The 144,179-nt window shown below is 39.1% G+C and overlaps 4 protein-coding genes across 5 annotated transcripts in view; 2 read left to right on the forward strand and 2 right to left on the reverse strand.

Annotated features, from left to right (window-relative positions):
- Nucleotides 1-17,960: 17,960 nt before the first annotated feature.
- LOC128906005 (sodium channel protein type 5 subunit alpha-like) lies at nucleotides 17,961-61,526 on the reverse strand. The gene is made up of 27 exons (XM_054192785.1): nucleotides 61,504-61,526; nucleotides 56,417-56,717; nucleotides 54,868-54,986; nucleotides 53,352-53,441; nucleotides 52,139-52,267; nucleotides 50,750-50,841; nucleotides 49,246-49,452; nucleotides 48,572-48,638; nucleotides 47,804-47,948; nucleotides 46,313-46,507; nucleotides 44,583-44,774; nucleotides 42,276-42,378; nucleotides 40,844-41,082; nucleotides 40,569-40,721; nucleotides 39,126-39,479; nucleotides 37,910-38,353; nucleotides 35,766-35,885; nucleotides 33,272-33,383; nucleotides 32,001-32,155; nucleotides 29,710-29,883; nucleotides 28,248-28,385; nucleotides 24,770-25,024; nucleotides 23,808-23,861; nucleotides 22,735-22,876; nucleotides 21,569-21,669; nucleotides 20,502-20,766; nucleotides 17,961-19,108 (listed from the first exon to the last, which is right to left on the reverse strand). Exons 1-27 carry the CDS (start codon nucleotides 61,524-61,526, stop codon nucleotides 17,961-17,963), a joined length of 5,517 nt encoding a protein of 1,838 aa, XP_054048760.1.
- Nucleotides 61,527-71,915: 10,389 nt separating this feature from the next.
- WDR48 (WD repeat domain 48) lies at nucleotides 71,916-101,693 on the forward strand. 2 transcript variants are annotated; one of them, XM_054191761.1, is made up of 19 exons: nucleotides 71,916-72,001; nucleotides 80,882-81,022; nucleotides 82,733-82,811; nucleotides 83,098-83,180; nucleotides 83,299-83,428; nucleotides 86,741-86,829; nucleotides 87,699-87,800; nucleotides 88,166-88,390; nucleotides 89,601-89,675; nucleotides 90,022-90,124; nucleotides 90,434-90,531; nucleotides 92,358-92,465; nucleotides 92,839-92,935; nucleotides 93,451-93,546; nucleotides 95,752-95,857; nucleotides 97,331-97,418; nucleotides 97,996-98,072; nucleotides 98,830-99,022; nucleotides 99,624-101,693. In XM_054191761.1, exons 1-19 carry the CDS (start codon nucleotides 71,954-71,956, stop codon nucleotides 99,717-99,719), a joined length of 2,034 nt encoding a protein of 677 aa, XP_054047736.1. In that variant the 5' UTR covers nucleotides 71,916-71,953; the 3' UTR covers nucleotides 99,720-101,693. The 2 variants fall into 2 exon arrangements, with proteins under 2 accessions (XP_054047736.1, XP_054047737.1); XM_054191762.1 differs by lacking the exons at nucleotides 71,916-72,001; nucleotides 80,882-81,022 and adding an exon at nucleotides 82,090-82,196.
- Nucleotides 101,694-105,623: 3,930 nt separating this feature from the next.
- On the reverse strand, nucleotides 105,624-116,098 carry GORASP1 (golgi reassembly stacking protein 1). The gene is made up of 9 exons (XM_054192931.1): nucleotides 115,940-116,098; nucleotides 112,677-112,757; nucleotides 111,456-111,659; nucleotides 110,690-110,776; nucleotides 110,208-110,338; nucleotides 109,496-109,637; nucleotides 108,822-108,966; nucleotides 108,330-108,485; nucleotides 105,624-107,624 (listed from the first exon to the last, which is right to left on the reverse strand). Exons 1-9 carry the CDS (start codon nucleotides 116,000-116,002, stop codon nucleotides 107,341-107,343), a joined length of 1,293 nt encoding a protein of 430 aa, XP_054048906.1. The 5' UTR covers nucleotides 116,003-116,098; the 3' UTR covers nucleotides 105,624-107,340.
- Nucleotides 116,099-141,872: 25,774 nt separating this feature from the next.
- The window catches only part of LOC128905711 (elastase-1-like), a 6,839-nt gene continuing 4,532 nt past the window's right edge, over nucleotides 141,873-144,179 (forward strand). The window contains exons 1-4 of the mRNA XM_054192159.1: nucleotides 141,873-141,906; nucleotides 142,467-142,570; nucleotides 142,718-142,827; nucleotides 143,606-143,737. Coding sequence (XP_054048134.1) covers nucleotides 141,873-141,906; nucleotides 142,467-142,570; nucleotides 142,718-142,827; nucleotides 143,606-143,737 — 380 coding nt within the window. The remainder of the gene's footprint in view (nucleotides 141,907-142,466; nucleotides 142,571-142,717; nucleotides 142,828-143,605; nucleotides 143,738-144,179) is intronic.

Raw genomic sequence — 144,179 nt, forward strand, 5'->3', positions numbered from 1 at the left:
AAGTCATTAAAATACAGTGAGAAAATATTTAACATGTAAGTTTTCAAAAAAAACTTATCTCGATTATACAACCTAAATTTTAACTTTTATTCCCAGAAATTTGGTGATTCACAAGTTGTATGAAATTTTCAAATTACATGGTCTTTTGTCTGCCACAATTTTCTACACAGAAACATTTTTTCTAAATAAATTAAAACATATCTAATCAGAAGTCAGTTCTGAACAACCCATTTGCTTTAGGTATGTCATTTAATAATGACATACCTAATGTCATCAGTAGGTTCCTCACTTTTCATGATTAACGTCACCATTTGCCCTTTTCATCCAAAGAACTTTTCTCCATAGATAAGGAAAATAGCCCTTGGTCAAGTCAATTACAAAGAAAATCAAAATGTAGTATAATAAAAAAAATCAAAATCTATGAAACATGGTAAAGGAACAGTAAATGGCAAGAACCTCCTGAGCACCTGGTTCTGTTAGGTCTCTGTTCTGGTTACCTCCAGAGTTTATTATCCTTATCATCCTAATAAAACACCTTTGCATAATGTACAGCTCTATTCCGCTGAAAATCATTTCTCTAGAGGTTTACCTGTTGTCCCTGTGGTGAACTGAATGCACTTGTGCCACTCCTAGCAGATAAAAGCTATTGCAGCTGCTTCAACTGCAAACTTGAAATATTTAATTCTCCTGCTTCATCAAAACAGAGACCTGTTTCCGTGAGTGTTAAAAGACTGCCTTCTTTTCTATTGCCATTTCAACCCCAAAGAGACAAGTTTGCCTTCTCCTCTTGATTGCAAGATTTACTTTCCCACCAATATTCGCTTATTAGTGGACCTGCCCCACGGTTTATCTTGATAAAAGCATTCACCAAACACAGTTCAACATATTCCTCAAATAAAACTGATTTCATTAAGCCTTCGTTTACAAAAAAATCCATTTAAAATAAGAACCATTCTTCTTGTCTCAAAAACTAAATGTTAGTCTGTATCAGAACAATATTACTAAGCATAGACCTATATAAGAGAGCAATATTATAAAACTTAAGGTTATTGAAATTTTTCTGTCTTCAAAATAAAAATTATACACAAAGAATCTGAACTTTATGTATGAAATGTATATCACTGCCATTCTTACGCATGGAAGAAAAACTTTCTAATAGACCTCTTCAGACTTCTGTGAGTTATTTTTGACCCTAGTTAACTCATTTCAGCAAAATAACAAGTCAAAAACATAGGCAAAGCTCCTGTGCAAACATACTGCACTGGAGGGAATAAATATTCACTTCTCCTCCCCACTTTAATTTTCTTTTATATACCACTCACCTACAAAAAAAAAAGTTTCTGCTCAGGTTCTTTAATGTTTTTTTAGGCAAATAAGAGGTCACTGAATCCTATAGAAGACCCTACCACAAACCACCTTTTTTCTAAGAAGAGAAAGTGCAGTAAACCACTGGACTTACATTATTTTCCATCCCCTCTAAATGAAGGTTCGAGGCGTCACTTCTTTCTACGCAACAGAAAGGTATTTCAGCCCAGTTATCTCCCAAGAAATAGTTGGAAAAACCTCCTGACTGCCTTTATCATTTCTATTTCCACTTCCAGCAATCCCTCACCACTCTGGCAATACTCTTCCTTTAGGGACTGTGTTATTTGTACAGGGGGGGTGTTGAGGGAGGCGTCTATTTAGCCATCAAAGTAGCGGATGTGATTACACCAGGTCTCACGGGAAAGGCTGTAACCTCAGTAAGCAAAGCTGGGGAAGCTCCAAGCTGAGCATTTCTTTACGATACTCTTCCATTCCTGGATTTCTGAGTGTCTTTCACAGAAAATCAGGAGTGCAGCAGAACGAAGTGGATGGAAAACAGGGGGGGAAAGGTGTTTGTCAGCCTCACAGTGAGAGCTGTCTGTACTGTAACAGTTTTTTTATAAAAGGCACTGGCCTTTGTATTTTATTTGAATATTTCAGTTCTATGCTTTAGTAAAATCAGAAAATGTATGTTGCTGAATCTATAAATTATACTGAAAGACTATGACTGAAGCTGGGTAGAAGGCAGGAAAAGGACGACTGTTACATCTCTCTATCTGTGTGCGTATACACGTATATATGTGTGTGCGTGTGTATATGCACACATATATAAATGAAATGTCAGTGCATATATATGATTCAGATTAATTATATATAGATGATGATACATTGAAGGAATAGGTGAGGAGCCTGGAAGAGTTCATTCCCTGCTGAAACCTGCAACTCCTCCATGGCTGAAGCCACTGTTGGATAGGATGAGAGAGAGACTTCATCTTTGCAGCTATGACTGCGCTACTAGAAAAAAGGCACAGGGCTCATTCTCTGGCCCTGCAGTTAACCATAGAATCATAGATTAGTTTGGATTGGACGGGACATTTACAGTCATCTAGTCCAATCCCCCTGCCATGGGCAGGGACATCTTCAACTAGACCAGGCTGCTCAGAGCCCCGTCCAACCTGACCTTGAATGTTTCCAGGGATGGGGCATCCACCACCTCTCTGGGCAACCTGGGACAGTGTTTCACCAGCCTCAGTGTAAAAAATTTCATCCTTGTATGTAGTCTAATTCTACCCTTTTTTAGTAAGCCATTACCCCTTGTCCTATTGCAACAGGCCCCGCTAAAAAGTTTTTTGAGCCTTTCCTGTTAAGAACTGAAAGGCCACAATAAGGTCTCCCTGGAGCCTTCTCTTCTCCAGGCTGAACAACCCCAACTCTCTCATCCTGTCCTCATAGGAGAGGCGCTTCAGCCCTCTGAGCATCTTTGTGGTCTCCTCTGGACCCTCTCCAACAGATCCATGTCCTTGTCTTGAGGGCTCCAGAGCTGGACACAGTACTCTGTGTGGACTCTCACCAGAGTAGAGCAGAGGAGCAGAATCCCCTCTCTCGACCTGCTGGCCATGCTGCTGGTGATGTAGCCCAGGATGTGGTTGGTTTTCTGGGCTGCAAGCACACATTGTTGGCTCATGTCCAGCCTTTCATCCACCAACACCCCAAAGTCCTTCTTGGCAGGGCTTCTCTCAATCCCTTCATCCCCCAGCCTGTGTTGATACCGCGGTTTGCCCCGACACAGGTGGAGGACTCTGCCCTTGGCCTTATTGAACCTCATGAGGTTCATAAGGACCCACTTCTCGAGCCTGTCCAGGTCCCTCTGGATGGCATCCCATCCCTCAGGCATGTCAACCACACTGCTCAGCTTGGTGTCATCTGCAAAATTTCTGGGGGTGCATTCAATGGCAGTGTAAATTTCTGTCCATAAAACTAAATTTTCTTATGCACCAAAAACAGGGAGGCGAAACAGGAGTCCTTCTCTCCACGGAGGAACGCATGCAATTTTTGAGGATCCTGCCTCTCCTGCAGGAGAACCAAGATTTCTCTTACTGAGTGTAATCATTTCTCCGTGTGGTTTTGCTTAGGGACAGAGAGTGCGGTCTTGCTTATAGTTAGTCTGATCCAAAGGATCCTGAGTGTAGAATTTCTGAATTAGCCAGGCTGCTGAACTTTTTAAGGTAAAAGGAAGACGTCTTCTTTGCACTAAGCATTGACTGCACAAGAAAAAATTTTTATATCAGATGCTAAAGAGAGAAGTCAAGTCTGATACTTTCGTTTCAGATTGTACCTCATTTTCAGGATGTCTAAAATTTCATCTAGTTCAAATGGAATAAATCAAAGGAAGAAAGCCAACCGACCGCGGGTTGGAATAAGTGATGGTACCTCTGCAGAATGAGAATGCATTAAAAATGTGAGTACTGTTTTGACCCAGAAGATCTGGGTGCCAGATCCTTCCCGATACCAAATCCAATCAAGATCAATAAAACAATTATTTACCCTATCTGTATTTTGTCCTTGGCAGCTTTGTTTGAGGTAGAAGAGAAACTTTCAAGGAAATATACTGGGACAAATGCTGTTTTGTTTTCTGTTGAATTTGGGTTCATTGACAATCCCTTTCTCTTTTTAAAGTTACCTTCTTTCCAAGTATTTAGGACTGTGAGAAATGGGGGAAATAAGTTATGATGGTACACCAGGTCTCAAACTTTGATGTGTTGGTGGAACATTGCCGTCTTTTGGCTAAAGCTTTGGTTGTTTAGGCTCTAAACTTAATGAGAGTGTGTTGCTGTAGGAAGCTAAACTGTCTTGGATGCTTTGGACAGGGCACTCACTGCACAGATGGCTTAATTTCATGGGAAGAAGCACACCTGCAATGATCAGGAAGACTATCCACAAATGAAATTAGGAAATCTTATGGCAGGTTAAAACAGATAAAAGATTTATTAATCCATTTGACTTCACAATTGCCACCACTATCGCACTTTAGAGTAACATCACCTACAGAAAGTAGCCTGTTCAGATCAGTCACATGAATCTCAGATTCATGACGCCAATTCATATTATCTCTTGTTCCCTGCAAGCTATCTGTCTGTCAGAGGTCTTATATAGCCTTAAAACCATCTGACATTGATTTTATGAAGTTTGAGCTGTGTAAAGCTTTGCTTAGGTATCCATGAGGATGGATGAAGTTCATCTCCTTTGTATAAATATCTGCACCTTGCATTCATATGGAAGGAATAAAACAAGTTAGATTTTAAAAGATATTTATGCCCCCCAAAGAAACGTATTGTTGCCCAATAGAATTTCCAGTGTCTGAATGACACTGCAATCCATGTGACTTAAGCTTTTAACCACTTTTAAGAATGCCACTGTAAAGTGTCTCTAACATCAGGTACGTAGATAGCTTTCATATCCATCTCCAGTGCTAATTTACCAAAGTTATGGATTTCACCCAAAGTTATAGATGAAAAGCAGACTGGAAACTGCAGCCAGTCTTGGCTTCCTCCCTGTTAGCTGTTCTTCTCTGCTTTGGGGGAAACCTGCAGTTTCTAGGCAGAGGCAGAGGCAAGAAGGAGTTATTGTCATCTATGGCTGAAGAAAGCAGGAATGGCATCTCATGTTCATCTCAGGCTTCCCCAGGTCCTTTTGCTAACCTTGAGGTGGGCAAGTTAGCTCTGGCCCAGACTGAGTCGGAGATAAGCTTAGCTCTCGGTAATTAAAAACATCCCAGGGTGTTTCCAAAGGGCACTTTCTTTTACAGGCTGCATTCAAGGTATATTCCTTGTGTGTACTGAGTTCTCCAAGCCCATTGACTACCCATGGCAAAGAGAGAATTCAATCAGTTCTAGCAGTCCACCAGCTTTACCCCAGGGATTGCTTGAGAAACCAGGTGTCTCAAATCACCTGTGCTGCGATGTGGCTTTGGGTCGCAACTCCCTGCACGACCCGCAAAGGGCAGCAAATACATGAAAAATGCATAAATGTCGAACTGCAGTAGCCAAAAAAAATGCACATTAAGTTGAAGGAGAGAGAAGCAGGTGTTTAGGCTCCATTGATTGTGCTGATGCACTCTCCCCTGAGTATAAACAACGATTTAGACGTGTCCCACCTTCTTTTAAGCATGTAGGGAGAAAACAGAGATTCCCTGCTGCACAGGGAAGGGTGAGGCACCTTGGGCAGTGACTTTTCCTTCCCTGTCCCAAATTAAATCCTCATTTCGCCCACTGTACTCACAGCAAGGCTCTTTGAGTGCCCTCTCCTCCATCAGCTGGAAAAGTGAAGAACCTCCAGCCTCAGCAAATTCAAGTCAATGAGAGGGAAATAAACCTCACGCTAAAAGAAATTTGAGAAAGTAGAAATGTAAATGCTGCCGCGACAAAATCTCAACCTTGCTAAATAAAGAAGAGCCAAAAAGCATCCCCCATCTGTAAAGAAAACATATGGAAATAGTCTGCAACAAATCAAGGTGTTTAGAGGGAAAATGTATAGAGGTATTTAAAAAGCTGAGCAATATCTGCGTTTGCAAATGATACAGCAATGGCTTAATGGAAGCGGGCAAATATTTGATGTTAATGGATATTTGAACTCAAGAAAAATTAATACTTAAAGTCAAGTGAAACATATTCATGTGATGTATGTTTGCTATTAGAAAAGAAGAATATTCATTAAATGTAAAGTAGTCTAATCTACAATAAAGCTGAACAGTCAGCTTAAAGTGAGATTCAAATTGCCCTTCAGTTTTACCCTTCACAGCGCAGCAATAACTTCGGGAAAGGGAATGGTTACTTAAAAATAGTACAAAACAATTTAATTTCTTAGTTCTTTTAAAAATAGCCACCAACTTATTTCTGTATATTTTCTGATGATGGTGTAATGGGTATGTGTGTACATACCTATCTGTTATGGTAAATTACGTTGTTTTATAGCACATTAAGAAATAAAGAATGGAAGGTAGATTGTGAAAAACTATATATCGGGTGCAGCAATCAGTATCTATCCAGGTTTTTAAACAGATTTTATTGCTATAGTAACAGGGACGCAATAGCGAATGCAGTGGCAGCTTTAATTGGGAGAAAGCAGATGACTTGCACAAGTGCAAATGTTTTTGCATGTATTTCTGGAATCTCATCAGATTTATCATCAGATTTAGTAAAGATTAATTTTTGGTCCTTTCTGAGAAGTTGTGTATGATTTGGAAATCCTAACTGTAAATTCCTTTCGCATTTCACTATCATCATCTTTTAAGGATACAGTGTGGGTTTTCTTTTTGTAATCGACCCTCATTTTTCATTTCCTGAAGAAGCATCAATCAATCAGAACCATTTCAACTGCACAATGTGGGAGAAAGGAGCTGAAAACTAAATAACAAGTGTTAATATCTAATGTGTAAAATACCCCTGAATTCTTCAGCTGGGAAAGGAAAAATGTCAGTGTTGTGATACCTTTTCTTCCCTGTTGCTAACAACACTTTATGTTAAAATTCTTTAACGGATTTCAGATATTCAGTGCAGAATGATATGGCCATTGATCAAAAGAAACCTTACATACTCTGAGCAGCATACCTATAAGTAAAATAATAAATGATAGCTTTTCAATTGCCAATATTGGGATTTCTAATGCCAACCGACACAGACTGGAAAAAAACGATTTTGCAACTTCTATGGATGTACTGTTTGAGTATGATCATTTAAGTCATTTAAGTTATTTTAGAATTGCTTGACTGATATGGTTTTGAATAGTTAAATTAAGGACCAAATCACTCATCTTATGCTTTCTTTTTCCGGTAAAGAAATCACCGTGATGATTTCCGTTTTTGGGGGATGTGTTATTGGTTTTATTCTGTCAATGAAATTATGGCATATCATTGTATATAATGATATATATATATTTATATACATATATATATATTTATACATATATATTCTATACATATATATATAATGAAATTATGGTATGTAGGCTCCACAATGCATACCTGTTTGTCAGTTCAGGAGCTATGTTCCTCTGTACAACGTTCCTGTGACTTTACAAAACTAGAACCTTTTTAGTGTGGGTTTTGTTTTTTTTTTTAGAACACTTTTATAACACAATGGAGACTGACAGCTTCTGGTCAAGAGGGGAAACCCTCATAAATTGCTGTTTATGGGACGAGTGTTAACATATGTGGGATTTGTAGCCCAGCCTGAAACCAAGGAAATGATGCTGCAGAGAGCTTTTAGTGATTTACGGAGGCCTTTTACTGCACAGAGATTAGAATAGCTTTTATAATATATTACATTGCTCCTTTATTTTAAAAGAATAGCTGAAGCCATTTTCTGATCCACATAATAGTGAAGTCTAAATGGTATAAAGTAGTTAATTGGCATCTTTGTCAAAATAAAGACCTAGTATAAAGGAATCTCATTTCCTTTTATCAGAGAATTAAATTATAAAAAAAAAAAAAAATCATGGTGATGTAAAATTCAGACTCTTTTGAATGGATAATTGGTATTACAGAGTAACAGGAAATTGCTTTCTTTGTAAGTATGTATTAAAATCATTCTGTTACATACAGTAATCTTCAGCTTTCTAAATGGTCTGATGCACATTTCAATCAGGAAAATTTGCTTATCATCTACTCAAATGGAAAAATATGGATTGCTCTTTTTTCTCTCCTCAGTGGTCTATCAAAATAATACTAAGAAAATCAGGGTAGTGAAGTAAATCAAGTCAGAAAATTAATATTCCCAATACCGTTTCATCAAGCAGCATTAAGTATATCTGTAGATTTCCCTAGCTGTGTGAGACAGAAACGTTTTTTATCCATTGTATTTCTATTTTTGCTGAAGAAGCAAAACACAAAAACCTGATTATCTGTTGTAAATCAGGGGCAACTTCAGTGAGTTGAAGACATTATGCCCTGGAATGAAGGTCCAGGCTGGCAGGAATAAACTACAGCCTTCAGGAACAGCCAGTTTTAAGGACCTACACGCAGCGTACAAGTGGATAAGCCATTTAATAGATAATAAGATGATTGACTAAAGCGTCTGCTTGGCAGAGGATGGTGATTCAGAGACTGTATTATTCATCAGATTGGAAGAGCTAAAACAAATGAGTGTCAAATACTGCTTAGAAAATGAGGTCCTCTGCTGCGCGCAGAATAGTTGTGAAAGAAGATCTAAGCTGAACAATGCCCACCAGCCCGTTACGCAGCTCTGCACCTTGAACTGCGCCTTTTACTCTTTCCACCTCATCTGGAATAGAGGAGCTTGTTACTCCCTACTGCCTTTAACAGTTTTCTCCAGGAATTTTCACTTCTTCCTTTGGTAATGTAATTTTGCATCCACAACATGCTTTGGGGTCTTTCTTCAGCATCTCTGCCTCTTACTTTGTGGTTCCCTGTCTGGTGATGGCCTCACTGGTTCTTGTAGCCTGTGGTAGAAGAGAATTTAGCATAGAGTGTTTTTTATATTAGAGTAAGTTTTATATTGAATGGGATGTCAGAGAGCATAGAGTATTTTTCCCAAGTTTTGTACGTTTTCAGTTGATCTCTAAACTTCTGTAACAGAAGGAGTGTGAGAAGAGGCAAACTTCCCAGCCAAAGCACCAGTTCACCACTACAGTGCTTTCCCACCTCGTGTCTGAAGAGCCCTAATCGTGCTGATCTGAGCATCTCCATTCCAGGTGGGATGTCTAAGTCCTCTGATTGAGCACCCAAATACCCGCTCTTTTGCGTCTAGCCAGGTGGGGGTCGGTCTCTTCTCCCAAGTAACAGGCAATAGGACAAGAGGAAATGGCCTCAAGTTGCACCAGGAGAGGTTTAAATTGGATAATAGGAAAAATTTATTCACCAAAAGGGTTACCAAGCATTGGAACAGGCTGCCCAGGGAAGTGGTGGAGTCACCATCCCTGGGGGTATTTAAGAGATGGGTAGACGTGGTGCTGAGGGACAGTTTAGTGGTAACTTGCCAGTGTTACGTTAGTGGTTGGACTTGATGACCTTAGAGGTCTTTTCCAACCAAAACGATTCTATGATTATATCTGGGAACAGCAGCAGCAATGATTTGGGGACAGAAGAGAAGTTTTGTATACAAGGAGCCACATTAATCATAGGATAACTAGATGCGTACTTGCAAATTGAGAAATTGTTGTGTTCTTTGAGCCAAAAAAGGAATTTAATTTTATGATGTTAAAAAATAATTAATTACCTTTTAAAATATACGTGAATGCTTTATTTCATTAAATTATTTTTTTTCAGTTATGCTCATGTGGAAATTAAGATCTTTTAAATATCAGGTATCAAGTACTTTCTTTAAAGAACAACAGGAAATGACTAATACAAATATACAGCAAAACCATTTGGTCATTTGCACAAAGGAATCTTCCTCCAGCTCTTTAATGGACTAATGCAGGCTGAATTGTAATGGGGCTAATTTGCTCGACACCTACTTAAGGAGAAGACGCTGGGGTGCCTGATTTTTCCCCTCTCTTGGGTCTGAAGAAGCAATATATTGCCTACATGAAAGCATCTGTGACACTTTGATAGATACAGTGAGCTGCAGCCAATGCATAATTGGACAATGCTAAGAGAAGCGTCTGAAATTGCCTCTCAGAAGACGTGCTTTAAAAGTCTATCAAATTCAACAAACAGAATGGAGAAAAAAAATCTAGGATTTGTTTCATCGCTCATCTCACCCTTGTCTTTTAAATCTGAAACTAGAGCTTTCAATATGTGGAAATAGGAACATGCAGTTGGAAGGTCAAGGGGATCTTCTCCTGCTACTGAAACGTGTGATGTTCTAAGCGTCTGCACTTTGCCAGCCACAAGCATTTTTGTGTCAAGATAATATAAATGACAGAGGAAGTAATAACCTGAAATAACATCAGTGTCTCACCTGTGTTAGTCATCCTAACATTTCTTGCAACATGTGGGTTTCATTATCCTCCAAAAGAGAAAATTCAAGCAATCTGTCTACTGCAGTTGGCACTTGTTGCAACATATCATAAACACACAAGAGTATTTGCACATATAAATACATAAATTTTGATTTTTCCCCAAGTAAATCAAATGTTCTGTAGCTGGGGCCCCACTTTCTACGTTATTTTATAAGCACTTTCATTCTTATTTGTTTACAAGAATAGAAACGTTTCCTAGGCACCAGACATGACATACATGCAGCACAAGATTTTTAGAGGCTGGTTGAATTCTCCTGTCTTAAGCATAACTTTTTGATCATGCAGTTTCTTGCAACACATAAAATATAAGGAAATTAAAGGCAAAAAGGAAAAAAAGGTGGGAAGAGAAAAGGTGAGAGGAAAAAGAAAGGAAGGGCTTCTGTTCATCTACCAGTTTCAAACAGCATCTTATTCAGTTGCTGGAACGGGATTCAGTTTCTTGTTACAGTGAAGGGGCTTGACTTTGGACATAAAGGATCTTTTCCTTTGCAAACAGAACCAGGAGTTCATGATACCAGAGCTGGTGCACCAGGTAGAGATTACCTTTTAAGGTAGCAAAATCCAACATTTTTCACACCAAAAAAAGGTTTTATAGCAACCACTACTTCGGTATGTTCAAAGCTTTTATTTGTGAGGTGTTTGGCCCATAAACACTCTTCGGCTTCAAATTCAAGAAAAAGCTAAAGGGATATTGTTAATAGCTGGGTTTGATTACATCCAAAAATCTCAAAACTATTGGGCTTTATGGGAACGTGTAGGCCTGCTTCCACTCTTCACTTACTGGGCAACCAAAGGGCTGTCTTCGTTTATTAATCGGGGTACATAAACCACACACCATCCAATTGTTAAGTGTTCGGGAAGGGCAGACCTTCTTACAAGATTTCTGGGGATTTACTTCTCTTCCTGGAGCCTGAGGCCAGCCAGGGACTTTTCTCTCTACTATGGAAAAGGATTTGGGAACTCAGCTTTGCATTCGGACCGATACCAGCAAAAGGCCAGCAGCATTATAAACCCAGTAAATATCTTTATGCTCTTAATGCCATAGAAAGATGGAATAGGACAAATGCCTTATAGGAAGGATGGAATGCTATCTGGTTATGTAGGGAAGCAGGGTTACTGAATCATCTTCAGAAAGGCAGAAGTGTCTTGTGAGGAAATGTCTTCTTACTCCACAGACATTTACAATGATTGTCTTTGCTTAAATCTATGAAATTTAACAGGCTGCCCAGGGAAGTGGTGGCATCACCATCCCTGAAAGTATTTAAAAGATGAGTAGATGTGGTGCTGAGGGACATGGTTTAGTGGTGGTTTTGTCAGTGTTTGGTTGATGGTTGGACTCGATGATCTGAAAGGTCCCTTCCAACCTCGACAATTCTATGATCTTATGATTCTAAATAGAATCATAGAATTCTCTTTAAGCAGCGGCCACAAAGCCAGACTTGAACCTTTGCATTTTCCAGTGAGAAATGTCTGGTTGGACAGTGCGCAGTGCGATGACACGAGCAGGGCAATGATGTGGCACTTGGAAATGAAAACCTCTGCCAATCAAGCCCATTCTATTCTCCTTTACTACAGCTGGATGTAGCATTCAAATCCACTAATCAGCACCATCAAACCCGGAAATATGGAGATAGATTTCTCTTTACTTCTTATATATTATTCATGGCATGCTATGAAACATTATGAAGTTATTTAATTGCACTGCAATTAAAATACCTGTTTCTGTATACATAGATAAACATACAAAATTTATAATCTTAAATGAAGACGGCTGTTGTCACTGTCTCTGTAATCATTAAGATGAGCGAATACGTTCTAAAATCGTAATTTTTTCTTTTACTGTTGCCTCACCTTTAACAAGTAGAAAAGCCTTTCTCTAAATGTTTGCTCATTTATATTCTCGACCCTGGATAATTGCAGAAACAGCCATGCCTGGTTGGCAGAGTCCAATATTCTCTGATCAGATTCTTTTCAATTCCGTGTGTGGAGGCTGTGGTCAACTTTACTTATTTGAAGAGGTTTGATGTTACATGGGATTTTTGATTTAGCTGAGTCATACACAATATGCTGTAATCACAACACAAATGTAAGGTTACACTTAGCAAAATACAGAAATCACAATATAGAGTTCAATCACAATACCATTGCCCTCTCTATAATATGCTCGTCGTGATGCTGGGCGTCACCAGTCACTGGGAAGAGGGACGTGGATCAAAGCCGCTCAAGCCCATTGCTCTCTCTGAAATTCTCTTGTTAGTTGTTCACTTTTTACACTCTGTGTTGGGCTGAACCACATATACACTCCCCCTACGCTGTTCTCGCTAACTCAGGGAGACATTCCCTTTTAAGTGAACCCAGGGAGAAACATGCACACCACCAACTGATCCACTCAACTGCTGATATAGTCCATTGATCCACTCAACTGTTGACAGCTGTTTATCTAAGAAAGGCCACCCTCTGGTCCCCTTTGTGTTGAGGTAAGTTGGCTTTCTTTGCAACAGCTGGTGGTCAGTCACACATTATTCCCCGAGCTTCTTGGGAACATCGCCCTTGCCCATCTCCTCTGAGCCTTCCTCCATTGTAGGGCTTTATTGGGCAGACACACAGGAAGAAAAATGTCTCTTTCCCTGGACTAAAAATCCAGTAAATATAGAAAACTGAGTTGCATGATATCGGTTTAAGAAGCAAAAAGATTCTTTTTTGGCAGCCAGGTATACCCATGCATGTCACCATGCACATAATGAAACAGTACGACATCACAAAACAAAATAACACCAAGATAAGTTTTGATTTTAAAAAACAACTTCTAGTTTATTTGAGATGGTATTCAGCTGAAGGAGAATATCATTTTAAGCATTTATTAATTTAAGCACGTTTCAGGCTGAAACTCTCGGCTGTAAACTGATGAGAATATATAGTGCAAACATACTTTTAGGTATAGCATTCACAAAAAAAAAACCAACTAGTCACATGAGCAGCAGAATAAAAAAAAAAAACCCTAGTTTTTCTATCACTTTGTATTTTGTTGGTGGATTCCCAGGTCTATAAGAAAGTGCGGCTTGCACTGACTTTATCCATGCTTGTGGACATTAATACTCTCTATCCTATCTGGATTTTTTGTGTGTTTGCTATCTGGATTATTGGTTGTTTGCTAAGGGATGAGGCCCTTGCTCAGGGGAAAGTAGGAGACCTGAACTGTTACCCATTATATTTGATATTCTCATAGCCATCAGATAGTCTGCCTTTTGCACAGCTGGCAGACAAGACAATTTATAGGAGGAAGCTAAAGTTAAGTAGGGTGGATGTCATGGACATAAGCACAGGTTTTATATTGAATGGGATGTCAGAGAGGCTGAGAAATGAGTGATGGGCGCTACAGACGCGTAGGGAGGAACTGAGTGCCAGTGACTGAAGGTGCTGTGCTGAGGTCCTGTTGCTGCTATTTGGATTAGAATTTACTGTTGTTTCATTGAAAATGGGGAGAAAATTTCTACAGATGCTGCTCAGAAGGGGAGGCAAGCAGCAGCTGGAAGTATTTTGGTGAATTTCTGTGCACAGATATTGAAGGATCTGTTACACAAACATGGATTTCTGGCTGCAGCAGTTACACGCTTCACTAGTTGCAGCATCAAACAACGTATCAAGCGAAGAACAAAAGGATGACTTCCTATTTTCCTCATTATGTCTGTGTTATTACTCCAGCCACAGCCACACAAAAAAATAGATAATTGGAGTAGTGGTATGACATCTTTGCTGATAAATTCTGCAGAGAATACATTGCAGGACCACTACTAAAATACTATCTCCAGTTCTACTCTTTTCGTGTCAAGAAGGGTATGAATATGTAAAAGAAAACGTACAGAAGAGTTGATCCTTCTAGTGACTATTTTAATTTCTCTTTGGGGACAAATTGTACCCAATGTTTGGGCAGCAAGGTAGGGTGGCTGTTGTGTTAAGTCTAACTTATGAATCTCTAACTTTGAATGCTCCTGCGCAAGCCCATCTTCCCTGGAACGTGGAGGGAAGAGGAAACTGCATTGCCCTCAATCTGCCCAGAATTCCAGCAGCTCTGCATTATGGTAATGACCATTAGCATAATCGGCTTGACCTGTCTTGCCTTAGCTCCATGGAACCACGAAGTAGATCACTGCAATGGATTTGCCCAAACAGCTATATTTTCCTGTGGCGTTGCCAAAACATCTCTATTGCTCTTTCAAAGGTCTCTGTAGATCAATAAAACCACTTACTAAGTTGATGCCTTCACATATTTTCTCTGGAATTGGCAGAGCAAAGAGCCCAAACTTGTGCCACCACATTCAGCTCTGAAAACACTCAATATCTTCATCCAAATATTGATAATGGATGGCAGCACTGAAGACACTCTCAGAAAGAAATCTGACATGATGTTGTAGAAGATGCAGAGGACTCATCATTTTTTGCCCGGGGGTGGATAGATAAGAAATCACTTGTTAATTTGCACTAATTTGTCACCCTATTGTACAGAGAGACTAGAACTGCATACCCGAAACAACACTGATTGGTATGGACTCCAACTCCCAGATAATACAAATGGCTGTTGATTAATGTGGGTAAGTCCTGGTTGGCCATAAAATTTACATTTTAAAATCGTCTGGCTACTGTAATGGAACAATAGGGTAATTTAGATTGGAAGGGACCTCCAAAGTGCAAATAACCCAACTCAAGGCAGATCCACCTTCAAAGCTTTTGTACCAGCTGCTTCCAAACAATCAATCTGACCTTTTAGTTGTACCATTTCTTGTTCTCCTAATCTCTCATTTCGGGCTATCCTCCTCTTGCTACAAACCGATGACACTTAGGGACACCAAAGGGGAAGGATCGTTATGCTGTTATTAGGATCGTTATGCTGTTATTTGGTTTAGTCACCACAGCCTGGGGCGTTTTCTTACCTTTGTCTTGCATCTGTGATGAGATATTGTGATAAGTGAATTGGCTAATGGGATTACTGATACCCCATTCTTAATTTCCTGCTGTATTTCTGCATCATTCCTGGTGTTGATGAAATGCAAGCAGGGCAGTGACTTTTTTATAATGCTACTAAAAAATATTAATAACTACAAATTTGTGAATTCAGCAACTGTTAAGCTACTAAAACTGAAAAGAGCTATCCAAAACTAGTGGGTGGGATAGAGTTAATTTTCTTCATAGTAGCTAGTATGAGGCTATGTTTTGGATTTGTGCTGAAAACAGTGTTGCTAACACGGGGATGTTTTAGTCACTGCTGAGCAGGGCTTACAGAGTCAAGGCCTTTTCTGCTCCTCACCCCACCCCACCAGCAAGTGCGCTGGGGGTGGGCAAGAGATTGGGAGGGGACACAGCTGGGACAGCTGACCCCAACTGACCAAAGGGATATTCCATGCTATATGATGTCATGCTCACCAATAAAAGCTGAGGAAGAAGATGGAAGGAGGGATGGTTGGTGTGATGGTGTTTGTCTTCCCAAGTCACCGTTACGTGTGATGGAGCCCTGCTTTCCTGGAGATGGCTAAACACCTGTCTGCTGGTGGAAATTGGCGAATGAATTCCTTGTTTAGCTTTGCTTGTGCACAGCTTTTGCTTTACTAATTACTCTGCCTTTATCTCAACCCACAAGTTTTCTCATTTTTACTCTTCTGATTCTCTCCCCCATCCCAACCTGGGTGAGCGAGTGGCTGGCTGTGTGGTGCTTAGCTGTTGGCCAGGATTAAACTACGACACTAACAAACATTTCTTGCTCTACAGAGCTATAGTAGAGATATGCTTGAAACCACCCCCTGGAGGATCCAAGCACACAGGAGAATGGTGATTTTTTTCAGGAGGCAGTACTTCACAATCACTAAGGTCTGTCAATCTGTCATGTGTGAAAATCAGAACAGCCAGCGAACCCTTGCTGAGAACTGTGGCAAGCTTGAGAGCCCAGGGTAGGAACAAGAGAGTTACAACATTATTTTCTATAGTTATTTACAATGAATTTAACACCTCCATGTTGAAGTGTAGGAGTTCAACAACTGTTTCACTTCAGTAAAAAGTAGTAAATGCTGCCATCTAATGGTATCTGATCGATGAACAAAAGCCATCGGCTCATTCCAGAATAAATAGTTTCACCTCGAAAGCATCGCTATGCACCGCAGGCACAAAAGCAATCCGTGCTGGGCAGGAGTAGGTCTCAAGCAGAGCCACCAAGTCTCTCTGCATCCCGCTGCCCCATGCTGCTAACGCTGAGTGTCAGTTTTCTGAGTTATCCCAAGAGGTCTGCAGACCTTCTTTGTCAACCCTTTTCTGAACAGAAGTTGGTTCTGGAAGTAATAAAGCTAGTTCAAACCATGCTGACATATTTGTCCTACAAATAGCTTAGATTTGGCTGTATCTGTCATATTTTAATAGTATTTAACAAGGGAAATGACAGTAAAAATTGAGTAATTACCTTATCGTTCCTGCTATTCTTGACCTGAAAATGCTACATCCTTTCTAATTCCCTGTAAAAAGTAAAACATTTTCAGTTTGCTTGTGTTAATAGGTAGCTATTTTTGGAAAACTATATTACTGTGGTTCTACCCCCCTAATAACAGATTATGTCCTGTAATAATCTGAAATTGAAGATACCTCTCAAAAAACAGACAAAAATGCATTAAGCATCCGAACTCTTTATTGAAGAATCTAAAATAGCCCCATTTCATTAGTAGTTCTGCGGCCACCATGACACATCACCTGGCCAACATAAATTGCAAGAAACCAGTAAAAGTAACATTAATACACATTGCTCATACATGGGTTTTTTTCAGAGTCAATGAAATAAGTACTTCCTCTAATTTTAGTAAATGTTGTCTCATAAGATATACCACAAACTCCTTTTCAGATTACTAAGTAACGCTTTCTATGACATTTGGAGGAATTATAATGATGAAATTTTATGTACAATAATTCTTAAGATTTTCTGGAAACAATACCTCTTGCATAACATCCTTTGATTTTGGTAAACATCATTACCACAATTTTCCATACACTGAATGATAAAAAGAACAAATTATATACATCTTTCAAGTACAGACACCTGAGGATAATATGTTAAATCCATTTAGGTGTAAATCCACTTGTAAAGACACCTCAAAAATTCTTAAGCATCAACAAATCTGTCCAAAGGCACTTGGAGGAAGATGGATCCAAACAACATAGAAATTAGTGGCTAATTATATTCAAGTGTCTTAAGTGAGCTCTTTTACAGAAAATGCAGTAATTATTTAATTTTGCTACAATAACCAATTTTTCAAAACAGGCTTTATCTCTAAAGAGATCTACATTGTTCTACAGCCTTGTGTACTTATAGATCATATTACAGCTGCAACTGATCTTTTACAGATTTCTTCTGTAAACACAGAAATATGAAGTAATAAAAAAAATGACAGTTGTAAAAATTAACTAACCTACTCCAGCATCTGAGGAAAAAAAATACACAGTTTGATTTTCCTCTAATATTTATGATACAGTTGTTCAAAGCTGAAATGCTTAAGGAGCATTTGCAAAAAAATGAGCAATAACAATACTGAAAGACTGCCATCACTATTCTAAATTTAGAATATTATGCTCTGGGATCAAAATATTTTCTCCATCTGAAAATAACTGGTATCAGTTTAATCAAAAATGCTGCAGCCTGGGCAACCTTATGTGTCCACATTATCGCTATCTGTTTCAGCAATACCATCATAAAATAAAGGGAGAGATATGGAAGATGTAGTCCGTGATTTATCTAGCTTCCTACCACTATTTTCATTAAGCATTGATTCCATAAGACTTTCCTTCTCATGTGTTTCTTCAAAGACAGCACTGTTATAATGTTTATGACGGTATAAGAAAGATTTATTTTTAAAAGAACGCTGCATCAAATACCTCCTGAAGGCCCTTTGAATAGTAAGAGCTGATACCTCCTCTTGTTTTCTTTTAAGGGTAGTAGTAATTGGCTTGTAAGAAACTTTAGATGGATTGGTAGCTATAAATTTTTCTTCTATATGTAATTCAAGACCATCCAAGTTTCCATATTCTCCCAAGACCCTTTTAGTGAAAGCAAGCAAGATATCCAAGCAGTGGATCTTATCTCCACTAACTATAGGGAGGTCCATGGATATGAGCTGAATCTTATTCGGCTTCGGAATGCGTAAGGGTCCTGCCAGAGCATCTGCAAAGTCTGAAAGAGCAGAATATTCAATAAACTGTGTTGCCTGAGGATCGAATTTTCCCCAGGTCTCATAAAACATGTCAAAGTCATCCTCACAAAGAGGATCTGTGCTTTCTTCAGTGGCAACACTGAAGTTCTCTAAAATGACAGCTATGTACATATTTACGACAATGAGAAATGATATAATGACATAGCTTACAAAAAATAAAATACCAACCCCCTTATTTGTGCAATTTTTTTTCTGTTCACGTGTTAAATTTAAGTTGGGAGCACATGAACCAGGTCCTTTTAACAGAGGGACCAAAAGACTATCCCAACCAGCTGACGTTGTAATTTGGAAAAGACAGAGCATGCTACCATCAAAGGTTTGAAAGTTGAAAAGGTTATCAATCCCTCCTTCCCAGCCAAGACAGGCAAAGTTTGTCATGCCCACAATGGCATAGATGAACATAACCAGAAAAAGCAAAAGACCGATGTTGAACAGTGCTGGGAGAGACATCAGTAATGCAAAAAGAAGAGTTCGAATTCCTCTAGCTTTTCGAATTAATCTCAGGATTCGGCCAATTCGTGCCAAACGAAAAATTCTCAAAAGTGTAGGAGAAATAAACCTTTGAAAGCCTTCGGAAAGTCCAACACCTTTGAAATTAAAAAGAAAAAAAAATGTTGTCAAGACATATAAGTAAAATTACCTATTTATGTCCATCTTGTTATATTCTATGCTTCAGGTGTTGAAAGTAACATTGATCATATTACATCATTTTGAACAAAAACATTACCATCAATAATGCAATTGCTTACAAAAGAGCTGAGGAAAAGAAAGACAAATTGTAGTATTTCTAAATATTAAAGAGGTATCAATATTATGTATATTTTGGAAACTGCATTCTCTCAGATTTCTTTAATTCAGGGGATGAAATTACACATTGCTCAAGTACTTAAAAAATCTTTTTAAATCCATTCAGCCCCTGTGCCGGAAGCTATGGGGCTTGACTCCTAGCTGGTGTCTGATTGCTGCTTCTTCTCCAGGCATAAGCCACGTGCTAAATGTGAGACTTTCATTAACACTTGGCACTTGAACGACATTAGAGAAGAGCAAGAAGAAAATACAGGGAAACTGTCTTTCATTATTTGTCCTTCATCACGCCTCATTCTATGACCTGCTATCAGAGTAATGAGTACCTTCAGCAACACATTATTAATGTAAATGATTGCAAACAGAAGCCTTAAGAAGTCAGCATTTTTCTGGGTTGCATGGGATAGCAAAGGGGTACTGTGCTTAGGGATGACGCAGGGAACTCAGATCGGTTTTTCTTTCCTGTCCTTTATTCTACGACATAGCCTGAGCCCCGGTAAGAAGCACAGACCACATGAACTGTACAATAAACTAAAGCTATATATGACCTTTGTAGAGGAAACAAAAAGCATCTAAACTTACTTGAAAAGCAAAACAAAACCCAAGCCAGTTTTAACAAGGCTTTTCACAGTCACAAATAGTGGCCCAGATTGAAAATGCTGCTGAGCAATTAAATTTTCCTGAGCTTTCTAAATCAGCCCTCAGGATCTGCCTTCTTAAAAGAAAGTCCTAGGAAATGAAATAAATCTTTCCCATTTTTCATACAAATGTATTCTTAACCTGAATTTACTTTTACTGTGAAAACAACAGTTAATGTGATTACCTGTAAATCAAAAGCATAAAAACATTAAGACAACAGTTTAAGTACAATAACTTAGAAGAGATGTTACTGTATTGTTAATTAATCAATAAAACTCACACTTTAAAAAAAAATAAATTGAAAACTGTCCATTTACCTTTTAGTGCTCTGCAAAAATATAAGGGAAAACAAAAATATGTCCTTTTAGAAGGAATCACTTAGCATAAAGTTTGAAAAAGTACAATGGATGTGGAATTTTTTTATCAGATATATGTAAGTGGTTACTTCGTATTGTAATTTGGCTTTTGGTTACTTCATACTGAAATTTGAAGTATTGATAAGACACATTACCTGATCTCATAACGATTGATACTTACTAACTAGGGAAATGACCACAACAGCTAAATCAAATATGTTCCAGCCGCTGATGAAGAAGTAATGTCTTAGTGCTAGTATTTTTATGACACATTCCGCAGTAAATACCGCCACAAAAAAATAGTTGATTTTATTAAGAACATTCTTGATGTTCTCCTGGTTATTTTCTGCCATCATAATGACCATATTTAGACAGATGAAAGTCACAACAGTAATGTCAAATGCTTTGTGTGATACTATATCAAACAGTAATCCTTGGAACGCATTCTGTGGAGAAAATGAGAAGAACTGCTTAATGCTACTTCTAAGACCCAGGCTACATTCAAATATTAATCAGTAATTTGTGCTCAGGAAGAGAATTTAAGAGAATATAAATTTAACAATAAGTTTCTAGAAGCATATTTATGTGATTTCTTTAGACCGTCAAAGAAAACACTCAATTCATGGCTAAGTGTTTTCAGGCATCATGCAACCACATTTCCTTAGAAAAAATTATACAGCAGGAAAACGTACAGAGTACATTGTGATTGCTCTTTTAATAGAAATACTTATTGAAGCAGATTTTTTAGGATAAACAATTCTAATGAAAATACCATAAGCAAGAAAAACTCTGAATAGTTACTATGTGAAGCCAGGCCTGGAATTAAGTTTAAGAAACTATAAGAAATAAAGCATAAGATTATTTAAAAGTAAATAACAGCCATGGGACATGTACTACTCACTATTCATTCTTACCTGCAATAATCCAATCTAGTTGCAGAAGCAATATCATGCAACTTAAGTAACCAAGTTCACGTTATGAATAGCAAATACTTAATATGAACCTTTAATAAATAGGTTGCACATTTGAATTGGTGACAAATAGGCTGTAAATTTCCTTAACTAATACCCACAAAGAAAGACTGCATTAGATGGAATTAGGAAAAAGAGACCAAAATATAAATACTGTATTGAATGAGGAAGATGATGGGCTCTGACGTGAAGTTTATTTCCAGATGCTTGGCTACTGACTTTAAATATGCTTAACATCTTTATACCTTCTATCATATTCTACTTAAGATGGTCTCACCAATGGTCTTGGGATGGGTTTTTGAGGTTTCTTAGATCCAAGTTTTTTTAGAGCATTATAGTACTTTTTCTGCTCCTCAGTCAAAAATAGATCTTTTCCACCTAAGTAAAGGGAAAGAATACTGTTGTTCAGCTGAAGTTTAATCAGTCAACTAAATAAACACCAGCAAGTTTGTTAAAAAAAAGTAAGTTACAGTTGTCGTGAGTGGGATCTAAGAGAGCACAGAGACAAAATGTGTCTTCATCATTTCTCCTTTCCCCTTTGTTCTTTGAAAAGACGTCCTGCAAAAAGCTGATCAGGGTTCAATGATGAAAGTCTAGTCTAGGCAGTGCTCCCGACTCAGTTTCCTCAACTGTGAGAGATTTTCTGAAGTTTTACAAATGTATTTCATATTTTTAAAATGACATAAGACTCATCAACAAGCAATACACTTTGCATTTATATTTTTGGAAAAGGTTTGAACAGAAATATATTGCTGGGCTAGCAAGTAAGTGAAGGATTATGAATAAGCACTTTGGGACCAAATTCTAAGGGGGATTCCTGATAATGAATTTCTGGTACTCATTATCATCTACGCCACCTGTAATACTTAGCAATCACTTTGAAGAGAGTATACACAAGAAGCCATTCATTGTAAAAGCATTGAATTATAAGCATTTTGTAAAACAAACATGTAAAAATGTTCAGGAGGGTATCTGCGCTTGGAATCATTCTTGCAAGACCTCTGAAAATTAAGTTTAACTTCACTGTATGGAATCTCAATGAAAATCCCCAAGAAGCAGCGAAGAAATTAAAAAGAAAAAAATGCGCGCTTATGGCATGTACTGAGAAAAGAAAAAAGTGTTACATCAACATGAACTTCTAGTTCTTCTCTCCTGTAGCAAAGTCTATATAACTTTTTTGGGCTTCTCTTTTCTAAAACTCCCTGTTCTTTCCTCCTCATCCTCCTACTTAGAACAAATTAAGGACTTGGCATGAAAATAGAATTTACAGGTAAATTACTAAAAGCTTTGAGGAAAAGAGGACTCCTGTTTTCAAAACTTGGTATCTGAACTTTATTTTAAATTTCTCCAGTCAAACAGTTATCTGAAAATGTTAGACATCTAGATGTCTAACTAGCATTCCCTTAATCAAACTGGGAAGAGACCCTGAATTAGCTCATGTACTTATCTTTTTTCTTTGTTGGTTAAAATTGCTGATAACCACTCCAATGAAAAGGTTCAGCATGAAGAAAGATCCAAAAATAATGAAAATCACAAAATACGTATACATGGCTAAGAATGCTTCAAACTGTGGCTGTTCACCTATCTGTTAAAAAAAATCAAAACAGAAAAACATTATTGGTAAAAATCAGATAAACGCAGATTTACTGTTTCCAATTTATAATAAATCTTTTTATTGCCAGGAGAGATACACTATTTCTACACATTTAAACCTTTATTTAGATGTACAAGTAGAACAACTGTCTTGTTCTGTCTTGTTACTGTTTGTAGAGATAATTACAAACAAAAATATAAAGCCAAATCCAGCTATAGTGAGTTCTTAAGCAACAGATAATCAGTTCCAATCAGAATTGATACTGGGAATGCCTAGATTAGAAAAACAGCTCAGACGAAACACAATGGTGAATCGTCGCCCCCTTGAATGCTATCCCAGACAAGAAGCAGTTTTAAAATGCCAGCTCACTATGAACAGCCCTACAAGGAATAATCTTTTTAATTAGCAGTTATTTAACTACATTCAAGAGTACAGCGCTTGAATGAACAAGAAAAATGCAAATTAAATTATCCATAGAAAAGTTGAAACACACAGTACTAACGAGAGAGTGAGAAACAACACATGGAAATGGGGAAGAAATAGGAAGAATGTCAAATATAGGGAAGAAAACCTCCAGAAATAACCGCTAAAGATGCATGCCGTTTTAATGCTTTAGAGGCACAGTCCCTCCAAGACCTTATGAACTCTGCTTCCAAAACAGACTTGTCCAAAACTTGCAACATCTTGCCTTTGCATTCTTGACATCACAGCTTTTTGTGTGTTGTCACTCTATTTTGACCAGTTTTCTTTTGTCTAAGTTCCAGATATTTGGTACTCCAAGGATTATTGTTTCACTGCGTAGTTTGAAGCATTCATCCGCTTGTATTTCTGGCTTGATATTGCAAACAAAGCTGAAAAATTAATTGTATGGATAGAAAAGGAAAGACGGGAAAAGAACTAAAATTTCATTTTAGTGACGTACCTCTCGTGAATCCACTGCTGCATACATAATATCCATCCAACCTTTAAAAGTTGCCTGAAAAAAATGCATTATTAAGGTTATTGTAATTATTTTTAAAAATATTTATTAGGTACAATTAATATAAATGTGTTAAGAGTTGTGGAAAAGCGAGCAGTGTGCTATAAAAATGTGCATCATTTCCAAAGATCTTGGAAGTATGAGTCACTGGAGTGTAGTAAAGAGGAAAAAAAATATTTCCTGAAAAGAAAAAAAAAAATGCCATGAATCCTGTGAAATGTGTTTAACTCTTGTTAAACTGAAATTTTTGTAAACTCTCTGCTTTTTGAAAAAGCAGTAAAAGTTTCAGCTTAACCAGCAATTGTATCCTAAAAGGATCAAAACAATTTCTAAGAAAACAGCAGATGATTCCTTCCTGTGATTTTTAGCAGCTCTGCAGAATCACAGAACACTTGGGAAGATACAGGGCAAAGAACTTCATCTAGAAAAGATACAGGGATAACCACCACTTTTAGAAATGCTTTTCTCTCATTTGTTGTGGTATTAGAGAGATCAATAAATCAGCGTCCCAAAACTTCATGATTTATAGAATAAGAGCGAGTATAGAAGTATAAATAAACTGCATGATGCTTTTTCTTTCTCATCCATTCTGAACTTTTATTTGAAGAAAATGAGAATAACTTTAAACCCAGTAACATGCAGACTATTTCAGGCTTAGCATGTTAAAATTAAAACAAAATTGAAAAGCCATGAAACACAGTGCTTGATTTTAACACAAGGTTTCATATGCTAAAGTCTTCTTTAGGAGGAACTGAGCAGCTTATTGATAAGAAAAATATTTATGGAAGCTAAAAAAATCCCCAATTTCAGTGAGATAAACAGAAGCATAGTGGTGTCCCATGGCTGGTCTGCTCAACACATTTCCTTGAAGAAAACAAAACTGAGCATGTTTTTATAGAACTTACCACTTGGAGAAGAGCCAAGTATCCCATCGCCACATTATCAAAGTTTACATCACTATTTGTCCACACTCCATTATAGAAAGTACAATCAGTTTCGTTATTAATTAGACTGATATTTCCTTCCTTGAGTTTGCATTGCCAAAATTTTTTTCCAAGTAATTTTACTCCTACAATGTTAAATAGGAGCCAGAAGACAATACAGACGAGCAAAACGTTCAAGATTGAGGGGATAGCTCCCAAGAGTGCATTCACAACCACCTTAAAGAAATAAAATGAATGAAAATAATGAATCACTCACATTCAATAGAACACCTTCCCAAAAAGACACTCATTTTTCCTTCTGTGAGGAAAAAACTAAAGATAAAAGATAAAAACTAAAGATAACAACTCGTAGATGACAAATTTAAAGCTGGCCTTCAGTTCAACTTCATGCCTGTGTTAACATGTATTTCTGTGGTATCGATCTTGCATTTTTAAGGAAGGAACTATCCTTGGGAAAAAGAAACACATAAAATAAGATTATGAATCTTTAGTAGCTATGGGATCTAAGAATCAGGTATGGGGAACAGGTTGTATGATCTGCCTTTGTACAAGATCATAAATAATCCCCTCTTTTATCTTGGAGGGGGGTTTGTAAGAGAACAACAGCTTGCTCTCCATAACAAAACGAACCTCACCCAGCAACCACCCGCAACTGACTGCACAGAGTACATAAAGTAGAGAAGTTTGGTTTCCAGAAGACTGAGTTGTTTTGGTCAGCAGCCTTCCTTCATTTAAGCTTGCTTGAGGACAATGTGAATGTAAACCCATGGTGAGCTGTAAACCTCTTCCAGAAAGGCCACCAATGAAAATGGGATTCCAGCTTTTTGTGTCTGCGCTGGTGACGTCAAGGAACCTGAAACGACTAGTGATGAGAACTGGATTCATGAATCTAGCACATTGAGGCTGACAGGCAGGACCATGCTTGTTGCCAGTTGGAATTTGAGGACTATTATCTATTTCTTTTCACCATTTTTTGCCACTTTCTGGTGGGGCATAATAAAACCTCTCTGCAAATGTTTCATTGCTATCATTATGAGAAAATTCTGAGCCTTTTATCTTGGCCCTGGGTAACATCCGTACACTAGAAACACACTATAAAGTACATTGGAAGGGACCTCTGAAGATCAGCTGTTCCAACATAGACCATAGTTGCTTGGCATCTTGTCCAGTCAAGTTCTGAATTTTTCCAAGGTTGGAGATTCAACAACCTCTCTGGACAATCTATTGCAATGCTATCCACCCACCCACAGAATCACAGAATGGTAGGGGTTGGAAGGGACCGCTGGAGATCATCTAGTCCAACCACCTAGAGCAGGTTGCACAGGAATGAATCCAGGCGGGTTTTGAATGCCTCCAGAGATGGAGACTCCAACATCTCTCTGGGCAGCCTCTTCCAGTGCTCTGCCACCCTCAAACTAAAGAAGTTCCTTCTCATGTCTACATGGAACTTCCTACACTGTCATCTTTTTTCCCAGGTAGCTAATTGGAATATCCCTCACAGCCAACTCATTCTCTCTCATTTTCTCACGGTGGGCCTACCAAAAAACATTAGTTCCATTTTTTGCATAACCTCCCATTAAGTCAATAAAGACAACAATTAGAGCCCTTATCTAATTAGATCCCAATCAGATTCTCCCTTTAACTTTCTCTTCTCCAGACAGAATAAGCTCCATTTTTTCCACTGCTCCTCTCCAGTCCCCTGACCATCTTGGCGGCACTTTGCTGGACACTCTCCAGTAAGGTAATATCTCTCTTACACTGAGGAGCACCAAATTAGATGCAATACTCCAGCTTCAGTCTCACAGGCACCAAAAACAGAAGAGTGAATTGCCTCAATGTGTTGGGCAGACTCATGCCAATACAGCCCAACATGTGGTAGATCTTCTTTGTTGCTCAGCTGACTCATGGTTAACGTGCTGTCGACCCCAGGTCCTTTTCTGGAAAGCTGCTCATTTCTCCGTGGTTATTCTGGCTCAAGTGCAAGATTTTGCATTTGCTTTTGCTGAGCTTCCTGAAGTTTCTCCAGCCCTTATCTCCAGTCTGTTAAGCTCTCATTGCGGAGCAGACTTGCCACCAGTGTAATAACTGCTCATCCCCAGTTTTGTATCATCTGTGAACTTGCTGAGGACTTCTACCGCATCCTTCAGGGTGTTAATTACATCATTAAGCAGTGTTGGTCCCAGGACTGACCCCTGAGCCACTGGTAACCAACTGTCAGTTGAACTTCATCCTGCACATTGAACCTGGCACTTCAGCCAATTTTCTGCCTAGCTTATAGTTCATCTAACCAAACCAGATATAACCAATATCTGAGACTACAGATGGCTCTTCCCTCCCTCAGTTATCTCATCATAGAAGACAATCGAGTTTGAGAAGCAAGAATTGCCCTTCGTAAATTCACGCTGGCTGTTTCTAACTGATTCTTTCTTGTCCTTCATAGCTTCCAGGAGGATTTTCTCCATATCCAACCCGGGGCCTGAAGTTAGTGTCTCATCATATTCTGTGATCTAACACAGGTCAGATGATTTGCATTACACAATTGTGTACTTCTCCCCTTTAAAGATTACAGATAGTTCATTCAAAGTAGCTTTTAAAATTGAGTTAGAAGAATCCCCTCTGCTATTAAGAAAATCCCACCCTATTTAAGTTCAAAAGGATTGTTATCTTTCAGATCCATGGTGGAGAATCTGCAACGTGGCACGTGAGCCTGTATAGATAACTGTCAGATGAGCTGATATAAGCACAGCAGTCTAAAGAAGGGGAATTATGAAAAGGAGTTACAAAGAGTGAATAGTTTCCACTGAAGCAATGAATTAATGAATACATTTTTCAGGTCTCATTTTCTCGCCTCAGGCAAGGAGAAAAAATTAAGAAAGGATGGTGGTCACCACACTTCTTATGCCACGGAGATTAATAAACTACAACTTTCACAGTACAGATTTCTTCCTCACTTTACAGTCTGTTTCCTGTAATAACTATATATAGCGCTTCTTTTCTATTGACAAGTAACTAAAAATGGTTCCTATTTTTTTTCAAGCATATTCATTTTTTTCAGAAGAATTTGCCAAATACACTGGATGAAATTTTTCCATGTCTAAGCTCTAACAAAGAATGGTTTTCAGAAAAGCACAAGTAAAAAAAATTCTTGTTTAGTTTGTTCTACAAATTGCACTGAACATGGAAACATGTGCCAGTGTTCACATTACTATACATAATAATTCCTTGTGGTAGCACATTATAATTCAATTTCCTTATTTCATTAGTATTTATACATTTCTGTGAAAGTGCTATTTCAAAATAACAACCGTAAGATGTAAGTAGGCGATCTGACCCATCTTAATGCCATCAAGTCGCAAAACAGAGATTCAAGTTGTAATTTTCCCAAAAATTTCAAATGCAGCTATTACAAAATATGCACACATGCCCCCAGCATCCTTACCTTTATCCCTTCAAATCGTGACAAAGCTCGTAGAGGCCTCAGTGCTCTAAGAGTCCTGAGAGATTTCAGGGCACTCCCAGAGGAACAAAGCGATGAGTCTTCGGAAACAGGATTTAGACCCCAGGAAACAAATGACAGCTGTATGCATTGAATCGAAACGGAGATTAATAAGTGGTAGAGAAAATAATATTCTATTTGCGTCAGTAGACAATCATAGGCTGAATGTTACAGTATCTTTGACCAGTAAGCCAAATGCAGAAAATACACATTCAAAGCTATCGTCATACAATTTCACTTCACTCTTTCCTAATATTTTTCAATTGGTCCAATTTTGTTCAATATATTCATTAATGACCTAGATGAGGGGACAGAGTGTATCCTCAGCAAGTTTGCTGATGATACCAAGCTGGGAGGGGTGGCCGACACTCCAGAGGGCCGTGCTGCCATCCAGCGTGACCTGGACAGGCTGGAGAGCTGGGCAGAGAAGAATCTAATGAGGTTCAACAAAAGCAAGTGTAGGGTCCTGCACCTGGGAAGGAAGAATGCTAAGCACCAGTATAGGTTAGGGGCGGACATGCTGGGAAGCAGCTCTGAGGAGAAGGACCTGGGGGTCCTGGTAGACAGCAAATTATCCCTGAGCCAGCAGTGTGCCCTTGTCACCAAGAAGGCCAATGGCATCCTGGGCTGCATAGGGAAGACTGTGGCCAGTAGGTCGAGGGAGGTCATTCTTCCCCTCTACTTTGCACCGGTGAGGCCACAACTGGAGTACTGTGTCCAGTTTTGGGCTCCCCAGTTCAAGAGGGACAGGGAACTGCTGGAGCGAGTCCAGAATAGGGCAACCAAGATGATTATGGGACTGGAGCACCTCCCTTATGAGGAAAGGCTGAAAGAGCTGGGACTCTTTAGCCTGGAGAAGAGAAGGTTGAGGGGGGACCTGATTAATGTTTACAAGTATCTAAAGGGTGGGTTTAAGGAGGACGGAGCCAGGCTCTTTTCAATGGTTCCCAGTGACAGGACAAGGGGCAATGGGCACAAGCTAGAACATAGGAAGTTCCGTTCAAATACACGGAAAAACTTCTTTACGGTGAGGGTGACAGAGCACTGGAACAGGCTGCCCAGGGAGGCTATGGAGTCCCCTTCTCTGGAGATTTTCAAGACCCGCCTGGATGCAGCCCTGAGGGATGTGCTTTAGGCAATCCTGCTCTAGCAGGGGAGTTGGACTAGATGATCTCTAGAGGTCCCTTCCAACTCTGAAGATTCCGTGATTCCGTAATGGAATTCTTTCCTTCTAATTTGAAACACTTTTTTTTTAAAAAAAAAAAGTTCACATAGTATTTTAGAATGCTAGTATAACAACCAAATTGGTAACTATATGTTTATTCATAATCAGATTTTACATGTTATTCTCTACGTAGAAAATATTGAAATTCAAAATGTAAGACAAGCTGAATATAATACTTACACATACAATGATGAAGTCAAGCCAGCACCAGGCATTTGTGAAATAACTGTGCAAACCATAAGCTACCCATTTCAGAAGCATCTCCATAAAAAAGATGTAGGTAAATATTACATCGGCATACTCTAGGAGCTTTTTCACATTTTTTCTCTCATGCAGGTGAATATCTTCAAATGCCTGGAATTTTAGAATGCAGTTTTAAAACAGTTCAGTAGTTTTATGGAAAATTATTTTTAAATTGCACAAGATACACAGTTTGGCTTGTTATATTTCATATTAAATCATGAGCAACCACCACTTAAGTTTTATACTTAGAAGCAAAAACCTAAATTGTAAAATAAGTTGTCTCATTTTCAGGTTGATTGAAAAATCCCATACTTTCAGTTGTTAACGCTCAACACTTCTTCAAAAAATACCTGATGAGGATCAATTATGGATAGCAAAAATCTTGGCTTCCCAAGTTAGCGGGATAATTTAACGGATAATTTTGAAGGTGCTGGTGTAAAATTCTTCATAATAAAGATGGATTTAAACACATTAACCACTGTCTTCCAGAACTAGACCTTCCAAAGGAGTCATCTTTAGTCAGCCTGCAGAGTTGTAACACAGATATGAAAAAACATGACAAACACCTTATCTGGAACTGTTAATTCCTGGAGTTTCACATTTTTTCACCTAAACCCTGACATTACTTTAATGTCAGTAAGGGTTTAGGAAGATGTTATATTGATTGCTGTGGTTTACATCATTGTTCATTTGTGTCACTTTGCTGCCTTGCTAATTTATTTGAAGTTTTTGATAAATTTAATTACAATTCCTTTTAACATCTGTATCATTTCCTCACCAAGCCTCTGGCAATGTCTTTACTCTTCCTCTCATTCATTTCTCCCCTACCTTAGAGCTCCATCTCCATTTCTCTTTTGCTGCCAACATTTCTAATGATTTATCCATCCACTTTGAGCACCACTATTTCCCCCTTACAAATCCACGTCTGTCATTACTTTTACTTAAATTTTTTTACATATGTAGATACATCATAAGCCACCCTGTACACAGTCCTTCCAAAAACCTACAATTCCTAGATATAAATTACTCAATCTCCTCTTGTCTCCCTCTTTTTAACTCTGTCTCAAGAGCTCAGCGTGTCTCTAGAGCACATCAGATCATTTAACTAACAACTTCCCTTTCTCTCCTCCTCATTCAATTGTGTGTCCCCTTCTCTGACATTGTCTCTGCAGCTGCTAACTTTCTATCTTATTTCTTGCCATGAGATGACTAAAAAAGTTGAAATGCGAAGTTTCAGAGTGTGTCATCTCAAGAGGAATACACCATCTCACATCCTTGGGATGTCGTAACACAACATATTTATTTTATAGAAGAGCAAACGAAGTGTAAAGAGACCAATTCATTTGCCCAAAGTCACATGGCTGTAGTCTGTGACAAAGGTCAGGAACCATGCAGAGGGTGTCAAAGCTTTAACCCATATCCAGTTCCAATCTATATCAGCTCTGCACTTAACAGCTCCTTATCTGACTGTGAAATCTCCTATTCTGCTACTATTTTTTAATAAGTTCATTAACAGTCAACACTCCCTAAGGAAATAGCAGGCTCTGTTACATGGGAGACTGACCCAGATGGTCCACAGACCTTTAGTCCAGGAGACCATGGTAGCAAAGTCACGTCAACTGTTTTGCAAGGATTAGCTCGGCTACGTATCATATCATATCATATCATATCATATCATATCATATCATATCATATCATATCATAGAATGGTTTTCACACTAGTTGGTTATGTTCCTTCTGCACTATATAATGTTTTATTTAACAGATTACTTTCAGAAGACTTAGTGAATATGTAGAAATGGATATAATCAGACTAGCATCTACCGGTTTGCAGCCATCTTCACTTTTAGGTTCTGATCATCTTAATGTTTGGATGATTTTAAATCTAAATTTTTACTGAGCAGTAAGTCTGCTTTACAAATTTAGAAGTACTTTTATTTTTTTAAGCTCTCCTATGTAATTTCAGACTCTGGTTTAGCCTCCTAATTAAGCACACAAGTGTGCGAAGAACTTTGTTCCATGAAGAACTATGGAGAAGACTATGATTCCATATATTTAAATATCTTATCCAAGTAGAGAAGAGCCTTATAACTTCTAAGGGACACATTATACTCTTGTCTCTCCCTGGGGAAAGGAATGTGAGAGTAGAAGAATGAAATTAAATATAATAATATGATTCTTTACTGGCAACCATCAATTCAAAATCTGAGAAATTAAACTAAATTTACCAGTGCTGCGCTGCTCAATATTATCACAAAAATTATAAAATTTTCAAACCAGCTATGTTTAACAATTCTGTAGCAGGTTTTTCTAAATTTCCACCAAGTGCTGCCTGGAAACTTTGTGGTATCCACTGCACAACATGGGAAACATTCAACACAACCTGAAAAGAGAAAGAACAGCATATTGGTTCCATGGAAAATGTGGAGACATGGAATCTAAAAAGTGTAAGACATCTTCAAATGAGCTTCTACAGACTATACAAAGAATGTGCTGTTTTACCTGTGGGGTGATGCTGTAGCTCAAACGGTCTAAAGCTAAAGAAAAGGCAAAATTTGTAGATGAAAATAATTTCTTTTAATAGAGAAACTCATAGATGGAAAAAAGCAGAGAAGCTTTTGTGCCTACAAGCCCTTCTGTAGAATTTGTGTGCCCACGGAAGGACTTGTGGGCACAAAACCAGCCATTACTTCTATCTAAAAACTAGCTTATTTTATTTTCTGCATTCAAATGAGATACTACCTTACTAGAGGTTTAGTAAATTATTATTTTTACTGATTATTTCACTTGATTGCACTGCAGAGACATTATAACTCGATTCTGTGTTCCCTGTTTTGCACCAGAAACATATTTCTTCATTAATCTGTAAAGGCAGTAGGATTGGACCATGAGAGTCAATGGAGTCTAAGGCACCATTCAGGCAAGCAAAGGTAGGTGTCCACATTGGGATGAGCTGTACAGTCCTCTGAATTCCATTAGCTGTATTGACCGGATATTTATCTACTGTACCAGGAGCTCAGAAAAATTCAGTTGAAGTGCCATTTAAGATACCAGGTACCAACATACATATCCTAACTGACCTCCAGCTGCCCCTTCAGAAGTGCTTTGAATGCCTTTGCTCATATACAGATACCTACAATCTGACGCCTCAATATATAAAAGTAAATCGCACTCCAAAGGTGGCATCTGGAGCCAAAACACGGGGGTTTACAACCGGTTTAGGCTTCTTCAGATATCCTACAGCTTCTGTGACAGTTCTGCCAGCTTCACGCAATTGTCTTGTATACTTGCAGGCATCTCATATGGTACTAAGTGCCTGTGCTCAGGCATCCCAACCCTGCTCCAGTTCTGTGCTGGTTTCAGATATATTTATTTGAGGTTTTATGTTTACAAATAAGCGTCTCGAGAAAACCGTTTCCACCAGTTTGGAAAGGTTCCAAACAGATAGCTTTGAATACTGGTTGGTTTGGTGTCACCACAATACATAAAAGATTCTTACTTTCTGCACAACAGTCCTTAGGTAGGTGTGCCTTTTCAGGCTTGGGAAAAATCTCCAGAAGAACAACTGGATCCACAGTGCTGGCTTCAGAATAGCTACCGACATCACATTTCTGCACAGGAGAACAGCAAAGAGAAGAATTTATTTGCTTTTCATTAATAAGGTTACCACATTTAAAATAAATGAAACTTATCATCCTCTCTCCCCCCCAAAAAAAATATCTGTAGGGTATAAATTATTTTAATTTTGCTGAACTACTAAAACAAAATTACAAATAATAGGAAAGAAAAGGCTAATCTCTAATCTTTGTTCCTATGGCTTTAATTTAATAAGTTTTTTGTTTTCTTCTAGTTGTCTGCATTGGACTTGCAGGAAGGAAAATAGGAGAGATTACACTATGCTAGAACTTTAGAGAACAATCTGATTTCTTCGTGCCAATCCAATTCTCTTTTCATTTTCAGAGATATAAACCATGTCTCAAAAGGCTTAAAGACGGGAAGGCCTATCAGGACAGAAATGTACATATGGTCTACGCATCTCAAAGAACTGTAGTTATTGGCAGGTAACCTACACACCCTTAAAACTAAAGATGATAAGGAAAACAAGTATAAAGAAAAAGTAATAAAGCAATACATCAGCCATAAGGTGTAAGTGCCCTGTATGACATGGAAAGGGAAGGCATGTGGAATAGGGGTAAGAATGAGAAGCCAGAAGAAGGGAGAACTGCCTCTGTTGACAGCCACGCTGCTCTACACTAACTTAAGTTCCTAGGGGAATCGTCAACATAGACAAAAATGCAATTATTTAAGTTCATGGGCATTTTAATCTTTTAAATATTATTTTTTATATAAATATAATTAGATAATTTATAAAAATCAAAACTTCTGACAACTTTATCTAAAACCAGAAAATGGTAAAGTGGTTTGACTTTTGGAGGTAGTAATCCAAAAAGTTGCTGAACTTCCATTTAATTTTCAGGGTCATTGCAGGCAAGCCATGATTCTTCACCTTTTTTGATGTGGAACTCTACTGTATTAGAATAAACTAAGTTTCTAGTCCAGAAAAAGTATGGTTGTTTTGGGAACCGTTTCTAGAGAAAAAATCTTTGCATCCAATGATGACAGCAAACAGAATTATCTATTAAAATCAGTAGTAGGTATCACATGTGTTTAAAGTACCTTGGTTAATTTCTGTTTATTTATTTTGTACAAAATAATATATTAAGTTGCACTGTTAGCCCTGTCTGTTCATGAGCAACAAACTGAAGGTAGCAGCTTAAAGAAGAGGAGTGAATGGAGTCAAGTCGACTCTCAGGGTGGCAGGCGAACTCCCTCCTTCCCATGTGCCTCTGCACAACAGGTACAAGGCTCTGGATGTGAAAGACCAGTCAATGGATGACGGTCCGTCTTCACCAGAGGTGCTGCCAAGGTCAGAAAGGCCTACTCCCTGCATCACGACCACCTCCACGAGGAACAAAAGGTGGGCTATAGTTGTAGGTGACTCCCTTCTGAGGGGAACAGAGGGTCCAATATGTTGGGCAGACTTCCCTCGTTGGGAAGTCTGCTGCCTCCCTGGGGCCTGGGTTAAGGACACCACTAGGAAACTTCCCAGCCTGGTACAGCCCTTGGACTATTACCCATTGCTGCTCCTCCATGTGGGTGGTGACGAAGCCACAACGTGTAGTCCAAGAGGGACCAAAAGAGACTACAGGGCATTGGGATGGCTGGTAAGGGAATCCAGAGCACGGGTTATTTTTACCTCTCTCCTTCCAGTTGCAGGCAGCAACATTGGAAGAAACAGATGAGCCCGGTCTACTAATACATGGCTCCGTGGCTGCTGTCACCAACATAATTTTGTCTTGTTCGATAACGGGAGGGCCTACACGGTGCTAGGCTTGCTGGCATCAGATGGGATTCACCTTTCTGAAAGGGGGAAGAGGGTCTTTGCTCACAAGCTGGCAGGGCTCATTGACAGAGCTTTAAACCAGGCTTGAGGAGGGCAATATCAGGCTTGGCCGTGACAAGCTGCGGGACAACAGGCAATAGTTAGAGGGATGTTGTGCTAGCGAGGGCCTGCAGCCTGTTGCTGTGAGAAATGCTGGTTACACTGCAGCACACCTGAAGTCTTACAGAGACGAGCCAGGAGCTCCTGAGGTAATGGGAGCCACCAGGGAAACACCAATTAAATACCCCAAAGGAATCATTCAAGGTCAGGTTGGACGGTGCTCTGAGCAACCTGATCTAGTTGAAGATGTCCCTGAAGGGGGAGGTTGGACTACATGACCTTTAAAGAACCCTTCCAACCCAAACTATTCAATGATTCTATTCTATGAAACTTCCATGCTTTAAAAGAATTATTACCTCTAGAGAGATGTATCGTCTTCACTGGGATTATACTTGCTACTCTTTGGAAAACCCCAGCTTGTCCTGTCATTGTTGAATGTGACAATTTTCAACTCTAACATATTCCACAAGATGATAAAAGTTATAATTACCTCTTTTTGCTCTTTCTTTTGGTGTGTTTCTGAAAAACCACTTATAGTTTCAGACGTCCCAGAAATCTGACTAAAGCTGCTTGAACTCCGGCACTGTTCTCTATGTCTTAAACTGCTTCCCTACATGAAATAATGCAAAACAGTTAATTTTCTACATTTTTCTTCCTGACAGTCATTCTTAAAAACCAAAATTCTTTAGCAGAATCTAAAGCATCCACAAAATTTAGGATGTTTGGCTTTTTACAGATAATGAAATGGTATCTCTAAAAGGCAGGTAAACGGTTTCTTCCTTGATTTCAAATACTGTGGTCTTGTGGTTACACTTTGGAAATGTATCATTCCTCAAGATTTACTTTTAGCCCACTGATGGATTCCTACATCCAATTCACTAAATTCTGATGAACTGGCTCAGTAGCAACCTTTGCAGCTGGACCCTAACAGCCTCGTGTTTGTAGTCGCAGGCAGAAGACCTAAGTGATCCAAATCAGCTCTCAGTCCTTTTGCAACTACAAATTCCAAGCAATACCAGATTCCATGGGAGTGGGGAAAGAATTTCTGGCATAAAATGCTTATGGACAACATATTTCAAATAGCCACAGACTATTCTAAGGTAATCAGCAATTTCTGCTTCTTTGAGAACTTGTCCAAAGGTATTCCACTGACGATGCCTCCTCTTGTGACCAAAAACATAAAAATGGACTGTATCAGTCCACCTAGACACTGACCATATGATAATCCACCCAAAAATAGCCCCTGCTTTTGACATTTCTGTCATGGAGTAACAATAGGTAACTGCACTTTTTGCCCAAATACCTGTTCTGATAGATTTAAAATATGGTGATATCACAATTACAACTGACGCTCATAAAATACAATCTTTAACAAGTTAATCTAGGTAAAGTATAGTCATCAAAGCCTGGTGTTCAACCTCAGCTTGCTGCACACACATTTGGAATGTGTTTTAAATGAACTAAACCCTACATTGCCACACGCTTACACCACCACTTTTACCTATGAAGAAAAAAAGCACAGTTACAACACCTTAGAAAAGCTCATTCCTACTTGAATGTGGCAGCTGGAGAAATAAGCAGAAATTAATAAAAAGACTTAAATGAAAATCATTCATACACTACTTTCTGTAAGAGGCTTTCTAACTTGCTTTATGTGAAAAACCTGCAAAACAGCTCATCCTTCTGTTGTATAAGCCGGCATCTATTGCTACGTCCTTTAGTACAGGTCTGAGAAGGGTTCATATTTATTTTGTTTACCTTCTGACAAAAGATTGCAGGCAAGGTATATTGGAGTCTCTTTCTCATTATTACTACTGCCTGTGAATAAGGCAGGCTTCTAAAAAAAAATAACTTGAGGTCCCTGTGTGCTGAGCTGAGCTGAAACTACTACTGGATGTTTCATACGGAGCTGCAGTACTGTCAATGGGCTAAAAGGTACCAGTTCCATGTGGATATGACAAACACCTGACATATCCCAAATATCTCTAAATGCCTATATATAGGCAAATTAATTGCACCATTATTAACTATCATGGCAGTATAAATGCCTCACTCACATGCAGAAATCTGTATTTAGGTATCTGTATTTAAGTGCCTAAAACTTGACCTTAATCCTGCCCAACACAATAAAATAAAAAGATATAAAGGGGAGTCCAAAGTATCCAAGACATGAATAGAGGGTTAAAAAAAAACATTAAGAATTATTTTTTTAAGGTGAAGCTTTTATTTGCATTCCCTTTGGATTCCATGCAATTGAGAAGCAACATATAAGCAACACAAGAGGCCTGCCAGGCCAGGTGCCACCATTCCAGGTGTCATCGGTAAGGCAAAGAAGACAAAAAGAAAGAATGTCTCTCTTGATCAAACTTCATGCAATTGACAGCAATAAATGGAAACAAAACAGACAGAAGCAGAATTATGGCTATCAATGAGGAGAATGATGAAACAGTGGATATTCAACATCTCTTATTGAATAACTAAGACTATTTGGTAGCTCTTGTATTTTGGAGCTACTAGAAGAACAAAAAAAGTAAAATGGCAGAAATGACAGAAGGGATAACATCTCCTGTTGAGTCTTCCAGATTATATTTACAGATGCAAATTACAATAATTTTTCAAACATTAATCTTTTACCTGTTTTCTGTATTCTGTTTCTGTGCATACACTGTGCTCATCATCCCCTTCGTTGGTGTTAATGTCTGCTACTGCAATGGGAACATGACTGGTTAAAAATTCTTCACATTTCCTTGTTATTGAGGAGCTCTCTTCAGTGTTCTGATACCCACTGTCAAAGCAATTGTTGTCTATATCCTTTCTGACATCTGTCATGGCATAGTTATTTTCCTCAATGTCCTTGGTAGAAATTTTCACCAGAGACTTCCTTTTGGCTGTTTTTTTGTGGTTTCGTTTCATTATTTTGCCACAATGATCCCAAACTCTGTTTTTCACGGACTGCAGGCCCTTGTGAATCCGTGCAATGGCAATCTGACATTTCGTCATTTCTTCAGTGTCCTCTTGTCCCATTGAGGAGTCAGTACTGAACGAACTCAGCAGCAAGGCAATGAATAGGTTGAGCACCTTAAAATAGTTAAAAGTAAGTTGGAGTCACTATTACTAACAGAAAAGACATTTCAGAAAACCCTATTTAGATAAAAAAAAAATCTCAATCTCACTTTCATCAGCCACTGTAATGAAATTATTTACTGTTATACTGGAATATTAACACAGTATGATATGGCTCCTTCTGGAAGGAAAGGCAGCACAAAAAGGAAGGAAGTGAGGGTTCAGGTATATCAAATTTAGTTTCACGTGCTCTGATGTCCATAATGTATGAGGACATGTTGAAAACATGTTGAAAAACAGCAGGCAAAGTTAACTTTTAATAACAGCACCATCAAAAAGGATCTGGTATAGGCCAACAAACCACGCAGATGAAAAAGATTTCATCTTCCAGTATATACACATCGGATCTAGTATATGTCACACAAACCAGGAAATCTGTGAAGTATAAACTTCTGATAATATAAGGATAAGTTGGTAAGCATTAAAAGCACTGAGCAGTTCGGTTATTTGATACAAACAACACAAATGATGAAGAAATCGAACACCAAATTATCAAAAGCACTGCACTTCTATACTCTGGGTAGAAAGAATAATTTTGTGTATTATTTTGCTTAGCAGCTATCTCTTGGGAGAGAAAGATGGGGAAAAGGAAAAAAAAGACAGAAGAAAAATATATATTAAGTAACATCCAGAAAAGAGAATAGTGTGAATACTCTTGCCTTGGAAAAAAAGATGCCAGTGTAACTGCATGCATTCAATAAGGACTGAAAAATAGCTTGAAACTCACCACCAGGTTTCCTATCACCAGCACTAGCAAGAAAATGGGAAGACATAGTCCTTTTCCAGCCACTTCCATACATTCCCACATAGTTTCAATCCATTCTCCACATAATATTCGGAATATAATCAGGAATGAATGACAAAAGTCCTTCATATGCCAGCGTAAATTCTTATCTGTGTTTATTTTACAGAAATTATCCTCATAATAATTGCCCAAAACCTGCTTTCCTACTACAGCAAAAATAAATACAGTGATAATCAAAACCAGAGTGAGGTTACCCAGAGCACCAACTGAGTTTAGAATTATTTTCATAAGAGTATTTAAGGCTGGCCAGGACTTTGCCAATTTGAAGATCCTGAGCTGTAAGTAGAACACAAGAGAACAACGTGAGTGGGGAACACTGAACAGATAGCACAGCACACGTAAAAAACAGACCCTGCATTTATCATGCTGTCTTTACTTCAGTAACACCATCATCATTTCAAATTGTCCGTGCTAAGTTAAATACAAGCATGTGTAAGTCTATTATTATTAATAGCAATAAAAATAATAGTAATAATAATCAAGTGGCTAAGAGGTATTTGGACGAGGCTTATGAAACAACTGCATTTTGGACTAAATCAAATACAATCAGATAAAAATTGAAAAAAGAATTTTTTCTACCTCTCACCTAACAGACCTAAAATAGGATCTGAAAAGTCAGATGGGATCTATTCTATGCACCCTCATGAGTAAAAAGGACATTTTTAGTCAAATTAGCATTCCGGACTGTTAAAATCTCTCAGTCGTGATACACAAAACAGAATTCAACTGAATTTCTAGGTGCAATGACCTTAAAAAGGTACAAAGAATGCTAGAAATAATTAGTAAATTTAGCATACTAAATACACAGTAAGGACATAAGCAAAAAAGTTAACGTTATACATAGACATCTCAGAGCTACTCCTCCTTTTCCCTAAGATGGAGGAAAGCCTTGAGGTCTCCTTAGATCTCTCCTTACATTTTTCCTTGAGTCTAAGCCTTGAGGAAAGCTACATTACTTTACAAATCTCAACTCAAAAGGAAAAGCTGTGAAGGAACCTTTGCTATCCGTAAGCTCATGAAAACAGTCAGATAATATCTCTTCCTAATCGAAGATCTGAAATGTAGTTGAGCAGCGCTACTGTATAGACCTAACAGGGAATCGGAGAACTCTCTGCTAGGTCAAATCTCCAAGGGGGTCACTGTGCCAGAGGATTTGTAGTATCCAGTACACACAGTATAATAAACATATTGAACATATTCTTTAATATTCATTTAATATTCACTCTAATTAAACATTCATATTGTCTTACTATTTACTAAGAGAACTGATTTAACAGATTTATCAGTAAAATAATTTGAGGATATTTCACTGTAATCTTTTACAAACCTATACAACAGGTGTACTTTTAAAAGAGAGACAATTACCAGCCTGAAAGACGACAGATTTTCTTTAAAGCTTATTAGGCCAATCATAACAACTATGCTATCAAAAATATTCCATTTCTGCTGAAAATAGTAGTAAGGATCTAGAGCGATGATTTTCAAGATCATTTCTGCTGTAAAAATCAGGGTGAAGACCTGGAAAGAGGAAAAAGAAATGCAGCAAAAAGTCACTGAAAAAGTATGTCTCCTTAAGGGCTTGTCCCAGTGTAAATATGGGGTTATAACTCCAAATTCAATCTCACATAGACCTTACTTACCTTGTCACTTATAAAAATCATTTTACAGTAATTGTCTGGCATTTTAGGGTACTCCAGAGCCATGAATAAGGTATTCACGACAATGCAAACCATGACTAAGAGATCAACAAATGGATCCAAAATTACTAATTTCACCTTCTCTTTGACTACTCTCCAGAATGGACAACAATTCCAAATTAGATACTTGTGAGCAAAACGTTTCCAAAATGAAGGACATTTCAGTTTTGACTCTTGCAGTTCTAAATGACAAAAAAGGAAAATGACATACAAATAATCTTATGTGGAATTTCATAGTATTAAGAAAAAGGCAATCAGACATGCAAAAGACTGAAAAGAAAAATCAATCTCATGTGAGCAGAATGGCATCATTGAAAAAAAGTGTTTCACTCATTCTACACAAACTAATCACAGGCTGTTTAAAGGCCACCATCAACAAAACCCATAATTACAGAAACAGGTGATATTATCCACCTCTTCATATGTTTATTATAAACATGTGGTTCCCTTTACTGAAGTCAAATGTATTTCTTGTACTGGGGAAGTTGGGCCTGCAAACTGGGCGTAGTATGTGATCTAGCAAGTGCTTAATAAAGGGTGATAATCACTTTTCTCCTGGCTACGCTCCTTTTAAGTCCAAGATGCTGTTAGCCATTGCTGCTGCAAGGGCATGTTGCTGGCTCAGGCTCAGCCCACTGCCCAAAAGGACCCACGGGGTCTTTCCTGCAGAGCTGCTTCCCAGCCAGCCAGCTCCCAGCCTGTATTGTCGCGAGAGGTTCTTGCAGATATGCAGAAGTTTACAGTTGTTCTGGTTGAATTTTCATAAAGTTCCTCTTGGCCTATTCCTCCAGACTAAGTCCCTCCAGATGGCAGCTCCTACCTCCAGTGGTTTCAAGTGGTTCCCCCCCACCAATTTGGTGTCATCTGCAAAATTTAAGAACAAGCCCTCTGTTACCTCCTCCAGGTCACTTAGGACAAAAGGTGTCCTAGGATACATCCTGTGGTACTCGACTTGTTACCTGCCTCCAGGTGGAACACAACCTGCTCACCAGACAATTGAAGCCCAAACATCCAACCATTTTTTTGTCCAGCTGGTTGGCCGCCCATGCAGACCCTAACGGTGTGTGAAAAAACACTGTGGAAGACAGTGTTGAAAGCCTTGCTATAGTCAAGGTAAATTAAAACATTGCTCTCCCCTCATCCAAAAACCTCAGTCATTTTATCGTACAGGTCAGGCATGATTTACCCTTGGTAATTGCAAGTTACAGTTGCAGTTACATGAGATACAAAAATATTTATTTTATTGAAATTTACATTTGATTGCAGCATAATTTCCCCTAGTGACTTTTAAAATAATGCTGACTGTTTGTGACATTTTGATCTCTTAGGTCAAGTTACACTATCACCATAGGAAAAACATTAAAGAATGACTTACGCAAATTATCTGTAATAACAGTGGCTGCACTCATTAACCTCTGTCTTCGAAAAGGATCATTAATAGAGTCCACTGACAATTCATAGGACAGCAGTATCTGCCTCTTTGGTTAGAAGGACAACAGAAGACAATATAACAAGAGAATATGAATAAATGGCAATATAAAAATTATGTCCAGCCTAAGATCACAGAATCATAGAATGTGTTGGGTTGGAAGGGACCTTTAAAGGTCATCTAGTCCAACCCCCCTGCAGTGAGCAGGGACATCTTTAACTAGATCAGGTTGCTCAGAGCCTCATCAAGCCTGGCCTTGAATGTCTCCAGGGATGGGGCCTCCACCACCTCTCTGGGCAACCTGTTCCAGTGTCTCACCACCCTTATTGTAAAGAACTTCTTCCTAATGTCTAATCTAAACCTACCCTGCTCTAGTTTAAAACCATCGCCCCTCATCCTATCGCTACATGCCCTTGCAAATAGCCCCTCCCCAGCTTTCCTGTAGCCCCCTTCGGGTACTGGAAGGCCGCTATAAGGTCTCCCCGGAGCCTTCTCTTCTCCAGGCTGAATAACCCCAACTCTCTCAGTCCTCCCACTCCATCACTCAAAGCAGGGCAAACTTCAACTGTAGGGCCTTTTCCAGACACATTCTGAATGCAAATACAAAGATCCAAAAATGTCTGTGGATGACGTGTTCTAATGTTTATCCTCTGTGACAGTGATTATTTTTTCCCCTCTTAATAACTAATTGGAATTTCCCTTGTTGCAACTGCTTCCCCTTGACTTTCCATTGTGCATCTGTAAGAAGATCTTGGCTTTTTCCTCTTTATACGCTCCCATTAGATATTAGTAGACAGCAGGAATAAGATTCTTCCCTTTTCCTTTTCTCCTTCAGGCTGAACAAATTCAACCTCTCCACCCCTCCTCCCACATCACGTGCTACAGCCCCTTAATCATCTTGGAGGCCTCCAGTGGCTTGGCGTGATATCTCGATTTAATCCTTCTACTGGAGAGTTCAGAACTCGGCACGACACCCCAGAGCAGTCACACGTGTACTGGCCATGCTAAGTGAAGATACACACATGGACTAAGGTATTGAAAAGGTAACAAATGTATACTCTACATGGATGCTGGACCATAGGTAACATGATGGTAAGGACTATCCATGAGTTATATGGTATTTTGCCAGTGTCAAAGGTACTGGGAAAAAAACCCCAAGATTAAGCAAAGTAAGAATTAGAAGCCTTAACAGCAGTTTCTTAATGGATTTAGAAAGGACCGATGAGCAGAGGGATCTTTTCCAAAGCCAGAAGTCACTGCTGTAATCAAGATGTGAAATAGCATATATGGGATTCAGCCTAATATTCAGACATCTGCATTTAATTCGTCCATGTGCACAATGTATCTAAAATCCCATTATAATCAATGCTTTTTTATAAAATAAGTTTGATTCACTTAAAGATAAGTATCTGAAGCCATTTGAGATGGTCTACTGAGAAATTTGGTACCTGAGACATCCACAGTCTCAGACTAAGGAGACAAGACACATCATGTTTGTACCTTTCTGTAGAGTAGGTGGAGGCCAGGTAAGACACTCTAGAAATCCTCTAAAGTCACTGGTATCAGTTTGTGACCCCAAAAATTAAATCTCCTTTCGACTCTGGGAGTTTAGAACCTAAATCACATGTAAACACCTGCAAAGAAAAACCTGGAGCACAATACAGTTGCCTAAATCTAGGAATTTAGCAACATTTGAGATGCCTTAATATGCTTAAGGTATCCACGCAGTGCTGGAAGATGTGCCACAGATGTCAAAGATATCCAGGACAGCCAACCTGTCCAAGAACATCTAAAATGGCACTAAATGCTTCTAGTGAATCACGCCCTCTAACATTAGAAGTCTCCATACTGAACTGAATCCAACCCTAAATATTTAAGCCAGAGAATTTGTGTACAAAAAAGGAAAGGGAAATTCTAAAATTTACAGGATTTTGTACGTTTGTTTACATAGTACAACAGAGATGCTGACAGATCTTACCACATTTATAAGTGCAAAGGGCTATAATGTGTCATAAGTATGCTACTGATTGCCACTTTGAACTTTCCTTTCAAGTCCATATAATGCTGTCTCTGTCTGGTCCCAAAATCTAACTTTCACATTGCTTTAAAAAACAGATTAATCCAACTCATGCAAAAAGAAGATTTAAAAAAAAAGAAAGGGGGGGTGGGTGGAAATTGCAAATAAAGAAAGCTTTTCTGCTCATCAAATTGTCGTATCACATGCAAGTCATATCTCCTATTTCAAACACTTACAAGCTTCTTGTGGCAGTGACCAGGCTGTGAATGAAATATATGTTCCTCTTTGCCATGATCACCTAAAATTAAACTTTCTGTTGAAATAGGGTTTTCTTTCTTCATCTCTCTTTCTTTTGAATTTTCCAAGTCAGTAACTAACGTTTCAGATCTGACACCTAAGGCCTTACTGCCCTCTCCAGCAGCCAACATCTGTATAAGAAACAGCAAAAAGTCGGTCTATTAATACAAGGCAAATGAACTAGGATCATATACAGTTAAATTACTATGCTATCTGAATGCTTTCCAGTAATAATTCATCCCTTTCAAATATTAAACTACTATAAAAAGATAGGAGTACAAAATGCTATTCCCAATACTGAAAGATAGAGTAGGGTTACTTATCAGCTACTGTAATTAAAGTTTGTCCTTGCCCCTTTAGATATTGCATTTTGTATCCGAATTACACAATATTATGGCGTATCCTTTTACTCTCCTTTTCTTGCTTTGGAAAGGACCCTGAGCCCAAAGACAACAGAAGACTTAAGGGCTCAAACTGAATCCTAAAATGTTAAGGCTTTCGTAACTACTAATACTGTTGAAAGAAAAACAGATGGAAGAAAAGCCTAAGTAAAGCTTTGCAAGCTGGAATTTCAGACAGAGAAACATTACAGACCTGTCAACAGCTATAGAGGAGGAATTTGGTAAACCAGTGATGCCTTTCATTTAACAATGAAAATGAATAGTTGCTAGAGAGTATTTTTATGTCCTTTTACAAATCTGTCTTTTCTGATTGTTAGCAGTAAATCAGAGGTATTTTTTATAAGAAGTTAGAAGCTAAAATATGTCTTACAATAATTTTCCGTCTACCTTTTTGCCTCAGCTCAGAGCTTCACTCCTCAGGAATAAAATAAAAAGAAGGTGATCCCTGGTCCCCTGCAAGCCAAGGAATGAATGAATCTAGGCACTATTGTGCCAAGAGGAAACACTGTAGAAATCTGGTGTGTGTCTATTAGCTCTCCAAACCAACAGAAATGAACACAGTCTCTGGATGTCCTTCTACAGTAATATGTAACTAATGGCATTAGCCTGGCCAAAGACTAGTCCTGCCCTTGTCAACTGGTAGTCCTTCTGCAAGCAATCACTCAAAAAGGGGCACGACACCCCTTAAAATAGCTGAGCACAGTGGCTCTCAGGAAGCTTGCATTTTTAATCAGTCCTGAAATCTATCAGCAGCAGAACTTCCGATCTCAGGGAACTGTGGAAATGACAACTTTTCTTATGGATGCAAATTTATCCACTCATACTTCCTTCATCAGACTATGCCGTAATAGCGAGAAGGAACACCCAGAGAAAGGAATTTTTGTACACAGCAATGGTGGTATTGTACAAGAATGGGGCAAACCACAGAGTACAGGCACTTATGCAAAGCCATAAAAGCTATATATATACTTGCAGCAGCCATTCTTATACAAGGTCAGGTCTGCAAATCCTAAAACTTCATATGATTTAACTTGGACTCATGCTGTGTGTTTGTATCGCAGAAATATTTTTATATATTTAAATATACATATTATACATACAGGTGTATTTAAGATATATTTATAAAGAGACAGAGAAATAGAGAAATGAAGTGTGAGAAAATATTGTAAAAAGCACGTGTTTAATTAAAAATCTTATTTTTCTAATTCACAAACAGAAGAAAACAAAAGGAACCACGTATTACGTATTATATATAGCAATTTACAAACCTTTTCTTTCTCTAGAATTTGTTGGGCATCCTGAAGTAATTTTTCCTTTGCCTCTGTTTCAGCAAGAGTAGCTCTATTTTGCTCTTCATATGCCATAGTTACTACAGCCAAGATCAGATTGAAGAGATAAAATGAGCATAAAAAGATGACGCCCAGAAAAAATAAAATGTAGTTCTTTCCAGATGTACGGATAGTCTGTGAAGAAAAGGTAAAGGTTATCTAACTTTAAACAATTTGTTTTCCTATAAAATACAAAAGGTCAACATACCGCCCTGTTTTCTTTAAACAACAGTAGGATCTACCTCTGGTCTAAGTTATACAGAACGTCTAGAAATACTTCTAGTCAGGAGTTCCCCTGGTCTTCAAGTAAATAAATTTCAGCTCTTAAAAACTCCTCTGTGATCATACAATGTTTTCTCTTTATGTAACAGACCATCAAACATTCATAATGATGACCTGTACTGCAGAGAAGAATTAACAAAATCCATTTAAAATTAAATGAAATACCTCCCAGCAAATCGGTCAAATAATCATCAGTTTAGGTTATAAGAAGACAACTTCAGCTGTAAAGAGATATACAGGTGACTACAGAATAAATTAATAAAACTCAGTAATATGGATGAAAGCTACAATTATCTAAATGATCATGAAAGATTCTATAATTAGTGAATCAGAGGCAATATTTAAACTGATTGCCTATTCTTACTCCTTTAAATGGCAGCAGAGGAGGCAGCTCAAAATTAAGCTCTGAGACATTAAAAACTAAAAACCACGTGACTCCAAATGGCAAAAAGATGATGTATCCAATTTAAAAAAAATTTCAGTTAATAAAGGTTGCTGGAAAAAAGTTAAAGTGGACCATATGAAAGCTATAGAACAAGCCAGAGGATAATTCCCTTCTAGCAAAGGCACTGCATAAATATATGGGATCCAGAGAGTTCCCTACATGCAATTTTTGTATCATTTTTGTCAAAAACCATAATTTAAAAGTTACATTCAACTCTCGATCAAAACATAAAGGCTCCACTTTTTTTTTTAATACCAGTTTGTCAAAAAAATATCTGAAATATATGTGTATATGTTGAGCCAAACAGTTTGGAGTCAGGACTTAAAAGGAAGAGAAAGAGAGTATGTAACAAGTCCTCATACACCCTGGAGCAGCAGTGAGCTCACTAGCCAGACCTACTATATACCCCAATGCTTTGTTTTATATATATATATATATGTTATATATTAACATTTAACTATTAATCACTGGCCCAAGTGTCTTCTCCAACAAAACCATGGGCATTCACAGCAGGATTCTCCCATCCCACGTCACTTGCAGAAGGTGTTACAACTTAGTCACATGAAGCTACTTCCTTAATATTTACATTAATTTTAAAAGAAATTTGGTATTAGTAATGCTAAAACAGGTACAGATTTTTCTAATGGACGTAAAGCTCCAAACTGCATGTCTAAGTCATTCTAGCAGGTAATAAAAGTACCTACTTGTCTGTAGAGACGCTCCCAGTAATCCTGTGTCATCAGACGGAATAAAGAAAGGAAGGCCCAGCCAAAATGATCAAAACTTGTATAACCAAAGTCAGGATTCTTCCCAACCTTCCTGCAGGTATAGTTTTCTGGGCACTCTTTGCTAACCACAAAAAAAATGTTAAACAATACTTACTTGCAGTATCAGATTGTACCTGAACGCATCCAGTACACAACATCAAATATAGATTTGTTCAGTTTATCTGAAAGTCGGTTTCATTATTCCCCAATATAATTCTGCCAGAAGGGCTGATTTATTTCAGACAATCCAAGAAAGCCATTTGTCTAGTTGAAACTAGACAGAAACTCTTGTTCTGTCTAGTTTCTGACTTGACAGAAACTCTCCACTGATGTAGGATACATGCAAATACATAGAGAGGGGAAAAAATGGAAATATGTTTATTTTTAAATAATTCCCCAAGATGGGGAGAGGAGAGTTTATTAATATCTCACAACTCTTTACTGATTTGTTCCTCTTCTCCTTCATATCATTCTACATTACCATTATATTACCAGTGGTTAGCAACAAAGCACAAATATAACTGTCTACATCGTAGTATTTCAATTCATTCTTTTTCTGATGTGAAAGATATGGGTTTTAGTTTAATAACACACACACACTCTACCCTCCTGAAAAATATTCACCATTCCTTTAGGGCAAAAATAAAACCACAGTACATCTGGAGGAAAAAATAAGAAAATAATAAAACTGTTTTGTTCACTTACTCAGGATTTGAACTGAACCCACAGAGCAATATTTCAGAAGAATTATTCACCCTGTAGCAGATATTTTCTAAAAAAAATATCAAGGAATCATAAAATCAGAAGTTGTCAGTTCCTGCAGTACTCTGACAATAAACTATACATTACTGCACTTTAAAAAACACCCTGATGGACCAAATCTCTGTGAAAGACTCCTTTCCCAACAAAGGGCATATAAAGCTGTTTCTCAGGGGATCTGTCCCTATGGCATTTTTTTTTTTTTAAATTTGTTAACTGCACAACTCAAAGTGTAAAATTTTATTTGATCTCTGGTAAAAGTAAGAATCTCTGCAAGAAGTAGGTAAAATTCCTGAACAATATAGCTTAAGCGATGGAAGAAATCATTCCCCGTGCAGTACCCCTAAAATTAGGACCCCCATGCAATGTGCAAAGAAGCAAATGCTTATAGAAAACTCAGTTGCTTCGATCGCACAGACTGCTAATCTTACTCCAAGTCCCAGATTCACTAATTTCGCATTCAGTTGTCCAAAAGACTTCGTGTTACTACTTCTGCAAATGGAACAACGTAACTTCTTGTGAGAAATACACATAACCGTATTTTAACATCTCGGTGAAACAACAAGACATACACAGGAAGATACACAGGTTATGCAAAGGGAGAAAAGAATAAAATTTACCTCTATCATTTGGTACATATATCTTGGCATCCTTACATAATGTGTCATTGTAGTCAGTATTATTGAGGACACATTTGGATGTCAAATTGCCCATAAAAAGCTGGAGGCCTATTAGAGCAAATACACTCAAGCAAAAAACAGTCAAGATCAACACATCAGTGAGTTTCTTAACAGATTCAATAAGTGAATTTACGATGACTTTCAGACCTAGAAAAATAAGATTCAATAATACGTAAAATGAGAAGAGGAATGCAGTAGTGTTCCCATATGACAATATACAACTGTTGCAAATACGCTAAAAACAATAACTGTAAATGGCTTTGTAATTTCAGAGTATTAAATGAGGTAAAATAAAGCACAGGAATGAGTAAAGTATTTTTACTTAAATTTCCTAATCATAACTTATTTGGCTTTTACTTCCATCTAACACTAATTTTGCTAAATTGAAAATTCTAAATTAAGATGGCATCTAAGCAAACTCTTACCAACTTTAATGACTTTGGACAGATTTCTGTGCTTGATTAACATTAAACAAGTACTTCACATTGTGCCAAATACACATTACAATAAATGATAGCTTCTGCTGACCTCAAGGAATTCTGTCTTAGAAGATAATGCCTTACAGATGTCACCAGTTTAAAGGCAAAAGAACACTGATGACACTGGGAAAGGAAGAAATATATGTTGAGGACCACCCAGCTTGAAAGCAGCTTGGCAGAAAAGGACCTGGGGGTTCTGGTGGACACCAAGATAGAATCATAGAATCGTCTAGGTTGGAAGGGACTTTCAAGATCATCGAGTCCAACCATCGAGATGAACACAAGCCAGCAATGTTGCCTTGCGACAAAGAAGGCAAATGGTATCCTTGGCTGCATTAGGAAAAGCATGGCCAGCAAGTCAAGGGAGGTGATCCTTCCCCTCTCCTCAGCACTGGTGGGGCCACACCTGGAACAACTTACAAAAATATCGAATATCTGGACAGCATATGCAAAATACTGTTGAAAGTATTCTGCTCAATCCAGATAGTGGCTGTGGTCAATAAATAAACAAATGAAACTCTGAAATATTGTGAAGTCAGCATTCTGGGAAATAAACCACAGAAGACAAAGCTAATCAAGTAGAACATAAAACCAGAAACATGGTGGTATACCCATATTATGTTAAGACAACATATTGAATAGGGTGTGCTGCTCAGGAAAGACAAAAGGCAAAAGACAAAGGCACTGGGCTAAGTCAAATTGAACGTTAGTGATGGGATAGAAAAAGCAGGAAGCAGGAAATACAAAAATTTGCCTGCGTCAAAATAATTTTGAGGAAAGATGATAAAAATTTTTTTGTTAGGATGTTGCTGAGAGTTACTATAGACTGCAAAACAGTCATACCTTGGGATCCCATTAACCATCACAAAAAGTGACCAGAAAAATGATGACAAGAACAGGAGAGGAAGTAGAAATAGCACACTGCTGAAGCAGAGAGAAAATTAGTAAGACATGCTGTTCCTTACCTGGTATTACTGAAATAGCTTTCAAAGTCCTCAGGACTCTGAAAGTTCGAAGAGCTGAAACCTTGCCCATACCCCTGCACAAAGAAGCATACCTAAAAAATTAAAGCACCATATAACTGAATGACAAAGATACAGATTTCAGAGCCTATGCACGTTGGGCACACAGTAATGAATAAGTTACAGAAAATAAATAGGTCAAATATGTCCTAAGGTAGATGTCTAAAGTTAGGAACCTAAGTCCATTTCTAGGTATTGATATGAAATAATGAGACTCTTGAATAGTGCCTCTGAAAAGAAACACAGTGAGTTTTACTAAGTGGGGACTGGGAAGAGTAACTTTTGAAGTGGTTATCCATCAAAATGTCAAATAAATATAGAACTTGCAATGTCATAACCACACCCTCTCATAGTGAGGCTAGTCTGATTTAGACCACATGAAAGTATATGTTGCTGCTATCTCAAAACTACACAACATACAGTTTAGGAGAAGAAGTAAAACTAGGTTTACAATACATTAATCCTGTACCACATGGCTGTCTTTCTAACTTTTATTTAACAGTCAGCTAAAAACTTGAATATTGAAACTAGCTTCAATTTGATCATTTCAACAATTTGAAAATTTCTGAAAATGAGGATTTTAAGAGTTGCATGTTCTATACAGCATTTTAACAGGTTACCCCATATTTTATAAGATTTCTTTCATGTCAGAATGGACATGAATTGTGACTCCTCTAATGACAAGGTCATAACTAGTAACATCATTCCTCAAAATAAAAAGCCTCAATGACAGAATCTGAGAAACATTGGTTGGAAAAGGACCTCTGGAGGTGATCTAGGTGACTTCCCACTCAAAGCATGACTTTTGAGTTAATTTCCAAATACTTTTATTTGTTGCATGATTGGACCCCCAAAAAAAAACAGAAGGAGGTAGCATATTGCAAAGTGCTTATATCTACTTGAACACAAATGAATTAGAAGCATGGGTAGGGAAGTAGGACCATAAAATGAAATTGTTCATACCGCTGCTGGAGTACTTGATAGTTGCTGATGATAAACAATGTGCAAATTCCTTAGTGGTTTATAGATTACCCATAAGAATACTTTGCTTATACACATATATATGTTTGTGATGACCTCTGAGTTGTTATTTACAAATAAGGGAAAACCAGTCAGGGATATGACAATCAAACAATTCTAAGATGAGCTTTGCATTTAGGTCTTGCTTTAAGGTCTATGACTATTTTTCTCTTTGCAGATAGGGTGATTCAACCACAGTATTTCTTAAGCAGGTAGGATGCCAACCACTCCAAAGAACTTCAGCAATATCAAATTGCATTTTATCTGTGTGTTTGTCCCTTGAGTGTAAAAGAAGAACTGAGTTTTACTTACGTTATGACAATAACGACAAGATCCAAGCAGTTCCATGGATCTCGAAGAAAGGTAAATTCATCCCAAAAAAATCCTCTTGCGACTACTTTTATCAATATTTCACCAGTATATATGCTAGCAAAAAGATATCTGAGAAGGAAATTGTATATTAAAGTTATAGAAATAAAAATATTAATGAGATTGAGACACAATCAGACACATTTCCACCTTTTCTACGATTTAGTCACTCCACGGAGATGAAGGTAGAAAATGTGAAGTGAAATAGGACAGATTACATTAAATTCGGGAACATCAGGAAGATGTCTTCCTGAATTTTAGGAAGATTTCCATGTAAATCTATAATCACAAATGTTCACATGAGCATATGAAACTATTTCTGGATGAAGGATAGCTCACATTTCCTTATGAAAAAATTTTACGACTGTTCTAAAGCAGGCTGGAAATTTTCAAAGCCTCGACATTTTGGCAGAACAACAATAGCAAAGACTTATTTTAGCCTGTAAAGTTTGCATATTTTATACACTTATTCTGACAAATAGTCTATAACTGAAAGAAATCCCACATAAAATTAAACTATTATTATCAACAGGCTTACCCCAAAATAAGAGGAATTAAAATTGTAGAACCTCTGAGGCCCCAGGCACATTTTCAAGATTTAATTCCAGAACACTAACTCAAGTTACACTGGGCACTGTGCACAATTACAAAAGGTAACAAGACATTATAAATAGACGGCTTCCTCATGTGAACTACTGAACCAGGGGTGTCTCCAGGAAACAGCAAGAACTAATGGAATGAATTATCCTTTATACTTTTTGCATGAGTCGGCCATAATGGACATTCAGGTTATTGCCTTAGAATGAGAGATATTAAGATAGAATTCTGCTGCACTATCTCTCTAAAAGGCTTAATCCTTAAAAGGAAAAATGGGACAACCTTCTGTGTTACACCAGATGGCAAAATTAGCCAACATAGAGAAAAGGGCATATGGTGTAAGCCTCTAAGAAAATGCACTGAAGCTCCACAGAAGACTATGTGATATAATAATAATAATCCATAACTCTATCCCAGCCAAAACCAGCAACTCTTCCTCAGAGGTCTGTCTGAGAATTTTCAAGCCCCAGAATTAGATCACCACATTACTCAAATTTTTCAGTCCAGCACGTTAGTATCCTTAGAAAAAGAGCGAACAAATAGCAACTGAGATACTTACTCAGTCCAGTCAAGTGTGCTTGGAAGCCTATTTACAGCCATGGAAGCACAATTAAGTACCACAGTACATGTAATAAAGCCAACAAATAATGTGAATAAGTTAAGGAAAAAGTGCTATATTATAAAACAATGAAGTTGCTGATTTACACATACGCAAAGAAATACAGATACTCAAATAATTACTTTGGTTTTGAATATGCTCAGGACTTTTCATGTTTTCCAAAGAAACTGATGTCACATCAAACTTCTGCTCAGCTTGCTAAACTTCATGATTTAAAAATAACAATTGATTATCTGCATATGGATATAGTTTTGGAAGTTAGGACATTAGTGGGACATAATATGCTTGACAGAAGAGATGAGGAACATAAATAAAAGAAAAAAACCCGATTCCTCTGCTGTCTACTCTTAATTGAAACTTTAGAAACCTCCATTTCTTCCCAGCAGGAGCATGGAATAAAGAGAAATGGGACACAACCTCATAATAACTAGGGATTTTAAGCCTAGGAAAACTAGATGAAAAAGCTTAATTATCAATAACCAGTGTTCTTTGAAACTGGGAGTCCACATATATATTCTTACACTTATGCTCTGCCATGACTTCAGAAAACTTTTACATTTTATGTGGCAGGTGACGAAAAGATAATAAGAAAAAACATCTGTTCAGGAAAGTTCACTTGTCACCTAATAGCAGTGGGGCTTTATTTAAAACATTGGCCTTAAATTTAGGGTTTATTTGAAAACAGACAGCAAATTTAGTAATTTCTAATAGCATGAATACACATTCAAAGTCAGACTTAAGTTTCCATAAAAGGGACCTTTCTACAAATTAATAACTCCAAATGAAAACAGATGTTTGGTAGGAAGAGCAGAAACTACTCAGCCTATTGCTTTGCACCTGCGATCCTTCACATTTTTACATTCTTCAAACTCCATTTATATTTGTGCAAAATATAAAAAATGTGCACTCTTCAGAACTTTCTAAGCACGAGTGTGAAATACATTTCTTAGGTTAATATCTGACCCTTTCAGCAAAGCACTGCTGTAAATCATATCCTTCATGTTCTAATAATTAGGGAGTCACTGGTTTGGGTTTGGTTTTTTGTTTGGTTTTTTTTTTTAATATAAGCTTGTCACCACAGTAGAGACTTTGAAAAGTTCTGGAAAATAGCTAAAATATCATACAGTAGCCTCTAAATGTTTTTTCATAACAATATCTGCAAGTCTGACTTTAAATATGAGCTTTTTGACATTTTTTACTTGCACCAACACCCTGTAAATATCTTAGCTGTTGAAAAACAAGAATCAATATGAATTTTTTAAAATCTGTCACAGCCACATGATCTTACAATTACATTAATATGAACAGAGAAATAGGATGACAGTAAATAGAATAATAGAATTGTTTAAGTTGCAAAAGATTTTTAAGATCATCAAGTCGAACAGTTTAATGGTTAAATGGTTAAAAGGTGCAGTATATTTTAAAACTGAAATAAGGGAAACCAATAAGAGGATATGAATGGGTCAGAATTTTAATTGCTGTTCTTCTTACTGGATTAAAAGGACCAATTATACATAAGGCAGGCGTGGCAGTAAACCGGAAAATAGTCCTCCTTTTATTTATCACCATGAAAGTCTATTAAAAAAAAAAAAAATTCATAATATATGAAACATTTTAATGAAACAAAATTTTCCCCCAAAATTAAATGTTTAGGTTTTCAAATCTGTATGTAGAACTATATCTAACTGCAGTTATGAATAAAGCTTTCCTGTATTCTGACTTGGAACTGTGACCTGATGATACTACATTTTGAAAGGAAGACACCAGCTGTATGAAAGTTCATTATCACCTGTGAGGAAGAAATAGTAATGGGAATGAATTTGAAGAGCAGGTGATCATATTCATTTGGTCAAAGTAATTGGAGGATACTATTCTGGGACTGCAACAGTGGTGTTAATCATACTCAAAAGTACCTTTCTCTTGGATAGTTCTATAAGCTACAAAAGATTATTTACAAAATACATATTGTGTAGGACTGCCAGAATCCAGCCCAGACAAAGCAAAACATTTTAATTTTGAAATATCTCTAAATTACCAAGTACCACTGTAAATTCCCTCTGAGGGAATTTACCATAGAAGGAATTTACCTTAAGGTCTATGAAGCTCAGTAATTTTGCCACACAAATTAAAAATGAAATCTCTTAAATCAAAAACACTGTTTACCTAAATTTCTTCAACCGAATCATCCTTAGTTTCTCTTCATCAAGAATATCACTTTGATTGCTTTGAGAAAAAATACCTCTGGAAGAACAGTTTTCTACGTGTTCTCTGATTAAATTATTATATTCCAGCTGGTATACATAAAAGACAGCAAAATAGGACTGGATGGAACCTTCTGCTCTTCAGGTCAAGTCTCCCTCAATAGTAAGCAATTATACAACAGACATTTCATTTAGAAGGGATTCCTAGAGCATCTACTTTACACGCTCCTATAGGCAACAACACAAAACGCTTTGCAATAGCATAGAGCATATGCAATATAAATATGATACAATAAACAAAGCTGATGAGACATAAAATAACAGAAAACTAATTTACTCTAATGAAAATATATATTTTTGCCACACCGAGTACTGGAAATATCTTAGTTATGTCTATCCTAATTTGTATAATATTTGTAATTCAGCAAAAACATCTGCAGTAAGTCAGCAATTCCACTGTTTGACGAGCACTGTTTATATAACACTGAGTTCAGTCCCACACACATCATAGAAACTGCTCTGGAAAACAAAGCATCAATTATCCTAGAATATATTTCCTATCAAAGTGTATCTATGAAGCGTATCATGTTTTCAAAATCAATTCTGATTGCTGACTGGAACTTAAAATACCTTTCCATTACAAATGTGGAACATACCTTAGCGCTCCTGCCCCAAAAACCACTAGTAATATTCGAAGATCTGTCTACAAACAATCAGCATCTCCTGAACAGAGCTTTTACTCTCTCTTACAAGTTCAGCAGACAAAATTAAATTAAAAAAAAAAATGCTTTTTAAAGTTTTAACCTTATGATCACTGTAGTATGGATCAAAATCTTCCAGGGGTTCCCCAATGAGCTCCACAGGAACATCCCCATACAGAGATGGCAATTTTTTGCAGGCTTTCAGATCAAGCTGCGGAGTAAGTTTATCTTCTTCAGCTCCTTGGTCCTTACTCTCCTGGTTCACTTTGGCTTGCTGCTTTTTTTTCTCAGCAATTCTTTCCTCAATTGCTGCCAAGGACTCAGGGGTGAAACGTCGAAAGCTGTTAGTTTCTAATGGCCAAAAGAAGGGATCCATTTTTCCTTCTATATGTTTGTTTCCAGTGCTAGAAGTAACTTAAAACAGAAAACTATTAATAATTAGGAAAAAAAAACAGAACTAATCATAACTTCAAACTAATACCCATTAGATAAATTATTTCTTCTTTCTGTGAAACTCCATATGAAAATCACATGCATCCTGGGTTGCACCAAAAGAAGAGTGGCCAGCACGTCGAGGGAGGGGATTCTGACCCTCTACTCTGCTCTGGTGAGACCCCACCTGGAGTACTGCGTCCAGCTCTGGTGTCCTCAGCACAAGAAGGACATGGACCTGCTGGAACGGGTCCAGAGGAAGCCACAAAGAAGATCAGAGGGCTGGAGCACCTCTGCTATGAATACAAGCTGAGAGGGCTGAGGTTGTTCAGCGTGAAAAGGAGAAGGCTCCAGGGAGACCTTATAGCGGCCTTCCTAAAGGGACTACAGGAGAGATGGGGAGGGACTCTTTATGAGGGAGTGGAGCGATAGGACAAGGGGTAATGGTTTTAAACTGAAAGAGGGGAGATTTAGATTAGATATTAGGAAGAAATTTTTCACTATGAGAGTGGTGAGACACTGGAACACGTTGCCCAAAGAAACTGAGGCTGCCTGGAGGTGTTCAAGGCCAGGCTGGATGGGGCTTTGAGCAAGCTGGTCTACTGGGAAGCATCCCTGCCCATGGCAGGGGGATTGGAACTAGATGATCTTTAAGGTCCCTTCCAACCCAAACCATTCTACGATCCTATGAAAATGGAATGGAATGGACTAGACTATTTCAGTTGGAAGGGACTTACAGTGATCCTCTAGTCCAACTGCCTGACCAATTCAGGGCTGACCAACAGTTAAAGTATGTTAGCACGACAGAGAAACAATACTCTCTTGTAATTACAGCTCTCTTCTTTAAATGCATAGATATATTTCTTTAAAAAGAATATGCAACTGCCTGGAGCTAAAATGATCGTGCAGTGATTTTGCTTTGGTTTAAGGGATTTGGGGGATGTTCTTCCTCCAGGACTTTACAAGCAAGTTCAGATGTGATCAGGGACCACAACTCAGAGATCAAAATTTACCATGGTAAGAAACTGAAAGCATATAGTCAAAGAACTGTTACTTTGCAAAACCACACAGACCCATTTCCTATGGAAAGCTCAAAAGATATAGTGAAAATCAACATGCCCTTTTTTTTTCCAATTTTTAATAATTCTGAGAAGATTAATTTTATCTTCAAAGCAGTTTCAAGGACAACAGAGAGACTGAGCTTTTAGGTAGCTACATTGACTGCAATAAATGAAGCAGAGAAAACGGTTTTAGTAAATATAAACATTGTTTTAGTATTAAGGATTTGGGAGCTGAATTTTTATAAAAAAGGAGGATGAATCTGTCAAAAGCAGTGATCAAGAGCCAAAAAACCCTACACATTCCCTTCAGCAGATGTGACTAGAAATCATAACTGAACAAACATTCACAGACAACGTGAGATGATTTCTTCGGAAGACCTGTATCAGCAACATATTTGGGCTCACGTGGAACAGTAGAGTTTTTGGCCTTTCATCAATTGCCCAGCATTTATAGTCTGTGACTTAGGTTAGGAAAAAGGAAGCTAAGAAGATGTGACTGAAAAATCCTTGTGATACAGATGACTAAAAAATTTTGAAAAGACAGAGTGACTACTCGGAATTCCTGAAGCTCAGCTAAACTCTGCCACCTCATCATATGCTGCTGAACCAGCTGAATTTTTAAGTCAAGATGCTGAGGTAAAGTGTTACCCTTAGAAATAATTTCAGTCTTTGCATTGGGTAGAAAAGCCTCCCTAGTAAACAATTCTGGAAGGGAAGCTACACAACGAATGTTCTCAGAAGTAAGCTAAATTACTGCTGAACGGGATTTCTTCTAGAACCTAGGAGAACAAACTTGGGTTTGTAAATACAAGTCAGTCTGGGGAAATCCTAACAATACACTACCTAAAGCATGCTGCTGAAGGCAAATACAAAGCTAGAGTCCCGATCTGTTAATTTCCAATACAGGATATCTAAGAGCTTTCCATTTAAATTAAATTAAGAATTGCAAATCCTACGACAGAATTTTATATTCCTGGTCCCATAGTAGAGAGTAGTCCACCATTAACAGATAAAAATGCATTAGTGGGACCTTTGTTTACTAAAGGACCACCCTCTATAGGATCTTCAAATTGACATTTTTTTTAATTAAAATGGAAATTACTTATTTTTCTCACCTTGAGATTAACTGAATTCAGTGCACACAGAATCTTTTTATGTCAAAACCCAAGGAATTATAGATATACTGATGAAATTTACTGAACAAATGATCTGCAAAGCATCAGAAAGAGATGAACAACAAGTCACGAAATGAAATAGGCACATGGGCACTACTACAGTAGAATTATCTATAAAAATTTCTTAAGAGAAAAACTATCATTTAGGATAATTTTTTCCAGAATAGCAAAGTACTAACAAAACCCCGAGTCTATTAATACAGTGTTTCACAGACACAAATTACAAAACACTCATTGGGGTAATGACTAATCACTAGACATGATAACTAACAGATTTAGACTTTTAGAATGAGAAGCAAAATACAACTTTAAGCCCTATACGCAACTCCTTAATTTGGTTCCATTTCTGTGAATTTCAGAACTCCTTTCAGCTCCCTAAATGCATGCAGAGTTCCTTTCATATGCAGCAAGGTAATAGCAACCAAACTACTGACCATCAGATATTCAACAGTCCATAAGAAATTAATTTAAACTAATAGAACTGCTCAGCAAAACACTATCAAAGACAGGAAGAGGCGTTTTTTGAGGAGATTCCCAAGTATAAGATAGGAAAACTAGTAGGAACATAAATAGGAAAATCTCCTTACTTGTGTTTTAATCTAGTTCTAGTACATATAATAACCAATTCTGAGTCTCAAATTATTTCTATCCACCCCCTTGTCAATAGCCACCCACTGAATATTCCCTATGTGCGCCTGGATCTGAAAAAAATTAAGGGTAAACTATCTATTTAGTTTGGGTTCAATATGCATTTAGTAGATTCTTTCACATGGGAATAAAGAATAAAAATGTGTCTCTGCAGAAGGATTTTGTCTGAAAGAACAAAATAAAATAACTACATGTTTAACATAGGTCAAGAAGTATCTTAAAACGAATAAATAAATAAAAGAATAAACTGTAGCAATACTTACCATGCAATTCACCACTATAGGACTGGAATTATTAAAATCTATGCTCTAGTCAGAGCCCTGTTTCTTTTTCAGTATTTATCCGCACTATTTTGAAAAATCTTGTTTTGACCATTCTGCGTATTTGTCAAAACTCATTTTAGGTGGGCACATGCAAAATCAAATTTTAATAAATCTTATTCATAGTTCAGACAATTATAATAACAAAACATCCAGAACCAGGTATTTCCAAGTAGTTCATGATGAAGTACTTAACCACACTTAAGTGCATACATTACAGAAAATTTTGGTTCACGGAACAAGATGCTTTTTCGGCTATATCAACAACATCAGTAGCGGGTTTAGTACCTTAAAAATATACCAAATTATATTAACACATAGGCCAGATATACAGAACCACAAAGATGTTATGGTTGGATACAGTCTGTAGATAAAGACAGCTTCATTGAGGTCCTGCATGTGAACAAGACATCCTAACTCCCATTACACTCAGTGGATACCTAGTGGTATGTACAGTCAATCAAGGTTGCAGAGATATTCAAATGATCGATCAAAGGGAGTCAGCTACTTGAAAATCACCTAAAACTCCAGTAACAACATTAACTAAATCTCCACTGACTGTTAATGGGAGATAAAACACCTAGACCACAGACAGACAGCTGCCTTTGGACACCTAACCATAGGTATCAATCTTACATTGAATCACTCCATAGCTGCCAAAACTTTCCTCGCTGTTAAGCAGAGACGTCTAACACTCTGGAGTCACCTTCCTATATGACCCACAAGTGCAGAACTGGATGTCAGCAAAAGCAATGATCTGCATTAGCTATTTCAGATTTCAAACTTTACATTCAATCAGTTCACTGCATACAACAGGGAACACTGATCTGAAAACTCTGAATATTATAAGCATCTCCAAGTTCATCATCACTATGGATGCCCTAGACGTATACTGTAATGAATGCCCATTATTAAAAACAGTAACTTATATTCCACAAAAAAGGGTGACTAAAAAGGAATCAAAACACTCTTTTATATGTAGGTCAAATATTTTTATATCAGATGAACCACTGTTCATCTCTTCATCTGCACTGAGAAAAAACGACAAAGCAGCTCACAGCAACACCTTATGAAATAAACTAGGAATTCTCTCTTTTCTGTGTTGTACAATACCTTGGAGAAAGCTACTCCAATCACCTACTAAGTTTCAATAGAGAGAAATTACTTCTGTCCTCTGATCCCTATTTGCTTCTATTTAACTACCAATAATTATCAACAGATTTAACAGATTGTACTTTGTACAATCAAACTTGGACAATTTATTGGACTACTGTTGTTTCTAAAATATATTTCTTCCACCTAGCACTTTTTCCCCCACTCTCTGTTTCCCACTTCCTTCCCCCCCTGCCCCAACAAAAACTTTGTGTTTGGATATCTACCAGTGTGTGTAGGAGTTGTTAGGTTCTTCTTTTTTTTTTTAACAGGTAATACAAAAAATTATTCACAATAGCAATATAATATAATAAAATCTATTCACTCATTATCTCCAAATCAGAAATGTACGCAACAGGCTAGACTGTGCATTATTTAAACATCCTGAAAATAATCACTCACTAGCATTTTTGTGAGAAAAACATTCCAGATTTGTGTAGCTAAAGAAACTCCACTGTCTCGAGGTAAGTATAACTCAGATTAGACAGTACTAAAGCCAATTTGAGGAGTACTGTGCATAAGCCGATATAACAAAACAAGACAAAAAAGCCATCAGCAATTAATATGAGAAACATATTAACGTTTAGTAAAATGTTATACTGCCACACGTAAACTAAAGGAAGAGCTGCGTGTTTACAGCAATATAGTAGTTGTACATTAAAGGCACATTTTCTTATGTACATGCTACCTGTACCTAAAATAAAACCACATCTAAGACTTAAAAGCATGCATGTTCATATTTTTTACGTAAATATATACACATATATACATATATCCCTGAATAATTTGATCACACACACATAGATTTAAGTTAAGAAAATTAGCAATTGAAATTTCTCATAGTATTTAGCAAAACCAAAATACTTACAACGTCCTTTTCAAGATAAAAAACCCAATTTCACACTGATTTCTTTAGGTAATTTCAGCTAGCTTGTATCTTCAAAGAGACAGAAAGTCTTCATTTTCTCACCTTCACCATTCCATTCAAAAGAACATCCTATCTCCCTAGCTAGCTCCCATGCGGAAAGTTTTCTTTTGTATTGGGATGCCTGGGGGAGGGATGGAGGGAGGAGCTTGGTTTCTCTTCTGACAGCAATAAATGAAATTTTGTGATCTCACTGGAAACACTGTAAAAAAGGAAAAAGTGCGTGGGTGATACTTTTGAAGAATAGTGACCTAAATATTAATCATTTATTTTCTTTCTGTTGAAATCATAGTGACATTTATTAAAAGCAAAGAGTTCTTTTGTTCAGTTGGAAATATATATGTAAAAACCTATGAAAGCAAAAGCTGTTGTGCGTCATATATCATTCTCAGGTTTTAACAGCATGAACTTTCCAGCACACATTAAAGATTGGCACAAATTTTGCCCTTTATTAAAAGCTTTTGGTTAGAAAATCGGGTTACATATTACTGTTTTTCATTCCTTAATTTCTATTTTTTTATTATTCCCAAGCTATGATGCATGTTCATTGTACCTTATAAAAACATCTCAAACATACTTTCTCATATATAGAAGATCAGAGCCCAATATACATTCAATATCACATTATGCCATAACTTCTGTTAAAACAGCCAAACCTTGTTTCAGCAAAATAAGACCCACAACATTTGCCCTCATATCTGAAATTGCTTATATTTATTTAAATTAAAGTTGTGTATAAAGCCTCCTAGCAACAGGTATTGGATAGTAGCAGGTATAAATTAACGGTAAGCCCTACTGCTATAGTTATTTCTCTTACAGCTACAATTTTTTTCTCTTTACTAGGTAGATTCTAAATCTTTCCTATCATCTTTCCTGATGATAAGAGCGTTACTATGAGTTTTGCTGGAAGAATTGTACTGAAGGAACTACGCTGTCCTTAAAAGCCCGGCAGCCCTAATGCATGTAAACAGAAAAACAACGGTGATCAAACACTTTGCTTGATAGGTATCATCAGCAAAGGAAACAACTAAAGAAGGTTTTAAAGAAATAAAGACGCTAAGTGTTCTGTGCTGCAAATAACAATAAGCCATTTTAAGTTCCAGTGTAAGTTATTTTTCCAGAAAGTAATAGTCTGTTCTTGAGACAAGTTCAATTAAGAGAGCAGAATTTTAAAGATCAGTAAAGCATCATTCTATAATGGCATTATATCTGCTACAGTCAAAAGAAGCCACATTTATCATGCTGCACCAGCTGATATCACTAAATACAAAAAAAGATCCTCACCCTGGACGTATTTTTTCTGCTGTATCTTCTTCATCAATCTGTCCCTGTCAAAAATGGGGCAGAGGGAATAAAGGCAGAACTCAAAGGAGCGAAGAGTTGCACTCCTCCTGCCCTTATTGCATGCTGTAATATCTATAATCAGAAAAGAGGAAGGCACGGAAAACAACAAGATTTTTATCTGTAGCTGTTAAAAGAAAGCCTTCAGACTTGCAGCTAAGAGCAAAACATTTAAACAAGTAACTTTTCTCGTGTTACTACGTAAAATTTACTTTCCCCTATTAGGAAAGCAGTTTCTTACAGGGGGGAGAGAGGGCAGGAAACGAGCTTCATAGTAAGAACATTGTTTTCTTCCCAGTTTCATTCATTATTCCTCAATATAATAAAGAAAAAAAAGGCTGAAGTTTAGCAACAAAAAGATAATGTTCATTATTGAAATGACTAACTCTGTAAGTCACCATGTTCTTGACATGGATCTGTCTCTTCCATTAACTGCAAAGGATAACACTCTTTTTTTTTCCTTTTTATTGCCAGAGCCCAAGAAAAATATTTTTTTCTTGGTAGCATTAGTGCACCACCATTAGTCTAATGACTAAGAGTGTGCAGAAGTCACGACCTGAAAAAAGATTTTTGCATAATTAAATGTATCTTGTGACTGTGCCATAACTCTAAACATTAGATGCTGCTTTAAATTACAGATTAGATAAATACAGTCATTAAACATATCAAGGCTTTTGACAGTTCATGCACATTCCCTGACCCTCTTATCCTCAAATTCCATCTAGCCGCCACATCTGCTCGCTTCTATCTACTGAAAAATACTCTGTGGTATAATCCTAGAAATCTGTGTCTCCTGTATTCAGTGGGATAATAGACACGCAATGCATTTTGCGCTTCTCTCTTAGAAGGAGAAGGCTTCATACAAGGTTTTTCTTCCTATTTTTCCCACTTATAGGAATGAGACTGCAAATTCAGCACAATTTCCCTCCTTTTCCTATCTGATGGGACCTTCCCTCAATAGCTTATGGCCAGGGACCCCCTACTATACATAAGAAGTCTGAAATTCAGATCACTGAAAACCTAATCCTTCTCACTACACTCCCCTTTGAGATCCATCTCTACCTTTAAGATACTATGTCTATAATTGGTTAAAATGACAAGATGGACACAAGATACAAGATGGATACAAGAGGGAATGGAATTTAAAATTCAAAAAAATAAGTCACTATCGTCAACTGATGTATCTGTACACCTAATTCTGAAAGTTGTATACTGGTGTATTCGACAGCTTCTCTATTGATTATCCACACAACACCAATGCACAGAAAGTTTGAGTTAAAAAAGTGTTTTACAGAGAGAAAACAAACACATTTATCAAAAATTCAATGCAAAAATCCACATCACTTTAGTTACACACTAAAAACACCACGTAACTTCAACCATAACAGTTGGAAGGCAAATTACTCGAGCCCGAGAAAGACATTCCATATTTCCCAGAAATGGATCCTGCAAAATAATGTCATCCAATACATAACTAGATCGTAGCATCCACTGATGAAGAACTCTATTGAATTTGATATAAAGTATCTTTTGACTGTTTTAATTTAGTTTAAGGTTTTCCCAGAGACAAATCACAACTGCTAATTATGGTGCTTATTGCACCTTCTGGTTATGGTTCCCTGCTCATTAGTTGACACGAGTGAGTCTGAGACAAATATGATGATGCCGATGATCCTCCATTAGAATCAGCAAACACAAACCACTGTTTCACACAGAAAACCCCACAAAACACAGAAAATTCAGCTGTGCACACAACAGCAAATAGGTATGAACACAGACATCAAAATACTCTTCTGAAGGCAAAATCTCAGTCTCTGGAGAGCAGGAAATGGAAACCATGTCAGATGGAGCACAGGTATACTGTATTTTTTGTTTCTTTAAAGACAGCAACACCACAGGAATAGAGCATGCCTCTTTTGCGCATAATAAGAATAAACACAAATCATAATCATAGCAAAAAGCTGATAATAACAGAAAACAGCTGTTATTTTTGCCTCCCTACTACATGCAATGAAAAAAAAAGTTTTCCAAGTAAATTTAGAGTTAAAAATAAAGAGTTCCTCCTCATTAATGCAACTTTCTGAAATTTGGTAAACCTGCGTAAGTGATATCAAAGCAGACAGAATTTCTCAACAGAAAATCCTAGTTTTTCTATGTTAAGAGTCTGATTTTTTCTTAAGCCCTCAAATCTGCACGCTGCCCTGGATCAACAGTGCTATATACAGTCTTTTCAGAGTGCGAACCACACGGTTTCCTTGCCTCTGCTCGAAACAAAATTATCACTGACCAGCGCTGGGGAAAGCTGTTCTGCTTTTGGTGTAACAGCTCCCCAGCTGACTTTTTGTGGGGCAGCCACATGACAACATGGAACACACAGAGGTAATTGCACAAATACTGTCCCCCTGGTGACTGCATTTGACAAGACACTGATGCCAAATAGAACAAAAAATAAGTACACTTTCTGTTTTGTCTATAGATCTTCAGCATCTTTATGGGAAACAGGCTTGTGTGTTTAAAAGGAAGACAAGCTGATCAAAACCATCTTGGTTATGTCTTTCAGGTAAATATCTTTGAAATATGTGGTCCAGGATAAAACAGTCAGCAAATTCAGCGATGGTTTCCATCGTACTCAATCATTCAAATAAGAAGCGGAGACCTGACTCGATCACATCACAAGGACTTAGAGGTGAATAAAAGCTTTAATAGTTGATGGCTCTTATCCAAAAAAAGCAAGCTGAAGTTTAAAGTAGTAAAACGTGGAGCAAAAAAAGGGCACATGTGTTTAACATGATGGACAACTAAGTACCAAAACAACTTGTTAACACTTGTGGCCTTCTCAAATACTCAAAATCATTACTGTTTGATTGCATTAGACCTTCATTTTCTAATCCCCACCTAGCTCTATATACAGCTTGAGAACTGACAGCAGATTTTCATAGGACGATATTTCTTTATAACACGTACTTGGAGTGGTATAACAGTTATCAACCCTGATGCTTACAGCTCGTAAATGATATTGCTCACAAATTTACTTAATGGAGGCAGTTCGTTGCTCAGCAATAACATTTCATACTCCTTGGTAATTCAAGCATTTGCATCGGATACGCTTGCAATGAAAAGTATCTGCAGAGATTTCTGTTTATTACAGCTGCAACTTCGAAGAATTTGTTATTCTCCCTCCTGTCTGGAACACAAACTGGCATACAGAGACAGGCGTGCCCACAATTTGGGAAATTCTATAACCTCTGATGTATCACATTAAGAGCTACCTCTAAATAATTCACAGACATTTATTACTACGCAAACACAAATGCATCCTTCATGGGCTGAATTAATTCAGCTGTTGGCCAGAAGCTTCAGGATTCTCCTTAATTTCAACACCTAGATGAGATTCCAGGAATGTCTCTTACAAAATATCACATCCCCAAAGCAAAAGCAATATAGGATAGCAGGAGAAAAGAAAAGTAATGGGGAAATACACCTTCTTTGCTATACTTGACATGCAGAATAACTAAATATTACATACACAATAAAACGAAAATGAACACGCACACAGAGAAACTATTACGTTATACAAAATATCTAAAGGCATGAGTCTGTCACAGAAAAAAGGAGGGGCTCTGGCTAATAGGTACCTCTGAGATAAACTAAAGATGTAGCCCAATCCCTCTTAGAAAAGAATCTAATGGTGTAGAGTACATGACATATTTATCAAGATAATAATTTATATGATTGGCATTTCTCTTCTGTTATGCCGCACATTGAAATAAGAAATCACACAGACGTGAAATATGGTATTTGGTAAATAGCTAATTGGCTTTACAGAACAACAGGAAATAGCTTTTATGGTAAGTACACATTAAACGCATTGTTGCACAAAGTAGCTTTCTGCCTAATGACCTAATGTACACTGAATAAGTCTGAAAATTAGCTCAGTGCTTGAAGTTCAACATATTCCATCTGTTTCTTCTTAGCATTCTGACTGTTAGTATTTTTGAAGCATCTTGTATTTCACAAAAGTAAGCTGCTAAGGGCATGCAGAATATTGCTACTACAATCTCCGAAAGATTTCCGGCATTTCTGATGCAATTTGCTAACACTATTGCTAACACAAGATGCTATTCTTGAAACCTCACCTTTTATTGCATGGCTCCAAACACAACCATAAAATGACAAACGCAAGACCTCTAGCAAAGACTGAGACATTTGGTTTCAAACCCATTTCGTACTGTAGCTCCCTCTAAGATTAAAGTCTAAACTTCAACAAGTCAAGAATGCAACTCGTAAAAATTACGTAATACCAAACAGCTTTGTAAATTGAAAACAAACAAACCATATATGCTAGTGAACTAGAAGGCAATAGTCAGTAGTTGGATTAATGCGAGAAAGCAAATTTAAAACAAAGTTAAGGCTGAAATAATAATTTATGTCCTTATGTCCTTTCTCCAAAGCCTCCAAAGGATTTCAGCTCTGTCCATCCCTCCTCCCTAGCTAGCTGGGGCTGGAAAACTTAGTTTCTTCCGTTGCTTCCAGTTGCCATCACACTGGTTCCATATGTCCTACTTATATTAAAAATGGTAGTCATTAAAATATACGCGTAGTCAGTGTTTTGCTACTGTACCTGCAGCACCCTTTGCTCATACATGGCCCAGTTGCGATACATGCCCAGATATGCCAACTGCCTTAGTGACTCAAGGAAGTCTCTCTCTCTCCTCTGTGCCAGTGAAGAAACTAACGCCTCATCCAGCAGTCAAAAACAGAGCGTCTGTAAACTCATTTGCAGTATTTTTCGTTAGATTCCTACAAATATTCCCTCATTGTAAACAGTGCAAGAAAAATAACGCAGGAAGTCTGGGAATCTGCCTGACTGTCATCTAAAATAACTTCATTCTGGATGATATTCTGCAACTTTTCAGGGGTTAATCCAGCAACAAGAGGCAGTTACAGACACACCACTTCCAGAGAACCACAGCAAAGACTGAGCTCATCGTACATTGTTCCGTGAATGTATTTTTGTGGCATTTACAGCAGATTTTGGACACAAAGGAGTCTAAAACAGTGGGTTGTACTACTTGAATGTCATGCTTATGCAGACACGTAGAATATGACATCCCACGAAAATTTAGTCACGGAATAAAATTAAATAGGATTTAAGATCACCAAGTTTCACATCCCATAAATACAGAGTAAACACAGTAATTTCAAGCAGTTGCATCTGACTCAGGCCCATAAATTATATATAGGCTACAATACTTTTGGATTCAAGATATGTAGAATCTACCATGTCCTTTGGGGATTTTTTTTCAGTGATTAGCTGGTCTTCAAATGCACGTCTTGCTATCTTGACTTTATGTAGCTCTTATCCCAACTGTAGAACATATCACAGCTTTTCCTGGAGGATTAAAGAGGCCTTTGTTTATGAAAAACATTTCCTACTTGTAGTTGTATAATTATATTTTTAAAAATGGTGTTGGAAGTGATATCCTGAAGCCAACTAGTTCACATTTTAGCCCAAAACAGCATCAACTCTGCTGATGTAATTCCTGGAGATATTTCTTTAGTCTCTTGTTAAAACAGATGGTGATTCCAAAACCTTCATATGCAATGTATTTTAGTGCTTCACTGTTCTCACTGACAAAAATGGGTTTTTTGTACTTCATCTGAATTTCATGAACTGCAATCTCAGCCTGTTACTTCTTGTTTCACTCATCACGGACACAAAGATGAGTTTGTGTCACTTTTCTTCTTAATTATTTGAAAACTACTACCATGTTTCCTTTCATCTTCTCTTCCATAGACAAAATCCATCTGAACTTTACATCGTAATTCACAATTTAGCCAAAGATGATTAGTTTTTCATGGAAATTGAAAAACAATCCTTAGACTCATATTTACACCACGTTCCTTCTCTTCCAAAAGCAAACAACTAACATTATAAACTAGATCACCTTACCACTTTGCTAAAATGACACAATCACGATGAAAGGCTGAGAGATTACCTGCATAACAAAGAAAATCTTGCCACCAATATTTTTTGCATAATATCGTATTCAGTTCAGGCTTCATAAGCATACACACAGAAAACAGAAAATGATCACTATTATAATATTCATATTGTTAGCACCCCGCACCTGAGTAAATATGATCTTTGTTGGATTAGGCAATCTCCAGAGATCCTTTCCAACCACAATGATTCTTTGACACAAAGGGATCACTGTACTTTTTTTTGTCCTTCACATAATGAATTGTTGATCTGAAAATTTGAAGAAACACCGTATTATAAATATTAATAGCAGTGACTATTCACAAAAAGCTCTTTGAAGCACAAAAAAAGAGGAAAAGCAATTTTTAAATTGCATAATAATGTAAAAAACATAGGTTCTCTGTCCATAAACAAAATCAATTTTAAATCAAATGTACAAAAGATTATGACTGCCCTTGAAGACACAACATTAACTTTACTAAATGAATAATCCATTGGTGATTATGGATAACAAAATGATGATTAGTGTTTATGAATGAAATTATTATTTCATTTTATGAAAGAATAACACAAAAATTATAAAAGGACTTCAATATCTTTAAGAGAAAGCAAGAAATTATTTCAAAGTATGCATGAAAATTACCGTGTTATGAAAAGAAGTCATCAGCCTCTTAATGGACTAATGCATACTGAAATGTAATAATGCACTTTGCTCAGTATTTACTTGCAGAGAAAACTTCACGCTGCCTCGTTCTTCTCCAGCCCGGAATCCAATAAAATTACATACTTTATGCATGACAGCATCTGAAACACTTCGACAATTACCATTACCCTGAGGCCAGTACACAACTAAACTCTGAACAAAAAAAGCCTTAATTTTATCCTTGAAAGAAAAATTTATTAAACAATAAACACATTTTACATTTGTCTTATGAGATGCCTTAAATCATATGCTTCCCACTGCTGTAATAAGATAAAACAATAGAAATACTGCAGTTAAGGAAGGTCTTTGGTCAAGGCAGATTTCATTTAAGAATCATACCCTCCACTTGCAATTGTGATGAGGACACCGTGCATTCAGCAATGCTAGAAAATGTGTTCTGTATCAAAATAAGCATTTAAATTAGCAGAAGTAATTGGCCATTATGTCTTCTACTTATGGTTGCAACTAGCATTAAGCAAGAATGTGAATACCGGAATGTATCTTTTTTTCCTTTTAAACATTTTTTTCCTCTCACAGTAACTTTTTTTCCCCGATAATTAACTATTAGCACCTTTACTGTTCTACCGTAATTAAGTAACCAGTGTAACAAAAGGGTGTGCCAAGAAGACAGTCCTGTACACAACTTCATACAGATCCTCACCCAGAACACAGTCACTGCAGCAGCTGAACATTGTTTGGATTAATGGTTACAATACCAGAGATATTTGGGAGCTGGAGCAGGGGGAAACCTTCTCTGGAAAACAGTATTGTAATAAGTAACTAAAGGTGATTTGCTGATCAAACAAGTTAAGCAAGAGGAACAAACCCATTGTGGCAGTCTTGAGAACTCCCTGTTTAACCAGAAGAGACATGTCCACAATGTTATCTTGCTACACCAACATGGGAACTCCTGTTTGACAAAAAGCTTAACCACAATGTTATCGGAATGTATTATTTTGAGCTGATTCTGTGACCGACATTTTATCTAAACTACCTCAAGCAAGAAGCTACAGAGGGGCGTACCGACGATGTCGAAACCGACCTCCGTGAAGATAAAAAGAGTTGCTCAGCTTGCTTGAATTTGCGAGCCTTTGGTGGAGCTGCGACTCCCCAGCCGCCCAGCGCTGCTTTTGCCTTCCTACCTCAATGAGTATTTATTGAATCTATTTTGGACTCGATTTATTTTAAATTCAACTATAGCAGTATTAAAGTTCATGCCATCATACACTACTTTTCAGGAACCCTTTTTCATTAATACTATTTTCCCCAATTACCTGGGGAAGGGAGTTGAGTATTTACTAATCTGCCCCGTGTGGCAGCCTCAAAGGGCAAGGCAGCATGTCACTTTTGCAGACCTGCACACCTCCACAGATGCTTTAAAAAGAAGAGGGTGAAACTAGGCACTACAAGGGCGTGTATAAACCCACCAGCACCTCAGAAGCACGTCACCATGCCTCAGCCTTTGAGCTGGCGCACCTCAGGGCTGGCTCCCAGCACCACCCTTGCCTCAGCCCTGAGGGGAGCTCTGCAGAAGGGACAAGTGACCTTGTCCTTCAAACCCCCCGGGGAAAAAGCATAGTCCCTAGGGCACCGCAAGGAGAGAAGACACCCCGCGAGCAGCAGCACGGGCAAAGAAATACGCCTTATCCTTTGAGCAGAACGGTTATGCGGACACCACTCTGCAGAAAAGACGCTCTGTGGAGAAAATGGCGGAGGCCGGGGGCAGGGCGGGAACTCTGGCCCCGCCCCCCGCCCGTTCCCATAGCAACGCCTCGTGCTGCGGCCGCCCCCGCCCCGCCTCCCTGCGCGGGCCGGCGGACGAGAACAGCGCGAGGGGGTGGGACTTCCGGGGCCCCGGCTCGCCCTCCTCGGAAATGACATCGGAGTGTCAACATGCAAGATGGCGGCGCATCATCGGCAGAACACGGCGGGGCGGCGGAAAGTGCAGGTGAGGGCGAGGCAGGGCCCAGCGTGGGGAGGCGGCGGGGCTGTGGTGCGGCCTGGCCCGACAGGAGGAGGTGGAGGAGGAGGAGGAGGTGGTGGTGGAGGTGGAGGAGGAGGAGGAGGAGGAGGAGGACGGGGACGGGTCGCGGTGGCGAGGCGGAGCGCGGCCCGGCAGAGGGGCGGTGGCGGGGGTGGGGTCAGCAGGCGTCGGGCAGGTGGTGGGGAGCGGCGGGAGGGCGCTGGGGCAGGGAGGGCGGCGGCGGCGGCGGCGGCGCTCAGCTGGGGGAGGGACAGGGATTGGGGGTCTCTATGGCAACGCGGTCGCCTCCTTCCCTCTCCAAACGACACTGGGGTGAAGGGGTTGGGCTCTGCTCCAGCTGACAGATGATGGGACAAGAGGAAATGGCCTCAAATTGCACCAGGGGTGGTTTAGATTAGACTCTAGGAAAAATTTCTTCACAGAAGGGGTTGTCAAACATTGGAAAAAGCTGCTAAGGGAAGTGGTTAAATCGCCACTGCTGGAAGCATGGGTAGAAACATGGGTAGACATGGTGCTGAGGGACATGGTTTAGTGGTGGTTTTGGCAGTGTTGGGTTAATGGTTGGACTAGATGATCTGAAATGTAGCTTCCAACCTAGAGGATTCTATGATTTCATGATTCTATGAAGAGGATACACCCCCTCACCCCCCCAGTGGTGCTCCCCCATCTTCACTAATGTCTGGGGAGGGCGTGAGTGGCTGCTGTAAGCACCATGGCCTGGCTGGATGAGGGAAAAGAGGTGCTGCTCGCTGCCAAATGGCGTCAGGTTCCCCAGCCTGGAGGAGGCAGGGCTGAACCTCTCCACCTGTCGGCCCTTTCCAACTCTGGTCAGTGTTCCTTAAAGGAAGACTGTGGCCTGGACAGTCTGGTGGGCGTAAACTTCCTCAGCTCCCCTGAGAGATGATCAGACCTGGTGGTGTGGGCTTGTATGTAGCTGTAAGTACACTGTTGTAGCCTTGGTGGAGACTGGAATTACCAAAGTGTGTGTAAAAAGTCAAGACCCTTTAACAGTAAAAGTCATGAAAATGGTTTTGTTATGGTTCTCAACTTTTTTTGTTCTTGTTTGTGATGATACTACCAGCAAACATTTTTACAGCTTTCACTATGGAAAAGATTTAATGCTTTATCAACGTGTAAAAGTGCCTGACTCTAGTGGCAAGTGAAGGTTTCAGCTGTATCCATCCACTGTGACCAAAAGAAACGATCAAAGGGCTGGAGAACCTCTCCTGTGAGGACAGGCTGAGAGAGTTGGGGTTGTTCAGCCTGGAGAAGAGAAGGCTCTGGGGAGACCTTATAGCCCCTTCCAGTACCTGAAGGGGGCCTACAGAAAAGCTGGGGAGGGACTCTTTATCAGGGAGTATAGTGACAGGATGAGGGGTAATGGTTTTAAACTAAAAGAGGAAAGATTTAGACTAGATAGAAGGAAGAAATTTTTTTACGATGAGGGTGGTGAGACACTGGCCCAGGTTGCCCAGAGAGGTGGTAGATGCCCCATCTCTGGCAACATTCAAGGTCAGGTTGGACGGGGCTCTGAGCAACCTGGTCTAGTTGAAGATGTCCCTGCTTATGGCAGGGGGGTTGGACTAGAGGACTTAAAAGGTCCCTTCCAACCCAAACTGTTCTATGAAATATTTATTAAGCCTGAAATAGCATTAGGATCCCTCCAAACAGAAGTGTGTTTGGTTTTTGAACACATCTTTTGCATTTTATCACACAGAGGAAATGTGCGCTTCTTTACAGTCTTTAGTGTTTTTCATGGTTAAGGTAAGCACTCAGTCAATACTGTATAAAGAATTCCCTTTCCCTACCAAAAAACCCTCAGGCATTCTTCAAAATACAAAGAATCTGAAATATAATATTCCTTTATTGACTTCAGTGCCTGTGCCATAAACAAGTTGTTGCAGGTTGCTCCCCTAAGGAGAGGGATTTTATGGTAACTAGATATTTCTTTGATGTAGTCCTATTTCTTTCTGAAGTATTATTTCCCTGACAGCAACATACATCAAACAGTACATTGTTTCCTTTTTTACTACTACATTCCTTTTCCAAACATTACTTATCTCAAAAGCTTGTATTTACAGGTGGGTTTGTGCTGGTTTATGATGTCGTCTTTTCCGCTTTCGCTGTGTTACATTATTATTTTTTTTTTCCCCGCTTCATGTACTGCTACACCAATCTGTGTCTCAGCCAGTACATTGTAAGTCAAGTTCTGCAGAGAATAACTTTGGTTATATTATAAGCATATATAAAGCCTTGATTAGAAGCTATTTTCTTGCACCTTTATTATTTCACCTGCTTGGTTAAAGACAGTATTTTGTTCACGTAATGGAATTCTAGGTGGCTATTGTACCTATCAGCCACTGATGGAAAGTTAAAACCACTAATAACTTGTTTTACTTTCCAGTGGCTGAGCATTTGGGGTGCTACTACATCAAGCTTTTGAGAGAGAGGGGGAGAAATTTATCCCAAACCTATGAGGCTAGAGGAAGAAGCTTTTTAAAAAAATACCTCTTGGGCATGGAGGAACTTGATTCCTTACATGGGAGGAGAGCTGGTTGAAATCTATGGAAATCGGAACTATTATTATCTTGGATGCACCTGTTTTACTGGTAACCAGAACCATCCAAAATAGTCAGTTTAGGGAGCTTCTGCATATAATTGTATGTTTCTAAGGGTTGAATCAGAATAGATTTTTTTTTTTTAGGCCTCAAAATAAATTCCATGCATAAAAAAAGTTAAGAAGTTTAATTATTTAAATGTAAGTCAGGCATTTGAAATGTCCAGGGGCACACTATTGATTTGTTTTAAGCTTAACTGTGCGTGTGTGAAGGCTGCAGTAGTGAGGTTGTCTGATTTGAGAAGGGAATGGGGACGCAGAGGTGTGTCAGACCCTGCCGTGTGATGAGGAAACAGTTGGCCATATGCTGTAGCTTTCAGATATGTTATTCCTGTGAATTAAGCCAAGATGAAGTCACTTTTCAGCAGGTGGCTTAAAGCAGCTGCCCTTGAGGGGCCACATTGGAACTGCTGTCACAGGCTTGCTGCCTGGCCAGAATAAATTCACCCTCACACTCAAAACTTATTGAGAGAACGTGGGAATTTTGCCATAAGTGATTTGAATCAGCATCTTTCTTATAAAATTATTGAATTAATTTTAAGTTCTTTTTGTCTTTAAGCCTTGTGCAGAATCAGAAGATCTTTTTGCACTGACGTCGTATTTATGCACTCATATTGCATTATGAAAGCAAGTAGAAAGTGAAACATACCTTTACATGTAGAAAATATTTCAGCTACTGATTTTTTTAATAGTACCATTTATTAAAAGAGCACTAGATTTTGTATGCTATAATCTATCAAATTTCATATCTGTTGTTTTTATATTTTATAGATAATAAATATTTAAAATATTTTTTATATTTATTATATTGTTATAATACTTAAGCAAATGAACAGCTAGTAAGTTGACTGCATTGTAAAAGGATAAAATTAACTTCTTAATGCCTTCCATTACTTTTATTCTAGGGCCTGGAGCGCCTGATAAAAACACATTGATATTTGAATTTTTAATTTAAAAAATTATTTTAAGGGATACATGTGCCCTACTAAGATATTGAGGGAATAGTTTTTTATTTTTTTTCTTAGAAGTTGACTGCTGCTGCTTTCATTTTTTGATGCAGTTTGTGTCCGATGTCATGGAATCCTTCCAGTGAGTTTGAAAAATACCAGGTTTTGAATTGTTCACAACAGCGTTTGTGTCTTAGAAATTTTTCTCTACTTACAAACAAGGAATGAGTGCTGACAGAGCTCAGCTGTTCACTGTTGCCTCCACCATCATGGTGTGAGGGTATTTTTAAAAGCAGGCTCTACCCATCTATTAAGACAAAATCTGTCATAAGACATGTAATGTAACGAGTGTAACAAGATTTCAGATCAGCTGATGCACTCGTCCACGAAGGAGAAACATCATGGGTTCTGTAAGAAATTCACTTGGCTTTGTGTGCTGAAACATATCCGTTGACAGTAACTTTTTCTCTGGAGCTCTTAGATAGTCATTAAAATGATTAGTCCTGATCCATTTAGGATACTGAATCCCATAAATTCTTTATAATGAAGGTCCATTGCCTTGTAATGTTTGTGCACTGCTGCAGTGAAAGATTCTTATTCGTTGTGGGAGTTTATAAAAGCGACAGCAGTATAAATGTAAAAGGCCTTGGATGTTATTAAAATATTTCATATCCCACAAATCTTGCCACTCCCAGGCCATCATGGCAATAAACCGACTATGATCTATATCATAGTCATTATTATCTTTGTGGTTTGCAACTGACTTTGTGAATCAACGCAATGAACAAAGTAGTAATGTGCTTTCAGTCTGCCCTGTTTGAAGTGAATGCCAGTTGGTGCTCAGAGTTGTAACTTCCTGGTGGCCTCCACAGTCCTCGTCAGGCAGAACACTGTACCTTATCTGGAGCCGTAAAGATACGTATGCTGCGAGTCAGAGTTGAATTTTATCACAGCAGTTTCTTCTCTGCCAAAAGCCTGTTGCTTTTACGCTGTTTAGATATGTGTGTGTGTATACACACATACTTAAATATATACTTTATATTTTTGTATTTGTTTGTATAGTTACTATATTTATTAATAGTTCTTATGTTTCTATACTCAGTGACACTCAAATTTAAAACAAACAAACAAAAAACTTTCTGACCTTTTTTCCCGAAAATAAGAATATAATGGAGAACCACATGTGGATTATCAGCAGTCTTCCTCTGTTCATGTTCGAGAACTTCTGAGTTTAATGAACTTGCCTGCTGCCCACCATGCTTACACAAGTGTAGGCCTTTTAAATCAAGTTGCTGTTGCTTTTATTGATCCATTTTAAGTTCTCTGTGTTGAGAGGCATTTCAACACCCTTTCAACTGATTTTGTGGAACCCTTAATTTGTCCCTCTGTGCTAATATATAATTAATGTATTTTAATGCAAGCCTGGATGCTTCTGATGTTATTCCTCTCTTTCTAAGAGGCTCCATGTGCTATACAGCAAATGTCTTATGAGGTTATTTTTAGTTCAGCCACATATTCTGTTAGTTTTCTTCTAGCTTTTTTAATATATAAAATGTTTATTTCAGTCTCAATGACTGGTTTTCAAGAGTGGACCATTTAACATTTTTTGTTTTGGATGAGAAAATACATTTATTAAGTATTTCCAGTGTAAGCAACTGACAGTTACTAGGATGTCATTAGGCCTCCAGTGGGAGTTGAAGAGTCCATTTTTGTGCCTTTGTCATCATTTCCCATTCATATTCTGTTCATGAAAAGTGGTTTGTCTTGTCTTTGTGTAACTGCTCAAATAGCAGTAATCCTGTGAAATGTTGTTGTGGTATCCAATAAACTTGCTGACCACAAAATCATTTTCTTTAATTTTCTCACCCTTGTGCTTTTAGAATTAGGAAAAAAGAAAAAAAAAGAATTTTATGGAGCACATGCTTAATTTGGATTAGAATCACTTTTATCATTGAAAAATGGTTGTCACAGTTTTTTCCCATCACATGCAGAAAACCACAATTATCTATTCTTTATACGATAGGGATTTCTTTTCCTTCTTACTCTTATGTTTTTAAGGCACTTTATCAGGAAAGGTATACTATTGCTTTTGTGGATGGAAAATAAAACTTTGTAGAATTGTGAGTCTGAGAGAGACAAGAGTAACTGCTTGAATTCCATGAACAGTAGCAATCACTGCTGGGTAATTTTCGAAGTGTCAAGCTTTTATTGTTGTTTTGCCATGTTGTTTTTTTTTTTTTCATTAAAGCTGTCATGTATTTACACAAAAAAAAAAAGGAACAATAAGAAGTAAGATTTTAATCTTTTTTTAATTCAGTTGTTTCAGCAGAGTTACTTTGTTAAGTTTCTCACAGGAAGAAAGAAGGATGATGTTTTATTTAACGCTGAACTGGTACCAAGGTCTAGCATTTGCTCTTAGATCTACCACAGACCTATTAACCCTGAAACAATAGAATTCCTCTCTTTGTCTCAGTTCTCTTAAAATATATAAACAGTACTTGCCAGGAGATGTTTGACTAACTTCATGTGTGGGAGTTATTAAAGGGATTAAAGGGCAAATTAAATTTGGCTTTCATTTAAAAATTGCAGTACTGGTGGTAGTGGGAAGTGGTTGTCATCCTTCCCCGGTCATGTCTTTGAATGATGGAAAAATAGCGCCCAGGTGAGCTGACAGCCACAGTTTCAAGGTCTTCTAGGTGGAAATTTAATAGTTATGCAAATTCCATTATAGAAAGAAGTTAAAATTATTTTACTACATTTAATCTCTGTGAGCTTTTTTTCCTGCTAGATTCTGTGTTAAGAACAATATTTAGTTCTTTATTTTAGCACAAAAATACTTTATCCGTTGCATTTTAAGAAATTATGAAATGACGCTAATTCTGTCATGATTAACATAGAAATACAACTCTCAATTTCCACAGTCCTGTGAAAGTATCGATTGTGTATGAAAAGTACCTTATTTACGAGACTAAGCCACTTTTTGCTTTTTTTTGCATTTTTAAGACAATTATTTATGGCTGTTCTTTACTTGAACTTATGTAAATTTAAAAAGTAACATTAGTATGAGCAAAAAGCTCCTTAAAATGCTTGGGTGACTAATGTAGTTTGACTGTCTTATTTACAAATGGAATAAAGATAAAGAACTCTATATTATACCTGAAAATATAACGAATATGGGAGGTGACCGGCAGAAGAGGAACAAATCCAAAAATTGAGGTTTTGTCAAAAAACATCCTGCTATCACTTTGGAGAAGCAAGGGCTGAAGGGCCCCTGCTGTTCCTGTGTCTGACACTATATTTCAGGAAGAGATTGTTCTCCATAGTAACTAACATCAAATTTGATCTACTGACCTTTAGGTTTTGAGTTCCTTTAGTTTGTGTCTTACATGCTCACAGTATTTTTAACTGAACATTTTCATTGGTTTTATTCAGAGAGTTTGAAAGCAGTGTGAGCTTAACGGCCATCCCTTTGCCTTGTGTTTTGTACGACTTTAGACCTTGACTTTGTGTCATTCTTTTACTCAAGACGTCTGTGTGGGTCTTCTAGCGATACAGATGTGAAATGATCAAGACAAGGGGAGGTGTTGCACAAACATCTTGCTCTCTGTACAAAAAAAAAAAATAAATACTTGAAGTATTTGAAGTGTTTTAACATAACACTGTTATGCGTGGTTGACCATGTCTTCTCTCGGTAACGTCTCTGAAGCTGTGCGTAGGCGGAGACTTGAGCATGTGTAGCAAGAATGTTATGGATGAGTCTGGAACGGTTGAGGGAAGCAGAGAGTGTTGGAAATTAGGACACAATCTGAAATTGGAGGAAGAGCTGTGACTCTACAAGGACTGTGAGTTGCTATCAAAGATGGTGAGCAAGAAGTGCTTTAAGGGCATTGGGACTTGACGTAATAAATGTAGTAAATGGACTTGTGGAAAGGTGGAATGGTAATGGAGAGTATTAGGGCAGAAGGATTCAGGAGGCTCTTAATTTTGATCCTCCGGTGTTCGTCGATAGAGCTGTTGCAACCATTTCTAAAACAGAGAATAGACTGGATACGTGCTTTCTAGAAGCATCTGTTTTCTTACTGTGCAGCGCTGGGATCAGATAATTCAGTTGAGGTGTTGCCCACATTCACTAAATGGACCTGTCAGTTCTTGTGGTATAGAATGTGAGATGCTGTAAAATGTTTCTTCATTTGTAACTGAGATCTGATCTGGAAAACATTTTCTTTATACTGCTATAATGCAGTTATTGGAGAGAAACATTACTTTCAGATCTCTAGCCCAAGACTATTCCTTGAAAGCATTTTCAAAACATTGGTATTTATGTATCCAAATGATTCCTGCTGTGGGCAGATTGGATTATACCAAGCCAAAATTTTACTTTGTTGTTCTGATTATGTTTTACAGAATCTGGGAAGGAACATAGCTGTCATCTTCCCCTCCTTTATGTGTGAGGGCTTTCCTCATAGTAATGCATAAACCCCATGTAAGCCCTTTGATCGGGAGAGGCGCAGCACAGTGCGGATGGGGTAGCTCTGAAGAAGCTGCAGTGCCTTAATCACGTTTATTGAACAATAATAGTGGAGAGTGCTGTAGCCTTTGAAGTATGTCTCCTTAAGTCTCCTTTTAGTGTTTCTGAACGAAACAATGAAATAACCTATCCACACAGTACTGTCAAATACAGAAGGAAAGAAACAAAAGGAATAATTTATCTGAAAGTGCAGTAAATATTTGTACTTCTTATTATATTAGAAAGTAGGCAGTTTTTAAAAAAATTGGTTTCAAAATAATAGCTGCACCTGAAAAAGGTAGATAAAATTTGTATCTGCAGTCTTTCAATGGTTTGTAATCCTTAGCGACCGTATCTTCTGCTTTGTGAGTCTGGGAAATGCTGTCATCCCAGATAGAAACTATGAAACCTACTTAGAACTGAGACACAAACTCAGTGTGTTTGCTGGGATCACCCAGAATATCTGTGCAGAGCAGGGAGTTGAACTAAGGATTCTCTGGGTCTAAGCTGGAGTTGTAATGATTAAATAATCATTTGGGCTCCAGTTCTAGCGCTGCTGACATCTTGTCTATGATTCTTCCCCTTTTCGAGGTGGGGGGGAGTTACAGAGGTGCTGTTGATAACTTGCAAAATAATACAAGCACTATTTAATGCTTGTAAAGCTTTTAATATTTTCTACCTGAGAATCTCACTAAAATGAAATTATATGGTAGCATTTTATGGCCAAGTCAGTATCTTAATACCATAATTGGATTTGTGTAAATGTATTTTAGGTCTCCTATGTGATTAGAGATGAAGTGGAGAAGTATAACCGAAATGGGGTAAATGCACTTCAGCTGGATCCAGCATTAAATAGACTCTTCACAGCAGGCCGAGACTCTATTATAAGGATATGGAGTGTCAATCAGCACAAGGTAAGTCAAGAGAGGATTCCTATGTCTAAACTTACTTTTTTGCAAGTTATCATGCTGGTAAGCTGCCTACAAGCATACATCTGATACTCTTTTTTTAACGGCTGCCAATTACTATGATAGGAAAACCTTTTTGATACTGCTTATTCTCTGAAGAACTAGTCACAGCTGAGAGAAAAAAAGTTAAATATAGAATTATGCCATTTCCAGTGATAAAGGAGACGTAACTACAGTCACTAGAATTGTGTATCTTCTGTTAGTTACGAACGTACATTTTGATGGATTGTTTACTTTGGTCAAGGAGTATTTTCTATATGATGAAATTTGGGAAGAATCTTAAGTCATCTTTTCCCTTTTATTGTTATCTTTGAAGAAAAAAAGGAAGCATTGGTCAGACTCTTTTGGTCCACTTATTTTCACCATTGTGTTTAATCTAATAACTAAAAGAGAAGAGAAGGAGGGGAGAGAACTAAATTAGTAATCACAGAATCACAGGATGGTTGAGGGTGGAGGGGACCTCTGGAGGTCATCTGGTCCAAACCCCTTGTTCAATCAGGGCCACCTAGAGCTGGTTGCCCAGGAATATGTCCAGATGGCTTTTGAATATCTCTAAGGATGGAGACTTTGCAGCCGCTCTGGGCAACCTGTGATGGTGCTTTGTCACCCTCACAGTAGAAAAGTGTTTCCTGATGTTCAGAGGGAACCTCCTATGTTTCGGTTTGTGCCCATGGCCTCTGATCCTGCCACTGGGCACCACTGGAAAGAGAGCCTGGCTCTCCCTTTTTCACACTCTCCCTTCAGGTATGTATATACATTGATGAGCAGCCCCCACAAACCTCCTCTCCAACAGTCCCAGCCCTCTCAACCTTTCCTTATTAGGGGAGGTGCTCCAGTCCCTTAGTCATTTTCATGGCCCTTCGCTGGACTCTCTCCAGTATGTCCATGTGTCCCTTGTACTGGGGAGCCCAGAACTGGACCAGTGTTCCAGGTGTGGCGTCACCAGTGCTGAGGAGAGGAGAATGATCTGCGTGACCTCCCTCAAGCCGCTGGCCTTGCTTTGTCTGATGCAGCCCAGGATACCATTTGCCACCTTTGTCGCAAGGCAACGTTGCTGGCTCATGTTCACCTTGGTGCCCACCAGGACCCCCAGGTCCTTTTCTGCCAAGCTGCTTTCCAGGTGGGTGGCCCTCAGTGTATGCTGGTGTATGGGTCCCACTGAAAAAAAGGCCAGTGTTAAGAACTTGAGCAGATTACTGGAAACCAGGGCTTCCATGTGAAAGGTGCAGAGCATAAAAGTTCATGACTTAGGGAGCCTGAGAAATTCTCGTATTGTGTTTTGATTGTTCTGTTCCTCTTCACAGCAGAACAAGTCCAATTCTATAAAAGCAGAAATAACACTAGCTTGGCAGTCCCTCTTGGTTTGGTGACAAGTTTTTCTGGGATACAAAACCAAACGCTTTAATGTGAAATTACATATGAAATGAAACTGTGAGTTTAAAATGTACAGGAATTCCACTGAAAACTAATTTTTGGTGTCTTGTGTAGCTGTATAGTTCTTTCACCAAAAATATCTGGAATAGTAACTTCAAGCAACTCTACGTTAAGCAACTTTTGGTCTATTTAAAAGTTGAAGAAAATGTCCCAACAACATCTGATAGTCACAATCTTTTCCATTTGTGAAGAGATCTTATAAACTTTTCTCTTAATTTGCAGCAAGACCCTTATATAGCATCTATGGAACATCACACAGATTGGGTAAATGATATTGTGCTCTGCTGTAATGGCAAAACATGTAAGTACTGAAATGTTTGAAAGCTACAATGTTCAGAAATTGTGTATAAAAGTATCTAATCTACGCTTTAAGTATTTTCTGTCTTTTCTTAGCAAGTAAAATTAATTTCTCTTATTTGTATTGTAAATTTGGTAAATAATATAAGTAGGTGTTTTACTGAAAAAATTAAATGTGTTTAGATATGATTCTTTTAATCTTTTTGAAAAGAAAATTAATGAGTAGTATGGTGATACTCTAGAGTAACATATAAGCTATTAAAATTTACTCTTTATTCTTTCCACTTTAGTGATATCTGCTTCTTCGGATACTACTGTTAAAGTGTGGAATGCACATAAGGGATTTTGCATGTCAACACTAAGGACACATAAGGTGAAAAACATTATCTGTAAATACTGTATGTTATCACTGACTATCTTTTAAATATTAAGATGTAGACTGCAAGTGGATAATGCTGTTGATTCATGTTCTTATATTTACTTCATTGTAGGATTATGTGAAAGCCTTAGCATATGCAAAAGATAAAGAACTGGTAGCATCTGCCGGGCTGGACAGACAGATATTCCTCTGGGATGTAAATACTCTAACAGCACTGACTGCCTCAAATAACACCGTAACAAGTAGGTACCTAGGGAGGGAAGGCAAATGCAATGTGTTTTATTAAATAGCATAATCTGAGATCCATTTAAGACTATAGGTACCGTTTTCTGTGTACATAAAAAATGCGCAAGAAATTTTAAAGTGGTTTTAGTATGTACTTGGTCCATTTGTTGCATTTTATAATAGCTGAAAATCTAGACCAGCCAACAGTTACGGCATTCAGAATAGAGGACAGGTCTCTTTGAACGTTTTCTCCTGAAATGTAATGTGCTGGTATTCTCTGAAACTTGATAGAGCTTTAGCTTCAGAAGCTTTTTGCTCCTCAGCTAACCTGTTACAGAAATTTTCCCTTAGGTTATTTATTAGTGCATTTTCAATGTATTATAATTTGGTTATTTTTTGAGGGTTGTTTTGTTTACGCAGATGCTGCAAAACATGCAGTACAGCTCCTAAAGCAAAACTTGGTACATTTATCAAATCTATCAGAAGAATAAAGTTATTAGATAAATTTAGATTTAAAAAGTGTGAAGTAATACCGAGCACCGGTTACATGTAAGGATAGCATACTGGTGAGATCTAACTTACTAGTTAGATACTAGAACACAAGGGGAAACCGTCTGTAGATTCTACTTATCAGAGTTAATCATTAATGTCATTATCCTTTAAGTAGTTTTCTGTCCCGCTTCTCTATCACAATAAAGATATTACAGTAAATTACGAGATCTTTCCCTATAGAGCAATTCCAACACAGCTTTCTTAGAATAGTCAGGAGAGAACTAGTTAAGTTTCTCTTCTGGGAAGTACAACACCGGCCTTCAAGTTCAGTTAGATTTAATTGCTGGAGTGAATGAGGTGAATCTGGATCATCAGCATCCTGGTTTGTATTGGCTATTTTTTCAGAAAGAGATCTAGTTTGACTGTGTGTGTTTGGCTGCCTGTAGGTAGGTTGGAAAAATAGCGTTCAAAGTGTCTGATCTCTTTCATTTTATACTTTCTGTTTGATACGTGTTTAAACAGTAGCAGAGTCTCAGATTTATGCATTGGGAAAGAATATACCATCTTGCTAAACTGCCACACTTGAATTTTCTAAATAAGACTACTTATTTCCGCATTCATAGGTTAGGAATGACTCAGGGAAAATCTGCAAAACTAAATTTGGAATTAGCACAACAGGCTTTTAAGAAACTTCAGGAATATGTGATTCTGTAAATAAGATGCTGGCATATAGTTGGTTTCATGTGTTTTCTTGGCTTACTGTTTTGGCTGATTCTGAAAGGTTTGTTATTTTTATGGGTTTGGGATCTTCTGAAACTAAAGTTGCATCTGGTGGGCAGAACTGTCAGTTTTGTATTTGTTCTGTCTACAGGGCTTTTTAATTCAAGTATAGCCTTATGCTGGCAGGTCTGTGTAGCCTTCGGAAGAGAGGTGGCCTCTAGTGAGCTGTGTTGGACTGCAGAATAGGATTGGGATGGCACATGAATACACGTAACTAAATAGGTTTACCTTATATTTCCCGGAGGTTTTCTTTCACTGAAAGTAGACTTATTTTATCACTACACTTTGCTGATATCTGTAAGTTATGCTATCTTCTTGTTGAACAGAGAATTTTTGAAGGAAGAATTCCTGGCTCGCAGGAAAACTCAGTTGGGGGCAGGGGGGAGATAATATTTCTTGAACACCGCGACAGTGATACAGAACCTGAGTGATTCAAGTGAATCATAATTGGGAGATGGGGAGTACTGAGGAGCTGATGCGTGTTTTAAGCCCAAGATCAAACGGAAGCGGAGGCATTACCTCTAAGATGACAGAAATAAATTTGCATTTCCAGAGTTAGAACAGTAATGCTTCATAAGGGGGAGGAAAGGGAAGCAGGGGAGTTGTTTTTCTTTCTAGTGCTCCCAGCTAACAGTATTTCTGTTGGGAAGAACACAGTATATGTCCTTAAAGAAGCTGGTTTTCCTCAGTCCTTTAAAACAATATTGGCTTTTGTTCAGAGTGCAAATGAAGGTTGTTCTTGTGCATTAATCTCCTACCTGATTACAGGGAAGCAATATGCACAAGCCAGCATTAAAAGGGAGCCTGTTTTTAAAAAGTCTCTCAGTCAGCATAGCCATAATTTAAATTAAGTGGAGAGACTTTGCTTTTGAGAGGTGGTCCCTTCCAGAAGAGGGTGGAGTCGAGCTTTGCTTCTGTTCTGGCATAAATTTTGCGTCTGTACACTTGAGATTCTCTCTTCCTTTCCTGATGTCCAGCTTGTGGTAACTCTGTACATTATCCTTTCATAAATTATGATGATTGCTGAGGAGTACGCTAACCTTCAAGAGTTTTTCGTTCTGCTTTTGCCTTCAACTATTCTCTGGGGACAGTGGAAGACTATCACTTTATTTTGGCTACAAATAATAGATTTCATTTGAAAGTTTACATTTGGATAATCATAGCTAGTGATTAAGAGCGCCCTGAAGTAAAGCTGCGTAATCGTTCCACTGTGACAAAATGTTCATGATTTTGGCTCACAAATAGCATATTGGAAATTTATTTCCATAACATACATAAATCATTATATAAAGTGTCACATTTTTACTGGCAATACAGTTTGTTGCGATTCTCAGCCTTTGTGGCATACTGATCGTATGGTTTTGGGGCTTGATGAAGTGCCTAATGGTGTTCTCTGAATAGATGATTTTCATTTGCTATGCCTGTGCTTTTCCCAGTTGAGGGATTGGTACTTTTGTCTGTCCAAAAGTAGGTTAAGCTAGATGGTACGGAATTCTTAACTCCGATGGTAGGTGTGATGCTAAGGCGTTGCCATATGGTTTTCCCAAACACGGAAGTAGCATCCGTGCTTAAGTAACACGTTTCAACACTGCAGTGTAACTTCAGTAATGCATCTCTGCTGAACTAAGAGAAGAGCCTTTAAAATATAATGTAGAATTTCACTGCTACTTGGCTTGGAATAAGATTAAATCCAAATGCTACGTATTGCAAGATCACACAGAAGTATTGTTCTCTAATGAAGAGCAAGAGTCCCTTGACAATCCTGGCACTGAACTGTGGTGCCGAAAGAGCAGCAGGATTGTAATGACCATAAGGCTGGGGGGTACTTTGTTTTTATGCAGCAGGAGATTATAGAGATGGGATGGGGTTTTCCTAGCAATATTCTGTCTATAGTCTGTCTTTTTTTTTTTTTTTAAAGTGATTCTATATATGGGGGAGAGTGGCACTATTTTCATGGATCACAGCGAATTAAAATACCCTAAAATACCATTTTTGAGTGAATATGTTTTTCAAATGACAGCATTAAAATTGAAAATGTAAACTTTGTTTTGAAATAGCTTCTTCCCTGAGTGGGAACAAAGACTCTATCTACAGCCTGGCAATGAATCAGATGGGAACAGTTATTGTATCAGGGTCCACTGAAAAGGTGAGCAAAAATCTGGTAAGGCTCATTCCACTTCAGTTCAAAGTTTAGTATAAAGAGACAGTTTTATTCATTTTCAATGTCATGTCTGTAGCAGCTTTTGAGTTTTTAATAGTGAGGGTAGATACCTTTTATTGAAGCGGGGAGTGTAAGCGTAGGATACAAATACCTGCCTCATTCTGAGCATGTGTATGTATCCATATAGCTTCAATACACAGAAAAGACAATCAGATCATCTTGTGTAACCCACTCTCTATCAGTTATCGTTATGTTTCACCACAAGAGCTCTGATTTTGGGGGCACATTACCCAGATGATTATAGAAACTGAAGCAGTTGCCACAGGGAAGAAGGAAGTGGTGCCAGCAATTTGTAAGACCCCTGCAGGAGCTGGGAAATGAAGTGAGCTAATGAAGTCAAGCCCGTGCTCTTTGTTGTAAAGGAAGGTGAAACATTCTAAAGTCCCCTACGAGTTGTTTTTTTACCTAATCTAACCTTGAGACAATTTTATTTTCAAGTCAGTATAAAAATGAAAATACGATACACCAACGAAGTATCTGAGAGGATTCGCAGAATCTCTTTTTTTACCCACATCACCCTATCCTGTTTCTAGTCACTTCCATTCTTTAATTTCTTAAGAAGACAGAAAAAGCCAGAACGAATGAAATTAAAATCTAGTGAAATCACATCTGATTATTAGAGGTGCATAAGATCTAGTTACGTCTGTCTTGTTCTAATGAATGTTTTTGGTGATGGATGTCTGTGTGTTGGGAATAAGGGTCAGTTTATTTGGAAAGGCTTAATTTTCTGGAGAGAAAATGCATTGTTGGGAAGAAAGATGTTAATGCCAGTTATCCAATGTCTATTTATGTAGGTTCTAAGGGTGTGGGATCCAAGAACTTGTGCAAAACTAATGAAACTCAAAGGGCACACGGACAACGTAAAAGCTTTGTTGTTGAACAGAGATGGTACCCAGGTATGTGCTTTAACATGAGACAAAGCCATTTTACAGAAAGCAGAAGTATCATTAGTCTTTTTAAATATTTTATGTCACAGATTACAGAAGGCAGCTTAACATGTATTTTACAGATATTTAGTGATTAAAGGAGAGAGGCTGGTGGGTGAAAGCTCTGTTTTATTACAGGTCCATCTAGGTATGGAGGGGGCGGTTTACATAAAAGGTCTGGAAACTGCGACTAGAGTTGTTAACTGCCAGTCTTTGTTTAGCGCAGTCTTAATGGAAAAATGTAACCATAAGAATTATGAAAGCTCTTTATGGATAAAGTGATTTTAAAAGACTTAAATAACCTGCTTGATTTAAGTATGATGGTTGTTGCTCAGTGTCTTTCAGGCAGCTCTGATGGGACTATCCGCCTGTGGTCCCTTGGGCAGCAGAGATGTATAGCCACATATCGAGTCCATGATGAAGGTGTTTGGGCTCTGCAGGTCAATGAAGCCTTCACTCATGTTTATTCAGGAGGAAGAGACAGGAAGATTTATTGTACAGATTTACGAAATCCCGATATCCGTGTTCTTATCTGTGAAGAAAAGGCACCTGTTCTTAAGGTAATTGAGTTGAATTCAGAGAATCACAGAATGGTTGAGGTTGGAAGTGGCCTCTGGAGGTCATCTGGTCCAACCCCCCTGCTCAAGCGGGCCACCTAGAGCTGGTTCCTCAGGACCAAGTCCAGACGGCTTTTGAATGTCTCCGAGGATGGAGACTTGGCAACCTGTGCCGGTGCTTTGTCACCCTCACAATAGAAAAGTGTAATTTTATGGCATGTTGTCTAATGAAATAGTGGCTTGAGGTATAAGTTGATAGAAGAATGCGTATTGGGTAACAGGTGTTTACTACACCATGTCTTCAGTATTTTGGGTTTATCTCCTAAATTAGATCTGAAACTTAATTGTCTGAAGAAGATAAATGCCTGGCAGCTACTTAAAATCTGCAAATTCAAATATTTCTGAAATTGAAAATGCTTCGGACATGAAAAGTTGTTTTTGCCAGACTCTAGTACAGTTTTAAGAAACTAAGCCAGCATTGCCAAGGCTTTAGACAAAAATGGATGTTTCTTAGCAGGAATATCTATGGCCTTGGAACATGTAGGTGTGTCAGGAGTGTGCAATTGAAACGGATAGCAGTATACAAGCAATCTGGCTTTCATTGTGAGTGAACTCTTTTGGCTTAGTATGTTCAGATAAATCCATGGAGGTATTAATGTAGTTTTGAAAAAGTCAGAATCTGAGAAATTTCAGTTCAAAATGGAAAATGAAAGCTATGGTCAGCTGTACGAAGATCAGAAGGGGTCTCTAATATCTTAGCTACAGTGATTTCTTATTGTCCAGGGAATGTAACAGCAGAGCCAAACGTATAAAGTTCTGCTTTTTAGTTAGTACAGAACTTCTTACATTCTCTTTTTAGCCATGTGGAGCATTTGAATGCAAAGTAATTCAGAAAAATATCAAACTGTCCATTAGACAAGATCGCATCATACTAGAGGCAACTTAAATACTGGATCTTTAGACACGTCACATCTACTGTTGTCCGTGTCCAGAATTTATTTGCTGAATATTTGAAACGAATTCTCTGGAGTTTCAAAAATTGCAGCTTAGTTATTTTTCGTTTAAACTTCGTATTTCTTTAGTAAACGAAAAGTAGTGCTGTTTCTGAGATAACATCCAAGTATGGGAGCAGGTCTGCACAGAGCAAATATTAATTGACCAATAGAAAATTAAGTTAAGCGTGCCTGAAAATATCTGTGGTTTCATTATTTAGATGGAACTTGATAGATCAGCTGATCCTCCTCCAGCACTTTGGGTTGCAACAACTAAATCCTCGGTGAATAAATGGGTAAGTGATGTATTTTACACTCTGTGAATTCAATTAAGTAGTCACAGATTTGCAGTCTTGGTTTGGGAACTGTTGGGCTGTTGCTTGCAATTTGACTGTAACTTGTTATGATCTGTAAGCTTTCTTTCAAAAAAATTATGAAATGCTAATACTGAAATTGATCAAAAGACATTAAGCTTTGAATTACTTCCTTTGCTAGCTATTTACGCCGCTTTTAGAAATAAATTATCTTACTCGGAACTGGATGGTTAACATCTAAATAGCAGCATGAACTGGCAGTTGTTACTCACAGATAAAAGCAAAGTTTATAAATTGTTATGAATGTGTCATTATTTTGTTTCTTTAGACTTTGAAGGGAATTCATAATTTTAGAGCATCTGGAGATTATGATAATGATTGTACCAATCCTATACCACCCCTGTGTACACAGCCTGACCAAGTTATAAAAGGTAAACATCTGTTTTCCAGAGTACCTTTATAAAATCTGTTATCCTTAGCAGAAATGGTACATCTTTAGGACTGGCTCAAGTTTTTAGGTAACTGATACTATGATCTCATCTGAAACAAAGACAATGTGGTTATCATCGATCTAGTGTTAGTTACAGTTAAAATAGTGCCTTGGTGATATCCAAGTCTTACATCAAATAGCGAAACCAAAGAACAATCACACGTGTTGTGTTATACAGTTTAATTTAATGTAATATTACAAAAAAAAAATAAATCACTGTAGTGACTTTTAATTCTTGTTTATTTGCTAGGGGGTGCTAGTATTATTCAGTGCCACATTCTTAATGACAAGAGACACATATTAACCAAAGACACAAATAATAACGTGGCATACTGGGACGTCTTGAAGGTGAGTATATCATTTTGGATTAAACATCTACTGTTGGATGATTAATTATTTTGTACCTTTTTTTATATATTTTTTTAGTCCTGTGGTGGAAAGTAAGTCATCTTTCTGTCCCGAGACACAATGCAAAGATTGTTTTTGAAACGGCAGGGGACATTTCTGAGCTTTTCTGCATCTTTGCCTGACGCGAGGCTGGGTAGTGACACCTTCATTCACCTGAACTTGAGACCCTTGAATTATCTCCTGAAAATAGTAGTGTTGGTTTTGATTGGGTTTTGTTTTGAAGAGGACTCGTAGAGGCCTGTCTGTCCAGTGTGGTGTGGAATAGCATAAGACAGCTTAGGCTGCAAAAGGAAAACCTGTGCTTCAGGTCCTCCTGCAAACCCACGGATCCCACTCGAGTGTGCTGACTGGGAGTCTGTGGAGCAGTCTGAGGGCAGGAACTCACCACTGCCCTTGGTAGCTGGCAAGAAAGCCAGGACTGGAAGGAGACTTAGCAGGAGGAGGCATGGCTCCCACCTAGTGTTACTTGCTCCTGGGAGAAGAGAGAGAGACTTGGCGTGGCATTTATCTTGCTTTACCCAACAATTGGTCAGAGGAGAGGGAAAAGAGTGCAGAGAGAAAGGACTGGAATCCCAGATCAGTGAGATGGTCAGCAATTTCTTCTCTTGCAAAGTCCATTTTGAAATTCTAAATCTTTTCTAAATCTTTCATCTTGAACTATGCAGTGCTCCAGCCACAATTCAGTAATGAAGTAAAGCACGCCCAGCTGACTTACTGAGTTGCTAAATGAAGTGAGAAAGCAGGGAGTTAAGTTGGAGAATGTAAATTTGTACTAAAAATTATCTTCTATGGAAAAGTGAATAGCTTTTCTTTTTTTCATTTACAGTTGGTATTTATTTAAGTACAGTGTTAGATTTCAGGACCAAAGTCAAATGCCAATGGTAATTTGTACCTTCATTCAATTCCTTTTCTGTTGGTAAGGGTTTCAGAACCATCTCTTAGATATGTTTGAATACGTATTCACTGTAGAGATGGGGTTACTCGCCAGGTCAAAGTGTCATCTTTTGTGTAGGGTCACTGTGCTCTAAAGCCGAGATGCTTTATTGAGGATGCTGGAAGAAGAGAGGGAGGTTTTCTTACCTGTAGCTACACCCGTCAGTCTTTGCTTCCTGTAACTTTTCCTGGATTTTGAGGAAATAAGTCTTGTAATAAATTACAATCCTTAGCATTTGCTCAAAGCACGTGTTTCAGGATGACTCTGCAAGTAGATTACAAGAGTTGGGATGTTAACAGAATTACTTGAGAAACTTTAAAAATAAAAGTATGAAATAAATCAGATAGATAAAACAGGAAAAAAAGAATCTGCGTACAAATTTACTCACTGCTGTTCCCATTGCAGCAGCTGAGCTGAAGTTTTGCTAGATTTGCAACAAATATTGGTATTTGTTGGAGAATTGTACTGAAATATTGATACTGATGGGGAGAATGACAGAGGAGGCTAGAAGACAGCTTTCTGCTCAGTGACAGGGAAAATGTGTTTTATTAATGTGAAGTAATACTTTCATAGCTCTCCATGGGCTTGCTGCCACTACCTCAGAAATAAATAAGAAATAAAAAATAAAGTTTACTTACCCCATAAACTGTTGTTCAATTTTTTGAGAAAAATTTGAACCTTTAACTTGTGCGTTTCTGGGCTACAGTATTCATGGAGAAATCAGAAGTCGTAATCGTTCCAGGTGTATGTGAAAGTCAAGTAAAAGGTTTGAGGTGTTGATATGACTCAGTGCTCAGAATTTTAAAACTTGTGCATTTCTTTTGGTGTACAGGCATGCAAAGTTGAAGACCTTGGGAAAGTAGACTTTGAAGAGGAAATTAAGAAGAGATTTAAAATGGTGTATGTGCCAAACTGGTTCTCAGTAGACTTGAAAACTGGGGTGAGATACAACTCCTAAATCTATTGTTCTAATGTCATATTTCATATAATTTCATATACTGTTTGTTCGCAAAGGTTTTATTGTGTTAAAAGTTTTGAAGAACGATCATCATCTATCTGATGGATTATTTTGAAGCAAAACAGCAAATTTTACCTCACTTCTCAATAATCTGAATAACAGATTTTTATTTTCTTATGGTATGGTCAGTTTAAATCCACTAATACCAATAAATAATACCAATAAAGTGTGCTATCATGCACTTAGAAATTCTTTGTTTTGTATTCCCAGCTAAGTATGAACAAAATGAATTTATAGACGTGTTTGATACAAAACTACTATTGCATTCCTCTTCCTGGTGGTCTTTTCCCAACAGATGTTGACAATTACTTTGGATGAAAGCGACTGCTTCGCAGCCTGGGTTTCAGCAAAAGATGCTGGATTTAGCAGTCCAGATGGTTCTGATCCAAAATGTAAGTTTTAACTAATACTAGTGTTTTATTGAGACAAAAAAGCAGAATAAATTCCAGTATTTATGTTTCAAAGTATTCCAGTGACACATATGTCAGTAGCTGGATATTAGGGCTTATTTTCTTGAGACTAAATTCTGCAGAGAATTCTCCGATGAGAATGTTTGCTTTTTTCTGAAACATTTCACTCATGTTCAGGTTTTCTATTTAACTTGGTTTAAAACCTTGAAGAAGCAAAAGAGAAAAAGTAATATTCCTAAACTTGGAACTATTACCTAATCTAGAGAATGTTACAGCGTACGAGTGATCCAACAGTAGTGATTATAAAATCATCTTTTTCTGAAAGGCAGTAATATATAGCTCTGTGATGAGCAGATTTCTGTGCCCATAAATAGTTTAGTTTGGGAACAGAACTACTCAAACTTTTGGGAAAATTTTCAGCTGTGGATCAAATGTAGAATATTATGATTCCCACGTTTTTTACGTAACTGAAGTTCTACCTCGTTACATCTTGACAGTAAACCTTGGAGGGCTTCTGCTACAGGCACTTCTGGAGTATTGGCCTAGAACACACATCAATCCAATGGATGAAGAAGAAAATGAAATAAATCATGGTTAGTATTTTAATATTTTCCTTTTTTAGGATTTGTTCATACATTCTGTTTGTTTATATTTCTGTTTCTTTAACAGATATAACTTGACTTGCTGTCTTATACCTGCCTCTCTCTGCATTATAGACTAATGTTTTTTAATGCTTTTATATCTGCTTTACACCAAAATTTGCTGAGTAGCTTTCTTCTTCTGAAAGTATCAGCAAAAATCTTAAGAATTCTAGTTAATAAAAAAAAAAAAAAAAAAGGTGAAAAGATGATTCTGAAGTTAAAGAAACATGATGCCTTGATGGAAAAACAATTACTGGCAAAACTAAGGCTTGACTTGGAAAAGAAATAGCCTAGATAATGATGGCAAAGAGCAATAGTTCAGTTATTCAACATTAGCCAGCATTCTCTTGACATAATTCCAACTTGTTTCTAGGTATTATGAACAATATAAAATAAAATAAAGATTTATTCGAAAAAAATCTATTCAGTGGCTATTAGAATAACACATGAGGTAGGTCTATACAGAACCATCTTAGGGTGGTTTTTTAAGGTAATAATTCTAAGTCTCATCAGGCATGAGATAAAAAGCACAGCTGTATAAAACGTGAGATAGTGGCTGAATCTGGCAGAATAAAGAGCCTGTATAACTCCTACGTTTGTGGATTATGCTGAAGTGAATTCAACTCGGATCACAGTTCACTGGATAGTCTTGCCTTTGGTGATTAAGAAATTACTTCCTACAGATAATGCAATTAAGAAAACTGTAAGTTCAGCAATATCTTGCCATTTTGTGACAAAGATTGTGCCAAGAGTTAGCTACTCTCTTCTTTCAAAAATTACCTCCACGGAGGGTTAACAGCACTTGGCAGGCTTTTCTCGTACAGTTGCCATTCTCATCGTTTTGTGTATTGGCAGTCTACAGCTTGAGAGTCAGACAATACACACCAGATGTGTAACTCAGGCTTCTGTATTGTTGGAACAATGATGCTGCACTATTTATTTCCGTGAATAGTTGTGGATTAGTGGAATATTCACTACAGAATCAGTCTTTGTTTTCCCTTTCAAAAGTAATAATTAAGAAACTGACACTGAACAGTGACTTAAGAAGATAAAGTGTACCTGTTGGGCACTGAAATTTGTATGCAGAGACAATAACTTAAATTTACATATATATGTCTGTGTGTGTGTGTTTGTATATGTGCAGGATTGTTCCTCTCAGTTGTTAACAGAACTGTTATGAAGAATTCCTTCAAGCTGTAGGATTTTTCACTTGTTCTAACTTCAATATCATTTCATCCTTTCTAATAGAGAATAGGTTTTCTTTTTTGGTTTCTTTGCTTGATATGATTTTTGACCTTTCTTTCACTACATGTGCTACTGGCCACAAAGCTAAGGAAATATTAATCTCATGAGACGATGCCATTTAAATTTCTTATGTTGCTTGAATTCAACGTACACAACGTTAACATACAATAGTTAGAGGCTGCAATGGAATCGAGGTGATCTTTCTCAAGTGAAAGGAAGGCATCTAAATACTTCTACGTTGTATTTCAAGATACCTGTAACTACAAGCTGCACTGTTCAAGAGCTGCATAAATGATGCTGATTTTTCTTTAATCTTATCCTATCCATCTGATGTGGAATCAGGTTCTTTAGTGTTTGAAGACCATGCTGCTAGAACTAGCTAAAAATAAATTGAATTTAGAATGCAGTAACTTCAAGGAAATGTGAGTCTGAGCTTTACTAGTACACTAATTCGACATCTGGCAAATCCAGGTAGAAAAGCAAAGCTAAGATCCTTCAGAGTTCTGTACTGTCACTGGGGTGGGGGGGAAATAGTCTTGTCTCAGCAGAATCTCTTTAGCTGGTTTCTAATATCAGTATTGTTCAGTTTCACAAATCCTCAGAATTCTGTTATGGAACTGGAGGAAAGTAGTTACCAGATTTTGGGTCGTGAGGTCTGTTTACCTTTTCTTAAAGGCTTTTGGAATAGGCCTTCCACAAACTTCTCGTGATCTAGTTACTCTCTAGTGTTTCTTTTTATATACTTTCTATGTGTTGGAAATGGGGATTTTCTTGTTTTTTATGAAGCTTATGGTTTTGTTAATTTATGCGATACATTAACTCTAGGTGGAAAGGACACTTTTTGGCCTGTGTATACCCAGTTTTAAGGCCTCGTGAAGTCTCACTGTTGTGTATATTATTTTTTTCCAACAGTGAATGGTGAGCAGGAGAACAGAGTCCAGAAAGGAAACGGATACTTTCAAGTGCCACCACATACACCAGTTATTTTTGGTGAGGCTGGAGGACGCACTTTGTTCAGGTATAAAAATTCAAGAGTGTAAATTCAGTGGCTAAACGATCACTTTCTTTGTGCAAGCAGAAATGTTCTCAGAAGGTAATACTTGCATCTGTTCTGTACTGTATATTCAAGACAAACCTGTGACAGGCAAAATAAGTAGCTGTTAATGGCAATTTTGCCTTGTCCAACTGAGTACATGACTTTGAACATCAACAAGGTGTGGGGTTTTACAACGGTAAGAGTTGTATATTGTTCTTAGCTGTATGTCATAGCTTTGAGATCTTTTTCGGTGCCTTCTTTCTGCAAACCAATTAAATGAACTTAGTTTTAGAATGAAATTGTGCCACTTCAGATTCTTGTAGAACTTCTCTTACGGGTCTGTTGTGCTGGTCTTTGAGCCATTAATGACTCAGACAGGAGATCTTCCTCATTAGGGAGTTGGTTTCTGCTCCCAAAATTATAGTTGATGACCCATTAGAAGCTCCTCAGCTCTGGCAAGTAGGAGCACAGGCTCTGTACTGTAACGTGTATATACTGATGACTCTTCTGTTTCTTTTCATTCTATGTTGAAAAGCTAACTGTGGTATATGATATGTCAAAGACAGTTTAATAGTGCTGCAAATAAAATGCCAAACTTTCAAATACTGTGAAGCATTTAATATTTACTAACAATGGATTTTAATTTGGGAGTGAGGAGTATTTAATTTGGGGGTTTTGTTTCCCAGGCTGAATAGACCCAAAGTCTACATAGTTTTCAGTCCATGAATTGGCCAGTAAAACAGGGCAACCTGTTTTCAGCTTTGAAAACTGGTAACTTTTTGTCTGCAGGATCAATGTACTTGCTGGGGCTTAATATTTGCATCCATTCCGTACTGGTGGACGTTATGTTTTATATAGCTTGTTCTCAAGACAACACAGAAGAGATGCCATTGGAGGGAGCAAGCCATACTTATTGGACCTAAAGGGTGGCTTGCAGGAGTCTCTGACAAAATACTTGATTGGAATTTATAAAATTGTATGTGGCTTTGTTTCATATTGTATGTGCACATTTCTTAAAATTGGGTTTATTCTTTCCATTTGGTGAGAGCTTAGCAGACGCTTTACATGCCAAGCTCGTTTTCCCCAAACAGAAAAGAACTGCTTTTTGCCAGACGCCTTTCCCCTTCTCCTGACTGTTTTGTACCTCAATACACAAACACACGCAATCCATGAGTGAAGCAGTTTTTTTTAAATTTCTCTGTGCCATAGCCTTTAGTTTCCAGAGATACTTCTCCCTGTTTCTGCTCTAGGGATCTGTCTTCTTCCTGCAGCTGCTTTTTCTGGTCTTTACAGAAAATATGCGATCACTTCCTCAATAAGTTTGATGATGTGAAGGGCCGGCTAACCAAGTTCAAGCTCCCTGCCCATTAAAAGGGCAGGTCCTCTCCTGAGAGCTTTCTAATGCACATTACAATAATTGTTTTCATTCACAAAGATTATTTCTGTATGTCTTAGGTTATTATGTCGGGATTCGGGTGGTGAAACTGAATCTATGCTTCTTAATGAAACTGTGCCACAATGGGTAATTGACATCACTGTGGATGTAAGTATCATGTGTACAGATTTTGCTTTTTTGTTGCCTTTTTTTTTTTTTAAGGTGAACTGGAGTTGTTTTAACCGTACAGGATCTGAAATGATAGTTTAAATTGTTGCTCTGTCTGTATTTAAAATAAGTGTTCTCAAGGTCTGTATCCGAGACCCTTTGAGATTCATTATTTTTTGGTGTGTCCAGTTAAGGTATTTTTGCTCACTTTCTTTTGATAGAAAGTCTTAGAAAAAGAATTCAAAGCACTGTGCATAATTGCTATCCTTTTCAAGTGTGGAGCTCAGGAACAGAGAATACTCTTCATATTGCTGCAGTCTTTTGATACTATCTAATTTCCTTTGAAATAAATGGTAATTTATATTCAAAAGCTAGATATAATATGTGCATCATCTAAATTGAAGCATCTCAGGAGTATGAGTAGTTTGGAAGTTGGCTGTGGTGCTTATGTTGATTAAGAATCTCTCGTGGTTTTTGATAATTAGGAGCTGAATGTACTTCACATACCAGCTGGTGGAAATAGGAGCTGATAACAGTTCATCCTAAATTAACACTTCTCAAATTCGTTTCCTTCTAGAAAAATATGCCCAAATTCAATAAGATTCCCTTCTACCTCCAACCGCATTCATCATCAGGGGCAAAAACTCTGAAGAAGTAAGTAATGCGTATTTGCATTTTTATTACTATTTATTTTTTATTTTAATTATACTTTTATTATTATTTAAATATACTAATGATATGTATTTATATTACGTTCCCTATTTCTAACTGTGATGAATAATAGCTTTTTAAAAGGAAAAGGTACAAAACCTGCACAGGTTAGAAATCAGTGCAGGTCCTCAGATATGAAATCAGTGTCATAGACAATATGCTTACCATTTCTGTGCAACAGTTCGGGGTATTTTCCACAAATGCCCAGTTCCTCTTTGAGTCTTTCTGAATTCTTTTCATCATTTGTGAAAGAGGAGCTTAATAGACTTTTTGTGTACTTTGTGGAAAAACTGCTGCTGCTTATTGATTTAGAATGCCCTTCTGTTCATGTAGTAGGGTGAAAAGCATATTCTGGTTTACCTCTTTTATTATTCCATATCCTCTGTCCTTCTTGTACTAATCCCTTTTCTACAGAAAGAACGAGGGTTGTGTACAATACCCTTCATCTAAGGTTTGATTTTAATTCGGTCTTTTGAGTATCTTACTGCTTTTCTGAGTCCCTTTTGCTGTGTGAATCTTTGGATAAAGAACTGTTACGGTCATGGTGTTCTGGATGATCCTGATAATTTACTAATAAACTTACTATAATGTAAAAAGCTTATCTTTGTACTTGCATAGTTTGCTACAAATAGGGTATTCTGAAGATAAGAAATAGAGTTTCTCAAGCTTTTTCTTGCCAAACTTCGCTTACCTTATATAGAGACCGACTGTCGGCAAGTGATATGCTTCAGGTGAGAAAAGTGATGGAACACGTGTATGAGAAAATCATAAACTTGGATAATGAGTCTCAGACAACTAGCTCTTCCAACAATGAAAAAGCAGGAGAGCAAGAAAAAGAGGAGGACATCGCTGTGCTAGCAGAGGAGAAGATTGAACTTCTGTGCCAGGACCAGGTAAGTTACTTGGGTGTTTCAGCCTGTGAACAAAAGCCGTGTCTAGCACTGAGTCAGGTGTGAATTTCTGAATGCTGAGCTTGAAATAGGCTACAAATTATTTGTTACCTTTACAACTAAGTAAATGTTTTGACATCCTGCGAACTGACTGCTGACGCAAGTTCAGATAGCTTCAGCAGCTGGATCAAAGAATTTATATAGGATCCCTGTTTAATTTGGTTCTGACGAGTTACCTTTGTGGGATTACTCACACCCAACAAACGGACTTAATACAATTCCATAGAGTTTCATTTCTAACATTTTGGAACAGTTTTAATTCTACAGTTCTAGCAGAGTTTACAATTTGTCCAAAATCATGAATTGTGTAATAAGTTTGAATGTTGACGAGGTGGTTGTAATATGAAGTTATATGTTACACTGGTAAAATCTTTCTGCACTGCAACAGTTTTACTTGCTGGTTGAAAAATCTGAGCCTTTGCATGGTTCCTCTTTGATGCCAGTTCGCCGATGGGATTGTTTAGCCCAACCAGAGCCATTTTAGCTTTGAATTTCTGACTGTCCGGCAGATTTGTCGAGTAAAAGATGAATTTTTACTCTTTAGGTTTTGGATCCGAACATGGACCTTCGAACTGTAAAGCACTTCATTTGGAAGAGTGGTGGTGATCTGACGCTTCATTATCGCCAGAAATCGACGTGAAGGGCGTGGTGGACCCAAATGGTTGTTTCTTTACTTGACCATACTGTACTGGTTCCAAGTGTAGTACTATAGAAGCCCACTGAACCCCTAAGGTAGATGAGACTTCTAATGACTCAGTATGGACGGAAAGCATACATTTAATTGAAGTGACTAATAGATCTGTAATATAGAGGAAAAAAAAAAATCTATATGACTTAAACTAAAGTCTGTCCTAGTCTCGGCCAATGAGATGGGAAGTCCCTGAGTGGTTCGTGTTGTGTGAGGTGTACAGAGAATGGATGATAATCCAGTGCAGACTTTTGCTTCCTCCTTTCTGCTTTTTTTTTTTCTCCAGAACGTAATGTCCTCATCTGCTCATGCTTGATATGAAATCGTTTCGGCCGTATTAGTCGCTGTGTTCACAATATAATTCAGAACTGCACACAAGGTATCTTTTAGTACATTCCATTCGTAAAGTTCCTACAATGCTTTCTCACAGGTTACTCAAACATTTCTACCACTTAAAGAAATTTGGAAAAGAAATCCAACAGAAAATAGGTGTTGTATACTTGAAAGAATCGGCCCATTTAATTGCAAATGAAGGGTTAGCGTTGGAATTGTTTTAATACTGTGACGCAGTTGTTGCTTCAGAGAGCTGTTGACGTGCAGAGGAAGAACACTAGATAAATATTGTAGCAGTCGTCCAATGATGCTGTGCATCATAATAGAGTGAACATGCCTTGCAGCAACTTAAAGTTTGGGGTTTGGGTTTTTTTTGTTTGTTTGTTTGGGTTTTTTTAAAATATATATAACTACTTCCTGCACTGTGCCCTAGGTGTTCTGAAGACGCACTAGTCTCATTTTTGGTAACTGTGCTCCAAACTTCTGTGACATTTTCTTAAAACTTCAGACCATTCTGAAAATAACTTCCTATGTTTAATGTTAAACTTTAGAAACTTCTCAGCAGATTTCATATTCATGATATAAAAATACTTATTCTTCTTTTCCAAAGTTTTATATGCAGTTGTTCTTTTGTTATAGATTTATGCGGATCTTCTTTTCACTGTTATTTCTAAAAATCTGTGACTGTCATAGACTCATAGTAGTCTTTTATAGAGTTTAACTTATTGGGGGGAGGGGGTGAAGGCATTTCAGCTTTTCGTGAGAAAACGTGGGGCTCTCCCGGAAAACCATTTGTAGCCAGAACAAATTACAAATCCTCTTAAAGAAATTGTGTAAAAATGACTCTTGTCTGAAGCAGAAGCACAAAGTGCCTTCAAAGGGCAGTATATTAATGGAGTTTCTTCGGGAGACATATGCTCTTGCCCTTCCTGTATCTTGCTGTCGAGATTTAGGTTGAGGCCTAAAGAAAGTCCCAATAAATTCTATTACTGGGATTGTATCGGTCAAACAAAAAGTAAAATATTTTTCATCGTATTTTATTTGAAAAAGTAACCAAATCATTACCTTCTGCACTCTTAACCTAGCTAAACAAACTCATCGCTTAGACAAAAGATGTGGTTCAGAACTAAGCTAGCGTGTCTTTTTCCCTGTCTTTTGAGGGTCAGGTTCAGTTTTTAGTCCCCATTTCTGTGTATGCTCAGTTTGACACAATTGTGCTATAACCGCACATTTTCAGTGATATTTGTGAATTAAATGGTTAAACAGAACTGTAACTTTTATTGATAAATTGTCCTGACTTGTATTTATTAACAGCAAGGGTCTACACTTGTTCCAATAGGCACTGTTTGGGTTTGGGTTTTTTTTTCTGGTTGTCTTGCTGTCCCGTTGTATACATTGGAATTGCTCCCAGGAATTTTGTTTTAAATCAGCCAAGGTTGTAATTTTTCTTCCCTTTTTTTTTTTTTTTTTTTTTTTCTTCCTAACTATCCCGAAACACAGTTTCAGGAAAGATTGACAGAAGAGTCTGCAATGCCAGAAGGGTAAATGATGTTTCACAGTTGTATAGAATAAAAGGCTTTAGTTAAAATGTTTTCCAGTTGTTTTGTGTATTGGATCAATTATGCAATTTTAGAGCTTGGACCGTTGCCACTTCGTGGTTGTGCTACAAAGGGCTTCAGAGTCCTCTGAAGCCTCCGGTAATGGAATGGCTGAAGAAATGGCACTGCCTTAACGAAATCCCTTAAAGATGATCTTGTAACATGGGTTGGATATAAGAATTTAGCCGGCACGCAAGCCTTCAGACACCAGCTCTGAGATACTGTCGAGGTGAAGCGCGTGCTGGAGGAGTGCCGTTCGCACGGGTAAGCGCCTGCTTTTCCACTATGAAAATGTTTTGTGCCGACACCAACGTGGTGCATAAGACGAGACGGCCCTGACAGAAGGGACTCGTGCCAGCTGGCGCTGAGTTTTCTGGGTGTGGAAAGGTTTATAGCGCTGTAGGAGACACATGGGAAACCAAGGCTGGGTTTCCCGATGCTGAAAACGCCAGTAGGGAATACTCAAAAGCATTTGGTGTCAGGACTGTCAACTGGGCAGCTCTAGGAGAGGACGCGGTAATTCAGTGACCAAATGTATTCCCAGGGACTCCCAGCATCCATTGGGGGCGGAGCGTGAAGTGAGAGGAGGTTTTTTTTTGCTGCTCCCTTTTAATTTCAGCCTCCTTTTCTGGAGTCGTGCTGTCTGTCAGAGTCCTGAAGGCAGGAGCGGGAGGGGCCCCTGCGCGGCGTTAAGGAGTTAATGAGAGTCACAGCTCCTTGGGGCGTTAGGGACAGAGACAGGGCTGCAGGGTGCCAGAAGCACGGGGACGTCTTACAAGGGCATGTAGTGATCGGACAAGGGGTAATGGATTCAAACTGAAGGTGGGGAGATTTCGATTAGATATTGGGAAGAAATTCTTTACTGTGAGGGTGGTGAGGCACTGGCCCAGGTTGCCCAGAGAAGCTGTGGATGCCCCATCCCTGGAGGTGTTCAAGGCCAGGCTGGATGGGGCTTGGAGCAGCCTGGTCTGGTGGGAGGTGTCCCTGCCCAGGGCAGGGGCGTGGGACTGGATGATCTCTGAGGTCCCTTCCAACCCGAACCATTCTGTGAAAGGCTGCTGATTTGTCACAGTTTGTGTTTGGGTTTTTTTGTTTTTGTTTTTTTTTTAATTTCCAAGTTCATAATGGAAAGGGGTTGTAAATCTGGTATTTAGTAGTGTAACCTGTCTCCCAGAAAAACATTTTAATTTGTCTGTGTCAGGCAAATTTTTTCTTTTTTTTTCCCCCTCTTCAGGCAGGGTGGTGCTGAGCACAGGAGAGCTGGGCTCAGGCACTGCAGCTGAAGTGCAAGGATCATTTTAGGAAGAGAACTACTTGAAGGATTTAGAATTAACTTTTAGAAACACTAAAAAAAGTACTCAAAATAAGCACTAGGCGGGAGACAGTAATATAGTTCTGCCTCATTGCCAAGTAGTGGGGAAAATAAGGGACTTGGGATTTACTGGTTGGATTATTCATGTTCCGTGGGAGAGGGGTGACCGGGGCACTGGCAGAGCAGAGCCGTCCCACGGTTTAGGTCACGCTGGCTGAAGTGTGGGTGTCTGGTCGACGTGTAGATCCAAGAGACTCGGGGGAGAGAGGGAAGGTGCAGAGCTCAGTTTGCTGAGGTGAGTTAGTGGGGAGGTGCCAGGAAGGGGGAGAGAAGACATTTGCCCAAGGTGAAGGCAGGAATCCAGTTACAGTACTTCAGATTTTGGCCAATCTGTTACACCGAGGTATTACTTTTTCCTTCACAGAGGTCTCATTTGATTCAGACTCTATCCCTAGAAACGACTTGAATTTGGTATTTAGCATCAAACTTTAAGCACATGATCTTACACTTGCAGATGTGCTGACGGCTCCCGAACGGAGCCGGGTGGAGCTGCCGCCCCCCAGCTCGGTAACAGAAGTGTTAAAAGCACATGCACACCTAAATATCAAGAAAGTGATTGACTAAAATAGTTTCCTGCGCTATGTGCTAGAAGCTTTTTCCTGCAAGCAGCTGTACAAACATCGTGCAGAGCTGAGGCACTGATTAGAGGCTGGGTGCGACGTGGCCCTTCTCTCCCTGAGGATATCGTGACGCTCTTCTGGCCATTTTTCATGGGACTGTGAACGCTTAATTACTTTTCGTAGCTTAGAAATGTGGCTTAAACCAAACAATGGCTTTGAAATTGCCTTACAGCAGAACCAACGCAGATTAGTGTTGGCTTAAGGCGAAAGCAAAGAGGGAGGATGTGTGGACTTAGTGGCAATGCCCAGGAAATAACAGATTAGCACAGTCAAGGCTAATGCAGTGAGGAGCCTGTAGCTGCTTTCTCCTAAGGGCCAGAGGCGGAGGTGCCTGCTACTTTCATAATTGCTTGGAGTTGGAAATAATTGCCCAGTTCTGGGGGAAGATGGAGAAGGGTGAGGGCGCTGGGGGGAACGCTGAATTAAAGGGTTTTTCCCTGGCAGGCTGCCTCCGCCACTTTCCGTTTCTGGGAAATTGACGGTGCAGGAGCCCGGAGGTGCTGGAACAGCTGCAGTCTCCCGCTTCCCCTCTTGGTGCTGTAATCCTCAGCGCTGGCGGAGATGAAATTCTGAACCCCCCCAGCAGCTGGGAAGGCACCATTCATCAGCACGCACGTGAGCGGTGTGATCTCTGCTCGGTGCTGCAGTCTGCCTTCCTGCGGCGTTCCTCAGTTACGGCTAAGAGGAATGCGGTCAAGGGCGGCAATTTGGAGGAGCAGCTTCTGGACGGAGCCTGGAGTAGCACCGCAGAAGATTCGGTAAATGGTGAAGCCGGCTGTAAAAGTCTGAGAGGGCAAACAAAGCCATCGCTGCCTGAATTTGGTATTTCAACAGTTCTTGCCAGTTGTTGTGCACCTCAAAGGCACTAAATACGTTTATTCACACATTCAAGTTCAGCTGGAAGTAGCTCAGCATCCGTATTGCCGGTAACAATGGGAGTTGCGTGTTTATCGCTAGGATGGCTATTTCCTCACCGTGATTTTTGGGGGTTAGGATCTGTCATGGTACAGGGTTCTGGCTGTGGAAAGCTCCCATGAATCAAGTAATTTTCTACTTCTGGGTTCTTTCACTCAAAGATCGCTGTTTTCCACAGCCATTCTGCAAAATATTACCTTCATTAGTTCAGAGCCGGCCTGTCCTCACAGGCCTTATGAGGTCCGTTTCTTTCAGCAGTGGTACCTGGTCGTTCCCTTCCTGAATTTTCCTCAAATTAAGGGGCCAGCATCAGGGGGATAATCACAAATGCTCCGGCTCAGTCCACAGCAGAGCCTGTATGCGAGGGGATGGCTCTCCTGCTGTCCACACTGGCCGTGGCTCCAGGAGGACTGGATCCTGTCTGGCTCCAGCCCCTGGCAGGAGCTTCTACCACTCTTTTTACGTTTTATTTTGAAACTAAGAAATTCTAATCAGCTTTCTCACCTCTGCACTCTCTTTGTCTCAGCAGGGAGGGAGCTTCAGGCATCTCAAAAGGTAGTCTCCGAATTGCCAAGAGAAAAGGAATGGGGTGAGGAGGTTAAATTCGCCTTATTTAGCATTTAAATGATAAAGTTACAGGCGAGGAGAATGCAAATACTACTGCTAGAGGTTTAACTCTTAGTTTTCTAAAGCTGTATGTTAAACCATTGGTCAGTTGGATGTTAGAGGGAAAAAAAGCTCCCCCCCTCCCCTTCCCACATAAATTAGGCTGGACACAGATTGCCCTAAGCGTTAAGCTGTTTATTGCTGTGACATTTCAAATGTAGCATACAGTTTTGACATTTCCTGCCCTTAAATTTCTAAGGGGTGCTTAACGGTACAGCATCACTTAAATGAGCTACTACCCGCTTAAAAAAACAGTTTTGACAAAGGTATAAGAGTAGAAACAGTCCTAAATAAACAACAAAAAACCCAAACAAATAGATCACCTAGATGTCATCAGGCTCTGGGACCAAACTTACCAATAGCTTAAATTGCATTTATTTTTAGTGTTTGGCTGTTGACCCTTGTAGCAGTCAGTTGGGGGAAGAAAAGAGGAAATTAGCCATATACAGAAAAAAAAAAAATGTTTGCTATTAACAGACCATTTCAAATTCCTTAATTCTACTACCTGCAGTTAGGGCTTAATGCATTTTTTTTTTTAAGCAAAAGATATTTTAACCATCCTGTTTGAAGCCACTGTATTTTATGTGGAAACAGTATTTGAGACCAACAACAGAGGTGAAGGAATACAAAGGACAGATTTCACGTAGGGGTGTGCTCATCTGCAGCCCTCTCTTGTGTTGCAGCTTCGCCTGCAGCCCTCTCGCTGAAGCTGAGCTCTTGGAGGCAAATCTGTGCGCCCCCGACTCCCCATCCCGCGCCCTTGCGGGATTCCAGCCCAGCCAGTCATTTCGCTCACTGACCCCCGCAGGGCACAGTGCAGAAACACGGCAGAAAAAAGGAAATTGGACAATATTGTGCTAAATAAGTATACTCTAGTTTATCGCTTAATCACACACCTCCCCTGTACCCCCTTCTCTTGATTTGTGGAAGATTTTCCCCGCAGTAACTGTACCAGCTGTAGTGAAGATATTCCCAGGCAGCAGCTTTAAAATTCCATGATAAATCACTACCATGAGGGGTGTACAAACACCTGCGTTTCCTTCATTGTTTGTTTCATGTTTGCTATTACATTCAAAAGCTATTTGAAGACAAATGCAAACAAAACAAAAAAACCAATAGCCGTTGCTGCATTAACATGTTTCATCCCTGTGTCTTAAACTTACACTGACTTGTATAACAACAGAAATGGATAAACAGAAAAGCACAACTAAAGAGATGCCATTTCTCTGTCACTACAGAAGCCAGGACGTAGTCAACTCCACTGAAAAGGTTAATCACCCTGAAAACACATGGCCCTGACTTAAAATCATTTTTGACTTCAGCTTGTTTCAAATAACCATCGTAATTCCCCCCGCACCTTTTTTTGTTTTTTTTTTTTAAATAAAACAACTGTGACACTGCCACGTGATGTGCTGAAGGGAATGACGGGACCCACCAACACAATTTTGTTCTATCTATATGCTGACACTTCAAACCCTGTGGTACTTCCTTTCCCGCAGAAGGAGGCGTAGAGCAGGTCCATGGATCACTGTTACGGATAAGGGGCTCTAAAACACAAAAAGCAACAGTTTGCAGAGCAGTAAGTAGGAATAAAGATGTCTTGGGCTAGGAAATGCCTTGAAACTCACTAGAGCTGTCTAATCGAGGTGTACCATTAGAAAAGCTTTTTATCAAGTCAAAACCATAAAACTTTCTTTTTAGTGCTATCAATCACACAGAGAAAATCATCATTAAGTGTCACTGTTGAGGCAGAGTGCCTTCATACATACATTCAGGAGCACTTGCAGGCAGAGGTGAATTCAGGAACTCAACATTTTGGCCGCGTCCAACTTCTCTCTGCAGTAATTTCTCCCTTTATTTGGTGATTTTGGACAGCATTCAGAGTCTGAACACAGATTAATCTATTAAACAATGATTGGAAAAGACAATAGGATGTGTATTTCATATGATTTCTTTTATAATATTGTCTACACTAACAAAAATAGCTGTAATTCTTTCAAGATCAGAAAAATACTCGAAGCTGTAGTATTACAGCATACAGCAGTCCGTAAACAAAAGCAGCATCCGTTTCACTCATGGTCTTGTGCAGCTTCTTCCTCTTTCTGTTCACGTGCTGCTTCATCAGCTGGTGTCACCGGCGGAGCGGTTAACGAGCTCTCAGTACTGTTTAACAGCAGCTTTGTTTCTTGGTTATCGGGATCAGTTCCTAGTGTTGTTTTTGAAGAAATTTCATTAGGAAGAACAAAAGAAGGTAAAGATGGAATAGAAGGCAGTTGGTCGTCTAACTCGGGCTGCTTGACTGCGCCTTCGGAATACCTGGTTACATCTTCAGGGTCCAAAGCTGTGGCATTTTCTGTGAAATAGAAACAGTTTGTAAAAAAACCCATGAACTGTCAGGTTAATAGATGATTCCTCTGGTTACCATACAGCTAGGAAAATCAGCCTGACTGAGATACCTCGTACAGGCACATAACCAGATTCACAACTGTCAAATACACAGGCTGCATTTACTCAGTTCTCCCCAAATCCAAAAAAATCTGATGGTGCAAGTAGGTTTTTCAGAGACCACGAACCATTTGGTCTGCTGTATTCTTATACCAGAGATGTTGTATTTTGTGTCACAACTCTTACCCACCCCACCTTTTACAAGGGAAAGGCATTCATAATGCAAAGATTTAAAATTTTTTTTAAATAGAAAATTCACCATTAAGATGACTGCAGTTTTGTTTTCAGTTTACAACTGTGAAGACAAGCCTTTGGTACCAAAATTCATTTACACTGATTTTAGAAATACCTACTCTTGAGGTCTGTTTAATTTGGATCATCAACATTTTAAAGAGACACGCATTCTATAATCTTATAAAAAAGCCCATTAGTTTTTGTCCACTTCTACACCTGATTTCTGCTACTTTTTCCGTCTCACTTCAGCCGATCCCCTTTCTGACTTTTCTTAAAATTGGCTTATTTCCAAAAAAGCATGATACTGTTGAGCAGGAATGAGTCGGTACCATTCCAGAAATTAGGTCAGAGGCCTAAAGGAAACCTTGAAGACACTTACCAAAATAAGCAGAAGCGTCATTGTTTGACATTAACTTTTCAGCGCCTACTAAAGCATCTGCTGCTGGCATGTTGAAGGAGGCAGATGAAGACACGTTGGACATCTTTGTTAAGTCAGTGAGTTCAGGAAATGGAATACCAGACATGTCTAGAAATCCTGAAGGAGAAAGCAATTACAGCACTGTTTTACATATAACACAGAATTCTCGATTCAAAAAGACATGTTCTATCCAGACTGAAGTGCCCTCCCTGCTAAACACAAACAAATTTAACCTGTTAGGTGACATCAGTGGAAAGACTTCTGCATCACATTAACATTAATCAGTACCCAAATTCTAAAGCTCTAAAATCTAGAGAAGTCAAAAACTTTAAGGAAAGCAACCACCAATGCTCACAGTTCTGCATTTAAGTCTCAAACTTGTTTAAGACCTTCTTAGTTTACTTAGAGGTCCTCTAAAGAAATGCTGAAAAAAAAGGACCTAAGAAAATATACCTGGATCCATAACTCTCTGGAGAGGGGGAGGAGGAGAAAGTGAGCTTTCTGGTGAGTAACCACTTGTTTCTTGATCTGTGGAATGATCCAAGTTCATAACTATTTCAGAGCGGTCACTCTGAGAAGTGGGTGCCAATAATGGAGTCTGGAATAACACAGTAAGAAGGAAAAGCATCTTTTTATATTGAAAGCTTCACCTGCAGACGACCTTCCTATGAAAGCATTCTGCCTCGGTCTCCAAGTACACCAATTCAGAGAGAACCTATGATGCCAAAACTCACAGTCAAGCCACCGATTAGGACATGTTCCAATGCAGCCTTTTAAAACCAGTATGTTCTTAGAAGAACAGTCCATTCTTAATTCTTGTAGGTGTATTTTGCTTCCTAGTGAGCAGGGTATTCTTCTAACGTGATTCTCATTGACTGATACAGCTATAACACGCCAAGTCTTCAAAACAGCAAGAAAATATCTCGCAAAAACTGGTATCAGCCAACACCGGTGACCTGTCATCTGCCTAGCATCGTCAGCTCTCACTTTCCCTTCACCTAACTCCATTTCATTCAAGCACAATTGTACGCTGTACTCAAATATACTGTATTATGAATGTTCCAACACGTAGAAATTTTTGAAACTCCAGAGAATGTGCCAGAGATACGAACTAATTTCTTACATACCTCTGTGTAACCATTAGTAGGTGGTAGAGGAGTTCCAGCTTCTGGTAAGGGCGAAGGTGGTTTGCTTTCTGGCTTTTTCTTCGATACTAAGGACTGCGTTGGAATTCTGTGCAAATAGCCATATCCAATACCACATCCTAAACTGTACAAGAAATGTAAAACAAGACATGAAAAAATGGTGTTCTTAACAAAGCTAGTAAGGATTATAAATGTTGACTCTATGCAACAGGAAGAGTTTGAGTCTTTAATCTACAGCAAGAAAGACCTACCTGCAAGAATCATTTCACTCACAGTACTCAAGGAGCACTCTGCAACTGACATTCAGCCATACACAGCTTAGGTCTCAGTTGATTATTTTTATATCTTTACAAAATATATAAATCTGACCCAGTTTGGATTTTGTTCTTGCGTTAACTGAATGTTTGACTGTGAGAACATAGCAAGTGAAACTACTAGTGGGGAAGTTAACACAGGTTTTCCCACTGGTTTCATGATTGATTAGATCTAAAACATGACTAATTTTTAATTCTAAGTTTTTGGGTTTTTTTTATGGAAAGATGAACAGTTTTGTGTGACAAGTGTAAGGAAACAAGGCTTAACTTGAGAACAACAAGCTATAATCAATATTATTATTAATAATACTCTTAACAGGAGCTCATTTACAGTGAGTATATAACCTGTCATCAGCCAGTGACTGTCCGGAGATCAGTACCTTCCTTCTCCACCCCAAGCTCCATTGGGAGTCACAACTACCTCTCGAATGGAATCTGCTTCAGTGTTATAAACCATCAGCTTCAGGGGCTTCCCCTCGTGGGATTCAATCAGTGAAAAGAAATCCTCTGACTAAGAAAAAAAGAGTAGTAGTATTACTCAAACGCGTAAGACAAGGAGAAGCAAGTTAGCATTTTACGCAGTTATTTACTTCAACATGAAATATTAAAAACCCAAAGACAGATTAAAATTCACTAGTGTAGTTTGATCTTTAGGGGCAACTTTCTTTTATTGTCACATTAAAAAAAGATAATGTTTACCTCAACCATAAAGTATCTGCCATAAACAACCTCCCAAAATTCCAGAAAACTATTCCCGTACATTTGATGTACGCGCAATTAGATTTATAAAAAAACCCAAACCCTCCAACATAGACTTGGCAGGCATGAAGACAACTGCCACTTGAAGGAACATGCACCCTACCTCCTGAAGAATCTGATCAGATCCAACAACGTAGTCAGTGTAGGGCTGGAGACCAGCTACAGCTGCAGGAGATGCAGGTTCAACATCCTGTGAAAGAACAACACGCGTCATCTGCACTCGCAGCAGGATAAACTACTATCAAAAAGGAAAACTAACTCCAAGAACACCGGAAGGAAAGAACATTTTGCTTATGAGACAAAAGAGAAGTCCTTGAACAGTCTAAATCTAGGTGTGACATCTTGTAAAACATACTGAATAAGACAGACCAAGATACTACCAATTCAAAATGAGATACTCTGTAAGATGTTGAGAGTTGCATTCATTTAAACAACCAGGAACATAACAAAAGATCATGTCAGTCTTTCCTAGGCTCTTCTACCTTTTCAGCTCTCCCTCTATTTTAAAATAATAGTTTGGTGCTTTTTGCAACATTAATGTTACTTGGAGGAAGTTTAGCCAACACAGAGACACTTATCGAAGAGAATCTTTTTTGCTTTTGCCATTGATTTTTTTATCATAAGATGACAAAACCCTTCTCCCCATCACACAGTGACTGGGGTTGGGAGGGATGGAGATAATTTTCTTCATAGCAACAGGCAACACTAACAGTCGCCCACTACCTGTCCTTGTTCAAATAACTCAGGCAAACTTTCAAGACTGTGTCCCCTTCTTCTGTGTGATTTCAGTATACAATTTACTTCTAAACGTTACACTTTAAAACCAGGTTGTATGAACACAAACAAGCCAATGAAGAATTCTGTCTCACCAGAACGTGCCACACGTGTTCATTGGCTCCCTGGAAACTGCAGAACCTGACACTGGCTCCAAGAAGACCTTGTCCTCCCCACATGTTACTGGGGATCACCTCCACCTCTCTTATTTTCATTGTTTTGATATTATACACTTCCAGCTTCACTGCTTTTTCAGCATTTGCCTTCAGCAGATCTTTCAACATATTGTTTTCTTTATTCTGTAAAGCACAGAAAGAGATACACAATTAACGTTATTTCTATCTGTATCTGTAACATAGATGGCATGCCTGGGGCAGAATTTGAGTACAAAGAACCAAAACCACCAAAATTTAGGCTCTGTGTTTCACAATCTGTCCCAGCAGTTCAATTTGCTTTTATTAGAAAAGAGTCGGTACTGTCAGCTCATGTCCCTTTACATAAGTACCTACTATTGCTCCATTTCATCACTTATATTTTTTGTTCTTCTTAACTGCTATTAAATTATATCAGTCTAACAATAAGCAGCAACATTTTACTTCATGCCTCTGATCCCAGTCCTTATTCAATAATCCTTCAAAGTCATTGCAAATTGACTGTGAAAGGACAGACTATTTGGGAGCAGCTTGGGGAACTATCATTATTTCTGTTATGTTAAAAGATTAGATGGATATTCCTCCAAAATCTACCATTATAACGATCACTTCCACTAATAAAAGCATGACAAACTTAATGAATTCAGCATTAAGATGAAGCATAAAACCACAGCTGTGAACCTTTTAAACCGGAAACAAACAAACTAAAACTCAACACTTTTGTCATAACTCAACATACAGGAATTGCATTCCCAGTCTTAAAGTATAAGTGAGACAGGCTACGATTCTTTTCCATGTTTTATCAAATATTGAAACAAGTTTGTTTAAACAAATATTGAGCTCTTACCATTGACTCACCAGTTCAACATTCACCTTGTGGCAGAAAATATGCATGAATGAGTAATATCATAAACATTGTATTAATCTATTAAGAAGTTAAGGTGACTAAAGGCATAAGACTCCTCAAATTTGGATCCAGCCAGAGAGGAGAGTTTGAACACCGCCAAGTTTTTCTTTACCTTTCTAATGCCATATACAATGTCCAATGTGCAAACCTTTCTTTACTGCGACAACTTTGGCTTCTACCTTTCATCATTACAAACCCCCCATTTCATGTAGAGAAAAAAAAAAAATAAAAAAAAAATAAAAACACTTGAGGCTTACAAGCCTAGTGTGTCCTATGGCAATGATGAAATCGAAGAAAGGTTCCAGTCCTCCTTGTTGAGCTGGGGAATTTTCTTGAACCTGCAAAACATACATTTTATTTTTATTACACATTGATTTCTAGTTACAGTGACAACGTTAATCTTTACACTTGATTCAATATTTACTTTTGAGTTGAAGCAGAGATAAGATACCAAATGACAGACCTCGGGAAGCAGTCCACAATTGTGAACTTATTTTTATAAAACCATGAACAACAGGTGTCCAAATGAAGCTGTAAAAAACCAGGTTTTGAACCCCATGCAAGACACAAGTATTGTGATTCAGAGTGTACAGCATGGAATTATTTGGAGAATAAGCCCTTTGCCTTTGGAGAAGGGCTTAGTATTCAAAGTGCTGCTTCAGGATTTTCTTCCATGTTACTAATAGCCTGAGCATATTGACAGCCCCCAATTACATCACAGCCTCTTTTTACATAAACAGAATTTACAGTTAAGTTCCCACAATTTACAGCACATTAGAATAAGAACACTCAAAAGAGCATGCTAAAAACAATGGCTAACCGCAAGTACTCGTCAAGAAGATTGCCATCGCTTACAGTAGGTTCATAAGAAATAAGAGTTGCAACATCTCAATTTCATTATAACCAAGTTATCGTAAAACAGATGTAATAAAGAAATATAGAGAATACCTATTAAATTGCATTCACACCAGGAGAAAACCCACCAAAAGTTAAACAGAACTTGATATATGTAGAGTCTATGAGAGCATACCCACTTCAAAGTACACTAACAAAGCAACATGATATTAAGGGAACCACTGCAAACCTGCTAACAGTTTGCACTGCTTTTAACTTTATTTTTTGTGAACTCAGCAGTACAGCCCTTAACCCGCAATATATGTGACTCCCGAAAGCCACCCCATGATTTAAGTGCTAAGTTACAACCCACGTATCATCTGAACTACAAAGTTCATTGCTAGCAACATAAAAACACTTGTACTTGGTCTTTTGTCGTATATTTTTTTTTAAATAAAATTGTATCGGTATTGGGGCTTTTGCTGGCATAACTGCCTATGCAAGTTTTAAAATATACATATTTTAAATATAGTTACTTCAGCAAAAGCTTTTACAGCAAAAAAAAATTATTATGCTTTCTTATTAAACACTCAAGACTGACCACTGTAACCACAATTGGAGTAGGAAGTACTAACTTTCATCGCAACCCTGAACTGCATCAAAACCAGACAGTTTACACTGAACCAAGCTGAAAGTTAAAACAGTTTATATCCCAATTCTAAGTAACGTGCAGGAAGCCTTACAATCAAACTATCGCGTAACACAACGTCAAGGATGAAAGTGTACACAAAAAGACGTACATGGAAGTTATTACGGAGCTCACGACATCATTGTTCAGATCTCTCAAAGCCTTACAGATTCCCACAGGAAGCTGCAAGTTATAAAAAAGCCTGCAGTATTTGTTTTTTAAAATGATACCATATCAAAAGTTGGATGAACTCCCTGGAGGCAAACAAAAAAGGACTGTCTCCTGCATACTGTAGGTCACCAAAATCATCCTCCAGTACAGACAACTAAGCAGTATCCCGCACAGAACATAAAAGGAGGCGGCATTTCATGATCGATAGTCATTTTTGATGGTGTTAACTCAGTTAAGGAGACTGACAAATGCAGATTACAACACTGGTATCCTAAATGCATCTTTGGACGCTGAGAAACACTAACTGCTGATGAAGTGGAAAGCAGCATATGGTGACAACAGTTCCACTCTTATTTCAGGGAGGAAGACCACCAACTAAATGAGCAGATAACTTATGCAACAACTGTTAACTTATCAGCAAAACCTCAGCCTATCTTTAAGCTCCGAGACACACATTTAAACAAATGTGTGTGCAGACAATAAGCCAGATAGAGGAATTGGAACAAACTTGTGTGTACATATATATAGTGCCTGTGAGAAGTGGCCCCTCGGGAAAACACTGGCTGCTGCAGGAATTAACTCCCCAGATGCTGGACAGACCCGCAGAGAAATCAGTCAAATCTTCAAGCCGAGGGAATCTGGAGGGGCGCAGAGAGGAAGGGCTATATTCATAGAATGGTTTGGGTCGGAAGGAACCTCAAAGATCACCTAGTTCCAACCCCCCCGTCACAGGCAGGGACACCTCCCACCAGACCAGGCTGCTCCAAGCCCCATCCAGCCTGGCCTTAAACACCTCCAGGGATGGGGCATCCACAACTTCCCTGGGCAACCTGTGCCAGTGTCTCACCACCCTCACAGTAAAGAATTTCTTCCTAATATCTAATCTAAATCCCCTCTTTCAGTTTAAAACCACTACCCCTCACCCTATTGCTCCACTCCCTGATAACAAGATCCTCCCCATCTTTCCTGTAGCCCCCTTTAGGTACTGGAAGGAGCTATGAAGTCTCTCCAGAGCCTTCTCTTTTCCAGGCTGAACAACCCCAACTCTCTCAGCCTGTGCTCACGGCAGAGGTGCTCCAGCCCTCTGATCACCTTCCTGGCCTCCTCTGGACCCACTCCAACAGGTCCATGTCCTTCTTATGTTTGAGACTCCAGAGCTGGACACAGTACTCCAGGTGGGGTCTCACCAGAGAGGAGCAGAGGGGTAGAATCCCCTCCCTCGACCTGCTGGCCACGCTGCTTTTGATGCAGCCCAGGATATGAGTGGCTTTCTGGGCTGCGAGTGCACATTGCTGGCTCACATTGAGCTTCTCATCAACCAACAGCCCCAAGTCCTTCTCCTCAGGGCTGCTCTCAACCCATTCTCTGCCCAGCCTGTATTTGTGCCTGGGATTGCCCCGACCCACGTGCAGGACCTCGCACTTGGCCTTGTTGAACTTCACGACGTTACTCTTAAACTACTTCTAATTCCTCAAAAGAGGCATAAAAAGCTCCCCTGGGCCGTCCAGCAGCCGAGACACGGCTCTGAGCCCGCTGAAGCCGGCGGGGCGGGTGTGAGGCCGGGCCGGACGAGTTCCCCCTCGCTGCCACCGGCAGTGGTGCGGCCGCTCCTCCCCTGCCGCCGTGGCAGCTCCCTGCATGGGGCCGACAGGTGGAGGGGGCCGGGCAGCCCGCGGGCCCACCGCCCCCAGCCCCTCGCCCTCTCCGGTGCCGGGCTCGGCCGCCCTGAGGCTGGAGAGGGGAAGCGGGACCCCGCGCCCTGTCGATCGCCGCCTCAGCGCCCCCCGCCCCCTCAGGGCCCTCCCGCCCCGGCGACGGCCGCCTCACCCCGTGTACGTGGAAGCCCTCGGCGCCGCCGTCGGGGACCTCGGAGCTCGATCCCAGCCCCATGCCCACCGCTGCGGCACCCCACCGGACGGGACGGGACGGGACGGGACCTCAGGCAGCGGCAGCAGCGAGCATCACCCCCCCGCCGCTCCCTCAGCGGAAGGCGTCGCAGGCCTGAGCAAGCGAGCGCCGAGCGCAGCACCCACGCAGGGCGGAGAGAGATGGAGATCGAATCTACTGCGCTCCCTGGCGGGGCACGTGACGCCCTTAGCGACGGTGGAGGGGGCGGGGGAAGCGAGGCGTTGCTGGGGGAGGGCGGGGCGGGGCGGGGCGGGGCGGGCGCCGCGCGCCGCAGGGGGCGCTGGGCGGGAAGCGGCTGAGGGGGAGCTGGCGAGGGGGAGCGCTGAGGAGAAATGAGGGGCTGAGGGGGAGCGCTGAGGACAAGCGGCTGAGGGGGAGCGGGCGAGGAGATGAGGAGAAGCGACTGAGGGGGAGCACTGAGGGGAAATGGGCGAGCGGCTGCCGGGGAACGCTAAGGAGAAACGGGCGAGGGGCTGAAGAGGAGCTCTGAGGAGGAGGAGGGGGCGAGGGGGAGCGCTGAGGAGAAACGGGCGAGGCGTTTGTGTCTGAGTGTTATACTCTTGGGAAGAGCCAGCGTAGCTCTGATGAAGAGGTGTCCTGTCTCACACATCCGTTGGGGGTTCCTGAAGGTGTTAACAAACATACAGAAAGGAGTCATCACAGAATGGTGAGGGTTGGAAGGAACATCTGGAGATCGTCTAGTCCAACCCCTCTGACAAAGCAGGGTCACCCAGAGCAGGTTGGACAAGAACATGTCCAGGCGTGTTTTGAATATCTACAGAGAAGGAGACGCCACCACCTCTCTGGGCAGCCTGTGCCAGTGCTGTGCCACCCTCAAAGTATAGAAGTTCCTCCTCATGTTGAGATGGAACTTCATATGTTCAAGTTTGTGCCCATTACCCCTTGTCCTGTCGCTGCACACCACTGAAAAGAGCCTGGCCCCATCCTCTTGACACCCCCTCTCAGTCTTCTCCAGGCTAACCAGACCTGGGTCTCTCAGCCTTTCCTCATAAGAGAGGTTCTCCAGTCCATTCATCATCTTCGTAGCTTCCGCTGGACTCTCTCCAGCAGTTCCCTGTCCTTGAACTGGAGGGCCCAGAACTGGACACAGTTACTCCGGATGTGGCCTCACCAGGGCAGAGTAGAGGGGGAGGATGACCTCCCTCCACCCGCTGGCCATGCTCTTTTTAATGCACCCCAGGAGACCATTGGCCACAAGGGCACATTGCTCGCTCATGGGCAACTTGTTGTCCACCAGGTCTCCCAGGTCTCTCCCTGCAGAGCTGCTTTCCAGCAGGTCACCCCCTAACCTAATCTGGGTGCTCAGATTTCGGAAAGTCCCTTATCGAAGCTTTATCAAGAGCTTATTGAGGAACCTAAGCAGCAATACCGTAAGGTATCTTTATTCAGATGAGTCGTTAAAAGATAAGAGGTAGATGATAGGAGTGAATGATCGCTGCTTGGAAAGATCATCCAAAGGTTCTTCAAGAATATGGTTAGTCCCTGCTTTTCTTCACATTCCAAAAGTCCTGGAAAAAGAGCTAAGCACTGAGATGACAAAATGTAGTGATGTCATGGAATTATTCAGAATAGCAAAATTAAAGAGCAATTGCAGAATTGCAGAAGGATTTTAGGAGATTATGTGGGCAATAAAACCACAGGTATAATTAAGTGCAGATAAACATTAAACAATACATGTCGGGGAAAGTCCTGGCTAATTACACATGTGAAACAGTGGGCTTTTAGCTGTTCAGCAGCAGCCTGAACTGAGATCTAGAGTTTACAAAGTGTCATTTCTGAAACCAGAAATAGCCAAAAAGCAAATCTATTGTTAAGAACTATCAGGAAAACAATGGAAACCGAGAGCGAGGACATTGCTGAATTACAGTATAAACTCATAGTTTTCCCATATCTTGTCCTCCCATTTAAAAAAGATAAATATTAGAAATGGGAAAACTTGAAAGAGGGCAGCAATGATTAAAAGTATCACTAGTTGCCACATAGGGAATGATAACTAAACCAGGGCTTTTTCATTTGGAAGAGAGAGAACTGAAGAGAGAATGTGCTATAAAATCACTTGTGGTATGGAGAGGGTAGTCAGGAATTGAGTGTTTGGTCTCTTTCAGTTTAATAACAAGAGAACTGTTGAAAGTGTGAGGGGACGCATTCGAAGTTAGCCAAAGGGGGTGATTTTTCACATGGCAATTAATTGAGTTCCGCAACTCACTGCCACAGGAGATTGCGATGCCAAGAGTTTGCTTGGACTCAAGGAGGCAGTGGGCAAGGCCACTGAAGAAGAATCTGGGGAGGGCCGGTAAGAACACAGAGCCAATATAACAAAAGATACTTTCTGAGCTGAAACCATCTTAAGGCTGGGAGACTGTTTGAGGGAAGAATCATTTCACTTGTCCTGATCTTAGTCTTTGCTAAGCACTTTAGATCTGCTGTTGCAGGTTGAGAGTGGTCTAGATGTAGCTTTGGTTTGGCCCAACACAGCTGCTGTTGATGTTAATGCTCATAGCTCATTACTCCTTCCTATTCCACATAGCTTACAAAGATATCATAGAAACGTGCATGCACTGGCAATAGCTTATTGTGATAGACCATGCAAAGGAAACAAACTACCTAATTAGACTGTGGCTTGGAGTTAATTTAGACAACTAACTTTTTAAGTGATTGCTAATAAAATCTGAATCAACCATCCATCTGCAACATCTCTGCTGATCAAATGCAAGGTGCTATCTTACAGTTTGGAAAAGCCAGAAAGAACCATTCTGATGTGTCATTGTGTTGTCTTTTGGTACTCATGTATGCACACAAAAGGTGTTAAAATATAGGTAAGGGTTTTTCCCCCATGCTTTTACATATTACATGTCACAAGTTTCAACAGTCAGAAACTTGGCAATACATTAGTTCAGTATTTCATCCACTTATCCAGGTTACATTCGGAGATGTAGAACAACTTTTGAGAAGCGTAGGTATGTTTTAAGTAATATTTTGCCTAATTTGCTAAATGAAATCATACTAAAACCAGTGCTGCTGTCTGAAATTACTGAAAAAATGTAATCTGCCCTGGATCACTCTTTTGCAACACATTTTTGTTTATTAGAAATATACTTCAGTTTGTGTTTATTCAACACTTAAGCAGTGCTTGTGTATTCAATTTGCCAACTTACATGAAGCTCAGAGACTTCAATAAACTATTAAACAGCATTGCATGGCAGAATTCATAGTGATCACATTACGGCATTCTCATGAAGAGAAATCAAGTTTTATTTTCGTGTTGCTACATACATGAAAATTCTGTGTTACATTAAAGATTTGTTTTGACTAGTTGCATGGGTGTTTCTAGAAGAAGTACAAGAATATTTCAGACACTAGAGGAGAACACTAACTAGTAGCTATTTCTTCTATTAGAGGTAATAAATTTTAGGAATAGGAAGATCCTGAAAGACACAGAACACTTGCAGCTCACACAGGAGTGCCCCGAGGTTCAGCAGCAGCTGGGACTGAGCTGAAGTCCTGTACAAAGTAATGGGATATTTACATCCTATATCAGTGGAGAATTGTATATTATTTTTCAGTGTGCCTTTGTGCAAAAATAACTCAATTTTTAGAGATAAAATTTCTAAACGAGAAAAGCTTACTAATTTACTTTCCAATCTGGCAAATGCTGGACAATTTTGATTTCAATAACACAATCTGAGAAGCTACCTACCCGTGTGTTTCAGGGTTAAAGAGACTTGTTTGATTTGTCTGTTTTTGTCATTATATGACTTTTCAAAATTTAGCACATTTTGGACATTTTTGTTTGAGTATTTGTTTTTAGATAGTGAAGCTGGTTTAGAGCTGGAAAAATAGAGGCACTAATGAATTATATTGTGCAGGAATGTTTTTATGGCTAATGGATAAAAATGATGAAGGAATTGACAGAATGCTGGAAATCATGTCTCCTGGGTCTAGAGAGATAGTGTATAAGTGGTATTTCATCCGTAACAAGACAGAAGTACTCACTATTTAAAGAGTAAAATGAGACTTTTAGCCAAATGCAAGAAAATATAAATATGCAAAACCTAATTTATACTGTACCTAAGGTTATCATTACCTAGATTACATTTCTTGTTTACAATAAAATCTGGAAAAATTAATTGATTCTTTTTTTTTTTTGTTGGATTTTCCTACATTAACCCAAAATTCTTTTTTCTGGTGAGGAGTTGGGGGTAAAACTGTTTCATCAGGTCTACTTACATTTCTGTGTAACTTTGGAATTACTTTGATGTAATTTTACGCCAGAGGCAAGGAGTCTGGAGTTAAAGGCTTTCTGAACAGGTATTACAGACTGCTCCACTAAGAGGCAAATCCTGACCTACTGAGAAAGAGGTACAAAGAGTTTAAGAAGAGTTTAAAGCTTCTTCTTCCTGTATTTCTTTCTGTGATTATTCTTCCCTCATGAATTGTGTTAGACAGGAAACAGCCTACATGTAAAACAGTTTCTGAAAATATATGAGGAGGACTGTCCGGTCCCATCTGTGACACTGCGTAAAGGTTACATACCTGCATGTTGATGTCGTTAACACTCCCTAACTCGTGCATGAAAATTGTTGCCAAGTTTCTTAGTAAACACTTTTTGAAATCTTACCTTTTAAATTTCATTCTGTTAATTGTGTATTAGACAGTAAGAAGAGGATTGTTTTATTGTTAGTAAATGGCTAAGAGTTATATTTCAGGCTTTCTCCAAAATACATTGTCAACGGAGGGTTTTCCTTTTATAATAAAGGCAGTACACGATAAAAACCACCTAATTGGTAATGCAAGGTTAAAAACATGACAACTGGCAGGTCATTAGAAATATATTCTGATTGTTATAAGGCTTTAAGCGACTAGAAATAGTGCAGCGTTATGGCATTTTCGCACAGTTATATCTATAGGACGTCTTTGCTTTTGCAGATATTGAATTTTGAAAGAAAAGTCATTTATCATTCATGGCAATGGAACTAAAACAACGTAATGTGGAAGTGACAGATTCTGCAGAGTACTGTAAAATTTAAGTGCTTATTTTTCAAAGCTCTTTGTACACTTAGCAATTACAGCTTGCTTGCAATATCAGTCTTTTCTAAAGGTTCCTGTGTAAATGAAAGCTGATATGTGAAATGTGTGCTGACCATTCTAAAACACGTTTAGATATGCAGATATAGTATAAAAAGATGAAGCTGAGTTAGTTGTAGGTTCCTTTTTTCAATCAATGGAGAAAAACAGGCACTTCTCAGCTGTAGCTCTTATAATTGAGGATTTCTCGTCTCCATTGTACAGGTAATTGTTCAGTATGGCAGAAGAATTGCGTAGTGCGAATAAAGATCTTTGGCCTCTTTCGGAACTGTTTTCTGTAGAACTCATCAGAAATTATAAAGGAATAAACATTCAAATTCAAAATTTCAAAGGAGTAAATGTTTCCAAATATTACACGTCTGAACTCAGTAAGCTTCATAAGTGAGCTTGCAACTCAGAGGAAATTCTGTGAATGAGTTTAATTCATTAAAAAAATCAAGAATGATGAAAAATGTTAATGGAAGATTAGTTCTCCACTCATTATCATTGCAAAATATTTGTATATTAATACGCCTATAATAAATTTTAAGAAGAGCCAAGAAGTTGACCCTAAACAAGCAGTAATGTTTTGGTCAAAATAATTGGGAATAAGAACTAAGCACTACTGAGGACGGATCACAGAAAATCATTATGCAGAAATAAGAGGAAGAGCATCTGGTAGATCAAACCTGTTTAAACTGCATTTTTTGGAGGACATTCATATCACCTTGAACTTGTGCAGGTGATTTACAGGACTTTTATTGTCCTGAAAACATGTTTTTGTCCATCTCTTAAAGATGCTAAACTTATTTCAAAAGGTACATTTTATTGCTTGATCTCTTTGGAAAAAAAAAGTGAACTTGACATTGAGTTGGAAACTACTCGATAGCAGTATTATTTGCCTTGGTGGAATAGTGCTTACTAGGATGGTGTTCAGGTCAACATTAGGATGTCTGCATAATGCCTGTGGTCCTAATTCATTTGCTTAAAAATGGGGTTTGAGTGCCAGCGGAGGTGCCTCAGGGCACTTGAGAAATCTGTACAAGTTCGTTGTTACACAGGAATGACAGGATACTAGTGCCTTTCTGGAACAGTACCTGAAAGCGAGGTGAGATACTGTATGGCATCTCAGGTGGCACCGGACAGCTACGTGCAGGTCAATGATTCGAGCCTTAGGTGTCAAAGCTCCCATTATAGTGGATGGAGGTCTAGAATGTGGAGAATTGTCCAGCTCACCTGAAGTAGGCACCTACATTGCGTCAGATCAACAGCATTGTAGACTCCATTGACAGTACTGGCTAGATGTTGGTTCCCCTGTCTGCACTGGAGAGCTGCTGCAGATTGTGGCAGCCTGGTGTGTTGGACGTCAGCAGGGTGGTAGGGCCTGAGCACTTCCCTCCTCTCACTGTCCAAGCCAATGAGTTTGGACCAGGGCCATGGTCCAAGAGTGGGAGCAGACACAGCACAAGCTGGGGCTGGTGGTAAAGCCTCAGTTTAAAAGCGGATCTCAAGGGAAGGGGGACGCAAGCCCTCACTTCAAATACTTTGGAGGATTTCCAGGGACACTAGATGCCAATGTGTGAGAAATTTAATTCAGTCATGAATGACTATGTATCTGACAAAATTATCCACTTCACTGGCAACTATTAAATCTGTCAAGATTTGTTAAATCAGTCATATTTGTTTATAGCTCTTTGGAGACATGGACAGGATGCTCATGATCAAGAATTCTGAAAGCAGTTGTCTCCGTAACAATGACAAAACAGTGTTTTCACACGTGCATCAAACATAAAAAATATAAATGACCATTACCTCGTTAACAGTATCACCTCTTCAGAACTTGTAAAGAAATGAATCTTGCAACCCCAGAGAAGCATAAATAAAGGTGTTTCTACACATAAAAGTTGCCAGGCAGAGGCAAGGGTTCACTTGTATCCAGTTTTGTGGATTTTTTAGTGTGTTTCAAGCTCCTTCTTGTATTCACAAGAGAGAATTTCCATTTAATATAAATAACATATTGATGTTCACTGGTGAAGAAAGTTTTGGTGATTCCAAAGCTCTAGAGCGCAGCTAAATTTAGTATAGCCGTATAGCATAGCATGTGTTTAATAGTCTTTTTTTTCTTATTATTGAGACTTGCAGAGACCAAGTAACTTGTTCTTCTGTCTGTTCCTGTACCAGTGTGCCCGTGTTGTCACAGCTGCTTGGGTGGGCAGGCGAAGGTATTTCCTGAACAAACAGAGCTCCTGGAAACGTTCCAGCATTTGAGCTGCACTGCCTGATGGAGGAGCAGGCTGACTGCCGTGACAGCAGTCAAGCGGTAATGCAGTCCTCAGCAAATCGGAATAGCTTGAAGAGTGTTTGGATTAAGTTGCCCCAAAGCTTCAGATGTGACTGGGTCTCCCACGGAATCACAGAATAGTTGAGGTTGGAAAGGACTCCTGGAGGTCTTCTTCTCCAACCCCAGTGCTCAAGCAGGGCTGCCAGGAGCCGGTTGCCCAGGCCCGTGTGTAGACATAGGTCCTACGTCAGACTGCCAGCCCAGCGGGGATGTGTCAGATATTCTGGGGCACTTAAAATGGCTGTATGAGCCTATGTTTATGTGACCAAATCACTCCCAAGGGACTCTAAAGGCGTGTTCTGCTGATAAAGTATAGGTTTGTACTGTGGGGCAAGCTGATTAACTCTCGAGGCTCCAGCCTCCTTATCACCTTGGTAGCCCTTTACTGGACTTGTTCCAGTATGTGAATGCCTTTCTTGCATTGGGGCTACTGGACACGCTACTCCAGGAATGTGGTCTAACAACTGCTGCGTAGGAGGGGAGCATTTCTTCCCTGGGCCTGCTGGCTCCGCTAGAGCTCATTCCGCCCGACACGTGGCAAGCTTTAAGTGCTGCACAGGCTCACTGCCGATTCATGTGCCATTTGTTGTTCACCAGGATTCCCAGATCCTTTCCGGCAGGGCTGCTTTCAGCCAGTCATCCCCCAGCCTGCACAGCTGTGTGTGGTTGTTCCATCCCAGAGGCAGGACTTTGCATTTGCCTTTGTTGAACTTCAGGAGGTTTATACCAGCCCATTTGCAGCCTGTCTACATCTCTCTGTCTCCTCCAGCCTATCAGCCACTCCCCTGGTTGGGTAACATCTGCAAGTTGAGTGGGAGCACACTCTATCCCATCATCTAGATCACTAATGAAGATATTGAACAGTATTGACCTGAGGCATGCCACTAGCAATTGGCCGCAATTGACCTGATAAGCCACCCATCCACCTGATTACCTGGTCTTCCAGTCCGTATGTCACCAATTTGGCTATAAGGATCCTGTGGGAGACTAATGTGTTAAAGTCAAGATACACAACACCCACTGCTGTCCTTCTATCCATACAGCCAGTTATCCCATCGTGGAAGGCAGTTAGGTTGGCCAGGTGTGATTTTCCCTTGGTAAATCCATATTGGCTGATCTCAATCACCTTCTTGTCCTCCAGGTGGCTGGAAATGACATTAAACAGTATTTGTGCCATAATGTTCCCAACAACTGAGGTCAGGCTGACCAGCCTGTACTTCCTTTGATATTCAGTGTTGAAGATGATTGCGATATTGTGTCCTGGTGGTTGTGAACTTTCCAAGATGATAGCGACTGTTATGAAGTAGTGGTTAGCTGCCAATGGAGTCAGGCCCAGAACACATGATACCAGAATGCTCAGTCCATCTGTCCAGGTGTTCTCCAGCCAACCATCCCACTCTGCCTCTACCCTGCTCCTCCTGGCAGGAGCTCACAATGAATGGGTTTGGTTTACTGTCCTGCTCCAGCTACGATGAAGAAGCCCAGGGCTGCTTAGCAGATGTGCCCAAACAGCACTGATGACATGATTTCCATACATTATTATCGCTTTTCCTGTTTCTTGACCCTACTTTTTTTCCACCTTTGTAGCTCTCTTTCTTTAACACCATCTCATTCTCTCATTCATTTTTCCCCATTGGTCCCAGTTTTGCTCTATCTATAACCTTATTTGGTATTTCTGATGCCGTTAACTATGCCTTATACTGATGCACTTAACTTGGTGTTGCTGGCCTTGCAAGATTCGGTTCCACAAAAAGGTCCTCAGTGCTCTCCTCCAGTTATCTGTGAGGGTCACTCATTTCTCAAGTGACTTTTTGACCCCCCTTCAAAATCTGGCCATCGCTTATGGCATTATCTGTCACTTAGACCTCTATATGGGGGTCTAAGTGCCAGCCACTGGGGTGGGGACCATGGGTCACATGGGCTTGTGTGTCTGTGGTTCCAGCAGCTGGAGTGGGTGAGGGTATGTGTGTTAGTGTGTGGCAAATAATAAACCAGATTAGTCAGTGAGTGGGATCAGTGGTGCGGGAGCCAGGTATATATATATATATGTATGCTTCTGTGAGCGAGAAACCAATTTATACATTTTTTGAATCCATCAAAAATAGAGCAGGAATTTTAATGTAAACATAGTTCTGAAAAGAGTTCATCGAAGTGAACTTAAGAAGCAAGGGTCAAGCCAGAAGATGGGGAGAACCATCTATCCACCAGGAAAAGGCATGATATTTCAATGGATGGTTAGTTATTTAACTGTATTCTCAGTCATCCACACTTACGTATGAAACATGCTTGGAAGAAAAAAATATTCACATTTTAGTCCAATGCCCCCCCCACAGGCTCAGGGCAGGTTGCACAAGTCTAGTTAATATGTTATTTATGCAAAATGGAAGAGCTTCAGTGGGCAATGACTGGAAGAAATTTATCTTTTAATACCATTCTGGCTTTTAGGACACAAATCTGGTGGTAGGAGAGTTGAACTGAGTTCAGTTTTTCGGACCAAGAGTATCTATATACAAGATAAGTGAGAGAAATTGTTGTGTTAGTGTCGTGTCTTGAAAAATATAGAAAAGGAAATATTTATTGATTTTTCAAGAGCATAGAATTACCATGGGTGAATTCTTAAATCATATTGTAGGATCATAGAATCATAGAATGGTTCGGGTTGGAAGGGACCTTAGAGATCATCTAGTTCCAACCCCCTGCCACAGGCAGGGACACCTCCCACTAGACCAGGCTGCTCAAAGCCCTATCCAGCCTGGCCTTGAACACATTTGAATGGAATAAGAGCCAAAAAGGAACACGAACGCATAAAGGAAATACAGCCATGTTAGCCATTATTCATCAATTCAATAAAATGTATGAAATTGAAAAATATTTAAAAATCCATGTGTAATGTAGCAAATTATCAGAAGAGAGTATCATATTACAAATGTAAAAATCAGGTCACACTTAGAACAAAGAAAATTGCTCAAGTATAATTTTCTACTCGCAGTAAAAGCTAGTTCTTAAAGCCTATAAAATATTGGTTTGGAAAAACTCCCATTTGCATTTGTGAATGCTTAATTCTTGGGGCCATTAACTGGCAGAAAATAGCATTGAATTAGATATGAATTCCATCTACGCTTTTACTGAGAACTAATGATATGCAACATATTACAAGCTTTAATGTCTAGCAAGCACATGCAGCTTCATTTAAATAGAACCGCTTTTAACATTTTCCAGGATTACACTGATTTTCAAAGAGTGGCCATCTTATTATTATTTGTATTTGATTTCCTCCGTATTTCCTCTAGTTGTTTATTCATAATAGAAATTATGTTAGCCCTGTCACTTCAGATAATTAATGATGCACAAGAAAAATCAGTAAAGAATATCCTTTGCTGATTATTCATAATTACTTGGATACTGCAATAGTTGTGCTAATGGGGAAATCTATCTTTGGTGTAATTACAAAAGTAGATTGAAATTGCATTGAAAAAAATTGATCTGCTCTGTTTCTGTCTTCTACGATAGAACTCAATAGAGAGAAAATAACAGGCTCTTGATACTTATTAAAATTGTTATCTAAATACTTCATTTTTAATTACTTCTCATTTTCTCAGACAATACTGAAGTTAGCGTATTTTAATTTGAGTGCTTGATTGTCAAGATCCAATAACTGTTCTCCCAGTCTACACACCAGCACACTATTTTTACATGAAAGTACTAATACTGAAATTGCTGGCGTGATAGGTTGGCATCACTAAAGTTTTTCAGAAAAAGTCCTAGAAAAGGAGTGAAGCGATGGAATGATGAAAATAAGAGATCTGTAGCCCCCAAATACAGTCTTTGGAGAACAGAAGAAAGTCTTCGCTCTGTACGCATGTATGAAAACAGAAGAAATATTTGCTTTTTGTGGGTAATTGTATACCAAAGTGGTGACATTGATCCGTCCATTACAGTGTGACACCTAACGAAGGGTTTGGACCTCCCTCTTCCTAATAAGTGGAAATGTCCCGCAGGATTTTTGGTATGGTAATTATTAGTTCTTTTATTATGTATTCTGATAACATTTCAAAGAACCAAATGTGGGATACTGTTTAATGCCAGTTCACGTGTAGATGTTTTTCCTTGTGCATCTCCTTTTATTTCTACGGGTTATTGTCTTCTAGATGATAGCAGATCATCTAGAAGATGAAGCAGAAACAGAAGAATGAACAAGCAATTAACCTTTACCAGAACGCTGTGGGGAAATCACCACATCTTTGACTCTGTGGCTCTGCCATTATTACTTTTAAAAATGTTACATTCTTACCAAGAGATAAGCAGTATTGCTGTATCTTATTAATTACAGCCCCCAAAACAACAACAACAACAAAAAATCTGCATGATTTAAGTCAATATTTAAGTTTTTTTCCAGATTTGAAAGCATCTGAGTTATTGCAAGATGGAGATAAAATGTACTTTATTGCTTTATAATTTTTAGGTAACTTTTCAGCCCTTGAAAGATGAGTTGATTCGTTGAGAAAAGGTGGTAACCTTGATAAAACTACATTTTTCTTTGAAATGGTGAAGAAACATGATTATTTTTGGAACCTGGATATAGCTACTGCAAAGGACTCTACTGCTGGTAAGGCATACAAAGGAATATTTGCGGATTTGGGATTTTCAGAGCAATGGTGCAGAACCTCTGTCCAGTTTATGTGACTGCTTTAAGACTCAGTTTCTTAAATGTTGTTTCTTCATGTGCACAAAAATGAAACTAGTGTTTTCAGATTTGCTTATAAGTTAGAGCTGATAAAAATGCAATCTTCTTAATAAGTCAAGACTTCTTTTGGAGACTACTGGAGCATGAAGATGGGGAAAGCTACATGTGTAGTGAAATAGAGTATTCCAAATAGAAAAGAAGTACATTGATGTGCATATATCAACTGCAGATACTTAACACAAGTGCTTTGACTGTAAATAACCCTCCACCTACAAACATTAGGAGACAAATCCCAGCTTAAATTATTTCAGTGAGCCAGGATTCTGACCAAGATGTTTTTCCAGACTGTAGTCAGTAAGAGAATTCAAATAAGTCCTGTAACACACTGTAAAAGACACCTGTTTATTTTTGAGATCTCAAAACATTTTCTATACATTTGTGTTATACACATGACCTCTATATTATACAAATGTGGGGGTTTACACATTTTCCAGTTGTATATATAAGTCCAGGTAGTTCTTAGTCTACTTTTTGGCTTTAGATCTTTTTAGAATTTGGCTTTAAAATGAGAGGTTATATTTATAAGATTTTACATCTAATATTTATCTGTAAATGATTTATCAAAATACGATTAAACAAAACTAATTTGGACTATATAGTCAATCTGATAGCAAAACGGTGGTATTATTTTTTTTTCCTTTTACTGCATAATGCAGAATACACAAACCCAAATAGTTTGTAACTAGAATCTGTTTAACTTAAGTCTTTAGTGATTTCTTTGTGACTTGATTGCTCAGAGTAGGTCTGTACAAGCATAAGCGACTGGAATGTCTTAAGTATGAGAAGACGCAACAGAGAGTATATTGAGCAGACCTTTCAGCCTGCACCAGGCTGTCTTTGCAGCACTGAATGAAAAACTTAATAAAATGTTCATTGTGTAGATGTGGGGAGGTCCTGCTCTTCCTCCTGCCTTGCTTCTTGCCGTATGATTCAATTCTGTACCTGCCTGATTCAGCTTTCTAAAATGTCAGAGAAATAACCAGCAACAATATAAATGTATTTTCCCCCAGGTTAGTGAGTCATATAATTTTACCATGTGAGAGGAAAAGTTCCAGAGCTCAAGGCAAGTGAGGACTTCGTTGCCAGGGGCAGAGTGATAAGAAGTTACTTTTTTTTGTAGCAACAAGCTGTTAGAGCAGCTCAACTGCACATGGAACATTACCCTTGGCATAGCTGATGGAGCTTGCCTGATACCAGTTTTGAGCCGTGTAAGTAACTGGAGAGCACATGAGCCAATACCCTAATGCTGTAAGCTACCCTAATTATAAATCATCCTTGCCAGTTGCTCAAAGAGGTTCTTTCTAGATCTCGGTTGTTAAGGGAAATGCTATTCTTTAGCAATATTGCTCTTCATTACTTTATTTGTCACCATTACCATAGCACAGGTGTATCTTTGCGAATTGTGTTGAACAATACAGTTAGCATCTGGCACGACCCATCTATTATCTTGCTCCCTGCTTCATAAAGGGACCATTGTGCATTTAATAGAGCTTGTGGTTTTGCTAGGATTTCAGGGTGAGAGTGAGAGCATCAACTTTGACATTACATTTGGAGAAATGTAGGCATCTGTGTCCCAGAGAGAGGTTTGTATTGGCAGGTTTCCAGCGACACATCCCATTGACAGAGTTGAAATTCATTCAGCACCTAAACAAAAGTACTTCATTAATTGCAGAAGCACTCTTTGTCTAAGCGTACAAGCAGGAGCTAGGTACTTAAACAGTCATGATTCAATGCAAGAGTTGTGGCACTTGGGGAAAAGTAAACAAACTCATTCTCCTCCAGGCTAACTTCCTTCTTCCTTGGCAGAGTTTACATGCTTGGTGTCTGATTTGTCTCTTTTTTAAATGGTTGATTTTGCATTAATCGGTGCATCAGAACTGGCAAGCACATGATCTGTAAAACTGTAAGAGCTGTGAAGCTATAAATGAAAGGATGGCATATGTATGAGAAAACCTGTATGTCCTTCAATACATTATAAAACAAATTAAACATCTATTTGAAGTAGTTCGTACACTCACTGTTTGTGGGTTTTTGTACCGATGTATACCTAATGCAAATATTTCAAAATTCTCTTTTTCTAAAAAAACTTTTATTTTTCATGGTCCTTTATATAGTTAAGTATGGAAACTCCATATTGGGAAAACTGATTGCCCTCTATTCTTTTCACATAGGCACATGGGACAATCTAAGCAACCTCTTAGATACTTTAACAAAGATAGAAAGAGCAGTGACTGCGGTCAGAGAGCTATCAACAATACGATTCAGATTTGTCTAAACCCTCTTGGACTTTGGCTCTCCATGTGCCACATGACCACAACTTTTCTGACAGACTTTTTAAAACTTGTGTAAATGATTTTTCTTCTCCAGTGAACTTCCTTCCATTGTTTGGGTTAAGACTACATTCCTGAGCAATGCTTTGTCTCTATCAAATCCAAGAGTTCTACCTGTAGGGATGTCTGTAAAGGTAGGTTGGCTGCTGTCTTGAGGTTTTTCTGTGCTTTTTCATTTCATTGTCAAGTACAGCACCTTTCGCAGAGTCCTTTTCAATGCCTAAACCAAATTCATACACTCTGCAAAAGACTCATTTGATTCATCAATTTCAAGCAGGTATCCCATTATCCTGCAGGGAGAGAACAATGTACCACCGTTTCCTCAGCTCCTTTACAGCTCACAATGTGCTCTTACCTTCAGTCACTGGAAGCTCTACACAACAGCATGAACCTATTAGAAGCTGTCAGTACTGACAGCAGCACCATGCTTTGTGCTTGAGGACCTTGCTACAGCCTTTAGCACCAAAACAAGCATTTTGAGTTCTTGTTCAAGATGCGAAAGCCATCTTCTCTTTCTGTTTCATTCCCATCTTTCTGCATCAGCACATGTTCAGTGAAAAGCTGTCAGGTCTGTTACTCCAGACAAGTAGGTACTCAGCATCACATCCTGAACATTCAGTTTGAGCCTCTGTTCTCCTGCAGTCCTTTTCCTTGAATTTCTCAGGGCAGAAAGGAGATAGGAGATTACAATTAGAAACTGCTTCTGCTGCAGGCTAACATCTTACCTGGAAATACCAAAAGCCACCTGAAAATAGTTCAAAGCCGCGGTTTCTAATAACTATTTGTTAGTATTAAAGAACAGAGGAAGCTGGGAAACCACTGAGGATTTAACGAACTTGAACACGGTTCTTCAGAAACTGTTACTGAAGTTTGTCATTGGTAATCCTCATTAGGAAGACCGGCTTACTGTCTTCTTGTCTCAGTCAGGTTGAATTATATTTGTTTCCCATGGGTCAGAACTGCATCCAGGAGAGAGCTCTGTTGCTCAATTTCTTTGCAACATCCAGACTTTTCCAAAAAGGTGATACTGCTTGTCACATACATGAGAGTGAAAAGAGTATTTGCTTCAATTTGCCTCAGCAGCAGGCTTAAAAAGGAGGCATCTGACATGAGTTTCAGATGACAAAAATATTCATTCTGAGTCTATTAGTAAATCAAAGGGGTGGGACCTACTTTTTGTTACTAAGTCTGACTGGCAACACACAGCTCACATCTCTGTGGTTAAACTCTTTCATCTCTAAACCAGAGTGTGTGCATCCCAATTGCCTATTATTGGAATTATTCCCGGCTCATATCATGCACTAAAATGTGAGCAGGAATTGTCTAAGACTGTGGTGGCTGATGTGGGACAAAACCATACCAGGAATTGTGCTACCTGTTTCACAATATAGACAGCAGGAGGAAATGCCAAACCCTTAGCTTTGGCGCAGTTTATTTCTTGGCATAGGCGGAACTCGGGGTCTCAAGATAAATGTGGAAAAGTTCCCTTTGAGCCAACTCAGCTTCTGGAATTCTGGCTTTGACTGGGGCTGAGTGATACTGAAGATGCAGAGCATGGAGTTGGTCAGTGTACTGGCTCTCCTGATCACTTCATCAGTTGATCAGCATGAATTTGTCACTTCTGTAGAAAGTCCAGGGTTTTATTTATCAATGGAAATGTGGAGAAGAGATGTACCAGAATGCCTTTCAATTATATTTGCTACCCTAGTTAATAATCACAGTTGCCTCCTTGCCTGGTTGTAAGGTTCATCCCAGTGATCTGAAAGCTCAAAGTTTGTCATGCTTGGGAATATCCCAAAGCTGCACATGAAGAAGATCCATCAACCACAGATAGTAACAGGTAATATCACTGCTATGATATCAGTAAATAAGGCACTGCAAAGTTCCCATCTTCTTTACCAGCAAGCAGCATTTAGCATCAAGTTTATCAGTGAGTAACTTGCCAAGATCTTCAAACATACTAGTGAAAATGCTAATCTGTTTAAAGCTGATGACCATGAAACGGAGAGTGGGAGAAGAAGGGATGGGGACTTGTGTCCTAAGCAATATAGCTCAAGCACAGACGAAGAGCAAAGGCCTGAGCAACAGGCCCAATGGGTATGGCCCCAGATGAGGCTTCTAAGGGTTTTTTTTTCTCATTCAGCATTTTCTCCCAATGTTTCCACAGAAGTCTGATCCAAGGTTGCAGCTCCACTATATCAGAGCTGACCCTGAACACAGGCAGCTGAAGACTCAGGGGGTGTAGGACGGGATTGCAGCACCTGCTTGTGCACTCAGGACCCTTGCCAAGTGGGATTTTCTAGTAGAGTTTCAGCTGCCCCTACTCTTGGCCAAGGACCTTCTTCTGTTTTGAGGGTACCCAGTGAGTCCAAGCGCCCTGCCGTTCCTTCCACATCTTCTTGTAGTTGTTTCAGGCCAGAACGGCCATCCCAGGCTCTGCTGTTCCTGTTCAACGGTGCTTGTGTTGGTTGTCCTTCTGGATGAGAGCACAAATGCAACTTCTTAGCAAGAGAAATTCTGATCCTCAGTCAAAAATTACTCCGCTGTGCATCTGAGTACACAACATCCAGCAACTGCTGTCATCTCAGATGCTTTTCTCGGTTTGGCTGAAATACTCGGCACTGCAAAAACAATTAACTGAAGCTAAACTAGATGGGCATCTACACCAATCAGTCATGAATACCTAACATCTCAACATCCACAAGTGGAGGCACTCAGCCTTTTTCTGCTCTTTGTGCTGTGTTTCCTGAAATTAGCTGAAATTCTGTTCTTTGAGATATGTTATTCTATGTATGTTCCTACATCGCTTGCTTTGAGGCCATAAGTATTTTTATAGAAATTCTGGTGTTGAAACAGATATTGTAGGGCATGTGCCTTTCTTTTTACAACAGCATAAGTGACTTGAAAAAGAAGAAATGGGAATAGAGGAGAGTGCCTTATATGTATCCCCTGTGCATACTACTGAGATAAAAATTTGTCAGTCTTGGGTGCGTGAATTTACGTACCGCGAAAGCGCAAATGGGCGTATTGACAACACACCTAGAAATAGCACATTAATATCTAATCGTTCTTTTTTAATGCCTTTTCATTTTAAAAATAAAGGAAAGTGTAGCCCTTCTGAAAAATTCCGTGCATGGAAGACCTGGAGCAGGACGAAATTAGCTGTAGAGCAGGTATTAATAGCAGTTTAAAATGACTCATTTTTAGTCTGAGAAACAGAGTGATTTATGAGATACTTAGAAAAACAAACGTGTAACCACTCTGATTATATATGGGGTAGTTAGAATTTATAGACAAAGTTGTATATTGCTTTATATTAGTTGCTATTTGATAAAATAGGAAATACCATATAGAATTTAATGTTACAGTAATTTAGATGAGAAGAAGGAAGCAGCACAACATGATGTAAGAACAGCAGAAAAATTATTAAAGGAGCTTTGTCCTTGTTTGTAAGAGGACCAAAATCAGCTAAGGACGTTACAGAACTACCGTTTAATGGCTACTACAGGCATATGCAATGTAGAAAAAGCTCTCAATGTTTTTGTAGAAATGTCAAAACATGAGGTAAGAATTCTTAAGATCTTTTTATGCACATTCCTTCCTGTTATAAATTGCTAATAGACCCTTGATTTACCTTTTTAACTGTTTTTTCTTCACAATGAACAGCATTTTCTTCGTCACTTTAAGCTAAAACCTTTGAAATTAAATTAATAAGCATATTAAAATACTTATATATGAATTTGCTTACTAATTTTTTCCAGGTTGAGTAAGGACTAAAGAAGACAGAATGTGGGCCTTTTATTTTGTACTTTTTCCTCTTTACTTAAGCTCAAAATGAACTTTTCCAGTAAACACAGTGGACGAGATTCTGATGTCATTAATACTAAACTTTTCCATTGATTTCAGTGGACTTAGGAGTACCAGTATTTATAAAGCTTCATAGAATAATTTTTCTAAAGCATACAGTTTATTTGCTTGTAGAAAATCACACACATAACTCTTAAGAGTTAGGAAAACTGTGGATTTCAGTAAACTGCTTACTAGCACAACAGTTTCTTAAAAAAAGGAAACAGATTGAATTCTGTACTGAATGTTCTGTAGAATCTGGAGGCAAGGTCAAGCTACTATGCTGTTAATAGTAAATAAATAGGACATTATTCCTCAAGACTTACTCTTTCAATTCTGTGATGTGCATGAGTGATTTGAATTATTGACATTTTGCTCCTTTCCCACGATTTTCTATATAGTCAAATCAATATTGGGAAATATTGAGACCACACCTTGAGTACTTTATTCCGTTTTGGGCCCCTCTCGACAAGAAAGATACTGAGGTGATGGAGTGTGTTCAGAGAAGGGCAGCGAAGCTGGTGAGCTGAGCACAAGTCTGATGAGGAGCGGCTGAGGGAGCTGGGGGTGTTCAGCCTGGAGAAAAGGAGGCTGAGGGGAGACCTTCTTGCTCTCTACAACTGCCTGAAAGGAGGTTGTAGAGAGGTGCGGGTTGTCCTCTTTTCCCAAATAACAGGTGATACGACAAGAGGAAATGGCCTCAAGTTGCATCAGGGGAGGTTTAGATTGGCTATTAGGAAAAATTTGTTCACTGAAAGGGTTGTCAGGCATTGGAACAGGCTGCCCAGGGAAGTGGTTAAATCACCATCCCTGGAGGTATTTGGAACGTGGGTAGACGCGGTGCTGAGGAACATGTTTTAGTGGTGGTTTTGGCAGTGTTATGTTAACAGTTGGACTTGACAATATTAAGGGTCTTTTCAAACCTAAATGATTCTATGATTCTATGATTCTGTGAAATAGCAGCGTGAAACTACAACTGGCTGAACACTCTGGTCCTGATCCAGCAAAGTATTTAATTACATGCCTCCCTGCATGAATATGTATACTTAATGATTTTAATAAAGCTGTATGAATGCTCAAAAATAATCATCGATCATTAAACATATTAAAGTGGGTAAGTTGTTTAGCTACTTAAAGGAGCCCTTTGACCTTGATTTGATTAGCAGTGTTTTCAATAATTAAGAGTCGAATCATCCAAATTCTTCATACTGCACTGAGGAAACGTTGTCGCATTGACAGTACCCAGCTGTACAAGATTATTCCTGGAAGTTGTATCTTTGCCTGTAATGTGGGAGATGGTTTTCCTTTTGTATTGTCAGTGCTCGATGTTCAGACGAGCCAAAAAGATTTCACAGGTGTTTTAATTATAAGAACTTTTGATCCATCTATTCCATCTAGTTTGTCAATAATATGTTGCTCTAATATAAATATTTCTGTGTTATGAGATCCTAAAAATCTGCCTATAGGAATTCAGCTGCAAGAAAAAAGATAAAAGTACAGGTATATGTTCAGTGGAGTTTCTGTGCCAGATTGGATGTTTACTATAAATGGAAGTACTGAGGTTTATTTCACAATCTGTTAAAAACCTGTTTGGTTTTGCATTAGCCTTTTGTAATACAACAGTGCAAGATATGATGCGATCACCAACATACGAAGGGAGATTGCTTGTAATTCGTGTGATTTATATTTTCTTAGAAGGAACGCATTCACATTAATTTGACAATGACCCAAGCCCTTGTGATACTTAAAACAGTCTGACAAGGCCAGAATTCAACTAAAACAATCAGCAAAAGTAAACTGGACGTTGTCAGATGCTGAAGAGTCAAAAAAAAAAAGTCTGGTGTTATTTGTTGTTACTCATCTCTCAGTTCATTGATCCTGATGTACTGGTTTAGTCTCCAAACAGAAAGTGTTCTAAAGCAGTACCCTGCCGTGCCCAGGACCTGTGCCAGCATCGGGACTCTGAAAAACACAGCGACGTGACAGGCTCCTTTCCCATGAGCGCGGTGGCTGCGAATGTGTTAGCCCTCATTTCCCGGCCCTGCCTAGTGGGATCCCACCAAGTGTCACCTGCAAACTGAACCAGGATTCAAGGTGCATAAGACCTTATTACTTTGCAAATTCTTTTCCTTGAAGCTCTCTTTTTGGGGATTTCCTAACACAACGTACACATTAATCCAATTAAAATGTCCAGATAGAAAATAATTGTACCACGGGCCACACGTTCGTTATCTTCATGTTTTCTGGGATATCACAGAATCACAGAATGATCCACAGATATCACAGAATTTCCTATTTTAACTCTAAATCTGTACAGATATCACAGAATATCCTATTTTAACTCTAAATCTGTTGTGATATCAGTTCTGAAGTGCTGTTTTAACCTCAGATTAACCTCAAGAAGCTATACAGGTGGTAAACAACTATTTTTTCTGCCTGTCTTGAAGGTTTCAAACTTGCTTTCTGTTGCCTAAAGGGTAAGAGATATGTGGAGATGATAGAAGTTTGTCATGATGTAACTCATTCACAAAACTTGGAATTAAACCATGAGAAAAATAGTTTTAAATTTTTTATCAACTGTTGTTTTTTTTTAGAACTAGGTTTTGACACTCTTTCCAAGTCATCCAAAGATTCTCAAAGACTTTGGAAAAGACACAAGCAGCAATCAAACCCTAAAAATAAGATCCTAATACAAAATGTTTAGCTATTAGAGATGTCAGTAAACAGCAGAATTTTTTTAACAAGTCAAGTAAATATGTATTTTAGACTTTCTAATTAACATAAAATTAAAGTTTTCATTTTTTAGAAGAATCACATGGAAAGACAACTGTTTAAGAAAAGAATAAGATGACTCAGACATGAACAATAAGTCTGTGTGTGCTCACCAAGAGAGAGCTTTAAATTCACCAACAGGGAACATCGCATTTATCATAGCTGTATTAGAAAGATGATTCAATTTAAAAGACAGCGAATATCAGACCCTCTGTCTTGCAGCCAATTATATTATTTCCTCAGACTGAAAGAACCCTAAAGTGACAATAAATTTGACTCATCAATTTTAAATATTCTTTACCTGCCCAGAAGGTGCAGAAAGGTTTTAAATAAAACCAGTAAGACCGTCATATGCAGTAGTCTCTGTTAAGGACATTACAAGACCTGCCATCTCCAGCAGCCTCCGAGACCCAGGATTTCTCCTGCCCAGGAGATTCTCGCTGGGCCCTCATACCTGCTCTGTGATCTCCTACTTGCCAGCTAGTCCAGCTTGCTTGTCCTGAACAGCCCCCTTGGATACCCCAAATCCTAAAGTTCATCTTCTTTTTCCCTTCTTATCAGTAGCACCGTCCAGTGCTATGAAATTAACCATTTCTTAGCAAGCATACCTTTTTGCAGCTCAACAGTACTTGTACTGAAATGAAGGCTTCATCCTGTAGCAATAGAAAGAAGAGGAAGAAGTGAAGTCAATTGTCCCTTTATCCTCACTTATTGATGATTAAGGCCACTGTAGTGTATTTATTAAGAATTGTACGTTATATCAAGGTGTTGTCAGTGTTTCTAAGATAGTGTATCCATCCATAGACTTTTTTACTTATGTAACAAAAAGATTTCCGCTCATGCTGTCCTAACTTGATGCCAAATGGTGATAAGCTAGGAATATTTATGGGTTTATTAGTGTTATGAACAACTCAGACTCAGGTATGGAAGAGGAGAAATATAGAGAAAAAATAATGAAAAATTAAATACTCTGTGTGCACTGGAAGGAATCTTCTCTAGTCCTACTTAATACATTTAAAACCATCTCTGTTGAGAAGAGAAGCATGTGCTTTACATTAGCACATACTTAAGTTAACAATGTGCTTAATACTATCCTGAATAGAGATGTTACGTTGAATTGCTGCTATAAAGAAGGAAGGAAACCTTGGCATTTGCACTGCAAAAATAAACCTGAGGCTTTCATTTCTAGAGACATAGTAAATAAAGATATAAGTAGTGCTGAACTGTGTCATGCCAAAGATCCATCTAGCCAATATCCTAGTGAGAGTGGGTGACAGCAGGTGCTTAGGGAAAGCGTGGAAGAGCAGAGCAAGCAAAGAGTTGCACAATATTCACAGTAAACCCTCCCAGTGTCTGGAAGTCAGTTTATGCTTTAGGAGCTCCCTGAAAGATGACTATATCCTCAACTTTGTGCTCAGTAGCATCAAGTTCACCCAAATCTCCTTATTTGCTTGTACAGTCCTGTAATCTTTCCCCACCTCCATCCTATCCCTCACAACCTCCTTTATCCCACTGCGTTTACTGGTAAAAGATTCAGAGTGCAGAAATTCATTTTTGCCTACACTTGTGAGAAAGCCTGAGATGGCTCTGGCTTGAGGTGGTCCTTCAGAGAGGAAGAGTTCTGGACTCTGATTCCTGGACTGTGCATGTTCTGAAACAGATTTCATAGCCCCTGGAGGGTTATGGGCCTCCACAATTTAGCAGTAGGTGAGATGTGTTTTGGATGGCATCTCTAGACTTTAGCATCTCAAGCCAAGCTTCACAACTGGAGCTCTGTGGTAGTGCTGCAATACCAAAAACTAATCAGCCTTCTCATTGCCACTAACGCCAATCTCCACGTTGTTTCATTTCCTTCCCTTACAATTAACCTTCTAATCAAAAGTTCAAGTTTTTTCACCCTGGCAAGTGCTTGTACATGGAACAGCTTCCCAGTCCCAATGGCTGAACTCTCCCCTCTCTATTCACACATGTCCCATAGGTTCACCTCTTCCACAAACTGTATATTCAGAGCCCAGAGCAAAACACAGACAGTCCCTCAAGAGCTGTACGCCTAAACAATGTCTGAAGTGGAGGAATTCTGAAAACAGCTGTAACTCATCATCCTCAGTGTAATTTATTTCTCCTTTGGGCATTACAACACAGCCCGACATCAAAGCCGCTCAGCTGCAAAATGAGTATGATACCATCCACGTTGCTGTAGAGTACAGATTATGGACAAACAATTACTCAAGCTAAATGGCATGGTGTCCAAAAGGGGAATAAACAAACAACAATGTTCTTCAACAAAATTGTATGTAAGGAACACATAAAGACTTTGGAAAAATAGATTAGCAGTAGAAAAATGAATGAGTTTGCCAGGTCTAACAAGGATGATGAATGTAGTGAAAGTGAGTGAAGAGACTGTTTGGCGAGGAGGCCACTTTCTGACCTCCTAGCCAAAACTAACTGGAAGCTAAAAATGATGTATGATGTAAGGGGGGAAAAGTGTTCAATGACTTAAAGAAGGTGTCAGTGCTAAAATATCACACCAAACTTTTTATTGCTTCCAGTAAAATAGAAAGGATTTGCTAAAGAGGACCATTGGGATGATATGGAAAAGGTCCTGGTCCTACTGTATCCATTCCATGGACAGTGGACCCCATTAGCATACCTGGGTGTATGAGCCTTGCTACCTTCTCCGGTTAGTTTCCTTAACTCTTCCTTTTTCACTTGACAGCTGGTCTCTGGCTGCAGTTGAAGTTGAAGGTATTACTGCCCACCTATTGATGGCCTGTGTGTCCCAAAGGGATTTCCCCTGATCACAGAAACAAGTCTCTGGGTTTCCACCAGCTACAGGCATTTCTTGTTTTCTTTGTCGCTAGATATGCGAAGCGGGGCTTTATTTTACATTTGACTGAAGAACCTGTGCATCTGCGATGGTCACAGATATATGCCTTAAATCATTAAATGGACATAAATCATCATGGTCCACGAGTATAAAATGGTAAGAGGACTGCAGTGAATGGGGACGTAAAAAGGCAAAACATCCTTCCCCCTAGAAGAAAGTTATCCATTACAAAGGCTTCTACATTTTCTTCTGAAGTGCTACATCAGGGTCACTGTCAAAGAGGGGATTCAGGTCTTGGCAATATTGCCTGGTGCCTCCCCTACCTACTGCCTGTCCCAAGCTGCTGGAAAGCAGCGTGTCAGAATAGAATCATAGAATGGTTTGGGTTGGAAGGGACCTTTAAAGTCATCTAATGCAACTCCCTTGCCATGAGCAGGGACATCTTCCACTAGACCAGGTTGCTCAGAGCCCCGTCCAACCTGACCTTGAAAGTTTCCAGGGATGGAGCATCTACCACGTCTCTTGTCAACGTGGACCACTGTCTCACCACCCTTACAGGAGGTAGTGGGACCTGGGAATCCTGGTGGACACCAAGTTGAACATGAACCATCAGTGTGCCCTTACTGCAAAGAAGGCAAATGGTATCCTGGGCTGCACAAGGCAAGGTATTACCAGCAGCTCCAGGGAGGTGATCCTTCCTCTCTACTCAGCACTGGTGGGGCCACACCTGGAAGACTGGGTCCAGTTCTCAGCTCCCCAGTACAAGAGATACGTGGACATACTGGAGAGAGTCCAGCGAAGGGCCACAAAAGTGATGAAGGGGCTGGAGTACCTGTCCCATGAGGAAAGGCTGAGAGAGATGGGACTGTTCAGCCTGGAGAAGAGAAGGCTCAGGGGATCTCATCAATGTATATAAATACCTGAAGGGAGGGTGCAAGGAGGATGGAGCCAGACCCTCATCAGTGGTGCCCAGTGGCAGGACCAGAGGCCATGGGCACAAATTGAAACACGGGAGGTTCCCTCTGAATATCAGGAAACATTTTCTACTGTGAGGCTGACTGAGCGCTGGCACAGGTTCCCCAGGAGGTTGTGGAGTCTCCATCCGTGGAGATAGTCAAAAGCTCTCTGGAAATGGTCCTGGGCAACCAGCTCCCAGCAGCCCTCCTTGAGCTGGGGTCGTTGGACCAGATGACCTTGACAAGTCCAACCTCAACCATTCTGTGATTCTGTGAGACATAGCCCAGGTCTCTTCCAGCTGCAGCATCCCCCTTGGCCATAGCCCAGCTCCATACCTCCCCTCCTGCCACCGAGAGCCAGCATTTTGGGGTAGGCAGAGGAAAACTCACTCAGCAGGGAGGAGGGAGCAGAAAAGGATCCTAAAGGATCAGTGTGTCCAACCAAGGTCAGTTTAACATGTCCACCCAAGGTTGAACCACCCTCAGTGGTTGTGCCTCTCCCTGTTTGCAGTTGCTCTTTTTATGTAGTCGACAAAAAGCAGTTCCTGTTACGTGGAGTAGCAGACAGCCGGTTTGACGGATAAGTTCCTTACAAGGAAACACAAGATGTGCATCAACAATTACCTCTCTGAAGTGCTGGCTTCTTCAGCCTGGGTTTGCACTGTTTTGTTTTTGACTTGGTGTGAGAGCACTCCAAAACCATCAGGTTTTCTTTTCTGCTTCACGGCCCTGTGGGAACTCTGCAGCGTGGAGGTGTTTGTGTAACCTTGGGCTCTACCTTGAGCAGGTTGCTGTTCCCCCTTTTTTTCCCCACGGAGAACTTTTTTGATCAGTTTAATGAGTCATGAGTATAGATAAATTGTATTCATCACAAATTGAGACACAGCTTCTTATCAGATATTTTAGTATAAAAAGAATTTTTCTTGGAAAAATGCTACCACTTCATCAAAGATGCTCCGGTATTTGGTTCTTCTTAGTTGCCTGGGTAAGTTGCAATTGAAGTATTTGAGCTGGGAAAGGGTGAACCTCTCAACCTCCGAGTGGTGCAGATTAGAGCATATAAATTTTTTCGGTGCAGTTACTGTGTGAGGGCAAAACCTAGTGTGGACAAAATGATTCTGGCTGGAAGGGTTTTTCTCTATTGGGGGAACAAGGTCTCCACGAGAAAGACCTGATGGTGCTCTGACGGAGGGGATGGGAACCCACCCCCTCAAAAAAAAAAGGGGATTTAAGTTGGTGCACAACCACCTGGCAGTTACAGTGGGGTTGTAGGGGCTATGGGAAACAGAAATCAATTTATATGAGAGCTTTGCACCTTGAAGCCTGTTTATGGAATTTTTCAACCATGGAGGCTTTAAAGACAGCCTTCAGGACGGAGACCGATCACAGTGTCACCATGTGCAAGCCTCAATCCCTTGATCTTTCGGACTTGCTTCCTTGGCTGTCCTGCGCAGCGCAAGTTTGTTGCTGGCAGTAACCCGTGATGACTGATGCTCATTAGGAATCCACACCACAAATTGTGCTCCTTTTTTTTTGTGTGGTCAGGGGCAATCTCTGGAAGTCCCCTCAGGGATGATCTTCAGAAAGATGAGCTGACGGGGCGAGTAATTGGAGGCCATGAGGCCCAACCACACAGCTGGAAGTGGCAGGTAATGCTGGCATCTTATACTTGAAAAAAGCCTTATACTTGTAAAAACAGGGAGAAAAGGGCAGTTTCCACGGTCTAAAGCCACACACAGCATTTCTGCGGAGGCATGGCATGGCTTGGGTGTAAAATATGTTGTCTTTTGATCCAGGTATCTCTTCAGATTGCCTACTCTGACTACCCGGGGTACTACTCCCACATCTGTGGTGGAACCCTTATCAGCAGCAAATGGGTCATGACCGCAGCCCATTGTCTCAGCACGTGAGTAGGATAAAAAGCATTAAAACTCTTCTTCTGCTCCTCATTCTTGCTGCAGATGGGAGCCGGACCCTTCTTGCCCTCCAGGCTCCCCACCGGTGCCCTTCCTTGCACAGCTGGACATCTCACAGCACACTTAATCAGGGGAACGGGAAAACTCTGCTTTAGCCTTGATTTTGTGCATTAATTGCTGACTTCCTGGGAGTGAAAATCAAGCTGATTGCCAATTTGCATAAGGGGAGGTGTATTTGCATGAATGTGAGCATTTCGAATGGGTTTGCATCCTGAGAAACCTGCACAGAGATGGAGAGATGGAACAAAAGGCGTGTTGCGTAGCTCATGGGCCATGAAGTACGATTTGCTCTGCAGCATGTCTAACATGCACCGCCTAAACAATACTGCGTGACACCAACAAGGGAACGAACAGTCCTCTTTAATTACTCATGCCTTTCGTGAATGTGTTTACAATAAAGCGTAACAAGCTGATCCTTCACACTCTGCTTCGGATAGATGCAGAGATGCAAGATGAAAATTCTTGTTCAAGACCACGCTCAGCGCTGTATTAGCTGATGCTGCGCCTTCACTTGCTTTGACAGCAAACTGCAGGCAGCATTTGCCAAATTCATAAGGCCATTTCACTGCAGTCCATTGAAAATCCTCCGGTGGAAAGTGCTTTAGAAATGATTACATTGGTGCAAGGTCTCGGTGGTGCAGGAATTACCCTGTAAAGGTAGCGGTGGGGAGTAGTTTTTACATTAATTTTTCCGTGATTTGTTTTCAGGCCACCAGGAGCAACCTACCGAGTGGCTCTGGGTGAGCACAATCTCTTGGAGGTGGATGGCACCGAGTACTACCTTGGTGTGGACAAAATCTTCATTCATGATGGCTGGAATCCCAATGACATTGCCAATGGGTAATTATTTTTAATATCGTCAGGTGGTTGAATGGGACTTACCACCCTGTCCCGCTAGCGTTTGTGTGTATGTTCAGTCCAGTTCCCACTGAGGTTGGACTGGTGGGAAGCACTGGAAGATGACACAGTGGAGATTTCCCAAATGACCTCCTCTCTTGGAGGAGCTACACAGTGTCTATGTGGATGACCTCGGTCCTGTTTTGCCCAAGACAGGGCAAAGATGGGCTTCACAGAGGGATCTAGGATGTAGAGCAGAGTCAGGGGCTTGCCAGCAGTCACACCACTGCTTGCGTCTGATGAAGGGAAGCCAACAGGGAAATGCCGAGGGACTGTCTTAAATCCCCGCTCAGAGTCATGTCTGTCCACCCAGGGTCCACTGAAATTTCACTCTGGGGTTGGGTTCCTCCGAAGGCATAGAAGGTTTTTGGGGGGTGTTAGCCCT

The sequence above is a fragment of the Rissa tridactyla genome, chromosome 2 (assembly GCF_028500815.1).
Source record: "Rissa tridactyla isolate bRisTri1 chromosome 2, bRisTri1.patW.cur.20221130, whole genome shotgun sequence".
Lineage (NCBI taxonomy): Eukaryota > Metazoa > Chordata > Aves > Charadriiformes > Laridae > Rissa > Rissa tridactyla.

Excerpts from the sequence above, each read along its gene's own strand:
- GORASP1 (XM_054192931.1), bottom strand. The coding sequence starts at position 116,002 with ATGGGGCTGGGATCGAGCTCCGAGGTCCCCGACGGCGGCGCCGAGGGC. Across the intron at positions 111,660-112,676 it reads CCATAGGACACACTAGGCTT|AATAAAGAAAACAATATGTT; the intron begins GTAAGCCTCAAG and ends TGTGCTTTACAG. Across the intron at positions 109,638-110,207 it reads GCTTGGGGTGGAGAAGGAAG|TTTAGGATGTGGTATTGGAT; the intron begins GTACTGATCTCC and ends TTTCTTGTACAG.
- LOC128906005 (XM_054192785.1), bottom strand. The coding sequence starts at position 61,526 with ATGTTTTTCTCACAAAAATGCTA. Across the intron at positions 47,949-48,571 it reads GGGTTCAGTTCAAATCCTGA|CAAAGAGTGCCCAGAAAACT; the intron begins GTAAGTGAACAA and ends TTTTGTGGTTAG. Across the intron at positions 29,884-32,000 it reads TATTGAGCAGCGCAGCACTG|GCATTTGAAGATATTCACCT; the intron begins GTAAATTTAGTT and ends CTAAAATTCCAG.
- WDR48 (XM_054191761.1), top strand. The coding sequence starts at position 71,954 with ATGGCGGCGCATCATCGGCAGAACACGGCGGGGCGGCGGAAAGTGCAG. Across the intron at positions 95,858-97,330 it reads GGAGGACGCACTTTGTTCAG|GTTATTATGTCGGGATTCGG; the intron begins GTATAAAAATTC and ends TGTATGTCTTAG. Across the intron at positions 97,419-97,995 it reads TAATTGACATCACTGTGGAT|AAAAATATGCCCAAATTCAA; the intron begins GTAAGTATCATG and ends GTTTCCTTCTAG.